Source organism: Humulus lupulus, chromosome 5 (genome assembly GCF_963169125.1).
Source record: "Humulus lupulus chromosome 5, drHumLupu1.1, whole genome shotgun sequence".
NCBI classification, from domain to species: domain Eukaryota; kingdom Viridiplantae; phylum Streptophyta; class Magnoliopsida; order Rosales; family Cannabaceae; genus Humulus; species Humulus lupulus.
Genome location: NC_084797.1, coordinates 176,808,337 through 176,952,515, shown reverse-complemented (window position 1 = coordinate 176,952,515; position 144,179 = coordinate 176,808,337).

The window sequence follows — 144,179 nt, the reverse complement described above, 5'->3', positions numbered from 1 at the left end:
AGCAAAAACAACAACAAGTGTATATAACAAACTTTAGACCAACAAATTCAATTAATAAGAAGAACACAAGTGTTAAACTAGGCAACGATAATAGTTTAATCCAAACATAAAAATCAATCTTAATAGAGTCAAATAAGGGTCGGCGCCCTTAGGTCGAGCCCTCTAGTTATTTAGCTTATCCCGACTCGCTTCTGCTGAGCTGCATTCAATACGCCCAATGTCAGCCCTGGCTCCCTTAGGTCATATTTTCACATCATACAAAACAAATATATAGGTTACAAAACACATATACTCATTCACAGGGAATCTCAGTCCCATTCATAACTTGGGTGCAGTTTTCTTACCTCGAGTCCCGAGTACGATCCCCAGTCCTAAGCCTTAACAATAACCCTAGTCACGAGCGACAATGGATAACTATAAAAAATATAATCCAATTAAATGATTTGGAATCAAATACTAACCTTCGGAATCTCAAATTTTACTAAACCGGGTAGTAGAATTCGTCCCGAGCGCTTAGGTTTAAGTCCCCGAGCCTAAAATACAACCTAGGCTATGGATGCCTAGGCGGGTCATGACTTAGCCCTAAGGGTCCCATCACGCCCCAAGTCAGAGGCGCCAACCTCTTATTCTAGGGAGGAGGCAAGCCACGACTCGCCCTTTAGGGTCACGGCGTGCCCACAAGTCGACAAGCCCCCCAGGGCCTTCTGGGGAACGCGAGCCACAGCGCCAATGAACTGGGTCACGACGTATGGCGTGCTCCCCCTTTGGCACGCCCACATGGGGCCATTTTGTAAGTGAGCATGCCTTGGTACTTGATCATTAGTCAAGTCTTGCACCAAGAAACCTCATGGGGTTGGGTAGTGGCAGTTTTGTAATTATGCATATGTGTCCCAGACAAAAATCATATATGTTACTGGGAAGACCTTGTATCCCTAGAAGGCTCTTTAGGGGGGGTGACCTAGTGACTTAGGGAAGCACCATGGCCACCAGCAGATAGGGGCCAAAGCTGTGTACTCCTTTTCCCTATCAAGGCTATATATTAATAAAACAATGTTTATGCATACTTGCCCTTGTATGCTCCCTTGTTGCCTATATGTTACTTGTTTGTTATCTTCGTTACGCCATTGCGTGCCACTTTCCTTGTTATGTGCTTTGTGTTGTGTGGACGTTCCAAGGAATGACTTGCTTTATGCTTGCTCATACTTCATTATTGCCTATGGCATGTTCGAGAAGTGTATGTGGCTAACCACTGAGTTTGTTTGCCTGCAGGTGTGTGTTGTAGGCTGACTTGCTAGCTTGAAGTGTCTGCAAGTGCCGCACATTCCGTATACTTGGAGTACCCAAATAGAGCTAGGTTAGAGAAAGCTTGGCAAGACACACTAATGGTGAGAAACACTCAAAGGATCGAAGCACTTGAGAAGCATGTGGGGGAATTAGATGGCATGGACGAAAGGTTCAGGGATCTTTCCTCTGCAAGTCATAACTCTGGGTCGTCAGATGCAAGCAATCGCATAGCTGCGCTAGAGAAGGAAAATGATGTTCTCCTATCCAGAATAATCGCGTTGGAGCAAAGAAACACTCCAACAAGTACTTGTGTTTCCCCTCAGTGGGATGAGCGCATTGCGGGGGTGGAGTGCATGCTGAAGGAATAATAAGTTTCCATAAATGACACTACGGAAGACTGCAGGGAGGCAGTTGCCGTGCTCAGAGAAGAAATGGCTGAGCTAACTACAAAAGTAAACCTAACCATGTGAGCGGTTGGGAATGCACCTGCAACAGGGCCGATAGGTATGGAATGTGGCCAAGTTAAAGTGTCCAAGCTGAGGCCCTATAACGGGGATAGAGACGCAAAGGACTTGGAAAATATCCTCTTTCACATGGAACACTATTTTAGAGTCGTGCGGGCCGATTCGGAAGAGGAAAGGTCGCCATGGCTACCATGTACTTGTCTGGGGATGGCAAGGTGTGGTGGAGGACAAAGTATGACGACATAAAGAATGGTAGGTGCACCATCACATCTTGGGTAGACCTGAAGAGAGAACTGAAGACGCAATATCTGACAGAAAATGTCGCCTACATGGCTCGACGCCAGTTGAGAGAGCTTAAAAAAGGCAGGGCAGTTTGAGAATATGTGAAGAAGTTTTCAAGACTAATGCTCGATATAAAGGACATGTCCGAAGTAAACAAGCTCTTCTGCTTCCTCGAGGGATTGAAACTGTGGACCAAGCAAGAACTTCAGAGACAGCGTGTATTTGACCTAGCCACCGCTCAAGCTGCTGCTAAACGCTTGACAGACTACACTCCAGAGAGAAACTTGCCAAAAAGGGCTACCCCTCCAACCAGTTCAAGTAGCGCTGGGAGTAAGAAGTCTAGGAAGTCATGGCAGGGGAAGAGTGGGGGAGAGAAGAGGACATCAAAGTCCAGTTCTTCCAGCGGTACAGATGCTGCTGCATGGAGGAAGCTGCTAGTTTGTTGGCTCTGCAAAGGACCACATAAGTCGGCAGTTTGCCCTTATAGGGGCAAGTTGAATGCCCTCATTGGCCAAGAAGAACAGGGCGAAGGAGAAGAGGAGGATGAAGAGTACACGCACATGGGCGTTGTCTGCCTGTTGAATGCTCTCAAGAAGCATGGCGAAAAAGGGAAGAAGACCCTGGGGAAGGGGCTAATGTTCGTGGATGCCACCATCAACGACAATCCCGCCAAAAGTGTGATGATCGATACTGGCGCCACCCATAACTTCATTTCAGAACTCGAAGCAAAGCGACTAGGATTAAAACTGGAGAAAGATGCAGGCCATATGAAAGCGGTCAACTCCAAGGCCTTGGCCACAACTAGCGTGGCTAAAGGCGTAAAAGTTAAAATCGACACGTGGGAGGGGCAGACTGACTTAGTGGTAGTCCATATGGACGACTTTGATGTAGTATTGGGTATGGACTTTCTAACCGAGAAAGGTGCCATCCCAATTCCAGCCACTGGGAGTTTGCTCATAATGGGAGAGACTCCTTCAATGGTGCCCGCAAAGGTGAAACCACCCCGTGGTGTGAAGCTTCTATTAGCTTTATAGTTTAAGAAGGGTGTGAAGAAGCCGGAGCCCACTTATGTAGCAGTACCCACTGTGTTCGAAGAATCAGTGGAAGAGATTGTTCCACTAGAAATTACGAGGGTCTTGAAGATGTATGGGGATGTGATGCCAGATAAACTCCCCAAAGCCTTGCCACCAAAGAGGGGGATTGATCACCAGATAGAGCTGGTGTCGGGAGTGAAACCTCCAACAAAACCGCCTTACAGAATGGCACCCCCTGAGCTAGAAGAGTTGAGGAAACAATTAAAGGAGTTATTGGAGGCAGGCTTCATCAGACCGTCGAAGGCACCATTTGGCACACCTGTGCTATTCCAGAAGAAACATGATGGGAGCTTGAGATTGTGCATTGATTATAGGGATCTCAACAAGGTGACAGTTCGCAACACCTACCCCATCCCTCTGATTGCTGATTTGTTCGACCAACTAAGTAGAGCCAAATACTTCACAAAGTTGGACTTGAGATCAGGCTATTATTAGGTGAGGATCGCAGATGGGGATGAACCAAAGACAACGTGCATTACTCGATATGGAGCATTTGAGTTTTGAGTAATGCCGTTTGGGTTGACAAATGCACCTGCCACTTTCTGCACACTGATGAACCAAGTATTACACGAGTATCTAGATAAGTTCGTGGTGGTGTACTTGGATGATATCGTGGTTTATAGCACCACGATTGAAGAGCATCAAGAACACTTGGCTCAAGTGTTTCAGAATTTGAGAGAGAACCAGCTATATGTGAAGCGCGAGAAATGCTCATTTGCACAGGAGAGCATCAAGTTCCTAGGCCATGTTGTGGAACGTGGCCGAATTCGTATGGATCTGGAGAAGGTGAGGGCAATCCAAGAATGGAAAGCCCCGACAAACGTGAAAGAACTCCGCTATTTCTTAGGCCTAGCCAACTACTATAGGTGATTTATGGATGGCTACTCAAGAAGAGCGACACCCTTGACCGAGCTGCTAAAAAAGGGTGTGACTTAGGCGTGGACTGGCAAGTGTACTGAAGCATTAAGGAGTTTGAAGGAAGCCATGATGAAGGATCATGTTCTTGCCTTGCCAGATGTTAGCAAGCCCTTCGAAGTACAGACAGATGCCTCAGACTATTCTTTGGGAGGGGTACTAGTACAAGAAGACCACCCGGTAGCATATGAGAGTCGCAGGTTGTCTAAAGCTGAGAGGCGGTATACTGCCCAGGAGAAGGAACTCCTCACAGTTATCCATTGCTTGCGAGTGTGGAGACATTACTTGCTGGGGTCGAAGTTCGTGGTGAAGACGGATAATGCAGCAGTTAGTCATTTCCTTACACAGCTGAAATTGACCCCTAAGCAGGCTCGATTGCAGGAGTTCATGGCAGAATTCGACTTCCGTTTTGAGCACAGGGCAGGACGCTTGAACCAGGCAGTTGATGCCTTGAGTCACAAAGCAAACTTGGCGACTCTAAAGATCTTGGCTAGTTTGTCAGCTAGCGTAGTGAACACTCCACTCAAGGAACGCATCAAAGAAAACCTGGAGAAAGACCCGGTTGTTAGAACCATCCTGAAGCTCGTAAAAGAAGGCAAGACTCGCCACTTCTGGGTGGAGAATGATCTTCTGTGGGCCAAAGGGGGCCACTTGTATGTTCCAAAAGCTGGAGATTTGCGGAATACATTACTAAGTGAGTGTCATGACACCTTGTGTGTAACGCCCCGATTTCCCGAAATGTTACTTAGGGAGTCCATTTAAAAATAATAAACAATAAATACTTTAAGACACTAAGAGAAAATATTTATTTAAAATTTAAACAGACAATGAGATCTCATTATTTAAAAATAAAAATGTTGGACGCTAGGTTTAATAACAAAAACATAAAGAAAATAACCATTCAAGTCTGAAATTTAAAAACATAACATTTCTTTCTAAAAACATAAAATAACTGGAGCCCAGCCTCTAACATGTTCCGTCCATGCCTCGAGCCCGCACTACTCACTGCTTTGCTTTGCCTTTACCTGCACACAGAGTACCCGTGAGCTAACGCCCAGTAAGAAGAGCTATGTAGGACATAACTCCCCAAACCAAAAAACATAAACTTTCAACTAAACATCATAAGCATAATAATCATCGTGCGATATATAAACACTATATCACACTAACATAATGTGTGTTACACTCACACACATAAATACTAACAAGTCATGTTGATCGGACATGAAATGTAATCTGCCTTGCCTGCGCTGTACTGACACTCGACATTCCCACGGTGGCTACTAGTCTAGCCTGCACTGTACTCACACTCGGCTGTTCCCTCGAGACATCGTTGCCCTGCCTGCGCTGTACTCACACTCGGCAGTTCCGTGGTGGCATCCTATTATCCTGAGTTATACACACCCAAGATAATTCCTGCAAGTGCTATACTCACACAAGCAGCTAAAATCTAGCAGCATGCCTACTCTATCCTCTTAGCATGTCTACTAACTAAAATCTCTAGCACTATCCTCATGCTAGTCAACCTAATGCAACAATTCAAGTCACAAAATAATTACATAATTAAACAAATAAGAAAACAAGGTCGCACGCATAACGTACACCCTGTGCGCAGATGTCCACTCTTCTTACCTTAAACAGTGCGTTTTCCGCTGACGTATCTCGAACCACTCGCTGCGTCACCTCGATGACCGCTAGCTCCTAGACGTCCAATTACACAGCGAAAATTTAGGAAAAATAAAATAGGCGTTAAGGTTTTATTTCGAAACCTTAATTATCGAAATAATTTAACTATGTCATTTTAACATGCATGACACGTAAATTAAAACAATTTCCACAAAATGTTCAAACCATCATGTCACATACACAAACAATGATGTTTCTAACATATCGCATGAATTCATATAAATACTTTTTATGTGAAAATTACCAAAATACCCTTTAATATCATAATTACATTAAAGACTCAATAATTTTATAAAAATTATCATATGACAACAAAATTTAATAAATAACTTTTCCAAAACCCTAAATAATCAGCAAATTCTCATATAAGACCAGAAAAATAATTTTTAACATTTATAAATTATTTTATCTCAATTTCTCAAATGAAACCCAAATAATAGAAATAAATACACAACCAGCCCAAAATTCAAACTAACATACAGAACTGTTTAAAAAATCCAAAATAAACTTATAAAAATTATTTTAGAATTTTCTGGGCAAAATAACTATTTTTCTTAATTAATTTTATAGAAAAATAATTAATTGAAGAAAAATCTATAACTGATTAAAAATAGAATCTAACTATATAGATCAGTTTCTACACCCTACAGTAATACGTAAAAATTACCTAGGGTTCAGAACAGTAGCATTAATATTTTGTTATATTTAAAATATAAAATAAGCCAAATAAATCATGAAAATTACATAAATGATACAAATTCGAAATTAAATTACAGGGAGCCTTATAATCTCATTTTAAATATATAAAAAAATTCTCAGAATTTTTAGAATACTTTAAATAATTTTCCACATTTATTTTCTTAAATCACACATTTAAAAGTAAATAATTGAAGAAAATTATAAAATACGATCAAAACTTAAATCTAAACATACAAAGCCATTCTAAATGATACAGATATCATTGAAACATAAAATCATATTTTTCTGAACAATAAAAATATTTTTCATAATTAATATTTATTTAAACTTCAATAAATCATAATAATTCAAAGAAAAATCAGAAAAATATGAAACCAGGGGAAAATGCTCTAAAATTAATATACTAATTTTTAAGATTGAAAAACAAAAAAAAACACCTCAGTAAACACCCAGATCGGGTTCGCCGGAAATATCGCCGGTTTTGTCTTCTTCTCCGGCGACGGCGACTCTATGGCTGAGTTTTTCTGCTTTCCAACCCTTCTCTTGCTTGGAAAATGATCCCCTTATGTCCAGAACTTCAAAACAATAGACCCCAGCCCAAAAAGATGTCCGTAACCCCTTGTTCCGAAGTCTTCTTCTCCGAGTCCGGTGTACCGCCAAAAATGGAGCTCAAAATTAGTTTTTCTTGCTCTAGACCATTTCAGCCCGTTTGTTCACGTCAAAACCGATTATTGGAGTCCCCTAAGCTTGTTTATCACCAACCACGCACACCATACACTCTTGAACACACTTAAATCCAAAATTATCCAAGAATATGCATTTTCTTGGATAAAAATGGTGAATCACAATCCGAGGCTTTATAAATGTATTTCTCACACTCAAAATATTTATTTCCTCCCCTAGAATGATTCTACAATGTTCATTACTGCCCAGATTTTTCCCAAGTGCAAGAACTCAAAAATTTCTTCTCTTTTAAAAAAAACGATAATAACACTCTCTCTCTCTTCAATGCTTTGATTCCCTCAATATTCCCACGATTTCTCCATCAGATTATCATGGTAACACGTTTTAGAATAGGTTTAAAAATATAAGTTAGCGTTTGAAGTGGTAAAATCCTCTTTTCAAGGATTTTTTTTTTCTTTAAAAAATAAAATAAATTGACTAAGTTCCACAACTGATATTATCAGTTAAATTTCGAAAATTTAACCAATTTTATGAATATTTAATCATGTTAAAACAGAAGAAATAAAGTCTCTAAAATGCCCCTTGAACCAATCCCAAACTTGAGGGTATTATGGTCTTTTCGCAAATTCTAATATTTAATATTATGGCAAACCAAAAATTACACATAATAAGATAAAATAATTTCAAGCATATTATTATTACTATTATGCTCATAATAATAATAATAATTACTATTATAATTTTTAAATAAATAAATAACTTAACCCGAGCCATTATTTATTCACTTGACATTATTCTCATGTTGTGATTCCACAAAAACTCAAACATGAGAAACCATGAATTTTATTTCCATTGGAAGTCATACATATCCAATAATCCATCAAAGGAAAAGAAAAAAAAATGACAAGGATGCACACAATGGGAAAAATTACGAAATTGCCCTTCCGGGAAAACGGATATTACATTGTGGGCAGGTCATCCAGGGTGGCAGAGAACGCACGCCCTTTTGAAGCAGGGATACTACTGGCCACAAATGTGAGATGATGTAGTGGAGTACACCAAGACTTGTCTCGTCTGTCAGCAAGACAAGGTCGATAGGAACAAGACACCTGGGTTGTTGGAGTCGTTGCGAGTCCCAAGCCGACCATGGGAGAGTGTGTCGCTTCTTGTGCCACTTTGTCAATGCCAATCAGAAAAATTGGCCACAACTACTCGATGTAGCTCAATTTTGCTTCAACTCTCAAAAGAGTTCTTCATCGAATAAGAGTCCTTTTGAAGTTGTTAATGGACAGCAGCCACTATTGCCCCACACAGTGGATGAATACCGCGGCCGGAACCCGCGAGCCTGTCACTTTACAAAAGAATGGAAGAAAACGATAGAGATTGCCCGAGCTTATTTAGAAAAAGCATCAAGAAGAATGAATAAGTGGGCAGATCAGAAGCGCAGACAACTGGAGTTCAAAGCAGGTAACTTAGTGTTTATCAAGATGAGGCCCGAACAATTGAGATTTTGAGAGGACAAAGACATCAGACTCGTTCGCAAGTACGAGGGTCCGGTCTCAATCATCTCAAAAGTTGGCCTAACTTCCTACAAAGTCAACCTACCAGCATGGATGAAGATACACCCTGTCCTTCACGTCAGCAACTTGATGCCATATCATGAAGATCCAGCAAATCCAAAGTGCAACCAGTCAACCAGAGGAGAAGTCAACATTCAGCCAAGGAGCAAGTGTCAACTTGAAGAAATCCTGGCGGAAAGGACAGTCACCACTGACAGTAAAAAGCATAAGGAGTATTTGGTAAAATGGAAGGGGCTCGCAGATGATGAGATCAACTGGGAGAGGGCGAAAGACTTGAAGAAGCTCACGCAGAAGATTGAATATCTACTAGCTACTTCGTCAAGGACGCCGAAGAATTGAGTGGGGAAGAGTGTGGCGTGCTGCCCCTTTCGCACACCCACATGGGGCCATTTTTTAAGTGAGCATGCTTTGGTGCTTGATCATTAGTCAAGTCTTGCACCAAGCAACCTCATGAGGTAGGGTAGTGGCAGTTTTGTAATTATGCATATGTCTCCCAGATAAAAAGCATATATGTTACTGGGAAGACCTTGTATCCCTAGAAGGCTCTTTAGGGGGAGGTGACCTGGTGAATTAGGGAAGCACCATGGCCACCAGCAGATAGGGGCCAAAGCTGTGTACTCCCTTGCCCTATCAAGGCTATATATTAATAAAATGATGTTTATCCATACTTGCCCTTGTATGCTCCCTTGTTGCCTATGTGTTACTTGTTTGTTATCTTCGTTGGGCCATTGCGTGCCACTTGCCTTGTTGTGTGCTTTGTGTTGTGTGGACGTTCCAAGGAATGACTTGCTTTGTGCTTGCTCATACTTCGTTAGTGCCCGTTGCATGTCCGAGATGTGTATGTGGCTAACCACTGAGTTTGTTTGCCTGCAGGTGTGTGTTGTAGGCTGACTTGCTAGCTTGAAGTGTCTGCAAGTGCCGCACATTCCGTCTACTTGGAGTACCCAAATAGCCGGCCCGTGACATGGCGCACCCTGGTGAACCCAGAAATCCCTAGATTTCTCCAACATTTTTCCCAGATTAACCCAATAATTTACACCCCAAACACCAGCCACATGCCTAAAATCCTCATTCATACAGCCCAAACATCACAGAAATTTCATAAACAACTACATTCCCTCACCCAACACTCAAAATCAGACTTAAAAGTCTACTTCCTTGCAAGCCAAAATTTCTAATGGAATTCAACAGATTAATCAACCTAAAATTCTTACCTTGATGATGCTGATGTTGTTCCTGAGTTGCACCTCAAAGTCCTAACCTTAGTTTTCCCAGCCCTCAAGCTTAATTCCTTAAGTTTTCTCCTCCAAAGCTTCAAAACCCTCTTAGGCACAATAGAGGGAGAAAGAGAACGTGAGTGAGGGGCGAGAGAGTGTTGACAGTTTGAGAAATTCTGGTGGGTTCTGATTATTCCTAGAGTCTCCACTAAGTTTATCCCTTAACTAAAAAGGACCAAAATGCCCCTATAGTCAACTCAACCCTCTAATTGCTCTTAAGGGTAAAACTGTCTTTTTCCCCGTTTCCCGCTAATTCCTTGAATCGTCCTACAAATTCACAATTAATCCCATCATGCCCAACTAACTACCAAATACTTACCCATTACTCAATAAATCTCAAATATAAATTAAACTTCCCAAAATACCCCTAAGCTCACCTCGAGCCAGGTATTATACCCAGATGTGACTATTCTGCTAATCCGCTCACTAGGATCGCCTCGAGTTGTATACGGCAAATATATTCACATAATAATGTGGTCTTAATCATTTAACTCATATAATCACATTTATTCCTACAACATGCCAAAATTACAAATATGCCCTTATAAATAAGAACGGGCCCACATACATATTTAATGTTCATAAACATGAATATAAATATATTCATATTATTATATAAATCATGCATGCTACATAGTCATGCATTTAATCAATAAATCACACATATATATCCAATTATGCCATCCTGACACACTAATCAAGGCATTAAACCCTATTAGAATTTTTGGGATGTTACATAAACCATGCGAACTTTTTAGAGATAAATTTGTCACGAAATTAGCCTCGGGGGAAAGAATGTTGTCTAGTAGGTGGTGCATAGCGTTGTAATTAGAATCGAAGGAAGAGAGTTACTAGTAGATTTGATCGAGTTAGACCTTAAGAATTATGATTTAATATTAGGCATGGACTGGTTAGCAAAACATGGGGAAACGATAGATAGTAAGGGTAAGAGAGTCAACTTTCAAATAAAAGGCGAAGAACAATTCACCTTCAAAGGAGAAGTTTCTCAAACTCGCACACCAATAGTCTCGACTCTCAAAGCTCCACGGTTAATCAGTAGCGGTTGCCAGACATTTCTAGCTAATGTGGTGGACAAGTCACAAGAGACGTAGCTCGAACCAAAAGACGTACATATTGTATGCAAATTTCCCAAGGTGTTTCCAGAAGATCTACCGGGATTACCTCTGAGTAGGGAAATCGAGTTCAAAATAGAATTGGCACCAGAGACAGCACCAATCTTGAAAGCTCCTTATAGAATGGTGCCTACCAAGTTAAAGGATTTAAAGATACAAGTGCAAGAACTATTAGACTAGGATTTTATCCGACCGAGCTATTCCCCTTAAGGTGAACCCGTGCTTTTTGTCAAAAAGAATGACGGGAGCATGAGGATGTGCATCGACTATCGATAACTAAATAAAGTGACGATCAAGAAAAAATACCCTTTCCCCCAAATAGATGATCTTTTTGATCAACTACAAGAATCTATGATGTTCTCAAAGATTGATTTGTAGTCAGGGTATCACCAGCTAAGAGTACGAGAAGAAGATACCCCAAAAAAGAATTTTTCGAACCTATTATGGACATTGCGAGTTTTAGTAATGTCTTTTGGATTAACGAATGCACCAGCCACGTTCATGGATCTTATGAACCGAGTATTTAAGGATTACTTGGATAAGTTCATTGTGGTGTTAAAGATGAAATCCGAGCATGAAGAGTACCTGGGAATGATGTTGGAACGTCTTAAAAATCATCAACTATAAGCTAAGTTTAAGAAATGCAAATTCTGGCTAGAGAAGGTGGCACTTCTAGGACACATTATGTCTAAAAATGGCGTAGTAGTAGATCCAGCCAAGATAAAAGCAGTGAAGGACTGGCCCAAACCCAAGAGTGCCACTAAGGTGGGGAGATTTTTGGGCTTGGTGGGATACTATAGATGATTTGTTGAAGGGTTCTCCAAAATAGCTACACCCTTAACAAATTTAACAAGGAAGCAGCAGAAGTTCACATGGACAGAGAAGTGTGAAGAAAACATTCAAACATTAAAGGACAAGCTCATATCAGCCCCAGTTATATGCGTCCCAAATGATAAGGCCAAGGTTTTATTATATTGTGACGCGTCAAAGCAGAGACTTGGATGCGTTTTGATGCAAGACAGAAAGGTGGTCGCATATGCCTCGAGACAGCTAAAGGAGTACGAGCAGCAGTACCCGACCCATGACTTGGGATTATCAGCGGTGGTTTTTGCTCTAAAGATTTGGAGGCACTATCTGTACCAAGAAAAGTATGAAATCTATATGGACCACAAGAGTTTAAAGTACTACTTTACTCAAAAAGAACTCAATATGAGGCAATGGATGTGGCTGGAGCTAGTAAGGAACTATGATTGTGAGATTTTGTATCATCCAGGAAAGGCTAATGGCGTGGCAGACGCGCTTAGTAGACGGAGTTATGGAAGAATATCAACACTTAAGGGGATAGCGCAAAAATTACACAATGATATTAAGAAGTCCGGAATTGAGTTAATAACTGGACAACTAGCTAACCTCACAATTAAGTCAACACTGATGGAGGAAATTAAGGAGAAACAGCAAGAGGACGAGTTTCTTCTTAAGAAGAGGTCAACACTACAAAGCTCGGAAAATGCTGATTGTTCCTTGACAAGTGAAGGCATGCTATGATATAGAAACTGAGTGTGTGTGCCAGAAAAGGGTGAATTAAGAGATAGTATTATTTAAGAAGTGCACAACACTCAGTATTCACTTCACCCGAGATCTACCAAGATGTACAATGTAACGTCCCAAATTTCCTAATAAGGCTTAGGGACTTGATTAGGGGGCCAGGATGGCAAATTATGTGATTATATGATATATATATGTGCATCATTATGTGATTATGTGAGTTATATTCTAATATGAATTGATATACATGTTTAGATATAGTAAATGTGCTTGTGGAACCATTTATGATTAATAGGGCAATTGTTGTAATTTGGCACATTATGGGTATATTTGGCATATATGTGGTATGTGTGTGGTACTACATTACTATGTGGATATGTTTGGGTTACTTGGCACGAGACGATCCTAGGGAGAAAGTTAGTAGGAAAGTCACAACGGGATCAATACTTGACTCGGAGTGGGTCACGGGTAAATTGGGTATTTATTACATTACTTGGATATTGGGTAATGGGAATGATTATTTTGATGATATATTAGGAGTTAGTGAGACCAGGAGGCAATTCTAGGAATTTTGACTATTTTACCCGGGGGCGTTTTTGGGACCCTGAGCATTAGGATTTGCTTGAGGTTACTTAAGCTCGAAGTAACCAGCCAAAAATAAAAAGAACATTTAGAATGTTCTCTCCCCCCCCCCCCCCCAATCCCTTTTTGACACTATTTTCATTTTCGAAGGAAACTCGAGTTTTAGGACTCGGATTCAAGCAAGGTTATAGTCATAGCGATTCTATGAAAGTTTAGAAGCTTATTAGCCAGAGGATTTAGCTGGGAAACAACTCAATTAGAGGTAATCCAAGCTTTAAGTATTGAGTTTTCAAGTTTTTAAGCTTTGATTGGATTTTACGTTTTGATGAGTTTTGAATTGTTTAAAGCTTAGGTTTTGGGCCATTTGGATGTTTGGGAACTTCGTAGAGCCTGGGCGAACCCTGTTCCCCTTCGTCTTGGGTGTCCAATGATGGATAGGCTGGTTGAGTGAGGCAAAAACTTGATTTAGGGCTAGGAAGGCCTTCTCAAGGGCGAAGGAGGTCCTCAGTCAGTATTCATCTCGTGGTATACGCTTGTGCACCTGCATCGGTCTTGCTTCGTCAGCTCATTCTTCTTGTTTTCGTTTGGGCTGCCTTTCTTGTTTGGACTCTACCTCACCAAGTTTGATTTGATGTGTGGTGCATGGATCGACCTTGTTGCTCCTTGGTCAGTGAGGGGGGAATGCAGAATCTATAGGTGCGTAGCCCTGGAACTAGCGAATCTTGATTGACTGAAACTAGGAACCGATTCGGAGAAACAAGAAGCATGGCATGAGATTCGCGGTGGAGAAATTTCCGATAGTGAATTACTTGATACAATGGATGGTAATAAAAAACCAACTCAAGCACGAAATCAATGTTGAGTCAACAATTATCAAGAGTGGATGGTTGACCGCCGCCCCCTTGTCCTGGAGGTTCTCCGGCCAGGGAGGAGCTTGCTATCGTAACCTTTTCTCCCGGTGTATGTGAAAAAGAGTGACGAACGCATTTTTGTTCGGTCATAGATTGGTCCAAAGAATGAGAGTCGGCTTCCTTAAGTTCATTGTTCCTCGAAAACTCGGTGGTAGAGCGGTCAGCTATTAATTGATTGGTCGTAGGTTCAAATCCTACTTGGGGAGAATTTATAGTTATCACTTTTCTGATCAAATTACCCCTGTCCTTCTCCTTAGTTTCTAAACTAGCAGAATCATGGGACATCAAAAGTGGAAAGTTGATTGTTGGTTTTTATTCCTCACCCTCGTATAGGTGAACTTGGTTTGTTCAATTCTTAGGGAGAAGAAGGATCCACTGGGAATGAATGGGAAGGACTGGAGTAGTATCTTCATTAGCTAGAAGGAATTTGTCTCCACTAGTATCATTTGAAGATTGAACAAAAAAAAGGTTACTATTTAGGTAGGATAGATGGATGTAGTGCAATGGCTAAAGCTCTACCAGCTTCTTGTAGACTGAACTCTCTTTTCTTTAGGCTCTGAGTTGTTTTTGGGTAGGGTGGTAGAATTTCTCTTCGCCACTAGTGGCAACGAAGTTCTTGGTAATGAACAAGCAATGGCTTTCGCGCTAGGGCACTCATCCGTTGTTGGGGAAGGAAGATCTCCACTCATTTCATTCATTCAGTGCTGCAGTGAGGCGCAACCCACAAGAAATAAAGGGGGAAAGCTTGTTGTAGCCCTATTGTAGTAGACTAGGCTTGGTAAGCTTACGCTATTTTAGTAGGCTCGAGAAGGGTAGGCTCGCTACTTCGCCAGAAGCAACTAGTCGCCTCCTTTACTTCGCCGAAAGATGCTTAGCCCGAAGCGACGAAGGGGGAAGCTGTCATAGAAGCGGAATAATTTTCATTGTCACAACTTGAACTTGCAGCGACCATTTGCGACACGTTTGACATGGGTTTCCCGTCTCTCATCATAGGAAAAAGAAAAACTCTTTATCACCATTCAAAATGAATAACCTTCGCTTACTCTCCACCGGTGGATCACTCAACTGATGAACAACACGCATACTTCACACCGATCGAATCTTGATTCCCGGTTGATGAGCAAGAAAGGGAGGAAATTGAAACAAAAAAATATCGTGACAAAGAAAAAAAAGAAAGAAATTCTTAAACTTTGGGCTCACGTGAAGTCGGAGAGGTTGCGGCATTTTCCATAGTGCACTTTTCTATGTGAGCTCTAACTCGATCTCGATATCCATTATCTAATGAAAAGAAGATTCAGCTGCTCGAACTGCCTGAACTGATGTACGAGATTGTTATCCAGTCAACAAGAAGAAAGAGATCCATTCTGCCTCGCCTGTCTCTGGTTGTTGCCGCACGCACTCGATAGCTTTTACCCTACCTTCTCTTCTTCTGGAAACCAATTATCATTGGGTTGCTTCTCAAGGCATAAAATCTAACTATTGGGAACAATGGGAGAGTTCTATTCTAACATAAACTCCTCTTGCCAACTAACTTGATGGAAGTCCCACACTTATGTGATGACCCACTAGGAATGAAAATCTCCCACCGCCCCGATCCAAAGCATGATGTGCATCTAGCTGAAGCAGCTTACTCATCACTCAAAGCAACAAGCCGGTCAAGAGAGTGGGAGGGCTTTTTCCCATGCATTTCAAGGTAGGAAATCAGTTCGCTATTCTCCTGTGTAGGGCTAGCTTAGTGATGACAGCTTCAATCGGGAGTCAACTATCTAATCAAATCAAGTAAAAGGGTGGCCTTTTGTACATTCAGGACAGAAAATGGATCGCACTAAAGAGATCTGTGGGAAAGAACTCTTCAGCAACCTATGAAGGAAGCATCAGAAGCTCCCTGAGAGACTCTTTCCACGGGTGAAAGAGCAATGGATAGGTCAAAGGCAGATGTATAAAGAGCTTTGTATCTCTGGGTTGGTGCTCCTAAGCACAGGAAGGGGAATCAATGGCTAGCTTTGGTTGATGTACAAATGACTTCTCAACTACGTTGATCCTTGCTTGACTCTTCTTTCATTTCAATACAACAAATAGAAAAGGTCGGGGATCATCACTCCTCTTCACACTTTCTCACAGACACTCTATTCTTAAAACCAAAAGGTGAGTAATTAGCCTGTTCAGGTAAAATCATCCATGAACCCTAAATGACGACCCTGACATCGCAGGTTTGATAGCCACATCTTCAGTCAAATAAATGTGAATTGTTCTGGTTCTAGCTCGGCTGCTTCCCTTCTTCCACAGAAGCTTCCCTCTGGACGATTGAGTCACCTACCCACCCTCACCCAAAAGCTGTATCAACTGCTTCTTTTGGTTCTTTCTATCAAGGGAGACCCGGCATCTGTAATGGACACTGGGCAGTCTGATTCTACGGCAATTTCTCTTAAGACATCTCGCCTCTTCTAGTTTTTTTATAAGACCTTGTGGATTGTGAGAAATCCATTTCTGTGGAAGCTGCATGGGCTATCTTTCTGGTTTTCTGCCCTTTCACCTTTCCAACTCCTTAAAGGCTTTGATTCTTAACCTAATTTCTTCGACTCGTCTCTCGCAGGAGAGAAGAGGAACAAGCACTCATGAAGTGATCCTTTTCAATAACAAGCGTGGAAACAACCCTATTTTGAGATTTTCCATTTCCGTGCTGTTAGACGCAGGGAAGACTAACTTTTCGCGTAGGCTGGATGTGCCAACATCTCGACTTTGGAAACTCTCTCCTTTCCCGAAAGTGGTTCACATGGATTTGACAATATGGAGGAGGACGGTCTTTGCTTTACTTTGTCTCAATCCCCTACCTATCGCCGGACATCCTGTCATCTTTTCAGCATCAAACATCCATATTTCCAGTCAATTCTTTTTGTAGAACAAGTGTTTCCAACCATTTCAAAAGGAAATTCCTTGTGAATAGGCCAAGTCATCTCATAAGAGAAATTGAGTCCTCATGAATGTGATAGTTCAAGTTATTCTACTGGGAAATAATACCCAGTAGTAACGGGGGTATAGCTCGCAACCCATTAGTGGAAGTTCAAACCTTAGATCTTTGAACTATAGGATAAAATGTGAGTTTCATATCCATTTGGGTAGATAGTATGGCTTGAAAATGTCAAGCTAAGACTATCACAAAGGAAATAGTTGGTCTGTCTTAGCGTTGACTATGGAATCTGATTTCCCCACGACTATCCCCCCCTTTCTTCCTGGTTGGCAGCAGTATTTCGAGCTAGGGATCCTACAATTCCCTATGAAGCTCTCTGACAAGCCCTTCAATCCATCTTCATCTTGGATGGCAGCCTAGATTGAGCCCTAGGATTGATCTTCCCATTGGCTTTGCTAAAGCAGTACTCACAGTGGTTGGTCAGCAGGTGGCATAGCGAAATTCCTCACCAAGATGACTGGACAACCTCTCGACCAGCGGAGCGATTCAAAGCATCTTTGGCCTTTAAAGTAGTTAATGCTCTAATTGAGTGAGTCGTGGATCATCAATGATGAGCGTAGCTTCATTTAGCTGATCTCACACCGAACTAGAAAGAAATATGTGAGTGGCTCTTTATAGAGACTTAGCCCAATGGCTACCACCGGACGTTCTATGAATGGTTACCGTTCGAGCAAGAAAATGGCTAGCAGGGTCGAGGAACCACAATGAACAGGACGACAGAAGTTCCACAATAATATGACCCGAGGTAGTTTTTCTTTTTCATGCATGCCCTGAGAAAACAAATATCTATTAGCGAGTTTCGCCGTACAATTGTTAACATGGGACTGGCTGAAATTAAGGAATTACCATAGGCCGGCTAATAGGGCGAGCATCGTAATGGAGTCCCCGAGACGGACGACATGAGTGAGCGCCCAGACCATAGCGACTTTAGAGACTTCTCTCTCGGCTTTAACAGAGACGAAAACGTTCTCTAAGAGGCTTTCCTTTCTGCTTTACTGTTGTTTACCCATAACCATCAACCGCAAGGGTAACAGAAGAGGCCAAACCAACCTAGGTGCTCTCATTTTATTATCAATAAAAGAATAGAAATCATTTTTTGACTTGGTCAATCACTTTGCTCACATGTTTTATTTTCATGATTAAATGTTTAATATAAACTTCTATTAAATCCCAAGAATATAGCTAATCTTATTTATAGTGACGTAATCACAGTGGAATATAAATATGATTATATGTTCAAAATAAGTTAGTCCTAAGATTAGTCAGCGCACAGGATTTACACTGACTTGCCAATCTACGATATGATCTACTTACACATTACAATGTTATGTTTTTTTTCAGAACATTAGCAAAGTAGATTAGATTGGATGTATTTGTTACATCGGACTAGACCGATATTGACAATTGATAAGATAAGTAAACATATTGTTATTATCTATTCTAGTCATAGCATATACTTGACCATAGGTCAATTCAATCTCAATTCTGAGTGGTTAGTATTCTAACTGGTTGTATTATTTGAGTTCTTTGACTTGTTCGTTACCAGCTTACCCTACGGACTAGCCCATACTTACATCTTTGGAACTCTGTAGTATAATTTAGTGGGAGTGTTAATCATAGATATGAACATCTATAGCTTCTGATGAAGAAGTGAAACGATGGTTTCCTTTTAGTTTGGTTCAAGGTGTTAAATGATAGAGATCTCATTTAAGTTATCAATATTAGTTTACTAAAATATCATTTACAAGGAACTAAATGTTTTAAGGATGAAATATAATGACGGGTAAAACGGTATTTTCGTCCTATCTCATTTTAGACCGTCTGTAGTGGATTGAGTGAAAATTATGGTTGTAACAATGGATAATTAATAGCGTTTCTATATTTGTTATAGAGCGTTCGATGAATTCAAGAGTGCAATTCTGAGTCTATAGTGGAGCCACGAGGAATTAATAAGTTAGTAAATTTATTTGTTAGATTTATGATAACTTATTGGAGCTTTATTTCATAGGCCCATGGTCCCCATTGTACCTTGGATAAAATAATCTAGATAGACTCAATTAATTGATTTAATTATCAATTAGAATTATCAAAGTTGACCGAGTCAAATTTGAATAGTTTCACAGAATTATGTAATTTTGAGAAGAAAAGAAAAATTAGGACAGATTTATTAATTAAGATAAATTGGTATCTAAATTAATAAATAAGTTTAAATAAAGGTTCAAATTATAAATAATTAATTTGATAAATGATTTAAATGATTATTTAATTAATTAAATTGATAGAAAATAATACAAGCCTTGAGTTTAAGTCCAATGGGCTTATAATCAAATGGGAAATTTCACGAGCCTAAAGTTCATGATAATTTCGATCTAGGGCTTCAAATTGTCTATTATTTTAGTGATTTTTTAATTAAATTAAATGGCCTAATTGAGTCTATAAAAGGATTGCTTAGAGAGAAGTCATAACACAAGTTCAGACGACAGATAAGTTTAATCACTGGTTTTCTGATAGGTTTAGATTCTCTCTAAACACAAGTCATTTTCTAAGCCTCTTTGTTATTTTCTCTTCTTCTCTTTTTATCTATCTCATGTGTTGAGAATTGCCCACACTAGTCTAGGTGATTCTAAGGATACATTGGAAGACTGTGAAGAAATTAGAAGAATGATTCAGTTTCTTGATAATACTCTGCGACGGAAAGGATACAAGAGTTAGAGAAACTGAAGGAATGACTCTTTCATTCCGCTGCGTATACTGTAAGTATTCTTATCTTTGTTTCTCTTTGAATTCAATTTTAGAAACATGTTCTAGGTTATCTCATATTAATTTGTTTAATATTATATCTACATGAAAATAAATAAAGATCCTATATAAAGTTTTCCTAACAACTGGTATCAGAACCTTTGGTAATCTTTATTTTCATGCATGAACATGTTTAAAATTGGATTATTTGACGTGTTTGAATAATTGGATGGTTTTTCATGTTTTTATGAAGCATATTGAATTTATGTGATTATTAGCAATTTTTAGGTTTATTTTTTTGTGTTTTCTATATTATTAATTTTTGTATATGCTTTATTTTGTGTAAAACATGTTAAAAATTAATTAGAAAATAGTTTTAGTTCGAAAAATTTCTCAAATTTGTTTTTGGAAAAATTTGGCCTGGCTGCCCATGCACGCGCCCACGCGCATCAGCCACCAACGCGGTGAACAGTACCCACTGGTACTATTCATCCATTTTTAAAAAAAAATTTATAATTAAAAAAATTGTGAAAATAAATTATTTATAATAAAAACCAAAAATATCTTTTTTGTTTTATCATTTTAAATTGTTTTTTTTAAATAAGATATTTTTGTTAGTTGAGATTTAAATAATTAGATATTTTCTACAAATATTCAAATTCAAATTTAAAAATAGACTAACAACTTAATTTTAAATCTTGTAATATATTAAAATATTAGAATTCAGATATCACATATTTAAGTTATTTTCTTTTAAATTCTTGATATTTTTATTAAATCTTTATTTGAAAATATAAATATCTATTTAGTCTATAGCTTTTTATATTTAAATTATTTAAAATTTGTTAGTTAGATATTTTCATGGATATTTGAATTTGTTTAATTGTTTTAAGATATTTTAGGATTGTTATAACTATTAATATTTTATTTCTTTAATGGTTAAAATATTAGCTATAGTTGTAACAACATAAGATATTTTTGAAAAACAGTTAAGATATTGATTTTAAAATTTAAATTTGGTTAAATTTTGAAAAATATCATTTTTTCAGCCAATTAATAAAATATTTTTTTTAATAAATGAGATTTAAATTAACTTTAGTTAATTGTTGATAAATCCTATTTAAATTAAATTAATATTTTTATCTTGAAATTAACCTAAAACCAAGTTGATTGTTGATAAATGAAATTTAAATTAACTATTGTTAATTGTAGATAAATTTCATTTAAATTGACTTATTTTTTGTAAAAATTTAATTAATTTGAATTTTTTGATAAATTCTAGATAATTAATTGTGATATTTTTGCAAATGAAATAAATTGTGGTATTTTTGCATAAATTCATAGAATTGCTCATATGGTAACATGATTAGGTCCATCCAATTATAACATGTCTGTTTGCCCTATATGTGGTATTTTTGCAATTAGGCTTAGATGCATATAGTGGCTCATATGTTTGTTAGATATATGGTTTTTTCCAAATAAAATATTCATAAAATGATAGGTTTTATTGGGGCCCATTAGAAAATATAAAGTTTAAATTCCTCTCTTGTGGGTGATTCCACTTGTGAAGGCCAATTTGCTTTGCATGACTATAGTGTGCCTAATCAAATAATAACAATTAATAAAACGAAGGTTTAAATTCCTGCCTTTTGGACCTTGTATGGAAGATTGGGGGCCTTTGTAGTGGGAACGACATATTGGACCCAGCCCTCCTCCATACAAGCCTAATTGTTAAGGCTCATTTACTAGAGTTTGACTTAATTGTATAGATTCATTATATTAGTTAAACCTAAATATTGATTAGCAACAAATTAATTCTAAATTAATTGAATTTGTTTAAATGTGACACTTTAGAATTAATAAGAAATTATAGGACTTTGGTTTTAAAAATTTAATCTGTTTAATTTTTTTTTTTGGAAAGCCATAGTCGTTAATTTTCTAAAACTAAATAATAAAAATACTATTTTTAATTTAATAATGAGCTTATTTTAAGAATTTTATTCGATCTCCACCGTTGGTTTAACATAGTCAATAGCTTAATGGGGCCTCGGGGCTCTTTGATTCGTCTCCCTATGGAAGGTGTTCATTAGTTATTTTGACAATGTTAGATTTCGAAAGATAGATAATTATAGGTCAAATTCACTAGACTCATCCCTACAGTGACTACTACGACTAAATCTATGATTATCGAAACCGTAGGTCTAGCTCATAAAATAAGAGATTTTGCTTTCTTATTTTGATCGAATAGTAGGTTGTTAATAGTGGTGTCCATTATTAAATGAGTTTACAACTCTATTTGACTAGTGGTATTTTTTTACTCTCGCCAACTGGGACAAGGATATCATAGATTAGTTAAAAACCTAAAGAAATAGAGATATGATTGTTTTTGGTATTTTTTTTTTCTCATGTCTTACATATTTTTGGTATATGTTGTGCTATTTCTTGAAATTTGTGTGAATAGAAGTTTTATTGAGAAAATGTGATTGATTTCTATTTTATTGATAATTTGTAGTTTTAAGTTAAGTAGTGTCTGTGTCTACTCTCATCCTTTCTCAACTTTCGATGGAGAAACTCACTGGAGAAAACTTCCTTAATTGGAAGCAGAATATCAACATAGAGTTGATTGGTGACAACTCTGAATTCATCATGATTGAGGAATCCCCAGAACGAGCATCGTGTCCGTACGTTCGTGATGGCACCGTCAATGCTTGTGATGGCACCATAAATGCTTGGATAGCACTATCTCCGCACATACATGATGACACTGTGAATGCTCGAATAGCACTGTGTCTGCACGTTCATGATCAACTCAACTATGGTCTGATTCAGCTCATGAACGAGCTTCAGATTATTGAGCCTATCATGGGTGGACCTGGTAAAGGAGGAGAAAATAAGATTGTTGTTGCTACTGATGATCCAGCTAAGACTGAAGCTAACCAAGCTTCGTCTTCGAAAGCTGGAAACAAGATGAAAGGTGGACAAATCAACAACCTCAAGCCTGCAAAGGCTGGAAAGATGAGTGCACAACCATATGCACAGATGCCTAAGGGGAAGAACAAGAAAAACAAGAAAGGTAAAGATAAGTGTTTTCACTGCAAAGAGAATAGGCATTGGAAACAGGATTGGCCTAAGTTTCTAGCAGCGAAAAACAAAGGTAATGATTATAGTTCATTTATCTTGGAAACATGTGTTTTAGAGAATGATAAATCCGTTTGGATTATTGATTCTGGATCTACCAACCATGTTTGCAACTCTTTACAGCTTCTTGAATCGTGGGAGGAAGTAGACGAAGGCGGCTTAAAGCTTAGAGTTGGGAACGGAGTGTTTGTTGCGGTCCAAGCTAGAGGAAGAGCTCGTTTGAAGTTTGAAAATAAATTTTTAATTTTAAATGATGTATTTTTTATTCCGGATTTTAGTAGAAATTTAATTTTAGTTTCAACAAGTTCTAATATATCTATTTCTTTCAATGGATCACGATTGTGTATTGCATGTTTGGAAAACGGGCTTTATAACCTAACGAACCCCTCGCTTTTAATAATGATTTATTCAAAGTAGCTAAACCTAGGACCAATAAACGTCAAAAGACTGATAACGATAATAGGAAGTATTTATTACACTTGAGACTATATCACATTGTCTACGATAGGATTCAAAGACTTACAAAGGACGGACCTTTGAGGGAACTCACCTTAGGTGAATTACATGTCTGTGAATCTTGTCTAGAAGGTAAACTAACCAAGCGTCCATTCTCTGCAAAGGGTGATAGGGCCAAAGAACCACTTGGACTTGTTCATTCAAATGTTTGTGGACCTTCGAATGTACAAGCCAAGGGTGGTTTTGAGTATTTCATCACTTTCATTGATGATTACTCTAGATACGCATGCCTTTACCTAATGCATAGGAAATCAGAAACATTTTCAAAGTTTCAGGAATTCCTAGCAATGGCTCATAACCAATTAGGTAAAACGTTGAAGATCTTGCGAACTGACAGGGGTGGAGAATATTTGGATATGCAGTTCCAAGATCATTTAACTGAACTTGAGATTTTATCACAACTTACTACCCCAGGTACTCCGCAACAAAATGGTGTAGAGGAATGCCGGAATAGAACTTTATTGGAAATGGTTAGATGCATGCTTAGTTACTCAACTCTACCAACTTCGTTTTGGGGACATGCAATTGAAACCGCGAACAACATTCTCAATTTCGCGCCGTCTAAATCAATCTCCAAAACACCTTTAGAACACTGGAATGGTCGTGAACCTAGTTTACGCCATTATAGAATCTGGGGGTATCCCGCTCACGTCCTGAGGAAAAAGGAGGGAAAGCTAGAACTGTGAACTGAAGTTTGCATGTTTGTTGGCTATCCTAAAGTTACTCGAGGTGGACTATTCTATAGTCATTAATAAAAGAAAGTGTTTACTTCTACGAATGCTACTTTTCTGGAAAATGACTATGTCCAAAACTTCAAACCTCAAAGCAAAGTAGTTTTAGAGGAGATGGTTAAAGATTTGACTCCAACCAATGTTCCATCGTCATCAACGCGAGTTGATGATGAAATTCCCACTCTTCATGTCCAACCGGCGCAAGTCGATTTAAATGAAGAAAGTACCACTGTTCCTGAGTAAACAGTAACGGAGCCTCTTCGTAGTGGGAGGGTTTTTAGGAACCCAGTTCGCTATGGTTTAGACGGTGAAACCAATATGGTTGTTGGTGACACTAGTGATGATGATCCATTGTCTTTCAAACAGGAAATGACTAGCCTTGAAAAGGAACTATGGCTCGAAGCCATGAAACAGGAAATGGAGTCCATGTACTCAAATTTCGACTGGGATCTTGTGGAAAGCACCTAGTGACTTTAGGGCCATTGGGTGCAAGTGGATCTACAAGAAGAAACGAGGTGTTGATGGAAATATCAAGACTTATAAAGCTCGATTAGTGGCAAATGATTGTACCCAAAGATAAGGTGTGGACTATGAGGAAACTTTTAGTCCAGTAACCATGCTCAAATCCATTCGCATCCTCCTATCCATAGCAACCGCTCTCGACTATGAGATCTGGCAAATGGATGTCAAGACAACTTTTCTTAATGGAAAGCTTGACGAAGTCATTTATATAGATCATCCAGAAGGATTTAAAGTAGCTTGACAAGAAAGAAAAGTTTGCAAGTTGAATAGGTCCATTTATGGACTTAAGCAAGCTTCTCGTTCCTAGAATCTTAGGATTGATGAAATAATCAAAACCTATGGCTTTGAAAAAAATTTGATGAGCCCTATGTTTACCAACTAAAGGCAAATCAAATAGTGGTATTCCTGGTTCTTTATGTAGATGATATCTTACTTATTGGAAACAATGTTAAGAAATTATCAAATGTGAAGAATTGGCTGAGCACTCAATTCTAGATGAAGGATTTGGGTGAAGCAAGTTATGTTCTAGGTATCCAGATCATCGGGGATAGAAAGAACAAACTTTTAGCTCTATCTCAAGCAGCTTACATAGATAAAGTGCTTGAACATTTCTCAATGACAAATTCCAAGAAAGGGCGTCTACCGTCTTGCCATGGAATTCATCTTTCAAAGAAGCAGACTCCCCAGACTCCTAAAGAGGAAGATGCAATGAGAAAAGTTCTTTACGCATCTGCAGTTGGAAGTCTGATGTATGCTATGTTGTGTACTATACTAGATATCTGCTATGTAGTGGGAGTAGTGAGCAGGTATTAGTCAAACCCAAGACCGGAACATTGGATAGCAGTTAAGCATATCTTGAAGTATTTGAGAAGGACTAGGGATTATATGTTAGTCTACAAGGGTGATGTTCTGAACCTTGTAGGCTACACCGATTCAGATTTTCAGACTGATGTCGATGACAGGAAGTCTACTTCTGGAATGGTGTTTACTCTTGGGGGTGGAGCTATGATTTGGAGAAGTGTAAAGCAGTTTGCAATCTCAGATTTCACCATGGAGGTTGAGTACATAGCTGCGTCAGAAGCAGCTAAGGAAATAGTCTGGAAAAAGAAGTTCTATTCGAATCTTGGTGTTATTCCAGAAATGGATAAACCACTTGTGCTGTTTTGTCACAATACAGGAGCGATAACCAACTCGAAAGAACCTCGAAGTCACAAGAGGAGTAAGCATATAGAAAGGAAGTATCACATTATTCGAGAATATGTGGTCAAGGGAGATGTGAAGGTTATAAAGATTGCAACTGAAGAGAATCTTGCGAATCCATTTACAAAGACACTATCAGAAGCTACATTTGATAAGCATATCAAGGAAATGAGATTAGTAGAATTAAGGCATTAGTTTCAATTAGTGCAAGTGAGAGTTTGTTGGGGTTTTATGCTCTAATTAAAACTCAAATTCTTTGTAATCTCATTTTATTATCAATAAAAGAATAGAAATCATTTTTTGACTTGGTCAATCACTTTGCTCACATGTTTTATTTTCATGATTATTTGTTTAATATAAACTTCTATTAAATCCTGAGCATATAGCTAATCTTATTTATAGTGACGTAATCACAGTGGAATATAAATATGATTATATGTTCAAAATAAGTTAGTCCTAAGATTAGTCAGTGCACAGGATTTACACTGACTTGCCAATCTACGATATGATCTACTTACACATTACAGTGTTATGTTCTTTTTATAACATTAGCAAAGTAGATAAGATCTGATGTATTTGTTACATCGAACTGGACTGATATTGACAATTGATAAGATAAGTAAACATACTGTTATGATCTATTCTAGTCATATCATATAGTTGGCCATAGGTCAATTCAATCTCAATTCTAAGTGGTTAGTATTCTAACTGGTTGTATTATTTGAGTTCTTTGACTTGTTCGTTACCAGCTTACCCTACGGACTAGCCCATACTTACATCTTGGGAACTCAGTAGTATAATTGAGTGGGAGTGTTAATCATAGATATGAACATCTATAGCTTCTGATGAAGAAGTGAAACGATGGTTTCCTTTTAGTTTGGTTCAAGGTGTTAAATGATAGAGATCTCATTTCAGTAATTAATATTAGTTTACTAAAATATCATTTACAAGGAACTAAGTGTTTTAAGGATGAAATACAATTAAGGGTATAACGGTATTTTAGTCCTATCTCATTCTAGACCGTCTATAGAGGATTGAGTGACAATTATGGTTGTAACAATGGATAATTAATAGCATATCTATATTTGTTATAGAGTGTTCGATGAATTCAAGAGTGCAATTCCGAGTCTATAGTGCAGTCACAAGGAATTAATAAGTTAGTAAATTTATTTGTTAGATTTATGATAACTTATTGGAGCTTGATTTCATAGGCCCATAGTCCCCATTGTACCTTGGATAAAATCATCTAGATAGTCTCAATTAATTGATTTAATTATCAATTAGAATTATCAAAGTTGACCAGGTCAATTTTGGATAGTTTCACAGAGTTATGTAATTTTGAGAAGAAAAGAAAAATTAGGGCAGATTTATTAATTAAGATAAATTAGTATCTAAATTAATAAATAAGTTTAAATCAATGTTCAAATTATAAATAATTAATTTGATAAAAGCTTTAAATGATTATTTAATTAATTAAATCAATAGAAAATAATACATGCATTGATTTTAAGTCCAATGGGCTAATAATCAAATAAGAAATTTCACGGGCCTAAAGCCCATGATAATTTCGACCTAGGGCTTCAAATTGACTATTATTTTATTGATTTTTTAATTAAATTAAATGGCCTAATTAAGTCTATAAAATGAGTACTTAGAGAGAAGTCATAACACAAGTCTAAACACAAGTTGAGAGGACATATAAGTTTAATCACTGGTTTTCTAATAGTTTTAGATTCTCTCTAAACACAAGTCATTTTCTAAATCTCTTTGTTATTTTCTCTTCTTCTCTCTGTATCTATCTCATGTGTTGAGAATTTCCCACACTATTCTAGGTGATTCTAAGGATACATTGGAACACTGTGAAGAAATTAGAAGAACGGTTTAGTTTCTTGATAATACTCTGCAAAAGAAAGGATACAAGATTTAGAAAAACTGAAGGAATGATTATTTCATTCTGCTGCGTCTACTATAAGTATTCTTATCTTTGTTTTTCTTTGAATTCAATTTTAGAAACATGTTCAAGGTTATCTCATATTAATTTGTATAATATTAGATCTACTTGAATATAAATAAAAATCATGTATAAAGTTTTCCTGGGAAGAGTGTTAAGTTGAAATTTAAAATATTAAAAAAATATATAAATAATCATTATAAAGTACACAGATTAGACAAAGTAGTATAAATGTAATATTTAAAATTATTATACCGTATAAACAAAAAGAGTGTACAGTAAAAAAGTAAAAATTGTCTTGTGGAAGTAAATTTGTTGAAATAGTGTCATTTTTGGCACTTTATGTAAGATTCTCTTATAATAATAATATTTTATAACATTTGAATTTGAATTGATATTAATATAATTAATAAATATATATTTAATTTTTTTAAATAAAGTATATTTCATTAAATATTTAGAATCTTTTGTTAAAGTTAACGAAATTAAAAATTCCGTTATATTTAAGAATTTCTGATATCTACACAATTTTTTATATGTAGAGATATAACTATGTGTAGCTTTTAATTCTTATACGTATATGCCCAGGTTTAGCTTTTACAGTAATATATATATATATATATATATATATAACTACCTTGCTTTATATACAAACTTTTTTTTTTTTTTTGCTCTCTTATTAAATGTATTCCTATACATATATCTTTAAAATAAATGGGTGCATCAAACTCATTTAAATTTTGGAAGCTATTTAGGTAAGATTTGTCGTAGTTGAAAAAATTATTCATTTTTTGACCAAATAAATTTTCAAACAATTAAAAAGCTAATGCAAGTGACAATTTTTTGGAGAGAAACAAATAAAGTAACATAGATGTTTTTATGAGCAAGGTCACCGCAATGATTTTATTTACGAAGCATATTTTTATGAGAAATTTTCTGATCTAGTAGGATTCATAAGTCATTTACAATTTTGATTGATTTTATGTTACCCAACATTAGTATTACTCAATCTATGATTCAATAAAAGAATTGAGAATAAAATTGATTGTTTGGTTGAATTTGAATATGAATTTTTTTTTTTTTGCCTTTGGGAAATTTTAAAATCTTGTCACGTAACCAATTACAAAAAAAAAAAATAGTGGTAATCGATTACTATTTTCGTTGTTTAAGAGTCGTAACCAGTTATAAGTCTACGAATTTTTTTTCCTTTTGGTTTCAGTTTGTAACCAGTAACAACAATTCTAATTTGAATATGAAATAATTTTTCTTATTGGAAATTTTAACACCCCTTCACGAACCAGTTACAATAAAAATAGTGGTAATTGATTATAATTTTTTTTTGTTTGAGAGTTGTAACTGGTTACAAGTCTGTGAATTATTTTTTTCCTTTGTTTCATGTTTGTAACTAGTTAAATTGAGGAATGTTGTAACTGGTTATCATTGTAAAACTGAGAATGTTGTAACTAGTTATTATTGTGAAACTAAGAGAGTGTAACTGGTTACAGTCACAAAATTTTGCATAAGAATGTAAAACATATAGCCATCAACACAACGCTACTAATTAATAGTAATCATTCAAATGATATATAAAAAATATAAAATATATGTATATATGTATATATATCACTCAAAAATATTTGTACAATGGTAAAAGATTAGTAAATGTAAATTCTATATATGTATACAAGTGATAGAAGAATTAGGTATAACAAGTCAATGTGTAAAAAGACAGAGAATTACACATTATCGAGTTTAAGTTGTTTACAACTTGGTATACATATTCAAATATGCAATTTATTTAGAAAAAGTATAATGTTAAAAATTTAACATTCTTAGTAAATATATATAATCTATTTGTTCAACATGTTATTAGTTATCAACTATTGGCACCACTTCAACTTTTTTTGTCGATACAAAACAATGAGATATAGTTAATTGTTTATATTCTTACCATGTCAATCATTAATTATAATAATATATATTCTGAATGTAGAGATGAAGTATCATACCTTGAATTTGAAGGCATGCATCATATACAAAAATATTATAAAAAACATTAATTTTAGCACCATAAATATTTAGAGGAGAAATGCAAAGATTGTCAACCAATATAATGAAGTTTAACATTGCCATCACTGAAGCAATCTCAATTTTATATCCAAATTCATGGCTTAAAAACTATAATTAATACAAACGCTTAGGTAAATTTAAAACCGAACATCATAAAAAGAATCAAATAATGTTCAATCATACTCCAACCGCATGAGAATCCTAGTACGATGCTTCAAAATGTGAGACAACTATTATTAATAGAAAAACTAATGTATTATTTTTGTTATACACTAACAACTACATATATATATTGTTGACTTTTGATTTGGCCAACAACACATAGTCAAATAAACAACAAAGAACAAAAGAAATCAAGAAGAGAATCAAACGGAAAGAAAATGATACAAGTGGTTTATAGTGGTTCTATCCCAATTGGATGGTAATGACCTACGTCCACTTAGTATTCTTATTGATATTGAATCCCAAAATTATGATCAAAGAACTAGGATTCTTGAGTTTCACAAGCCTTGGGAGTATTACAACTTTCAGTGGATAATCACACTATGCTCTCTTCTATGAATACTCAAGTTAAAGATTCACAAATCTCTTCTTTGAGCCCTCTCATTCTTATTTATAGGCTCAAGGAGGTTACATGGGCCGATGGGCCTTAATTACAATTAAGATCAGCATATCAAAGTAATAAAAAGAAATATAGTAAATGTAATTATTACAAGATTGTGTATCTCTAAGGAAGTAAATGGAAGTATGCAACCAGACTGGTCGCACCTAACCGTGAGACTTGACGAATCAACAATTATCTGGTAAATGATCGAATAGGATCCCTTCACTCAGAACTGCCACGTGTAAGAAATTTTTGCCACGTCATCAAGAGCCATTTTTAGGTAAACATATATATATATATAATATTGAGTAGTTATATATTAAATATGGGATGAACAATTGAAAAAACAAAGAAACAATATAATAAAAAAGTCTTTACTAATAAAAACTAAATTGTTACTAATAAAAAAAATCCCTTCTTCTTTATTCTTTTTTATTAATTTTTCTAATTACTTTCTATTCTTTCATTTTTTCCCCCTAAATTTATTTTAAAATTAAATATATATAAAATATTACAATTTAAAATGTACTGATTTTAAAAGAAATATATAAAACTTAATTAATTAAAAGTATTTGGGAAAAAAATTATTGAATAGAAAATAATTTTAAAAAATATATTAAAAGAGAATAAAAAAGAAGGGAACATGTTGTTTTTTATTTGTAACAATTTAGTCTTTCTTGTACAATTTTTTTTAAACTTAAATTTATTTAAAAGGAATTTTAAATAATTTTACTCTATTATTGAATTTTTTTTTAAATTTTTTAAGAATTAATTAGAAAATAGATTTTCAAATTTTTATAATTAAATGGGGCATAATTTGATAGTTGTCAAAGTTTGTAGGTAAAAATGCTAATTATTTTATGCAAATCGTAACAAGGGGCACGATCTAATAGTATCAATAGTTCAGAGGAAAATTTTAACATACCGTATATTTTAGGAGACAAAATCTGGTAGTACTAAAAGTTCAGGGAGCAAAAATGCTATTTATTCTTATAAAAGCTGCAGTTAAAAAAAGTAATGAAAACTGTGTGAAAAACAAAAAAATCAAGAAAAAAATCAAATTAAAAAAAAAAATCACAAACCTATTAAAAGTAATACAACTTAATTATGTAAAAAATTATGACTAATTTTTTAAATTATACATTTATATAGGAAACAAAAAGCCATATATTTGAAAAGATAAAAAAAAAAAACTTTACAAACATTAACAAAATGAAATTCCCCTATAAATAGTTAAGTAGCAAAAAAAGCCATAAGTAGTATAATTTCCTCTTAGAGAAATGCATGTAAATCTAAAATATGTTTAGAAAATATGCAAGTTTGTTAAAAGTCACAATGGAACATTACAATAATACAGATTGAACAAGGTTCAGTTCACATTTTGAAAATTTTAATATATCTCAATTTCATTAATGTTTTAAGTTTTAATAAATTTATTATTGTTTAGGTTATGTTTAAAATTTTGATTTGATTAAAAAATTGCTTTTGTTTTAGGAAAAATTAAAACGTAGTTTTAGTTTTTTTTTTTTAATTTAAAATATATATGTGTCAATCATGTAGCAAAACATCAATTTCGTTTGGTCACGTATGTGCTATGTAGGCAAGTTTGATAGTGTTAATGAATATATAGTCATAGAGGCCTTGTTTTACAAATATTAGGTATTTTTGCAATAAAAAATAAATAGTATTCTTGAATTTTTAACACTACTAGATTGTACCCCTAAAATATACGATCTATTAAAATTTCCTTCAGAACTATTGATACTATCAGATTGTGCCCACTGTTATGATTTGCATAAAATAATTAGCATTTTTATCCTCAAACTTTAACAACTACCAAATTGTGTTTCCTTTAATTATATGTAACGCTCTATTTTCTCATCAATTACCGAGAACACAACGTTGGGTCATAATCGTAAATATTGCTCTTTTATTTAATAAAAACTTAAAAATAAATACATGGATCCATGGTTTTACAAAAACAAAATAATTGTCTTTAACATAAAAATATGAGCAACATTTAAATCAAAATTTAAAATAATCATTCTTTAATAAAAATAGGCCCGCTTGATCTCGCTCGACTATATGGTCCTCATGAATACGTCACGAAGCTCTTAAGTCCCACACTCGCCACCGGCCTTTCTATCCTTAATTTTCTGAAATAACATCATAAAGAGTAAGCTTCTAAGCCCAGTAAGGAAAATACAAACAAGAGTTAGTCATATAATCAAACATAACATAATTCACAAGAGTCATGCAAACACAAACCTCTAGATCATATCATAACTTTTATCCCCAAAATTTGAATACGATGACGTGACAATAAAAGTAACAAGTGGCAATAAATGGTTGGGGCAAAGGTTTGAGATTAATCTTGTGATATTACTGGACATGAAAGTTATTTATCTGATCTGGAAGTGATCTGACCGACCTGGTAGAATTTCTGTCCGACCGGTAAAGATTTTCGACTGACCAGTCATCTGTTTTGCCCGACCATTCATTTGTTTTGGTTGAGCAGTCATCTTGGAGTCGAGTGTATCCGGTCAGTCAAAAGTTTTGCCTAACCGGAAGGGTGCTTTGGCCGACCAGTCTCACTTCAAGGAGTGGAGTTGGCCGACCAAACAGATCATGATTATGCAGCAATATTTCAGTAACGACTTCAGCTAGAATTAGTCATACCCACAGCGGGAATCTCTCAAATATCCCGAAGAAATCTCTTATAGTTATATTTTAAATTTGATTATTAGTTAGAATTTGTGGGAGCAACCCAATTATCTCGATTATTGGGGGTTTTGATTGTACAATCCATGAGCCTATAAATAAAGAGGTCATGGCATCATTAAAGGGATTAGAATTCTAATTTTCTTGGGAGAGCATTTGTATTCTGAGAGAAATCTTGTATTTTTCATTTACACTTAAGAAACTCAGTTAACACAGGTTCATCTGATCTTAAGTGTAGATCTATATATCACAACTCTAAGTGGATTAGGCTATTACCAACATATTGGGGCTGAACTACTATAAAATCATCAGTGTCGTATTTTCTCTTGAAGGTTTACTGTAGTTTTGTTGTCTACTCGCTGTTGGCCAAAATCGTGGTCAACAATAACTTAAGTAATAATTCTAAATCATAATCTAATCCATAAATCATAAATCATACTCTAAGTCATAAGTCATAGGTCATAAGTCATAGATCATAAATCATAACTATAGGTCATATATCATAATCATAACTAAAATAACAAAGTCTGTCATACATCGGACATAAGTCTGTCATACATCGGACATAGGTCCTTCATAAAGTTTTGGCAACCGAGCCTACCGGACATAGTCCGTCATACATCATTGGACACCTTAGGTCCAGACATACTTACCCTTTATTGTACCTAAAATGTTAGATCATACAAACGTAGACTATATCATACATTACATAAACTAGATCATAATACTAAACTATCTAATTTTCTTGACCAAAAATCGGAATATTGGAGACAAGAGCGGGATTGAAACTCCTAAAACCAAACATAAAGAAACCATAAGTTTCTAAAGAAATGAAGTTGAAAAGAAAATCTAAACCATCAAAGAAGAAACTTATCTAGAAGAACCTTAAATTAAGAACTTAAACATCTAACCATCAAAATCATAAATAGAAGTTAGGATCTGGAAGAAACTTAAGGAAAACTATGAAATCATAAAGAATAGAATTTATGAATAGTATTACCTTTGATGAACTAGAACCGATCTACACTTTAATATCGAAAACACACTTTATCTCACTACCCAAGTGTTTATAAAGCTTAAGATAATAAAGCTTTTATCCTAAAACCCAAGTGTATCTCTCTATAGAAATCCTAGCAGCTTGAAGGCTCTGAACACAGCTTGAAGAATGAAGAATGAAGAAAATGGTTGAGCACTAGGTCCTATTTATAGAGTTTTATGAGTAAAACTATCCTATTAAAAAAAATACTTAAATCCTTAAATAAACATGATTATGACAAGTGTCATGCTCTTAATGGTTTTGGAAGGTTTTAGAGTTTCTAGATCTTTCTTTTATTAAAAAAATACTTAAATCCTTAAATAAACATGATTGTGACAAGTGTCATGCTCTTAATGGTTCTGGAAGATTCTAGAGTTTCTAGAACTTTCTTTTATTTAAAAATACTTAAATCCTTAAATAAATATGATTATGACAAGTGTCATGCTTTTAATGGTTCTGGAAGATTCTAGAGTTTCTAGAACTTTCTTTTATTTAAAATACTTAAATCCTTAAATAAATATGATTATAACAAGTGCCATGCTCTTAATGGTTCTGGAAGATTCTAGAGTTTCTAGAACTTTCTTTTATTTAAAAATACTTAAATCCTTAAATAGATTTCGCATTTTTCTCCGTACAGATAGTGCCTCCAAATCTTTAGAGCGAAAACCACCGTTGCCAATTCTAAGTCACGGGTCGAATATCGTTGCTTGTACTCCTTTGGTTGTCTCGAGGCATAGGCGATCACTCTTTCGTCTTGCATCAAAACGCATCCAAGTCCCTGCTTTGATGCGCCGCAATACACTACAAACTTGCCTTTATCGTTTGGGACGCATAGAACTGGGGCAGATATAAGCTTGTCCTTTAACGTTTGGAAGCTTTCTTCGCATTTCTCCGTCCATTCAAATTTTTGTTGCTTCATCGTCAAATTTTTTAAGGGTGTAGCTATTCTGGAGAACCCTTCAACAAATCGTCTATAATATCTTGTCAATCCCATAAAACTTCTCACCTCCCGACACTTTTGGGTTTGGGCCAATCCTTCACTGCTTTGATCTTGGCTGGAACTACTTCCACGCCATCTTTAGACAAAATGTGTCATAGAAATGCCACCTTCTCTAACCAGATTCGCATTTCTTAAACTTAGTGTATAATTGATGACCTTTGAGTCATTCCAACGTCAATCGCAGGTGCTCTTCAAGCTCGGCTTTCATCTTTGAGTAGATCAATATGTTGTCTATAAACATGACAATAAACTTACCCAGGTAGTCATTAAATACTCAGTAGGCGCCATTCCATAGGGAGCTAGATTGGTGCCGTCTCTGGTGTCAATTCTATTTCAAACTCGATTTTCCTACTCGGAGGTAATCCTGGTAGATCTTCTGGAAATACCTCGGGAAATTCACATACAATAGGTACATCCTTTGGTTCAAGCTGCGTCTCTCGTGACTTGTCCACCACACTAGCTAGAAATGCTTGCCAACCGCTATTGATTAATCGACGGGCTTTGAGAGCTGAGACTATCGGTATGCGAGTTCGAGAAACTTCTCCTTTGAAGGTGAACTACTCTCTGCCTTCTGTTTTAAAGTTGACTATCTTACCCTTACAGTCTATCGTTGCCCCATGTTTGGCTAACCAATCCATGCCTAAAATTACGTCATAATCTTTAAGGTCTAACTCGATCAAATCTACTGGTAATTATTTTCCTTCGATTCTAACAACAACACTATGTACCCCTCTACTAGATAACATCCTTTCCCCCGAGGGTAACTCCGTGACAAAATTATCTCTAAAAAGTTTGCATGGTCTATCTAAGCTATCAATAGTATTCATAGAAACAAAAGAATGCGTAGCTCCTGAATCGAATAACACATTGCATAATTTACCAGAGATAGTGACCTGACCTGTTACCATAGTATTACTAGTTTCTGCTTCACCTATAGTAAGAGCAAAAACTCTGGCTGGCATGAGCTTATCATCTTTCTTTTGGTCTTTCAACTTTGGGCAATCCTTTTTAATGTATCCTTCTTCTCCGCAATTGAAACAACCTTTTGTCTTATATCGGCATTCTCCTGAATGCTTCATCTTGTAGATAGGGCACTCGGGATACTCCACATAAGGCTTCTTATTTTCGTTACTTTCAGGTGCAGTCTTATTCTTCTTGTCGGCTTTTTGATTTTGACCACCGTCATGCTTTCATTTGTGGTCGTTCTGGTCATTGTTATTTTTTTTGGCGTCCCTTCTGGCCGCGCCTTCTTTCCAGATCCTTTCTTCAGCCTGCTCAGCTTCCAAAGCTACCTCTAATATTTCCGCCTAAGTGGTTATTCCCAGAATAAACTTTACGTCGTAGGCTATAATAGGTTTCAGTCCCTTCATGAATCTTTGAATTCTCAACGTCTAAGTGGGTACCATGTCCGCCGTGAACTTAGCCAACCTATCAAACTTCTTGGCATACTATGTCACAGTCGAATTCCCTTGAGTAAGCGCGATGAATTCGTCTACCCTTGTGGCTAGAATCGCAAGACTGTAGTACTTCTTGTTGAACACTTGGATAAACTCCTCCCAAGTCATAACGTTCACATCTCTAGTCTGCTTCACTATATCTCACCAGATGCGGGCATCTTTCTTTAGCAAGCTTGAAGCGCAAGAGACTCGATCTTTGTTTCCCAGCCACATATGTTCTAGAATGGACTTCATTGATCGAAGCCACTCTTCTGCTTTTATTGGATCTGACCTGCCATCGAAGTTTGGTGGTTGCTGCTTCCTAAAGCGTTCATATACTGCCTCATAGTGAGATTCTGCCAACTGTAGTAGTTGCGCTAGAGGAATGACTTGCTGCGCCACTTGTTGTTGTTGCCTTGAGTTTATTTGGAACGCTTCTTCCCTTCCCCTTAGCTCTGCCCTAAGACGAGCATTCTCCCTTTCCAATTTTTCTCGAGTAGCAGCTGCTGCCTGCTCTTCTACTACATTAGGTGCTTCTGGCACTCCTGGGGCTGCTGGAATTTCTTCATATACGGGGGTGGCGACTACTCTTCTTCCTCGCCCCCTGCCTCTTCCTCGGCCTCTACCTTGGCAATTTAGTCTTTCAGTTCTTCTTGGTTCCTGCTCCATGTGTCTTCTTTGTTTCCCCCAAAAGAGAAAAGTTGAAAAAAAACTAAGACAAACAAAACAAGTAAAGGATACAACTTAGCCTATTGTACTACTGTCTAGTAGGTCCATCTATCTATAAAAAACTACCCTATTACAATTAAGTCCAACTCGGGTAAATGGGCCTTAACAATTGAATCTTCCATGGAGGAGGGTTGGGTTCAGTATATCGTACCCACTACTAAGGCCCCCTAACTTCCACTTGGACCCAAAATACAGGAATTTGAACCTTTGCTTTATTAATTGTTATTCATTTTAAATTGGATCCAATCTAATAATGCAAAGCAAATGGGCTTCACAAATGGGCTATCCCATAAGAGATGAGTTTAAACTTTACACTTTCAATTAAATAAAAAAATTCTTAACATTTACTAAATAATGAAACAATAACAAAAGCAAATAACATGTTTTATAAAAAAAATAGCAACTAGTGAAAATATTCTAAAACAACATATAATAAAATTTAATGATGTGTTCTTATATGCGTTTAATCCTCCACATCAGATCCATTATCATACACAGGGTCTGATATTCTTCTTATAGCTTTAACCTTTCTAACCACACTTGAGTCCATTGGGCTAATTTCTGAGAATAACACAAAAAAAATATTACAAACATATTTGGAAAACAATGTGTATACTTACTTGGTAACGAGTAGGTCCTTTGTAGCTCTCGTGTGTATTTCGTGGGAATGTTCAAGACCAATATAGTCGTGGGCTCTGATACCACCTGTAACGCCCTAATTTCTCATAGATTACCGAGAACACAGCGTTGGGTCATAATCGTAAATATTGCTCTTTTATTTAATAAAAACTTAAAAATAAATACATGGATCCATGGTTTTACAAAAACAAAATAATTGTCTTTAACATAAAAATATGAGCAACATTTAAATCAAAATTTAAAATAATCATTCTTTAATAAAAATAGGCCCGCTTGATCTTGCTTGACTATATGGTCCCCACAAATACGTCACGAAGCTCTTAGGTCCCACACTCGCCACCGGCCTTTCTATCCTTAATTTCCTGAAATAAAAACATCATAAGGAGTGAGATTCTAAGCCCAGTAATGAAAATACAAACAAGAGTTAGTCATATAATCAAACATAACATAATTCACAAGAGTCATGCAAACACAAACCTTTAGATCATATCATAGCTTAAGTCATAATTCTAAATCATAAATCATACTCTAAGTCATAAGTCATAGGTCATAGGTCATAAGTCATAGATCATAAATCATAACTATATGTCATATATCATAATCATAACTAAAATAACAGGTCAGATATGATAAAAAGATAAGTGTTTATACAGGGGTGGCAATCAAGCCCCGAACAAAAGTTTGTCATACACCGGACATAGGTCCGTCATAAAGTTTTGGCAACCGAGCCTACTGTACATAGTCCGTCATACATCATTTGACACCTTAGGTCCAGACACACTTACCCCTTTATTGTACCTGAAATGTTAGATCATACAAACATAGACTATATCATACATTACATAAACTAGATCATAATACTAAACTATCTAATTTTCCTTACCAAAAATCGAAATATTAGAGACAAGCGCGAGATTGAAACTCCTAAAACCAAACATAAAGAAACCACAATTTTTTAAAGAAATGAAGTTGAAAAGAAAATCTAAACCATCAAAGAAGAAACTTACCGAGAATAACCTTAAATTAAGAACTTAAACACCTAACCATCAAAACCATAAACAGAAGTTAGGATCTGAAAGAAACTTAAGGAATCCTAAGGAATCATAAAGAATAGAACTTATGAATAGTATTACCTTGGATGAACTAGAACCGATCTACACTTCAATATCGAAAACATACTTTATCTCACTACCCAAGTGTTTATAAAGCTTTTATCCCAAAACCCAAGTGTATCTCTCTATAGAAATCCTAGCAGCTTAAAGGCTCTGAACAGAGCTTGAAGAATGAAAAAAATGACCGAGCACTATGTCTTATTTATAGAGTTTGAGGAGTGAAACTATCCTATTGAAAAAAAAAATACTTAAATCCTTAAATAAACATGACTATGACAAGTGTCATGCTTTTAATGGTTTTGGAAGGTTCTAGAGTTTCTAGATATTTCTTTTATTAAAAAAAAATACTTAAATCCTTAAATAAACATGATTATGACAAGTGTCATGCTCTTAATGGTTCTGGAAGATTCTAGAGTTTCTAGAACTTTAGAACTTTCTTTCATTTAAAAATACTTAAATCCTTAAATAAATATGATTATGACAAGTGTCATGCTCTTAATTGTTCTAGAAGATTCTAGAGTTTCTAGAATTTTCTTTTATTTAAAAATACTTAAATCCTTAAATAAATATGATTATGACAAGTATCATGCTCTTAAAATTCTATCTAAACCTTAGGTTATAATAAATAATATTTATATATCCAATAATATTAATCAAACCTTATGTTATAATTAATATTTCTAAACTATATGTTAAACTTATAAAATCCATAACTATTGCTATGATTATCCAACTAAGTCCCGACTTGAACCAATATTCACGGAATTTAAAATACTACAAGCTACTACTATCTACTACTACTACTACTATCTAACTAAATAAAATTATGGAACGCTACATTATAAAAATTTGAAAATCTATTTTTCTAATTAATTCTTAAAAAATTTTAAAAAAATTTCAATAAAAGAATAAAATTATTTAAAATTCCTTTTAAATATATATAAGTTTTAAAAAAAATAGTAAAAGAAGGACTAAGTTGTTACAAATAAAAAAAACATATTCCCTTCTTTTTTATTCTCTTTTAATATATTTTTTAAAATTATTTTCTATTCTTTCATTTTTCCCCAATATTTTTAATTAATTAAATTTTTTATATTTCTTAGTACATTTTAAATTGTAATATTTATTTATATATTTAATTTCTAAAATTAATTTAGGGGAAAATGAAAGAATAGAAAGTAATTATAAAAATTAATAATAAAAAAAGAATAAATAAGAAGAAGGGAATATGTTTTTTTTTTTTTAATTTTAACAATTTAGTTTTTCTTTTAAAAAATATTTCTAAACTTAAATGTATTTAAAAATAATTTTAGTCTTTTATTGAATTTTTTTAGTAAATTTTCTTTAATTTTTAAGAACTAATAGAGAAAATAGATTTTTAGTTTTTTATTATTAAATGGGGCACAATTTCGTAGTTATCAAAGTTCAGGGGGGAAAATGTTAATTATTTTATGCAAATCATAACAGGGTGCATGATATGATAATATTAATTTAGCTTAGGGGGCACAATCTAGTAGTGTCAAAAGTTCAGGGGCAAAAATATTATTTATTCTAAAAAAATTAAGTATATAAGTGCTACAACATAAAAATATTAAGTATTTTTAAAGTTGTTTACTCTAATAAATATAAAGTTGGTATTTTATAAAACTTATATGATATCATGTGCAAATTTTTAAAGTGTACTTGAACATTGTGGTATTTTGTAAATAATACTTATATTCTGTGGTAATTTTAAATTTTGTAAGAAATGTGACATGTTATAAAAAACAAAAAAATATTATTTTATGAATAATATAAATGTGATTTCTTTTTTGTGAAACTGAATTATTAAGAGAGTAATTTATTTGCAATTGGAAAATTGAATTTTAAAAAACAATGAATATGAAATAGAAATTTATATTTAATAAAAAAAAGTATAAATTTTTCAATGTGCAAATGTGTATTCATTGTTTTTGTGTTTTAAATATTAAATATGTTCTTAGTTGGTGATATGTGAATATAACAAAAATATAATATATGAATGGTTAAACTAAATTTTAAAATAATTGGGATTTAGCATAAGTTATTTTATGTTTTTATAACTTTTTCTACTGTTCCTATTTTTTTTTTCCAAAAATCTAATTTTTTTATTACAAAAATACCATCTCCCGAAAATATACCTCACACATAGCAAAGTTCAACCACACATATATCCCATGTATAGCAACATCGTAAAAATGTAATAAAAAACGTAAAAAAAAATGTAGTATTGGATGTAAATTCTTCTTATTTTTTTTTTATATGAATGTTAAGGGTAATTCACAGTGAAAATATCTAAATTTATCTCAATATAACACTTAAATACTTAATTTTTTTCGGCTAAACTAGATATCTTCCATCAACATTTTTTGGCAGTAATTAGAACTTGGCTGCTAAGTGCCAGGTTGGTGCCTACGTACCAGTATCTGATTGGTCCAAGTAAATAAAATTTATTTTTTATTTAAAAAATTTAATAAAAATTTCCTTATATATCAATTAAAAGAATTTATAATTTTGCAAATATTGATTTAAATTACATTTAAATTAAAATCTTTAATAATCAAACTTTAAACTAAAGTAAATAAATAAAACTTAAAGCAAAATAATATAAACATAAACTTAAATCTTATTTAAGTTAAATAATTTAAAAAAAAATAAAATTCATTGTGTTCTTGAGAGGCTATTGAGTTTTCTTCAAACCATTATCATCAAACACGGATCCAAACTTTCAAATGTTCTTCCATACATAGTCCTAAATTATTCCAAAAGACTTCAAGCCATTATAAATTTATGTACAATCTTTTCGAAAAGTGCAAATCTAGAAACAAGAACATGTTCATGTGTTCATCAATATCTCGTATTTAAATTGCTTAAAATCTAGCAAGAAGTTCATCATGTTCATCGAATTTTAAACAAACCCAGAAAAATCGTGTTGAAACAATCTCACACCAAACAACCATTACCTAAAGTAAAACCAAATCTAACCGAAAATCAGCCCCAACCTTCATCGGATATGAGCCCTCGATGATGGAACCACCTCAACACAGATTTGTGTTATATTATTTTATAATATAATGTAATATTATATTATATTATAATATAATGTTTTAGATTAAATAAATGTGACAAAGAGTGTCACACATTGTAACATATAATAGAGAGTTATAATATTTAGATATATGAGATATATCCAAACAATGTAACATATTTGGTGTTACAAATTTGTAACTTCAAAATATTACCCTTTATTGTGTAAATTTGTTGTTACACAATATTGAGATGAATTTCATAAAACCATATGTGATATGGCTGTTAGAGATATGATTTTAACCCCAATAATGTGTTTTGGGAGTTACAAAATCATTTGGGAAGGTTTGGAACCGTTTGGAAAAACAGCACAATTTTTAGTGCTGAAAATGGTCGGTGGCCACGGTCACTGAATGTTGGTGGCTGCGGCCACTAATGTCTCTGGCCACGGCCACAGGCTAAAAACTGACCATTTTTTCAATTTTTTAAATCTTTGTTGAACGGCTCAAAAAACCCAAATAACTCCCAATTCTCATTTTTAATTCCATATTAATCCGATTAAACATTGGTAATAGCCATGGGGGTTGGTGGAATTTGAAATTCAAATGGTGTCTCTAAACTCTATAAATAGGAGCCTATAGCTCACTTGTAAGACACAACATTTCTATCCATTAGAGCACTTGGCTAGAAACACCTTGAGGCTTGATAATTCCAGAAAGCATGTCCTATAATCTGTGAGAGATCCCTTAGTGCTTGAGTTAGGGGGAAATAAGCTTTTGGACAAAGGTTTCAAACCTTGTTCAAGTTGGTGATCCCCAACACTCTTCACTTTGGTTGTGTGAGTGAGAGTTTAATGTTTTTGTTCTTGTTATTATTTTCTTCTATTTGCTTTTCTACTATTTCTTCTTGTTCTATTTACTTGTACTTTTGTTTAAAAGTTGTAATCCTTTTATTTCCTTTTGTTCAAACACTTATAGTTTATTTGTATCTTTTGTAATAGAGTTGTATTTTCTATTTCTATCATCTTACATCTCCTTCTCCTTTTATTTGTAATTTTCAGTTATATGTAATTTTCAGTTATAGAGTTGTAACTCTTTTTAAATCAATCATTATTATTTGTAATATATTGCATAGAGATGTAATTTATTATTATTTCCATTGAGGCAAAATACATATTTTCCTAACATTCAAAAGCTTATCCCTTGTTTGTTTCAATGGAAGGTGAGACCATCAAGATCATGAACCAAGACCTAGTGAGGTTGGATAGGTTTGATGGATCCAATTTCACTAGATGGCAAGAGAAGGCGAAATTTATTTTGACAACACTCAAGATAGCCTACATCCTTGAGTCATCCTTGGGACCTCTAGCCGAGCCATCTGACAAAGACATTCCCGAGGAGGTGGAGAAGAGAAGGAAGAGGGAGGAGGACAACCTTCTTTGTAGGGGTCATATCCTTAATGCCCTATTCGATAGGTTCTATGACCTTTACACCGAGACCAAATCGGCCAAGGAGATATGGGATGCACTTGAGAAAAAGTTTAAGGCGGAAGAGGAAGGTACCAAAAAGTTTTTGATATCTCAATACTTTGATTTCAAATTTTTTGGTGATAAACCTATTCTTCCTCAAATTCATGAATTGCAAATAATTGTTAACAAACTGAAAGTTTTAAAGATTGAGCTTCCCGAGGCCTTTCAAGTTGGTGCTATAGTAGCTAAATTACCACCAACTTGGAAGAGCTATAGGAAAAGAATCCTTCATAAAAATGAGGATTATTCTTTGGAGGAGATCCAAAAGCATATTCGAATCGAAGAGGAATCAATATGTAGAGATAAACTTGTGGAGGGGTCTAATGGAGAGACTTCCAAAGCAAATGCGGTGTCACAACCAAAACTTCCCAAAAACAAAGGGAAAAAGGGTAACAAGAAACTTTTGGGTCCAAAAACCAACCCAAACAAGTTTAAGGGCGAGAAATGTCCTTGCTTTGTGTGTGGGAAAAAGGGTCACTATGCTAGAGAGTGTAGGCATAGAAAAGACCAACATGGACCTAAGGTGAACGCAACTCAAGAGGAAAACATAGTTGCTACCCTTAGTAAGGTGAATGCGGTCCAAGGCAAGGTGAAAGGGTGGTGGTATGATACATGTGCCACCGTCCATGTCACCTATGACAAATCATTGTTCAAGACCTTTGAAGAATCAAAGGGCAACCATGATATACAAATGGGCAATGAGGGCAAATCCAAGGTACTTGGCAAAGGTACTATTGAAGTCTACTTCACCTCCGGCAAGAAAGTTACATTAGTGAATGTACTTTATGTTCCCGAAATGAGTAGAAACTTAGTAAGTGGTGATTTGCTTGGCAAGCCTGGCATTAAAGCCGTTTTTGATTCCAGTAAACTTATACTTACCAAATCAAATGTATTCTTGGGAAATGGGTACTCTTGTGAGGGAATGGTTAAATTGTGCACCAATGATGTAACTTTCAATGTTATCAATAAAAATGCTAATTCCGCATATATTGTTGAGTATGATTCTTTATTTTTGTGGCATCTTAGACTATCGCATATAGATTTTTCAACCATGAAAAGAGTAGTAAAATGTGGTATGATTGCATGCAATATTAAAAACTATGGTAAATGTGAAACATGTGTTAAGGCAAAAGTGATTAAGAAACCATTTCCTAGTGTAAAAAGATCATCTAATTTACTAGATTTAATCCATAGTGATCTTTGTGAATTAAATGGTGTTTTAACTAGAGGTGGTAAAAGGTATTTTCTTACTTTTATAGATGATTTTAGTAGATATACCTATGTGTTTCTTTTAAAGCATAAAGATGAAACTTTTGATGCTTTTAAATTGTATAAATTAGAAGTTGAAAATCAACTAAATAAAAGGATTAAGGTGCTAAGAAGTGATAGAGGAAGAGAGTACTTCTCTAATGAATTCAATACATTTTGTGAAGAAAATGGTATAATTCATGATTACACTGCACCTTATATACCACAACACAATGGTGTTGCCGAAAGGAAAAATAAGACTTATCTAGAGATGATAAATTCTATGTTGGTGTTTTCTAAGTTGAATTTCAACTTATGGGGTGAAGCGCTTTTAACCGCTTGTCACATTCTTAATCGAATACTGATGAAGAAAAATGAGATATCTCCATATGAGTTATGGAAAGGAAGAAAACCTAACATAGGGTACTTCAAAGTGTGGGTGTGTCTTGCATATTGCAAGAAAAACAAACCTAATAGAACAAAGTTTGGTTCAAGAGCCATAAAGTGTGCTTTTGTTGGTTATGCCAACAATAGTAAAGCTTATAGGCTATTAGACTTAGAGTCTAATGTTGTGATTGAATCTAGAGAAGTTGAATTTTTTGAGAATATGTTATGTGACAACAATACTGAAGCTTCAACATCTTTAAAGGAGAATTTGTTATATGAGAACAATTCTCAAGCTTCTACATCCAAAGTTGATTCTCAAGAGGAGAATTCTCAAAAGAATGTAAAGCAACCCTTTGAACCTAGAAAAAGTCAAAGGCTTAAAAATCATAAAAGTCTAGTAGTGGATGAGATAGATTCTCAACGAATTTCATTCTACATGGTAGAAGGAAATAGAGAAGAAGTCATTAGGAAAATTCCTATTGTACTTCTCGTTGAGGATGATCCAAAGACTTATAGAGAAGCTATGCAATTGAGAGATAGTGCATTTTGGAAAGAAGCCATCAATGATGAGATGGATTCCATTCTTTCCAATAACACTTGGGAATTGGTAGACCTCCCACCGGAGTCTAAGCCAATTGGGTGTAAGTGGGTATTTAGGAGAAAATACCACACTGACGGCACTATCCAAACCTTTAAAGCTAGATTAGTAGCAAAATGGTTTAGGCAAAAAGAGGGTATCGATTATTTCGATACCTATGGGCCTGTTGCAAGAACAACTTCTATAAGAATTTTTTTCGCTTTAGCTTCTATACACAACTTGTATGTTCATAAAATGGATGTCAAAACAACATTCCTTAATGGTGACCTCAATGAGGAGGTCTATATGGAACAACCCGAAGGGTTTGTCCTACAAAAATATGAACATAAAGTTTGTAGGCTTGTAAAATCCTTATATGGATTGAAACAAGCTCCTAAGCAATGGCATGAGAAATTTGATCAAGCCAACATGTCTAATGGGTTTAGACATAACAATGGAGACAAGTGTTTGTATTCCAAAACTTGTAAGGGATATGTGATCATTGTTTGCTTATATGTGGATGACATGCTTATTCTAAGTAATAGCATGAAAGGGATAGAAGAAACGAAGAGGTTTCTATCATCAACCTTCAAGATGAAAGATCTTGGAGAAGTTGATACCATACTCAATATCAAAGTAAACAAACATAGTGGGGGTTTTGCGTTAGTTTAACGCCCTAACTCCAGGGACCGCTACTGTGCACATGCAAACAGTGCTAAACTAGCTAATCGAGTCATTTGGCCATAAATGTGTAACTAAGTATGATTAGCAGTTTAGGGATTAAAATTTTTGGTTAAGATATAACGTTTCACTAGAACGTCTACTATATACATTGGGATTCCAAAAATATAATTTCAGAGTCTATTACAAGAGAATATTTACAACAGGCCGTTCTACGCAGCAAAACAAGGTTTATCCCTAATTCCTCTTTCAAACCCCGCCCAAGTATTGGTCGAGCAGCTGCATATGTACATGTCATCACCTAAGCTCTCCAACTCAAGGATGGTCTAGCTTCCTTTTGCCTTTACCTGCACCACAAAGCACCCGTGAGCCGAAGCTCAGCAAGAAAACTCATATGCTCATGAATAGTCATATCATGATATCAAATCATATCTGGCATGCCTAGCAAACACAGCTTTATTCAAGCATGCAAATGAATTCAAACCAATGCTGGGGTATCCAGGATAAGAAATCCTCCCCTTCTGATTGGAGGACTATCAAGTCAATCCTAATCAGATGAGTGTCTCAACACTTGAGGTTCTGGTAAACCATGCTGAGTGACTGACAAGCACGTCACTGTGGGGCCAGTGCCCATAGCCATGTGACATAACAGTCACGAGGCTCGCTGGCCCTGGCTCTAAATGGCTAGCCCTTGGCTAGACAAACGCTTGGGGCCGATGCCCATAGCCATGCATATGATGATCAAAATGATCATACAGAGCTCATAGCTCTGATCAGATGAGTGAATATCACTTGAGGTTCTGGTAAACCATACTGAGTGACTGACAAACAAGTCACTAGGGCCTCAGTGCCCATAGCCGTGTAACGACACCGTTACCTAGGCTTTCCTGCAATGGTTCTTACCAAATGAGTGACTGACAAGCACGTCACTGTGGGGCCGATGCCCATAGCCATGTAACCTAACGGTCACGGGGCTCACTGGCCCTGGCTCTAAATGACTAGCCTTTGGCTAAACAAGCGCTTTTAATATTCATCGAACTTGAGGTCGGTCCGACATTAATGCTCTTTGAGTCATCCAATGCAGAAAGTAGATTAGATCTAATCTTTGTTGGCTTGAATGGAACACGCTAATGCCGTCCTGACTAGTGAGTCAGCACAATGTGACCAGTGCCCAGTACCACTGCCGAACCTGACTAGTGAGTCACAGCTTCACAGTTGATACTGACACCTTTACCAATTCTGACTAGTTAGTCAGAGCCATGCACAAGTAAGCAATGCTATCAATATGTCATTTATCCAAGAGTAGAACATTCAGCATGCTTACCTAACAGTTGTGAGCATAATATTGATCAAGCATAAACACAGAGACTCAAGCTCTGACCAATCCCATATTCATCGTTCATGGCATGCCCTAATCACATGTTTCTCGTGCATCACATGCATCACACTTAATCATCCAGCATGCCTCAATAATAATCATATGCAAATGAGCAAGATTGCTAAGCATTCATTATGCTTTCAATGTTTACACTTAAACATCCAACATGCATCAATAATAGCCATGCATGTCACACATGGGGTGCGGTTTTCTTACCTTCAGTCCAAGCACAGGTTACCAACAAATGAGCCACAAGCACGATCCTGATTCCAAGCCTCTAGTGATAACCTAGTCACAACCACAAATGGTGATCCAATGAGTTCAAGTTCTAAAACCAATCCTTGAACTAAAACTTAGCCTCCAAGACATCAATCCTCACAAATCCGGGTAGTAGGAATGATCCCGAGGCCTAAAACCATGTTCTCGGGGTTAAAACACCCAAACGGGCTCAAAAGCCTGCCTGAGCTGCGGCCCCCAGCACACCCTGAAGCAAGCGCCGCGGCGCCCAACACCAAGGGCCGCGGCGCCCAAGAACAGGGCCGCGGCCCAACTTCGGGGAAGCCATTTTTCTTCGCTTTTAACCTTTTAAAACCTCCCAAAAACATGTCTAAACATTCCCAAATCAAAGTTCCCAAACTCCCTAATGGTCCAAAACCACCAAAACCTGAGGCTCAAACGAACTAAAAACTCAACGATTCACAAAATCCAATTCAAGCTTAAAAACTTTTAAAAACTTAAAACTTAAACTTGAATTACCTCCGATTGAGTTGTTTCCAACTAAATCCTCCGGCTAGTAAGCTTCTAATTCTCCTTAGGATTGCTATGCCTCGATCCTCACTTGATTCCGAGTCCTAGAACTCAAGTTATCTTTGAAAACGCGATCGGGAGGCGAAAAGGGAACTTTTAGGGAGAGAGAACGTACAAAATGTTCTTTTTTATTTTCTTAAAAGGTTACTTCAAGCTTAAGTAGCTTCCAATAAAACCTAATGCTCGGGGTCCTGAAAACACCCCCGAGGACATTATAGTCAAAACTTCCAGAATTTCCCCTGGTCTTACTAACTCCCAATTTATCACCAAATATTGATTCCCATTACCCAATAACCCGGTAATGCTCTAAATACCCCTTGACTTACTCCAAGTCAAGCTTAAATCCCGTTGTGACCTTCCCACTAGCTTACCTCCTAGGATTGTCTTGTGCTGGGTAACCCTGGCATAACCAAGTAATAACAAAGCACCACGCCCATTTCACATATATGCCAAAAAATGCCCGAAATGGCCAAAATATGAAAATCGCCCAATTAATCACAAATGGGTTCACATGCATATTTAATACACCTAAACATGCATATTATCATTAAATAGCATAATAAAGCAATTATGGCCCTCCCGGCCTCCTAATCAAGGTCCTAAACCTTATTAGGGAATTTGGGGCATTACAACTATCCCCTCCTTACAGAAATTTCATCCTCGAAATTTATCTGAACCGTCCGGAATATGAATTCCGCACAACTGATTCCAGTTTCCCAGGTCATTCTCTCGTCCTCACTGTTTTTGCAACACACCCTAAATCAAGGTATACTTTGTTCCCAGATTCTCATAACTCAACTCAAGAGTTCTTTCAACCCATGTCCACTGCATGGAAATGCATAACACAATGTACAGCCGTCAGAGCCAAAGTTATGGCCCAACAAAAGGTAATCTGACCAGTCCTTTCCAGGACTCAAACTGTCATACTAATTTAGGCTCAACTTGCCTTTACTCATCACCCCTTTCCATGGTGATTATTTAGGAAGACACAACTTCCTACCTGGAATTCCATGTTCCTACTTTTCAATTCAGTAACACTTTTCCATTTATTCTGAGAAGTGAGCATCCAAGCTCTAACCTCTAATAATCTCAATGGTCCCCTGAACCATCTCATGATCTAGATATAACATCTCACCCATCTCACTCCAATGAAAGGATGACAACACGTTCTACCATACCCTATCTTATAAGGTACCTTCTCAACTCTGGACAGTTCTCCCTTTGATTATGATCAGCCTGAGAACAATGAACTGTACTGAATTCCATCTATATATTCATTGCCTTCCCCTCATCCTTCCATAATCTAGAAGTAACAATAAAGTCTTCATCTGATAAGATAGACCTTAAATTTCATGAAGGCGCACTATCTCTTTCACAACACTGGTCCACAATAGCCCAAGTCAATCATGCTGACCCACTTCCTGGGTAGCCCCACTGCGAAACCCATCGCGATGCTTTCTTATTTCTATTAAAAAATACTCAAAGGCTGCAATGACCTTACATATTCCTGATACCTTGTCTTGACTAGCTAACAGGTTAAGAACTTTATCACGCATTCCATTATGCCCCTCTCCATCTCAGACCATCACCATAAAGCTTTCATACATTGGTATACTGACATGATGCCTGAATGAAGAGAATCAGAAAGTAACATGAGATTCATCCAGAATCTCCCATTAATCCCAGTGTCCATCAGACCCCAAGTCTGATCCTTATATCACAATAAATTCATACCTGACACTGTAACACTCTTAGCTAACCCAGCTAAGACTTCCATTCAATATTTCTTATCTGTGATTCACTTAGTCATCTATCCTTTTAACCAACATGTTGCACAATCAATCATTTCTCTGTATCACTGAGGTGTCATAACAACCTGCCAATTGATTTTGATCTATAAAAAGAAACTCAAAACTCTTTCCACAAAACACATATAATACCATGTGTTGGACCCAAAACGGGTATGTTTAAAAATTTATAAATCGCAAGCGCACGAATCGTTCATAAAGAATAGTGATCATGTAAGCAAGGATGTCGAACCCAAAGGAGTTGTCTAAAATTGAAAAGAGAAAACTATTTTAAATAAAAAATAATAAATTATAACCTAGCTCCAAAGATTGATGAGTTTTAATATTATGAACATAAAATAAAAGATTGAAGAATAAAGCTATTTAAGAGAATAAAAATAAAGCAATAATGAGTTGAAAATTAGTGTTAAAAGAAAAGATTATTAAGATACTAGAATCCACAAAATGTAAGTTTAATAATATTTATTAGTATATTGATTCCCAAGTTTTAGTGATAGTTAAAATAATTTAAACTATCATTTTCCAAAAACATTTATAATTTTAAGCACAAATTTCTTATAAAAAGATAGGATTTTTCTTCACTTTTCAAAATTATAATTTCAAAGCATTTAGTGTAAATCAATCTAATGAAATAACAAATAAATCAATGAACATTATTTATAAGGCAAAACATAATATTTTTGTTCTAAGCATGGATGTGTACAATTTAATGACACATCTTACACAAAGAATATTATGTTTATGCACTAATGAAGAACAAAGTGTAAATATGTCCTAACAATCTAAAATACAAGATATTTAAGATGAAAGAAATATATGTAGAAGAAAAATCCATGAACTTTGTTGTATTATAAGGGAAATCAACATACAACATAATTATTACCTAGTTACAAGTTGCTTCATCATGATCTTAATAATCTTATGAAAAAGATTAGAAGCACATAACTAGAGTAGAAATTACAAAATAAATGACATACATACTTGCAAAATGCTCTTGAAAAACCCAAATGGAAGAGAGAATGGTAGAGAGAAAATGGGAGAAGAAAGATGGTAACCAAAAATTAAGCACCCTAAAATGGTCTTGAAAGTCCATATTTATAGCCAAAGTGAGTTTATTAAAATAATCAATTTAAATTAATTAAATTGATTAGATTAATTAAATAAAATAAATATGGTATGTAGAGGTAAATTATAGGGTGTAATGATGATGTTGTGGTGAAAATGTGTAGACAAAAGGGTAAAAAGTTGGCATTTTTGTCATAGGGGACACATGGTACAATTGGGCAATTTTAAGGGCTCAAGAAGTGGTTGAAGGCAGTACCAGGTGGCTGGGGTATGCTGCTGGGCCGTACGGATGGGCTGGGTAGGAGGATAGGCCCATGGTGGCTTGCTGGCGTGCTGAAGGAATGAAGCTGCTTGGTGGTGCACGTTGGGAGGAGGTTCTTGAAGAGGCTGGGTGATGAAGGCTTCGGACAGGTGGCAAATGTTGGGCATAATTGAGCTTCAGCAAGTATGTATGTCACAGCTGAGATGAGAACCTGGCTTGTATCAGGCATGGGCCTTGGGGCTGGTTGTGAGGTCCAATCCGTGGGGCTGAAGGAGATGGGCCTTGTGCCACTTTTTCCTATATCTTTTTCACAAATGCCACTCTTCTTTCTTACTTTTTCCCAAAACTACAATATAATTCCTACAAGATAAAAATAAATTAAATAACAATAAAATATAAATAAATCATATTAATTATTTGAAAATATTGATTCTAACTTAATTTAATATAGCATTTAAGTTCACAAGAATTACACTTTTAACTTCTAACTTAACAATACAAATTTCAAATAATTAAATTACAACATATTATAATAAAATATCTATAAAAACATATAAAAATCTAGAGAACTACAATAAGACTAATAAATTAAAACTTACATAAAAACTTAATAAGTTAATTAAAAACTCAAGAACTAAGCAACAATTAGCATATAAAATATGGTAAAATAACTCTATTTTGTAGAGTTATCACCATGCCCATCCAAGGACACTCCTGCCTTCTAAGGTGTCCCTAGACCTTAGCAAATTCCATAGAGAATATATCACAATACCATCGTCCGAGACAATCAAAAATCCCCATTCAAATAATTCCTTGAACGCTCTGTTCATCCGATCCATAAACACTTAGCATTAAACAAATTCTCAAAATACAATCCAGCACTTCCTAGTGCTTTTACCTGATAAAAACACAGCCTTTGGCTTATTCTTTTCCCCTGATCCCAAACTGGTACTAACCAGATCAAAGATCAACTTTTGAGAATCCCATCTCATTCAATACAACGCCCTCAATTCAACTCTATCCCTGGCACTAATCAAACCACCATTTTATCTCTTCATATTACAGAAATCCTGGCTAATCCCCTGAAAACACATTTAGGAACTCATAGACTAGTCCAGCCTGTCCTCATCCCACTGGCACAATCTAAGTGGTATCCATCACACTAGCTAGGAGTTCTATGCATTTCCCCGCCATAAAACTCTAGCTCTCAAGCCCAAGAGATGTTATTCTTTCCTTACCATTTAACATTGCCAATCGAAACCAGCTTGATCAAAATCACTGATGAGTCATTTCCATAACCCAACTTATTCTTAAGTCACCAATACAGTATTGTTGACGTCGTTTTTCGTCAAACAGTGAAAGAAGAGCACATAAACAATAACTGATAATGGCCAATTGAAATAAGACAATATAAACACACGATTTTTACGTGGTTCAGCAGTTAAATCTGCCTAGTCCACGAGTCTCTGTTATTAAACTCAAGATTATCTCTGAAAATTATTTAAGCATGAATTCTTCAGAGTTTTCTCTCAAGGTTCAGAATTTCAGTCCTTTACAATGGTGCATGGCTTCTCTATTTATAGAGAAGATCGAAGAATACTATCCCACATATTTTGGGTAGTTACTCTTTTTGTGTAAATCAAATAAATGGCTTTAAATGCCTATAATCAGATATAAAGGGAAACGTCTCCTGAAGACCAGGGGGCGTATAACTGACCAAATAATATCCCACGATTCTAGGGGATTTACAATAATAAATGAGGATTACATCTTGTATTTATAACACTTGTAGATATTCAAGGTGGTTATCACGTATCTCTAAGGCTTTAGCTTCCCAGGTTTCCCGTCATCTATCGAGCTAGAAACATCTCTCGAGGCCACATGGCTTCGAGATCGTATGTGCGTCGAGCTCGGGACCCCTGATCCGAGGTCACCCCTGAAGATGAGAGCGTCCCCGAAGCTATCTTTCGAGATCATGAATACTTCGAGGTCACCACACTCGAGGTCGTCTATGTCCTGCAGGCTCGATATTTAATCCTGGAGCATATTTCCAATCTTAAGAGTCCACTTGTTTGCGAATCCAACTTTCGAGGTCATATTTAACATAGCTCGAAATCTGGGTGTAACAAGTATCATCTTCCCATCACAACATGACCATGTGATCATCACATCAACTTTATGCCTCTCTATATGCAACAAACAAAGGAACAGCATGGCACCAAAACCAATTAGCACAACTCAGAAATCAAAACTAGAAAACTGACCTTCCACTCTCGAGGAGCTAGCCTCAGTCTCAAACTCTGACTGCTCTGGAATAAACACTCGAGTTGGAATCGAGCTGTCTATCCTCTTCTGCTCAAGCTCTCTTAGCCTTGGGCAATTCTTTTTAAATGCCCAACCATGCCACAAGAAAAACATGACCTTGCTCGGCATTCTCCCAGATGACGCCTCTTGCACCGGGTGCATACTATATCAGTCTTCTAGCTTTTCTTCTTGCTTGCTCCAATAAATGGAGATACCATTATCTGAGCTCCATGCTCCGTGGCACTCTCTTTCTCATCTCTGATGCTCTCAACAGCAAAAGCCTTCTCTACCACCTGAGCATAGGTAGAGACTTCATGCACTGGGGCAACTCTATTAACATACTCGGATACTGATGCCTTTCCCTGAACGAGATTCAGAAACTCATTCATCTTGGCAGTCTTAGCTACATCATAGTAATACTTTTCATTAAACAGCTGCCTAAATTCTTTCCAATCCATCACAGCTGTGTCTCGTGTCTGGGATATCACTTCCCACCACGTCTAAGCATCATCCCGCAATACAAATGTCGCACAGATCACCCTATCGTTACCTACCATCCCCATACTATCAAGAATGGAATTGATCATGCCCATCCATTGCTCAGCTCTAAATGGATCTAGGCCTCCCTCAAAGACTGGAGGGTAATACTCCTGGAATCTTCCATAGAGAAATTCCCATCTGCTCTCAACCCTAGGCTGAGCCAAACCTGGTGCCACTCCTGGCACAACATAGGAAGAGGTGATCCCCAACAGATTCTGCTGTTGCTTCAAACACCTGATCTCTTCCTCATGCCTCTGCAATCTTGATTGCAAATCTGTGACTATCTGTTGAAAACTTTGAGGGGTAGATGAAGAACTCAACCCCTGGCTGAAACCCCCAGCCTCTGAATAACCACCACCAGGCCTCATATCTGCCTTGGCTATAAACCTGCTCTGCAGTCAATAACTTGACCCAATAAACATGATGAGCATATCAAGAGTTTTCCCCCACGGGATCAATCTTACCACACCACATTCACAAATCACTACAGTGCTATAAACATTCCCATGGCATTCATACATCAATCAAAATCCTTGCTCTTCCAACATTCAAACCATGCCTTAACTCTGGCATGAAATATCACAATTATGTAATCATGGAGCAGGTAATCAACTGATCATGTTCATAAATATATTTACGGAGCATATAATCAAATAGTCAAGAGCCAAGCTCTATCAGAATCTCATGCTCCCTAATGCAATGTGCAGGTAAAGCATTCACAATCTATTTAAGCAGCTAAACACATAACTACAAAAATAGTTACCATTCCTTGAGTGAAGCTATCTTCAGTGATGAGTGTACATGCCCAGCTTGTCTTCAGGAACACATAAACCTTGGCATGCTCTGATACCAAAATTGTAACGCCCCAACTCCAGGGACCGCTACAGTGCACATTGCAAACAGTGCTAAACTCGCTAATCGAGTCATTTGGCCATAAACGTGTAACTAAGTATGATTAGCAGTTTAGGGATTAAAATTTTTGGTTAAGATATAATGTTTCACTAGAACGTTTACTATATACATTGGGATCCCAAAAATATAATTTTAGAGTCTATTACAAGAGAATATTTACAATAGGCCGTTCTACGCGGCAAAACAGGGTTTATCCCTAGTTCCTCTTTCAAACCTTGCCCAAGTATTGGTCGAGCAGCTGCATATGTACACGTCATCACCTAAGCTCTCCAACTCAAGGATGGTCTAGCTTCCTTTTGCCTTTACCTGCACCACAAAGAACCCGTGAGCCAAAGCTCAGCAAGAAAACTCATATGCTCATGAACAGTCATATCATGATATCAAATCATATCTGGCATGCCTAGCAAACACAGCTTTATTCAAGCATGCAAATGAATTCAAACCAATGCTGGGGTATCCAGGATAAGAAATCCTCCCCTTCTGATTGGAGGACTATCAAGTCAATCCTAATCAGATGAGTGTCTCAACACTTGAGGTTCTGGTAAACCATGCTGAGTGACTGACAAGCACGTCACTGTGGGGCCAGTGCCCATAGCCATGTGACATAACAGTCACGAGGCTCGCTGGCCCTGGCTCTAAATGGCTAGCCCTTGGCTAGACAAGCGCTTGGGGCCGGTGCCCATAGCCATGCATATGATGATCAAAATGATCATACAGAGCTCATAGCTCTGATCAGATGAGTGAATATCACTTGAGGTTCTGGTAAACCATACTGAGTGACTGAAAAACAAGTCACTAGGGCCTCAGTGCCCATAGCCGTGTAACGACACCATTACCTGGGCTTTCCTACAATGGCTCTTATCAAATGAGTGACTGACAAGCACGTCACTGTGGGGCCGGTGCCCATAGCCATGTAACCTAATGGTCATGGGGCTCACTGGCCCTGGCTCTAAATGACTAGCCTTTGGCTGAGTTATCTAATGAAGAAAGTAGATTAGATATAATCTTTGTTGGCTTGCATGGAACACTCTAGGGCTGTCCTGACTAGTGAGTTAGCACAATGTGACCAGTGCCCAGTACCACTGCCGAACCTGACTAGTGAGTCACAGCTTCGCAGTTGATACTGACACCTTTGCCAATTCTGACTAGTTAGTCAGAGCCAGCACAAGTAAGCAATGCTATCAATATGTCATTTATCCAAGAGTAGAACATTCAACATGCTTACCTAACAATTGTGAGCATAATATTGATCAAGCACAAACACAGAGACTCAAGCTCTGACCAATCCCATATTCATCGTTCATGGCATGCCCTAATCACATGTTTCTCGTGCATCACATGCATCACACTTAATCATTCAGCATGCCTCAATAATAATCATATGCAAATGAGCAAGATTGCTAAGCATTCATTATGCTATCAATGTTTACACTTAAACATCAAACATGCATCAATAATAGCCATGCATGTCACACATGGGGTGCAGTTTTCTTACCTTTGGTCCAAGCACAGGTTACCAACAAGTGAGCCACAAGCACGATCCCGATTCCAAGCCTCTAGTGATAACCTAGTCACAACCACAAATGGTGATCCAATGAGTTCAAGTTCTAAAACCAATCCTTGAACTAAAACTTAGCCTCCAAGACATCAATCCTCACTAATCCGGGTAGTAGGAATGATCTCGAGGCCTAAAACCATGTTCCCGGGGTCAAAACACCCAAATGGGCTCAAAAGCCTGCCTGAGCCACGGCCCTGGAACCTTGAGCCGTGGCCCCCAGCACACCCTGAAGCAAGCGCCGCGGCGCCCAACACCAAGGGCCGCGGCCCAACTTCGGGGAAGCCATTTTTCTTCGCTTTTAACCTTTTAAAACCTCCCAAAAACATGTCTAAACATTCCCAAATCATCAAATCAAAGTTCCCAAACTCTCCAATGGTCCAAAACCATCAAAACCTGAGGCTCAAACGAACTAAAAACTCAACGATTCACAAAATCCATTTCAAGCTTAAAAACTTTTAAAAACTTAAAACTTAAACTTGAATTACCTCCGATTGAGTTGTTTCCAACTAAATCCTCCGGCTAGTAAGCTTCTAATTCTCCTTAGGATTGATATGCCTCGATCCTCTCTTGATTCTGAGTCCTAGAACTCAAGTTATCTTTGAAAACGCGATCGGGAGACGAAAAGGGAACTTTTAGGGAGAGAGAATGTACAGAACGTTCTTTTTTATTTTCTTAAAAGGTTACTTTAAGCTTAAGTAGCTTCCAATAAAACCTAATGCTCGGGGTCCCGAAAACACCCCCGGGGACATTATAGTCAAAACTTCCAGAATTTCCCCTGGTCTTACTAACTCCCAATTTATCACCAAATATTGATTCCCATTACCCAATAACCCGGTAATGCTCTAAATACCCCTTGACTTACTCCAAGTCAAGCTTAAATCCCGTTGTGACCTTCCCACTAGCTTACCTCCTAGGATTGTCTTGTGCTGGGTAACCCTGGCATAACCAAGTAATAACAAAGCACCACGCCCATTTCACATATATGCCAAAAAATGTCCGAAATGGCCAAAATATGAAAAACGCCCAATTAATCACAAATGGGTTCACATGCATATTTAATACACCTAAACATGCATATTATCATTAAATAGCATAATAAAGCAATTATGGCCATCCCGACCTCCTAATCAAGGTCTTAAACATTATTAGGGAATTTGGGGAATTACAGTTAGGGCAAGCCCATTATGTTGAGAAAGTATTGAACAAAATTAACCATCTCAAGGTTAAAGATGCCAATACTCCATTCGATCATAGTGTAAAACTAGAGAAGAATGAAGGAAGAGCGGTGGCTCAATTGGAGTACGCTAGTGCTATAAGGAGTCTAATGTACGCTGCCCAATGTACTAGACCTGATATAGCATTTGCGTTAAGTAAACATAGTAGGTTTACAAGTAATCCAAGCGTGGATCATTGGAAGGAAATTGGAAGAGTCCTAGGTTATCTCAAGAAAACCAAAGGACTAAGCCTTAACTACTCCAAATTTCCTTCGATATTAGAAGGATATACAGATGCAAGTTGGATATCCAATATTAGGGACAACTTGTCCACAACTGGTTGGGTATTTACACTTGGTGGAGGTGTAATTTGTTGGGGTTCCAAGAAACAAACCTGTATATCTCATTCCACTATGGAAGCAGAGTTCATAGCTCTAGCTGCTACCGGCAAAGAGGCCGAATGGTTAAGGGATCTGTTGATAGAGATTCCCCTAATCAAAGAGAATGTATCTGTAATGCCCGAATTCTCCGTTGAGTTTAACGGCGTGAACAGTAGGCCGGGAGGGCCATACTTGCTTAATTATGTTATTAAGTGATTAAATGCATGTATCTGTTGATTATATTATGATATGATGTGAAATGCATGCATGTGTGTCCATATTTCTTATTACAGGGGTGTGATGGTAATTTGGCCCGTTGAGGGTAAATTGATTATTTGTTCGCATGTTGGTGATATAATTTGAGACCACATTATGATGTGTGTTTGTTCGAGCTATTTGGCATGAGACGATCAAGGAATGTTAAATATCGGTTTGGTCATAACGGGCTTAAGCTCGGGGTGAGTCTCGGGGTGCTTTTAATGATTAGAGTGTTACCGGGCATTAAAGGGTAATGGGAGGTAAATTATTGGTGTTTGAGAATATTGAGATTAGCGGGAATTGGGAAGCGTTAATTATCATTAACGGGATTAATGGAAAGTGCCAAAATTACCCTTGAGTTGATTTTAGAAGCTTTAAAGGACCTAGGGGTATAATGGTCTTTTGGCTTGGATATATATGAGCTTGGAAGGCTGTAGAGAAAACAGAACCAAAACAGAGTGTAAGCTTCTTCCTTCCTGTACCTTCACCTACCTTCATCTTCTTTGTGAGATTTGGGATCTTGTTGAGGATTTGAGCTTAGGAGCTAAGCCTTGGTACTTTGGGAGAGTGTTCCACTGTGGAAGAGCACCATAACCTGAACTTGAGGTAAGTTTTTAGCCCTTAGTTTCCATGTTTGCTCTGTTCTCATTTTAGGATTTCAGCTTTAGAATTTGATGTGGAAAGTGAGGATTAAAGGGAGTTTTCATGTTGTTTTTGATTGGGGTTTGATGAGGGTGAGCTATGGGTGTTATTTGGGGGTTTAATTGTGTGTTTGGAAGAAGTTTAGAGAGGGTTTGAAGGGCTGGTTTGAGAGGAAAGAGCTCAGGGAAGAAAACTGGTTCGTGTGGCCGACTTAGCCATTCTGGGTTGAGCGCCGCGGCGCAGCAGGGGAGCGCCGCGGCCCTTGGCGTCTGGCAGGGGAGGCCCCTTCTATTTGAAGGGCGCGCCGCAGCGCAGCAGGGGAGGGCCGCGGCCCTTAAGGTCAATTTTGCCAAAAAGGTGTTTTTAGCATGGGGATTCAAACCTAAGGCCTTGGGATTGAACCTACTACCCGGTTGAGTAGTGTTTGAGGACCCGGAGGTTAGGTTTTGGTTTGGGAACCTTTTATTATTCAATTTATTGATGGAATCCCATAATTTGCTTATGACCAGGTAACCGCTAAAGGACCAAAAAGTCGATCGTTCTCAGGGTTGTTCTTATATTATTTCTAGCTCGAAACAAAGGTAAGAAAACTGCACCCAAAGTGTGACATGCATGGATATTTGTGAGGCATGTTGATTGTATAAATATGGACATGGATTGAATACAGAATCGACAAAAGTGTTAGTATCATCTGTGAGGCTGTGACTTATTTGTCAGGCTCGACAGTGTTACTGGACACAGGTCAGGAAGCGCTGACTTACTTGTCAGAACGGCCTTAGCGTGAATCACGCAAGCCAACAGAGATTAGATCTAATCGACCACTAGCATTGAATGACTCAAGGAGCATTAATGCCTGACCGACCCTGAGGGTCGATGAACAAACAGAGCTTGGAGGCTGGTGGCTTACCCAGTAGCCACTCTCCCGCTACAAAACAGAGCCTGGAGGCTAGTGGCTTACCTAGCAGCCACTCTCCCGCTAGAAAAGAGAGCTTGGAGGCTAGTGGCTTACTTAACAGCCACTCTCCCGCTAAAATCATGTGTTATTCATTTGTTTGAAAGCTTTATGCTCAGTGTGATTATAATGATAATCATTTGGCAATGTTTATGAAAAGTATTGTGTTTTCTTGCTGGGCTTTGGCTCATGGGTGCTATGTGGTGCAGGTAAAGGGAAAAAAAAGCTCACCTAGCCTTGAGTGGAGAGCTGATGTGGTGATGTGTACATATGCGGCCGCTTGACCACCATGGCTAAGGCGTTCTCAGAGGAACTAGGGAGTTTACCCTATTTTTGCCGCTTAGGTCGGCGGGATTGTAATTTAAAACAGTAATGACCATTTTGTACTGAGAACCACTTGTAAATGTTTTGTTTAGCTCTGCAGAGCAGTTTGTAATAAAATCTCCATTTCCTTTTTATTGGTTTTATACCTTAACCTGTTAATTACACTTAGAGCACGTTTTTGACCAAAGGACTCAGGTAACGAGTCAAATTTCCGGTCCACCGTTCACCGTAACTGTTCTGGGGTAACCAGGGCGTTACAGTATCTACTATATCGATACATTGTGATAGCCAAGCGACATTGGCTAGAGCATACAGCAGAGTGTATAATGGGAAGTCTAGACACATTAGTCTAAGACATGGATATGTAAGAGAATTGATTCAAAGAGGAGTCATCTCAATAGCCTATGTGAGAACATGTGAAAATCTGGCGGATCCTTTCACTAAGCCACTAACGAGGGATTTAGTGGCCGCATCATCTCGAGGGATGGGACTTAAACTCCCTAAAGAGATTCACGATTGATGGTAACCTATCTTAACACTAGTTATTTAACTAGTGTTAGGTTCAATAGGTAATAACAAGTCAATCAAGTGAATACTAGTTGTACTCAAAACAAGTCCCATCTGAGATATTGAGTACTTGTGTGTTACCAAGTGAAGGGTTAAAACCAAAAGGTTTTTTAATAGAATCCAGTCTTATAAAGACAAGTATTTTTGGTAACAAAATACTGTAAGAATTCTACCTATATGGACCTAGGGGTGGTGCCGCCTCTCATGAGAAGTTGGAGTATTCTCAAGAATGTCCATGAATGGAAAGTGCAAATGGCCATTAATGGTGCAAAGCGAGACATAGAGGTCTTAAGTGAACATCGCAAAGGTGTGTATGTTATCACTGATTTGTTATCATGAAAAGATGGTTCAATGCCTAGTGCAACCAAATTTTCGACAAATTTTGTGATAATTACACTATAGTAAAGTTCAAGTTAAAAAACACTTTGCTTTATGCACTAATGCAATGACTCCTATAAGAGAGAGTTCTTATTTAATCAAGTGGGGGATATGTTATATATTAAAATATAATGATTGATTAAATAAGTGTTACAATAGATAACAATTTAATCTAGTGGGAGAATGTTATATTATTTTATAATATAATGTAATATTATATTATATTATAATATAATGTTTTAGATTAAATAAATGTGACAAAGAGTGTCACATATTGTAACATATAATAGAGAGTTGCAATATTTAGATATATGAGATATATCAAAATAATGTAACATATTTGGTGTTACAAATTTGTAACTTCCAAATATTACCCTTTATTGTGTAAATTTGTTGTTACACAATATTGAGATGAATTTCATAAAGCCATATGTGATATGGCTGTTAGAGATATGATTTTAACCACAATAGTGTGTTTTGGGAGTTACAAAATCATTTGGGAGGGTTTGGAACCGTTTGGAAAAACTACACAATTTTTAGTGCTGAAAATGGTCGGTGGCTGCGGCCACTGAACGTTGGTGGCCGTGACCTGTGGGACAGAAGCTAGTGGCTGCGGCCACAGGCTAAAAACTAACTATTTTTTTCAGTTTTTTCAATCTTTGTTGAACGATTCAAAAAACCCAAATAACTCCCCAATCTCATTTTTAATTCCATATTAATCCAATTAAACATTGGTAACAGCCATGGGGGTTGGTGGAATTTGAAATTCAAAGGGTGTCTCTAAACTCTATAAATAGGAGCCTATAGCTCACTTGTAAGACACAACATTTCTATCCATTAGAGCAATTGGCTAGAAACACCTTGAGGCTTGATAATTCCAGAAAGCATGTCCTATAATCTGTGAGAGATCCCTTAGTGCTTGAGTTAGGGGGAAATCAGCTTTTGGACAAAGGTTTCAAACCTTGTTCAAGTTGGTGATCCCCAACACTCTTCACTTTGGTTGTGTGGGTGAGAGTTTATTGTTTTTGTTCTTGTTCTTATTTTCTTCTATTTTCTTTTCTACTATTTCTTCTTGTTCTATTTACTTGTACTTTTGTTTAAGAGTTATAATCCTTTTATTTCCTTTTGTTCAAACACTTATAGTTTATTTGTATCTTTTGTAATAGAGTTGTATTTTCTATTTCTATCATCTTACATCTCCTTCTCCTTTTATTTGTAATTTTCAGTTATAGAGTTGTAACTCTTTTAAAATCAATCATTATTATTTGTAATATATTGCATAGAGTTGTAATTTATTATTATTTCCATTGAGGCAAAATACATATTTTCCTAACAATTTGTGCCCATGGTCTTCTTCGCGAAACCACCTACTTGAATCTTAGCCGATGTAGCCTAAAACTGCCATCTTCTTCGTGCAACCACCTTGTCGGATCTAAGTCACAGGTGACACATCCACCTTGTCAAAACTGAGTCGTGACTTCACCATCTCCAGCATCACCCAACATGCTGGATTCCTTAATGAAGAAGATGAGATGGCAGCGACTGGGTGTTGAAGCTGAAGATAAAGGGTGATTTTAGCTTCTTTTTTTTTTTAAACCCAATTTTTAACTATTTTAAAAATATTAAATTAATATTTTTTAATTATTTAAAATAGAAGTTTTTCATATATTTTTATAAATTTTTTAAATAAAAATAAAACTATTACCTGGACCAAACATAGAATGCCATGTAGGCACCACCCTGACACTTACCAATATCCATGGCTGCCAATATATATTGACGGAATGTATTTTAGCCGTAAAAAATACATAGGTATATAAATGATGTAATGTGATGAACTTAAGTATTTTCACCGCCAATTACCTAAATATTAATTGAGATTAGTTTTCTCATCCAACAACAAATTAGTTGGCTTAATTTTAGAATAGTAAACTAAATTAACTTCACAACATTAGATTGAAAAAAATATCATTAGTAATTTTGTTGAAAATTAAAGTTTGTGACAACTTTGTTAATTAATCGAGCCATATTATTAAAACTAAGCACATTTATCCACTAATATTATTAACATTTTCAACGTAAAGAATATAATATTGAATTGATCTTTTCTAAGTTTCCTCTTGCTAAATGTTTTTTTAGTAGAAGTGTGATATTCCCTAGATATTTGATAAAATATCTAATTATTAACATAGTGAGAATGAAATAAAAAAACTAAATTTATACTATCATTTTGAGAGATGTGCTAATTGCGAAAGAAGACAAGGGAAATAAGTTATTTCTCAAATATCTTATAAACTCTTATAATTAAATCTCACGTTCATTTTGTACATTCATCTAATATAAATTATTAAAATAAACATTTGAAACTTATATTCAATATAATTTCCTAAGCCAAATTTATGAAGTTCAAAATTATTGAATAAAAGTTTTCGTAATATTATATTAATCCAATAACATCAAAAATTTGAAAACCAACTTTGGACCTACAACAATCTTAGAATTTAATTTATCTTTGCAACTTAATTTTATTGGCTAATTAGTATTTGGGGCTACAATATGTAATAACCAAGTTATTATTCTATTTTCCTAAAAATTATTTTTGTGTTTCGCTACTTGGAATGTGGATATGAGATGATTTCTTAAGTATGGTAATTTTATAGGTTATGATTAATTATGGTATTAATTTAAGGGAAAATTACATAATACACCATATTAGTTGATTTTTTTTCTTCATTTATACGAACTAACAGAGCTTTTTTCTTTTTTACGTTATCGATTATATTTTTACACAAATATGATGTTCAGTCAACAACCTAACGTGCCATTTTCTGCAAAGCTTGAAGGAGTGCTAATGTCTTTGTTCTCGCCCACATAAAGACCCAGAAGTTGTGAAATATGTCGTTGGGGTTAGTAAAGAAGTCGACTCTTGATGTCAGCATGGCGATCAACGCCGAAGTTCAATTGCTGAGGCTTTTTTGTTTGGGTTGTTTGAAGAAACATCATTCAAGCTAGAAGAAAATACATAAAACCGCAACTACAACAGCAGATTGGTTCCACGCCAGACTCCATAACCTATCGTTGTGACCCTCAAGCTTCTAAATCTGCCTCAGCTTGTATTGCTCATCCAAGAACTTCATATCCCAAATTGCAGAGACTAATAAATTTGATTCAATAGTTCATATATGAGTGTACATATTATAAATGTATGTATATATATACATGAATATGATTTAGCTTTTAGTCAAGAGCCTTGTTAAGTGTTAAAGAACGATGATCAAAAGAAATTGTAGAATAAAATAATATGTAGTACACTATTTTAGGGAATGGCCAAATGGTGTACAGGTGGCATGTACCTTGTATGCAATCACTGAACTACATCAACAAATGGAAATCATGTGTTGTACCCTAATTTTAGCACTAGTTCATTCACTCAGCTCGGGTACAGCTGGCAGATAAATACACGGAGAAATAACTAAGGAAAATAATATATGCTTATTATCCATGTGGACAACTCGAGATTCATAGTGATCATACGTGGTGTTAGGCCTGAGTTTATCTCGAACTAAGGAGGCGATGGCTGTGAAGCGCGAGCTCAGAATATTAAATAGTTGTTGAAGCACGAGGTTGGATGAGATATCCAGCTCGTGGTAATTCTAGTATATTGCATACTCAAGGATCCCTAGAGACTCGGGATCCCTTTTATACGTTTATTTATGACCAGGTTGTCGTATTTATTATTCGAGATAACAGGAACCTGTTATCTTGTTATCAAAACATATCCCAATATAAAAGGGAATTAATTGTATTAAATGTAGACATTATGTAAATGCATGATTGACTCACGCGGTTACTGGAACCTGTCCATAGAATTCCCCTATAAATACTGGGAATATTGGACAGGAAATAGGACCATTATTCTGTAATACCAAAACTTTTTCAAAATAGAGAGGGAAACAACAATAATATTGACTTGCGGACTAAGTGGATTTTAACCACTGAACCACGTAAAAGTTCTATGTTCTTGAGTGAATTCTGTTTATTTTTCATTACAGTTTATCATTAAGCACTAATCTGCCTTATTATTTCTTAATACACTGTTGGCGAAAAACCGCGTCAACATCATGCATGCTTTCTCAACCAATAATTAGTTTAAAATTTGACCCTTTATAATTAATATAGAGTAAATATATCTATAATATGCATGTATTTTTGTAGTATGAGTTAAGTTTGGGTATATGTTTAGTTTTCTTTAGGTATATTTTGGGTTGATGTTTAGTTAATTTCTAATTGAACAAATTTTTAGTTTGTCTTGACACATTTTACAATGCTATGATAAGTTTTTCAATGTTATTTTTCTGTTATTTTTTTTGTTTATTTTGGGTTTATGTCATATATTCTGATATATATTTTTAGTTTATTTTTTACACATTTTACAATGCAGTAAGAAGTTTTTTAGTGTTATTTTGTTGTTGTTTTTAAGTTTATTTTTTGTTAATGCAACATGTTGATGTTTATTTACTACAAAAAAAAAATGTTGGTCTTTAGTTAATTTTCATGTGTTTTTTCAACACCATATTGTTGTGGGGTTGCTATCTAGTTGAGTTTAGGTTGCTTTTTGTGTTGTTTAGATTTATGTATAGATGTTTTCATGTTATTTTTTTAGTTGTTTAAGTTTATATGTAGTTGTTTTGTTGTTGTGTTGATGTCTAATTATTGTTTATTGTTTCTGATATATTTTGATTTGTAAAAAAAAAAAACATGTTAGTATGCTATGGGTTGACTTCTAGTTGTTGTCCCATTGTTGTTTTAGTTGTTTTTTAATGTGTTAGTATGTAGTGGGTTAATGTTTAGTTGTTTTCCAATTATTGTTTTTTAGTTTATTTTGTATATATGTTTAGTTATTCTGAGAAATATTTTTAGTTTATTTTTGACACATTTAAAAATGCAAGGAAAAATTGTTTTAAGGTTGTGTTTTTGTTGTTTTTTAGTTTATTTTGAGTAATGCAATGAATTGACGTCTAATTGCCTTTTCAACACTGTATTGTTGTGAGGTTGTTGCCGTGTTGCATTTAAGTTTTTTTTTTTGATATTGTATTGCAGTGTGTTGCTTTTTTAAAATTTAAGAATGAGTATTTTGATGTAGGTTTTTTGTTTTTTTTTCGTAGCTGCAATGAGTTGCACTGTGTTGTTGTGAGGTTGTGTCGTGCTGTTTTCTTGTTGTTTGTTTAACATTATGTTGTGTGGGTTGATGTTTAGTGTAAATCGTATTTTTGTAATTTTGAAACATTAAAATCATATTTTTGAAAATTTGAGATAGTAAAAATGTAAAAAAAAAAAAACGAAGGACCGTAAAAATGTAAAAAAAATCATAAAAAATGAGTATTTATGAAAAAAAAAACCCTTAATTTTAAAGCCCATGATAAGTTTGGACTTTGTTAGTTAGAATAAGAGTATACTAAAGTATTTAGAATTAAAATTTTTGGTTAAGATATTTGTGGAAGTTAGGAGAATTAGATAATTAAAGGCAATTTTCATAACTCTAGGGTGTTGTAACTTGGGACTCGATTTTGACCCAGCTATGATACGGTTTTCAAAAAATGGTATTATAAAAAGTTGTAGATAATTGAATTAGCTTTCCAATGGTACTAAAATTGCTTAAATTATACTAATACAGCTTCAGTAATGTTCATTTTACTATAGATAGGTCTAAAGTTATGAGATTTTTAAGAATGCAATTTGGAGAAATTTAAGCTAAGTTGGAACAAATTGATTTTAATTCCTAGATTATAGCATGTAGGTTTATGAAGGAAAGAGTTGAATTGATTTTAAACATTTAAATTTGAGGAATAATAGGCATAGGTGGTGTGTAGGCTAGAAAAAAACAACTAGGAAGACTTGACCTTGTTTTGAAGAGCAAGCTTGGGTGTGTGGCATTAAGGTAGAAAAATGTGGGGATTTGGTTACCACAAGACTAGGGTTGACCGAAACATAGGAAAAAGGAAGAGGATGGAAGAGTTTGAAATTTTAAAATAGCTTGAGATGGTGGGAGAGAAACTAGGAAGGATGTTAAGATTGGAGGCTATAAATAGGTCCTTAAAGCCTTTCATTTTACTCACAAATTTCGAGCAAGCCTAAGTTCCTAAACACTCTTCATTTTCATCTTCATTTCTTCTTTGGATGAAATACACTACACCCCGAGCCCTATCATATTTTTGAAACCCTAGCTCACTATCCTATCCTCTCAAACTCGAAACACTACACCACTATAAACATATTTCTACATTGAAACCTTAGTTTCATAAAGCCGAAACCCTAAGGCTATTGTTGGTCGAAACTTAGTTGGTGTTTAATACTCTGGGAGCTAGCTTTATTCTTCAAGGTTCTATGGTTCATTCATAGTTCGGGATAAGGTATTGATTCACGAAGTTAAGGTATGATTTATTATGGTTTAGTATTTGATTAAGGTATACGCTATTTAGACTCTAATGCTAGTTTATGTAAATTTTATGATTTAAGGGGCACTTTGGACGTGTGGTTCTAAGGATTTTAGCGTAATCATTCTCTTATCTCCATTTTCAAGGTAAGGAAATTGGGTAGATATTTATGTTAGAATATGTATAATTGATATGTATGTATGGAATATGTATGGCTAACATTGCAGGAACAGGAGGGATTTGTACGTGAGGTAATGTGGCTCTGGTTTGCCTATTACAGTTATCTCTACCCTCATAAACTGTCTGTTTCATTATTATGTATGTAAGGAAATTAGGTAGATATTTATGTTAGAGTATGTATGTGTGATATGTATTGCTAATGTTGCATGAACAGAAGGGATTTGTACATGAGGTAATGTGGCTCTGGTTTGCTTATTACAGTTTTCTCTACCCTCATAAACTGTCTGTTACGTTATTTTGTATGTAAGGAAATTAGGTAAATATTATGATAGAATATGTATGTATGATATGTGTGTATGAAATATGTATGGCTAACGTTGGAGGGAAATGAAGGATTTGTATGTTAGGTAATGTGGCTCTGGTTTGCTTGTTACAGTTATCTCTACCCTCATAAACTTGTTGTTTTGTTATTATGTATGCAAGGATTTCCCTGGTCGTTCCTAGGTTCACTTTTGGATTAAGTTATGATATTAGTAAGGTTTATGTATGATTTTGTATGACTATGTTGAGTAGGTATAGGTATATGATATAAGACTTGTTAAGTAAATGTTTTGCTAGGTATTATGTGATTGTTATGCTTATGTGTTTGTATGTATTTCCTTACTAGGCTTAGAAGCTCACTCGTTATGTTTTATATGTGCAGATAAAACCAGGTAGAATGTTAGACTAATGAGTGCAAGTTGATTCCAACCAGTAATGTGTGTAATAGTGACGATCGTATAGTTGATGGTGGTCAGAGGGAATGCACGATTTTTATTAGCTTTTATTTATTTTAAATAAGAGATTAATAATGTTGCTTTATTTTACATTATTTTATGCATTAAAGATTCTAAAGTATGCTTTCTTTTGACTGGGTACCCTATTGCATTGTTTATAATAAAAGGGCAACATTTATTATTTTTTTCAACGCTTGAATTTATTATATGATTTTATTAAATAAACGCGGGCGTTGCACAATATTTCTCTAATGTATCATTTAGGTCCCTAAACTCGAGCGTGGTAGTTTTTATTGCTTCAGGTTCTCAAAACAAATTATTTCAATGAGCATTTCTATAAGTTGATCATGTAGTGTGCTTTCTTTAGTTATTTTCTCAATGTTACTCAATGGCATGCTTTTACGTAAATTTCAATCGAGAAAATAGCTAAGAAAAGGAGATTCTTTGTCTACTCTTCTTTTCTTGATTTGTAATAAGGTGCTTTCCAAGCTAATCTCTAGAGAGCAAGCCACTAAGAAGTTACATGGGATCTTGATCACTAGAAGTGCCCCTAATTGTTATATGAGATATTTGCGGCATAAGTACTCAATGTTTGGAGTTTGTAAACGGCATAGACCCAATTTTTTTAGCGTGGAAAATACCCAAAGTTAGAAAAACAGTAATTTCGTTAGTCCCTGTCTATTGAGTTCCGTTTGGTCATGACTACACCAACACATGTCACTTCGTGATTGGTTCAGTCATACATATTTTTAAAAATTAATTTTAAATTAGAAAAAATAATTAAAAAAAATAATTTTTAATATTTAGATTATTTAAATTGAATAATTAAAAACTAAAAAAGATTTAACAAAAAACAAAATCTAAACTAAAACAAAAAGACTTTTAATTAAAAAGATTTAAATGATTTCTTAAAAAAAATAATTCGTACCTAGAAATCTAATTACCCATAAATCTCATCATCACCATCATCGTCTTTCATCACCATCATCAACCTCATGACCCAGAAATCTCTGCCCAACATATCCTTTAAAAAACCCAGAAACACCATCAAACATATCCCTTAAAAAACCAGAAACATCATCAAACATAAAAAAATTTGCAAGGCATATTAGTGTTGATGAAATTAGAAGCAGAAAAACACAGGACTACATAGACGGTTGCATAAAAGCTAAAATAACAATGTAGTGGAAAAAAAAAGTGATTATCAAGAAACAATTGTATAACCAAGATCTGGATTAAATGGAAGGAAAAAAACGTAGAATCCAGAAATAAAACCATATCTGAATACTAATGTATAAAAATCCCAAAATCTCATTATAGAAAAGCTCATACACAGAAGAAGAAAAACCCAGATGTGGTTTGGGTTCGTCATCGTCGTCGTCCACGAGTTCCACCTTCCCTGCAGCCGTTTGCGAGTTTCGACTTCTCAAGCTCTTCGTCGACCTTGCAGAAGCCTCATCCTTAGCTAATGTGGCTCGACTCCCACTCCCGAGCCCCAGCCTCAGACTCAAAGTTCTTCGTGCCCAAGAGCCGTTGTCAAAGCTTAGAGGTAATTGCTGGGAATTTATGACTTTACACTTTCTAAATTAACAATGAATGATGGGAATAATTCAATATTACAAACCGTATATGCAAATCAAGATCCTTATTCAAAGTATGAATGCAAATCTTGATAATCAAAGAACCATATTCAATGTATGAATGCAAATATTGATATTTAAAGATTATATAATTAAATGATTATAACATAGATCTAGAATTATTTAATCATCAAAACTAACAATAATAAACACAATTAAAGAGGTAAAGCACAATGGAAGAACACAATTACAAAGTTGAGTGTTAGAGAGATACAACCTTGCTTTGAGCACTTGAATCTTCAATTTGGGGAACATCTAAGGCTTATACACAAATTAGCATCGTTATCCAAAATCTCTATTCCAAGCATTCCCTTTGTTTCTTGAAGCTTCACCAAGATAGAATAAGATTTGGGATTGAACAAACCTTTATAAACTCAACAATTCAAGCAATACTTGGTGAGTTTCTTGGAGAAAACTTATGATCTTTGAGAGCTAGTGAGAGAGAGTTGAAAAGTGTGATCAAGGCTTTTCAACTCTTATAACCCTTATTTATAGTGTAGTCACCGTCGTTAAGTCCAACCAATAGGATCAGAGCTTTTATACACATCATTTGGAGCAGTGACAAAGCTAGAAACTTAGCTCAGTGAAGGCTTGAACTTTGAATAAATATTACTAATATGAGTAAAAGTGAATGATAAATTTATATATGTTATTTTCTTTGGAAGGAATTCAAATTTTCTTTTCATCTATTCAAAATTTAATTATCTTTTTGGGCCAACTGACCCAAATAAATAATTTATATAATTTTTTTTTGGTTTTTTAAAAAAAATGATATCATATATGGGTTAAAAACTATTGCTTGTCAAATTTATATCTCTTCATTATATTATAAGTAAACGTATGCTCTATCATATTTAGTTATTCATATTAAACTAAAAAATTTAAGCAACCTGATATTCCTCCAAAGATGTATACATACACATATAAGAACATACAAATAGATTGTTACGTACAAAAGTGTAAGTGGGCTTAAGTTGTTTGAGTGAGGGCTTTAAAAGTGTAAGGAAAGCCATATATATTTAGTAAGAAGCAAAAGAAAAATTAATACACACATATAATATAAGTGTTTTTTTAAAAAAATCTTAGTGAGGGTTTAAGCCCCTTCTCAGCCTAAGGTGGCATTGTCCTTGATTTGGAGCTAATTTACACATATGTACGGTCTCGTATGGACCGCCAAGGTGATACGTTGCCTGCTAGGTGGCGATGCATCACCTGCTAGGGTTTTTCCTCCTAGGCAGTTTTAGACAATGTGTCTCATCCCACAGGCGACGCAACACATATGCATCCGTATTAATGCCCTGAGCATGACCCCAAAATGTCTCCAAATGTCTCCAAACTTTTTGAGAAGGTTTAGATACCTCATTGTATAACTTTAGACCCATAAAAGTCAATTTTAGATGCTTACTACACAATCTCCTGTTTTCACTTCAGCTTAAGTGAAAACTGCTAAGTGTTTTGCACCTCATCGTGTAAGCATCTTAACCATAACATTTAACCAATCACAACATTCTCCCTCTTGGTTAAATATAATTATCTATTCTTAGCGCATACAGTATTGGTGCATAAAATAAAGTATCTTTAGATTTGAACTTTACCTTAGTAAAAATATTACAAAGTCTTATCAAAGTCATTGGTGTCTTAAAGAATGAACCAAGTACTCCTTAGTGATTGTCGGTATTAAATAGAAAAATATCAAAATACAAAGTGGAAGGTAGGGAAGGGAATTTTAAAAAATTATTAATGCTAGGGGTGTTCATCATGTTGAGGGTTAGGCTATGAACAACCTTTATTTTGTAATACAACTCACGAAAATAGGTACAAGTAATCAAACTTTAATGATAGCAAAAACACAAATTACATAATCATAGAAAGATCAAAGTGTAAAATAGACATTTCTTGAAGAAAAACCCTTAGAATATAAAATCACATTACTATGATTTTATGTGAAACACAAAAGTTGCAAGGTTTGACACAGAACTAGATTTATTGTCCAGAAATCTCTATTCCTAGTCTTCTCTATGGAAATGTTTTAAGCTACTACAATGGAATGAGATTGGGATACACAAGCCTTGGACCTTCAGACAATCCAAGCTTTCTTGATGAAGATCTTGGAGAAAACTAGTAATCTTGAAAGTAAGAGAGAGAGAGAGAGAGAGAGAGAGAGAGAGAGAGAGAGAGAGAGAGAGAGAGAGAGAGAGAGAGGTGAGTGATCAATTCACATATTAACTAATATCAACCCTTTAAATAGTATAGGACCCTCATTAGACTCAACCAATGAGATTAGGGCATTTAAATTTAAGTTTTGGAGCTAAAACAAGTAACTGTACGGACGTGTAAGGACAGCCCAGGCGATGTATCGCCTAGTCCGTCTTGGGCCATTTTTCAAGGGCTAAGCGACGCGTCACCTCCCAAGGGCGATGCATCGCTGATGCCTTTGACTTTGTGCTCCAAAATATGTCTCAAAACATCCCCAAATGATCCCAAACTTCTTGGGTACTCTTATATACTCAGAATAAACATTTTGGACCAAAAAATATAATTTATAAATGCCTATACTGAAAGTCAAGTTTCACATGTTGACTTTTGTGAAATTGTTATTATTTTTACATCTCTTCGTGCCTAAACAATTTTACCATGTATTTAACCAATCACAACACATCAAACTGCCCGCTCCGCACAAACCACTTACATTGTATCACACCACACTGCAATTTGAAGTTTGAAACCCTTCATGGTGAAGTTTGCGGTTTTGAATTTTATAAATGTGGTTCAAACCGCACCGCACCGCACCACATCATTATATACATATATATTAATTTTTTTTATATATATATATTTTTTCAATTTTACTACATTTAAACTTAATGCATATACATTTATATAGTATAATATACATAATATTTAGAAAAATTATTATGTTTCATAAGATGCTAACACATATTTTACTTCAACCTAAATATATTCCTCCTTAATCAAAATCTTTACTTTTATATCACAGTTTTTTTATTAGTTTGTTGTTTTGCTAAAAATTTATTACTTTGTTGTATATTTATTGCTTTGTAAAACAATCTTTAATTGTGAGCTTTAATATATTTTGTTAGAAAAGCTATGAGCTTTATTATGAATACTTATTAATTATAATATTTAATTGCTAAATTATTTGGTGATATATATAAACCGCCCACACCGCACCGCACCACATTTTTGCGGCGCGGTATATGTAGTTTGAGGTCTATGCGGTGTGGGTTGTGGTTTGGAAAATTTCTCAAATCGCATATGAGGTGGGGTCTAATAAATTGGTAAAAAACCACACTGCCCGCACCTCGAAAAATCCTAATGAATACCAGACAGGATCGTACATATATTTATACATTAAATTAACACATACTAGGATATAAAGATTACATCTCGTAGCCTATCAAGTGTCCTTGAGTCTTTTTGTAAAAATCAACGATATTCCTATCCTTATGAAAGCTCACACCTTAGCCTTCTAGGTTGTTCCTCTAACACACAAGGATGTGTGTGGGCACGTGGGATTCACATGTTGATTTTAGGCTCTCTAGATATTCTTAGCACATGAGGTCTAGAGAGGTTTGAGAAGAGAGAAGGCTATGGAAACTTCTAAAATTTCAGGCTTAGAAATTTCTATCGTTTCTTTTCTTTTGAGAGTGTCTGATAACCTAGAAAAAAAAACTTGAAAAGAATCACTTCTTTTCAAGTTTATAGAGATAATTAAAACTATTTTAATATTCTTTATTTAATAAATATAAACCGATCAGTTATAACCATTTTAATTATTTAATTTAAATCATATTTAAAAAAATAATTAAATAAACAAATTAATTTGAAATTCAAAATTCAAATCTCAGGGATGTGGCGCACTGTGTGGCCCTATCACTGTCTGGTAGAGTGAGGGGTGTATGCCACTTATGTGATATCCTTGATTTTCTCATTTGTTTGTTTAATTAATTTTAAGACAACATATTTATTCCAAAAATAAATATCAGTTAATTCAAAATTAACCTTATCTTAAAACTATCAGTTTTAAATAATTATCTTATAATAAGATAATAATTAAACTCTCTCAAATATTATTCCAAACATGATTAATATTTATTTTAACTAATATAAAGTTTTTCAAATAAAAACTAATTAGTTAATAAATCAATTAATTCACTATTAATCATTTGGCCATAATTATCTCATTGCCCTAAAAATTAATTCATTTGCAATTTAGTCTTTTTCTTTATTAATCTTCCCTGTGATATTCTTACCCTTGACAGCGTAGGATAGATGCGACCTGGGGACCATATACCTATAATATGAATCTCCAATGAACAAGATTATTAATTAAACTCTTTAATTAAATGACCTTATTTATTAATTCTATTATTACTCCACTATAAATATTGAATTTCACTCTAAGTATTTATAGAATTATATTTACAGAGTTTTCTCCTGTAGTCGATTGATGTAATCAATAAATGTAGTTATGTCCTCCATTTATTATATTAACATTTTACCCTTGTAATTACCTCTTGTTTATCATTAATTCACTAGCGAATAATTAATCTATATTCAAATTATAGATTTGAGTTCAATAATTATTCAATCCCAGAATTAACCCTTATGGGAACGAATATTTGATCTGTTAGGAAAGCATGGATTCTATTATTATAAAATCATGTTCCCAACCAATCGTGATATTGAATCTCCAAAACAAAAGTCACTAGCCTCGTTATATCAAGAGACCTTAACAAATGAATCATAAGATCCTATAAACATAAACAGGAGTTTATGATTACTCAGGATTTAGAATGATCTACAAATGATCATCTATTATGATATGAATTATATCTTTATGGAAAACGGTAAGTTTATAAAGATAATTAATTCATATCAGTCTTTTCATATAATCATTATTATATACAACACCTTTATCAATATGTCTATCCACATCAGTAATCTGAATCTAGATTACTTGCATCCCATATGCTTAGTAAACCGTACTAGCAACCAGTCATTAAAGATTATGTACTTTAATATGTTGTTGACTATTTTATTTATTATATATGATCTTAATTGTCTCGTTCTAATACAAGATCATATTCTCATAAATGAATATGGAAATTTCTCATATTCTTACAAATTATTCAAACAATAATTATAACAATCAAATATAATAAAATTGTACTTTTATTTAAATCAATAAAATGTCTATTCACATGCTTTTAGGGCATAAAACCTAATATTCTCCCACTTTCCCTCAAAGCAAGTGAGACATCTCTTTCAATCCCATATTGCGAACATGACCCATAAATGACTTTGCAGGAAGTGTCTTGGTGAACGGGTCTGTCAGGTTTTGTTTCGATGTTATCTTCATAACTGTCACATCACCTTGGTGCACAATCTCTCCAACCAGATGGTATTTCCTTTCTATATGCTTTCCTCTCTTGTGGCTTTTAGGTTCCTTAGATTTAGCTACTACTCTAGTGTTGTCACAGTACAAGATTAGTGGCTTCTCCATATCTGGAACTACTTCCAGATCAGTGTAAAACTTCCTAAGCCAAACCGCTTCCTTAGCTGCTTCACAAATCGCTATGTACTCGGCTTCCATGGTTGAATCTACAATGTTGGATTGTTTATTACCTCTTCATACAATAGTTCCTCCACCAAGAGTAAACACTGACGCATACGTCGACTTACAACTATCTTTGTCTGATTGAAAATCTGAATCAGTGTATCCAGTAGAGTTTAACTCACCCCCTGAATATATAAGCATATAATCTCTCGTTCTAAAAAAAATACTTGAGAATGTGCTTTACTGCAATCCAGTGTTCCAAACTAGGATTTCATTGATAACGACTTATAATTCCCACTACATAGCATATGTCAAGCCTAGTACATAACATACCATGCATTAGACTCCCAACTATTGAAGCAAAGGGATACTTTCTCATGTCCTCTTCTTCCTGAGGTGTGTTTGGACATTGCTCTTTGGAAAGAGTAATTCCATGTCTGGTCAGCAACTGACCTTTCTTGAAATTCTCCATAGAGAATCATTCAAGCACCTAATCTATATAATTAACTTGAGAAAGTGCCAAGAGCTTGTTCTTCCTATCCCTTAGGATTCGGATTCCCTATTCATAGCTTGCTTCACCCAAATCTTTCATTTGGAACTTTTTAGCTAACCACTTCTTCACGTTTGACAGTGTCATTTCCAATGAGAAGAATGTCATCCATGTATAGAAATAAAAAAATCACCACTTTACCTTTGACATATTTATAAACACATGCTCGTCAACATTTTGTTCGAAGCCATATGTTTTAATTGTCTCATCAAAGGGGATGTTCTAAGATCTTGATGCTTTCTTCAATCCATAAATGGATTTTAGAAACTTACACATCTTATGATCTTCCCATTTCTTCACAAATATTTTGGGTTGTACCATATAGATATTTTCATCAAGATAGCCATTAAGGAAAATTATCTTGACGTCCATCTGTCATATCTCATAATCATTGGCAACAGCTATGATAAGAGGATGTGTATGGACTTTAGCATGGTAACAGGAGAAAATCTCTCTCCATAATTGACACATTCTCTCTAAGTGTAACCTTTGGCTATAAGCCTTTCTATGAAAGTCTCTACTTTCCCATCAACACCTATTTTCTTCTTGAAGATCCATTTGCACCCAATAGGCCTGACATATTCAGGTGGGTCTACAATTTCCTGTTGGGAATTGTGCCCTTAAAGAAATTGTAGTAGACAATGGTTTTAATGAAATAAATGTATGAATTGAATTATTGTATATATGTAGATTATGTACTATATTATTGCTAATAATATCAAGTAAATATAAAAAAATTCTAAAGTTCATCTATGTGGTCTCAATCTCATATTGGTATGAGAGGATCGAGGTTGAGATAATGAACTTAAATAGTTTACAGTAAAATAAAGTTATGGAATCTTTAGATTAATTATTGCTAGTACGGTCTACTAGTATTATGAATACATGTGACCTAGATCTGGGTTACTAGTATAGTAGGACACTTTAGTGGAGGTACTTTGCATGCTGAGAGTATGTAGAACTGGATCAGATGTGATTTAATAATACTTATTTAAATACTGTTTCGTAGTATAATAAAACACATCAACTGATGATCATATACAAACTGATCTTAATCGTGAAGTTACTATGAACTCCTATATATGTTACTTGATCCTTTGATTCACGTGTTACGGTTTGTCAGAATGATCAGGCTAAGAACTATTATTTTGGGGACTCAATGATGTATATGGATGGAGACATAGCTTAACAAATATGGAATCTATACCTTCTTATAGATTGAATGATGATTCCCTATTGGGTTCACTTTTGGAACTAAAAAGGTTATTGACGTCAAATTCATAATCATACTATGAATTAACCTTCACTAGTAAAGTCAATGGTACATTAGGAATCAAGATATAATTAAAAGGGTAAAATGGTAATTTTATTCCCACTTAATTATGAATTATCAATAGAGGATTAATTTGTATGTAATGATTATATCGATAGACACTTTATGGTTACAATAAAGTACTCAATAAATATATGTTTTTAATTCTCAAGAGTTCAGTCTCATATTTATAGTGGAATAATCATGAGACTAATAAATATGATTATTGAATCAAAGAGTTTTGAGAGAATATTTATTCTTCGGGATAAATGTACAATTATGTGATAATTGAATTTGCACAATTTATTATTGCATTTGCACAATTTTCAAAATTGTGTAGAAATAGAATAAATTAATTTTAATCAATTATTTTATTTAAGTGTGAATAAATAAATATGGATAGTCAAAATCGATTTTGATTATTATATTTATTTAATTAATAATAAGATGATAATGGAAATTCAAATTTTGAATTTTAAAATTTGAAATTTAAGTTGTTATCTTTTCCTTAAAAATATGATACCTTATTTGGATATCTAAATATTAATTAATTAAAATAAAAACACACGAAAAAAATTAAAATCCCATTTTTCAGGGATAGGCCACACACATAGGGCTTGGACTGCTATATGCGTGTGGCACATCTGATGTTATCAGATATTGTTTTTTTATTTTTTATTTTTAATTAATTAATAAAATATTTTAAAATGAGTTTTAAAATGGAATGTTAGATTTTTGTCTATTATCATTATTATTATTATAAAAGATGATTGATTTTATTATTATGGTAATAATGCCTATATATTCTATATGATAGAAAATAGAAACAACAAGTCTTAAACAAGTTTTTAACAGATAAGAAAAACTATCATCTTTTTCACAAAATAAAAACTTTTTCTCTCTAGCCTATAATCAAAAGTCTCATGTGTTGTGAATACTTTTGATTCACAAAATTGATCATTGTCCTCTATGTGCCCACCCACATCTTAAGGTGTAGAGAACGTCTTGGAAGATCTAGGTGTGAGTACTCAAGCAAGAATAGGAAGATCGAAATACATACGAAAAGATTCAAGGATTCTTGATAGGCTACAAGAGGTAAATCGTTTTGTATTATTTTTCATATACATATTATATATATTGATTAACAAATTGCATATTAAAAGATCCTCATATAAAATTGTTTATATGAAATTTTTTTTGTCGTCTACCATTACCGCAATTTCTGCTGCGCACTAGGAACCGTTCCTAACAATTGGTGCCATAGCCATGTTTAATCCATGCATATGTTAATTATAGTGTGGGTATCATATGTATTTTTATATTATGTCTAATATATGAATGGATGGATGTTTGTGTATGAATCATTTATGTTCTTAAGGGTTGCTTTCATGGTGTTTTTGGGTTAGGAAAAGTTCTTATTTTTTCTAGATATACAAAAGTTGTAAGCCATTTTGGGGCACAAGAATTCTGTAATTTTTTTTAATTCTGAAAATTTTCATAATGGCCCGAGCCCCGAGCACAAACCCCGAGGCTTGAGCCACTGCCCCTGCTTCCATGCACACCTCTTAGCCTCAACGCCCCTGCGCACCCACTACCGTGCGTCAGTGCCTAGTGCAGCATGTGCACCCACAACCAGTGCCCTTGGCGTAACATCCTGTAAAATCTCTTAACATAATTTGCGGAAAACATAACCATTTTCTAAAATAAGGTACCGAAAATCCATATAAAAAACTTTTCAAAACAGACAATAGTTCGGAAGTATGCGCATACTTAAAAGTGAATTACAGTGTCATAATTTTAAAACATTCAACGAGCCCGAAATAAAAAATTACTTATCATGTGGGTTATAATCCCCAAAACGTAAATTCCCAAAAGGTCGGTCTACATGTACATCCTCGTAGATAAACTCCAGCGCTAACTGATCCACTTTGCCTTTGAGCTTACCTACAACACGAAACAACTAGGTAAGAGAAATGCTTAGTAAGAACAATCTAACAAACATAACCACATAAACAAAGCAAGAACTCAATTAACTGTAACTAGGCAGATAATCAACCAATAATAGGATTCTGGTGAAACCGAACCCTAACATACAATTTAAGAATGTGCGAATGTCTTGGCAAACTTATGGTTATGCCTCATAACCAAAATTTATAACCTGAAGGTACACCTACACGCAGAAAATCCCAGAGCATACATATAGTCTTAATTGGTAACATACATACTTACTCAGTCGTATCAACATACATACTTACTTAGTCATTCGTATCATATCATACATACTTACTTAGGGTTCCAGAGGAACCTTCAACGTAGCTTAACATTTCTCAACATATCTTAGCATATCTCACCATTGCGTCGACGAGTGTAAACTAGTTGCACCGGTTACCTAGACTCCTAGAGGAATTCGACATACTTTCTTAGCCATAGAGATTTGATTCCGGAATTAACTTACTTACGTGTCACGGAGTTTAACCGAACTCTTATGCCACGGGTGTTAAGCTGGAATTCTTACATATCGGGATGGCCAGCCGACTTTATCCACACAAGCATTAGTGGCGAACTAGACTTCTTACATATCGCGATGGCCAACCGACTTAGCCACACAAACATCGGTGGTGAACCAGACTCCTTACATATCGCGATGGCCATCCGACTTAGCCGCACAGGCATCGGTGGTGAACTGGACTTGTTACATATCGCGATGGTCAATCGACTTAGCCACACAGACATCGGTGGTGAACCAGACTTCTTACATATCGCGTTGGCCAACCGACTTAGCCAAACAGGCATCGATGGCGAACCAGACTTCTTACATATCGTGATGGCCAACTGACTTAGCCACACAAGCACGGTGGTGAACTGGTTTCTCACATAGTTCCCCAGTGGCTAGCCGAAGTTCATAGTTGTCACGATAGCTAGACGGACTGCTTACCTTAGTCATGAGTATGCAAATTCTCTAGGACCACGGTCTTGAGTAAACCTTCTAGGACTAGTTCAAATTATTAACTATTAACTCAGTTATCTAAACTAGTCGTTAACGTGTTGTAGCCAAACATATCATAAGTTGTCTTACCTGGATTCCTTAGCACTTGCTTGTGGAAACCTTCTATCAAGAAGCGAGCCTCCACGCTTGGATAACACTGTAGTGAAACCATATAGTGACTCAGATTAAATTATGGCATAATCATATAGTTAATATTCCAAAATAGCTACATGAAATAAATTCTTAGGGACTCTATAGTATAGTCTCTTATACACTTCAGGTCGGATTTCGTTTCAATCTTAACGGTATGATAGGAAAATCGGTCTCGCCACAACACGCTCACCGCCATGCTTTATAATATTCTTTAAATGAAGAACTCACTTATCGGATAACTCGTATTTTGGTTTTATAAAAAATGAGTTATACTCAACTCATATCTTTAGAAAATACCAACTTGTCATCTTTTTATGAAAATTTACCATTTTTATCATTTACCAAAATACTGCTTATTGATCTGTTTCAAATAATATTTAACAATGTCATATCGCTCTCTTAAAGGATCTACAAAAACCAAACCCCCATTCTTACCAATTCTTACCCATAACCTTGGATCTCTCTTTATGTTGTTTTTTTTAAAGAAGGGAAATTGGACCCTTAACTTATAAAATGGTAAAAATCAACTTTTCCTTAAGGTTTGAAATTGTTACCTTTCAGTTTTTAGGGCAACATTAGAAAAATTATTTCTCTTAAACCATAACACATTTTCTCTCAAATTTTACAAGAGTCCTTGTACACATCTTAACTAATTCTCTTCAAAATTTTATAATTTTTGGGATGGAAAAACCCATTCAAATTTTTAAAGCAATTTGGACAGTGCTTCCTGTCTAGAAGTTTTTCCCAGCTTTTATGGTAAAATTGAAAATTTATTTCTCTTACACCGTAGTCCAGTTCTTATTGAAATTTTACAGGGATCTTTATACATGTCTTGTAACGACCTGGATTTTCAAGCCTCGATAATGCATAAATATAAATGTTTTCATTTACAAAATATCTCAAAAACCCGTATAAAAAAAAATTAAAAATCGTATGGCCATACTTAACATTTAATACAAACATATTTTATAAAGAGTAGAGCGAACATAGTTTAGGAAAATAACACAACATTTCCAAAAATAAAACGGCTTCGCAAAAGGTCGGTCCACATGTACATTCGCAAGGTAGACTCCAGCGCTCATTGCTCTGCCTTTCCCTTGTTCTTACCTACAACAGGAAACAACTAGGTAAGCGAAAACGCTTAGTAAGTTCAACTTTAAAACAAAAGCATGCAGAGAATTAGTGTTCCGGATCCATCCGGACCCTACACAATCAATTTCAAGAATGCAAAAGCGTCCTGGAAAACTTATGGTCATGTCTTATAACCAATGAAAAACTATTTCATATAAACAGATAAATTCCTACACTAAGAAAATCCCAGAGCAAGAAGATATATTATATCACAACTATTTCTTATCAACAAATAAATCCCTGCACTCAAAAAATCCCAGAGCAAGCAGATATAATATATCACAATATAATTCGAGACCAACCCTCGACAACTTCCAACAATTTGGGCATAACACGCCCTCCAGCATAAATGCTAATTTGTAAGAGAGAACCGAGTCTCAACACTAAGATCTAGCCAATAAATACCCCCATCAAGGGTAACTATCGTGTTACCTAGGGCATCACTACTTATCCAAGAGTAAACCCCTCACAAGGGTAACCATCAAGTTACCTAGGGCATCACTACTTATCCAACAGTGTAATCAAAGTTACACGGTTTTACAGAGACTATTATGTTAATCAGTGGTGCTGGTGAGCAGTTGCCCCTAGGGTGTTCAACCTCACTCAAACTTGGCAACCCCTAGTATCTCTAGGCACTCTCACTGAATGGCCAATATTCATGGCTACTATCCGGGAATAACTTATCAGAGCACTTGCTTGGGTTCTAACCATTCACTGATTAAGTAAGCATGAGGGCCCCTAGGTCCCATTCATTTTGGCGCCCCTAGGTTTAAACCAACAATCCTCACCTCCTGGCCACTAGTCGTGGTAATGAACTGGACATAATAAAATCAAGCAGTGTGACGGGGATCAGCCGTCTAGGATATGACGGATATCTACCGTTCATATTTTCTAAATCAACACTCACTAGAATAACGTCTCTAAGCAAGTTTCTACGACAGTTTATATATGTGCATGTGTCCCTATACTAACATACAATACAATAGTCGTTTCATGTTGCAGCCACACAATATAAGTTGACTTACTTGGAGTCCGTTGCCCTCAGCAAGATTTCACCCTCCAATGTATAATCCATTTATGCTTAGCCAATACTGTCATTATCCATACAGTATACTCAGAATAATTATGGCACTTCATAATTCATTATTAATATTTTGGGCAGTTTGGTCATTTTCAAAATCATTAGTAAAGATTAAAGATCCTTATTTGGTTTTAAACCCATTAAGGAAATTCATACAAAAATATTTGAGACTAAACCCTAAGTCTCGGGGAGACCTACCCTATGGTCTCGATACCTAGGCTTGGGTATCACAATAGTATTTTCCCACAATCCGCTAAAAATATTTTTCTTTAAAAATTCCACTATTAACCCGTACTTTCAAAAGTCAGTAAAATATATAAAAGATTTTAGCCGGCATTATATCCCGAAAATACTAATTAAATTCATTAATTATTTTTCAAGAAAATAAACTCTTAATTTTCCTTTTATTTTTCTTAAGGTTTTAATCTCTAAAAACTATTTTAAGAAAATAGCCTAATTTATCTTAATTAGGAAAACTGTTAAAAATTTCCCATCTTGACTAGTTAATCTTTCCGAAGTCAATTAATCAAGTTTACTTACTAGAAAAATAATTCACTCAATTATTTTCTCAAAATATAGGGTTTTAAACCCTCTTTTAATTTATTAACTTATTAATAATTTAATTCTTTTATTTTTAAAAAGAATAAAAAAATCATTAATAAAAATAATTCACACTAAACCCAAAGTGGTATTTTAGTCAAAATATGTTTTCAAGGCATACCAAGTTTTTATCTTGCAATAAGCAAACTTTCACTTTTTACCTTAAGTTCCGAAATCTCATTTTTACACTAAGTGTGAAAACCCTATTTGTTCACATTTTTAACTACATACTTTGTTAGGTCATAACTTGAAATTTAGTTACCCAATTGTTACCAAAATTTCCCAATTCCATTTTTGGTATGCCATTTAGGTCTTTGTAAAAGCTTGGGTCAAAAGGAGCATTTTTTATAGGTGAAATTATTTTCCAACCATAAGGTAAAAATGACCTTATTTTCAAGTCCTTATTTTTTTTCAAAACTTTGAGACTTAATAACTTTCAAACTGTTAAGTATTTTCTTACCAAATTTTACAGTGAAATACTAGGTTATGCCAATAATATGTCCACCAAAGTTTAGAAAAAACTGGGTTCAGTTGCCTTATACAGTGGCTGTCCAAACGTGGTTCCGAAATTAAGAACGCGAAAAAACAATTTTTTACCGAATCTTTGAAATAGCATAACTCACTCATTTTTAAACATTTTTTAGTGTTTCGAAAGCTCAATTTTATGTACTCAATCTCAAAAACATCACAGTACAAATAAATTTTACAAGATCAATATACAGTGGATGCTTGATCCCTTGGAAGTCACAGCTCAAAACTTGTATTTTGTTTCAAGGTTCCACCAAAACCCTTAGGGATTTTGGTCCCTATTTTCAAAAATTAACACACAAGCATCATAAAAATTATAGAGAAACTACCATAGCCTTATTACATCACCAATAAGAAACTTTAAGCATTAAATATACAAAATAATGCTTAAAAATAAAAACCATACAATAACAGCCATCCAAAGTAAACTTTTTACCTCTTGTTGTTCTTGTTTAAGGTTTGGATGTTCCTACTAGCTTTGAGTCCTTCAAAAATCTTTCAATACCTTAACCAACTCCCCCAAACAGCATAGATAGTTAGCTTTTTAAAAACCTATGGTTAAAACTTTACAAAGTCAAGAATTTTTAATTTTACCTTAGGGAAACCCTTTCTAGACCAAAGCTTAGCTTCCAAGCCTTCTTAGGGTTCTTGAGGTTGAAGATGGAGAGAAAACTTATGAGAGAGTTTTCAAAAAGATGAGAGTGAAAGTGAGAAAGAGTGGGGTCAGTTGGGGAGTTGGAAGAGCTTATACAACTCTAATAATATCCTATAACAACTTGAGTGTTTTACTACCCACTTGTCTATTTACCATAATACTTAAATAAATGAGATTAAACTTAATTAAAATTTTGTCATCCCATTTAATTCCATCACATGGTCGGCCAGCATTTAGTTTATATATGTGTTTATATTATTTAAAATATTTTTTTTTTATAAATGTTAATAAATATTTCCTAAGAAGAAAAATCCAATTTGACTTCCTATAACATTTTTCACTCCTATTAAGTTTTAAAAACAAAACTTAACACATAATAATTAAATTAAATGTCTCTCACATTTAATTTAATTAATCACACAATAAATTTTAACCTAAAGTCCATTCATGGAATAAAATTCCCCAATTCGGTAAAATTAAGCATTTAACACAAAATGCCCTAAAATTTCCATTTTGCCTTAGGTTTATTATTTTTCATCAAACTTTAATTTTTTTATGAATGTATTTTATGCCCAAAATATATTTTCCATAGTTTTTCATTTTATTTTCCGAGATTTTTATCCGATCAGGGTTTTTGTGTCGGTCTAAGACCGAAAGTCTTATCTTGACTTTTAAACACAAAATTTATAATTTGGCTAGTAAGAACTCATGGAAATAAATTACAAAAAAAAATATAATATTATTTTAAATAATATTCTTAACTTGGGGAAAACAATCCCGACCCGAGTCGTTTCAAGGTACCCAAAACGCAAGACGTTACATGTCTAAGTTAGCTTCCTACAAAATTTCATAATTTTTGGAATAATAAAACTCAACCAAATATTTAAAGCCAGCTGGGCAGTGCTTGTTGCCCAGAAATTTTGATTTCTAGATTCTAGGGCAAACTTTGAAAAATCATATCTCTTATACCTTAACATATTTTTCTTTAAAATTTCACAGTGACCCTTAAGCATGTTTAAACTAACATATTACAATATTTTATAGCTTTTTGATTAGTAAAACCCATTCAAAAGTCAAAACAATCTGGGCAGTGCATGCTGCCCAGAAACTTTCCACATTTACATCAAGATGCCAAAAAGTTCATAACTTCGATTTGAAAACACCTTTTTTCAATTTTCAAAAGCCTAAAATCAAGCACTCATCTTGAACTATGCAAACATACAAATTATTTCCACAAACAGGGGTAGTAGGGTACTATATGACCCATTGGAAGTCAGACCACGAAAACTTGGCAGCATGCATTTTTACACATCCTAGCAAAACTAAACACAACTAGCAAAACCCTAGCCACATGCATGCATGAAAATCAACCAATCTAACCCTCAAGCATAAAATAAACATCAAAAACCAACAAAACAACCTATACAACCAGATCTAACATCAATAACAAAAAACAACTCAAAACCAACCAAAAATCTACCTTTGATGGTTCTAGCTTGGAGATGATAGTCCTTAGCTTGTCCAAACATCCTTCTTGGATTCTATACCCTAAACCGAGCCCCATAGGTTTCACATGTAGATTTTTAAGAGAGTGTTAGAGCAGGAGATGTTAGATGAATGGAAGAACACAAAAACTCTAGAGCCCTTACCTTTGTTTTCACTAGATCACCAAAAAGCTTCAACTTTGAGATCCTCCTAGAACAACCTTCCTTGAACCCTAGAATACAACATCCATGCATGCATGTCTATTAGATCACATGCATGCATATTCCACCCCTTAGGGTTTCAGATTTGAAGAAGAAAAGAAGTTAAATGGACAAGGTTTCGTACTTACTTCTTCACTAGTCTTCCCTTGAGCTTTTCCTTCCTTCAATGGAGAATGAGTGAACCAAGCTAGTGAAGAGAAGAGAAATGGAAGCCAAGGGGCTTAGGGCTTTCGGTTTTGGGAGTGTAGAGTGGAAGAGAGAAAGTTTGGTTGAGTGGACAAAATGATTTTTGAGGGAAGTGTGTAGTTTTGGTGAAAAAGGATTAAGGACAAAAATGTGGAAGAGCACTAATCATTAGGGTAAACTCTTAACCTTCCCTAGGATATGTGTCATAAGACACTTGAGTTCATAGGCATAGCCTAGCCGCCCACCCTTCTCTCTCCTCCCTTGTGAAAAGTCTTTTATGCCCTTGCCAAATTTTATCACACTTTAAGGCATTCAAGGACCCTTTGGTGATTTCACTTCTAATTTCTAACCAAAATTTTACCCTATAGTTTTTAAATATCCCAAGCTAAAATTAATTAAATAAATGTGACCAAAAATAAATTTGGTCACATAACACATAATTTTGGTAATTTACTCAAATTGACCAAAATTCCCTTAGGGCTCGGGCAAGAATTTCCATTCTTAAACCCGTTCGATTGGAATTAAATCCTCAGTTAATTTTTCTTAAATTTATTGGTTCAACTATAAAGTCCCAGTGCCAGAAAAAATTAATATTTTTATACCATTGTATTTGACACGATTAGGGTTTTTGACACGGTCCACGACCAAAGGTCTCAGTTTCTAACAAAAACCGCACTTACCACAGCATGGCAAGCATTCACACATCACAACTTCTTGTAATATAAAATGTTCACCTGACATAGTACATAATACAGGGAAAAATACCCAAAATAGGGTTTTACCCAATGCCCTAAACGCGTGGCGTTACAATACCTACAATTTATACAAGTTTCGTCCTCGAAACTTAGAACAATAGCGGGTATAACTCTCTAACCCGATCCTCGGGTTCCCATGTTGCTTCTTCTACCCCATGGTTACACCACTGCACCTTCACCAAGGGTACAATCTTATTACGCAACACCTTATCCGTACAATCCAGAATCCTCACCGGTTTCTCCTCGTAACACAAGTTCGGATCCACTTCAAACTGTTCATAACTAAGTACATGACTTGGGTCTTCAAAATATTTCCTCAACATAGATACATGGAATACATCATGTACTCAAGCCAACGCAAGTGGGGGAGCTAATTAGTAGGCTACCATACCCATTTTCTCCACTATCTCAAAAGGTCTGATATATCTTGGACTCAATTTTCCTTTCTTACCAAAACGCAGAGCTCCCTTCAACGGAGCTACCTTCAGGACGACCTTATCTCCGACTTCAAATGCCAAGGGTCTTTGGCATCATTCTGCATATTTACGCTGTCGATCTATGGAGGTCTGCAGTCTTTCTCGAATCTTCTTGATATCCTCAGTAACTTTGTTCACTTCCTCTCTACCCAAAAAAATTTCTTTCATCGACTTTGTGCCAATGAATCAAGGATCGACACCTTCGACCATACAGGGCTTCATACGACGCCATCTTAATAGATTCGTGGTAGCTATTGTTGTCAGAAAATTCCATCAGTGGAAGTTTTTCGCTCCACGACCCCTGGAAGTCGAGTACACAGGCTCTCAACATGTCTTCTAGGGTTTGGATCGTTCACTCACTTTGGCCATCTATTTGGGGATGGAAAGTAGTGCTAAACTTAAGTTGAGTCCCCAAACCTTCTTGCATCCTTTTCCAAAATGCCGAGGTGAAACATTCGCCTTGGTCTGAAATGATGGACTTAGGTACTCCATGTAGTCGCACAATCTCTGCTAACTTATCCCCAGAATAAGTTATCCTAATGGGTAGGAAATGTGCTGACTTGGTCAATCTATCAACAATAACCCATATCGTATCTTGACCCTTAGAAATATTTAGCAGTCCAGTGACAAAGTCCATTGTGATCATCTCCCATTTCCATTCTGGAATCTCTAGCGGTTGTAGCAACCCGGCTGGTCGCTGGTGCTCCGCCTTGTTTTGTTGGCAGGTGAGGCAATGAGCCACGTATTCTAAAACTTCCTTTTACATTTTCAGCCACCAAAAATATTTCCTTAAATCCTGGTACATTTTTGTGGCGCTGGGGTGCATTGCATAAAGGGAATTGTGTGCCTCATAGAAGATTTGCTTCTTAATCTCTGCATCGTCGGGAACACAAATTCTACCTTTAAATCCTAACACCCCATCTTCTGACATGTGGAATCCTAGTCTCATATCCTTCCTCACCTCGTGTTTGATCTGCTCGTACCAAGGTTCCAAAAGCTATCCTCCTTGTATGGCTTCCATAATGGTGGGTTGCACCGAAAGATTTGCTAATTTTCCAACAACTACTTTGAGATCCAACGTAGAGATGTCACCTTGTAGTTCCAAGGGCATTTCTCGCACTGTCATCACGTACGCCATCAGCTGCCAACTTAGAGCATCTACCACCTTATTGGCATTTCCAGGATGGTATAGAATGTCACAATCATAATCGTTAAACAATTCTAACCACAGGTGCTACCTCACGTTCAATTCCTTCTGGGTGAAGAAATACTTAAGGTTTTTGTGGTCGGTGTAAATGTCACAATGTATCCCATAGAGATAATGTCTCTAGTTTTTTAATGCGAACACTACTGCAGCCAACTCTAAGTCATGTGTCAGGCAGTTCTTTTCGTGACTCTTTAGCTGTCGGGACGCATAAGCTATCACCTTTCCATGTTGCATCAGTACCGCCCCCAATCCTTGTTCTGAGGCATCGCTGTAGATCGCGTATCCCTCTATCCCACTAGGGATAGTCAGCATTGGGGCAGTGGTCAACCTCATCTTTAGTTCTTGGAAACTCCTCTCACACTGTTCGATCCATACAAACTTAGCATTTTTACGGGTAAGAGCGGTCATTGGCATTGCTATTTTCGAGAACACTTCTACGAACTGCTTATAATACCCTGTTAATCTGAGAAAACTTCTCACTTCCTGAGCATTTTTTGGAGGTTTTCACTGACTTATTGCCTCTATCTTGGTAGGATCTACGGGTATCCCTTCTCTTGACACCACATGGCCCAAGAAACTCATCTTTTCCAGCCAAAATTCACACTTAGAGAATTTGGCATAAAGTTTTTGTTCCTTCAAACGTTGAAGAACCATCTCCAAATGCATCGCATGTTCCTCCAAAATCCTCAAGTATATCAAAATATCGTCAATAAACACAATGACAAATTTATTTAAAAACTCACTAAACACTCGGTTCATGTTGTCCATGGATGCGGCAGGTGCATTGGTGAGTTCGAAGGACATCACCATGAACTCATAGTGACCATACCGCGTCCGAAACACTGTCTTAGGTATGCCCGACTCCTTAACTCTGAGCTGATGGTAACTTGATCGGAGATCTATCTTGGAAAATACCGATGCTCCCTGGAGTTGATCAAATAGATCATCGAACCTGGGAAGTAGGTATCGGTTCTCAATCGTCACCTTTCTCAGTTCCCGATAGTCTATACACATTCTCATGGAGTCATCTTTCTTCTTTACAAACAATACCGGGGCTCCCCATGGAGAATGACTTGGTCTTATGAAATTTTTATCCAATAGCTCCTGTAGTTGAGCCTACAGCTCCTTCAATTTCGTTGGTGCCATCTGGTACGGAGCTTTCAAAATGGGCGTCATCCCTGGAATAATCTCTATATCGAACACCACTTCTCGCTCTAGCAGTAGGCCAGAAAGGTCATCGGGAGATACTTCAGAATATTTGCATATGATGGGTACTTCGGCTAGTTGTAACGTGCCCTCTTTATCCTTATCCACGACATGTGCCACGTATCCCATGCAACCGTCCTCTAACATCTTCCTCGCCTTCATGGTGGAGATCATCGCGAGTTTCTTTACCCTAGCTGGGCCTTAGAACGTAAACGACTCTTCTCCTACCAGTTTGAAAACCACTCTCCTCTTCTTACAGTTCACTACGGCACCATACTTAGATAACCAGTCCATCCCTAATATTACATCATATTCGTGTAGGTCCAAAATCAATTCTTCTTAAATTTATTGGCTCGACTATAAATTCCCAGTGTCAGACGAAATTAATATTTTTATGCCATAGTATTTCCTATTTAATTAATCCAAGATTTTTACCCGATTAAGATTTTTGACTTGGTCCACGACCAAAGGTCTCAGTTTCTAACACAAACCGCACTTACCACAGCATGGCAAGCATTTTCACATCACAACTTCTTGTAACATAAAATGTTCACCTGACATAGTACATAATACTGGGAAAAATACCCGAACTAGGGTTTTACCCAGTGCCCTAAACGCGGGGCGTTACACCTGTCCGCCCAGCAAGCCCCGTACCTACGTCCCTGCGCGCCCACCACCCTGCAACCATGCGCACCTGCGCCTGCACCCCTGCAGCCTAGCGCCCTGGCGCACCTCCAGTCGCACCATGGCCAGTCGCATCCCAACCATTAACACACCCATTAGGGTTTGTGTCATGCAAACCCTAATGGATGTGTAATTATCCATTTGGGCATGTTTAAGCCCAATATAATTAAAAGTGTTTTAATTATAAATTCTGAGTTAATTGTGGTGAGTCCAAATTCCAATCGGGCCTCAATAACTTGTTGGGTATTAAAACCCAAAGTTTGATTATTTTAAATTGTTTAAAATAATTAATAGGTTATTTAATTCAAAATGGTTAATTAAAATGGTAATGGCCCAAAGACTTAAATAGAAGGTCCAAGTTCAAAGGAGGTGCTCTTTATTAGGCCTTAGTTAGTTTCATTATTTTTGTGTATTTTTTTTTTTTTGCAAGTGTTGTAATTTTCTAGAAATACCCAAAACACCCAACTCGCATTTATTTATTTGATTGAACATAATTAAATTGTTTGATACTTTATCATGCAAAATAACATGCCATACATATTATCCATAGAGTACATATGAAGCATTTTATTTTTTTAGAAACATGCTTAGGATTGATTATATATTCTTATTTCATATTTCATATAATTAATCTAGTCTTAATTAGTTAACATGGTAAAAAGAATTTAAAGTTATTTATTTTCTTATTTAATAAAATTATTTTATTAAATTAAATGGAATTCTATTTAAAAAAGGGCAAAATAAAATTAAACTAGGGCACGATTATTTATTTTGCATAATTGGATTAGTATTTATTAGAATATCATTTGGTAAAATTAATTTAATTAGTTTTACAACCAAATTGGAAAATATTGATTTTGAGAAAAACACAATTTTAAAATAGTGAGTGGGAGAGGGAATTATGACAATAAGTCTCATGGTCTCCATTATTGGTTGAACACTGAGAGGCATAGATAGGGCCTCCTGTCGCCTCCGTTTGCGCCTTCCCTAAGGAAAGGCTTCTGAATATGTTTATTTTATCTCAAGGTTGACTTCTCATATGAGTATAAGATTAGTGATGTATTTTAAGTTTGACTGATCCTAAGGCACACTCTTGAGTTAAGTCATTGATCGAAAAATAATGGGTTACACTCCGAAGATGTATCTAGGCTTTCGAGCGCGACTAGTGCGTCTTGACCAATCTAATGGTAATTCATAAGTCAAAAGAGAAAAAGGAATTTTTAAGTTTTCACTTATGGAGTTGAGATCTTGTCTCAAGATTAATTTGTGATTAGTCTGACCTACCCTAAGGTGGTCCATTAATTTTTCAAATTAATCTATCGTGGACTAGTAATTAATTTTTTGTGTGCTATTTTATGTGTTGCATTCATGCATCATATTTGCTATTACAAATATAAACTAATATTTATTATATGCATTAATTCATTATATTTTATTTATTTAATTTTTAGCAATATGTCCAATCCAAGCCCTGTAACTGCTTTACTTGCAAGTGAAAATTGGCTGGTGATAACTACATGAAATGAAAATCAAACATGAACATTGTTTTTATATGTGAAAACCGCATGTTTTTCCTTAGTGAGGAATGTCTTGAGGTTCCCGCTCTCACTACTGCCAAAACTGCTAGAGAAAAGTATGACAATTAGATCTTATCTAACAATAAGGCCAAATGTTATATGTTTTCTAGTATGAGCGATGTGATCAGAAAGAAGTTTGAAACTGTTGAAACAACCTATGAGATTCGGGAATCTCTACAAGGCATGTTTGGCCAACAATTTGATAAGTACAGACATGATGCTATTAGAAGCTTCATGAATATGAAAATGAAGAAAAATATTTCTGTCAGAGAGCATATCCTAGACATGATCAACATATTACACGATGCAGAAATCCTTGATGCAACCATTGATGAGAGAACTCAAGCAAGTGTGATACTTGAATCTCTCACACCAGCTTTTGCGACATTCACTACCAACTATGTTATGAACAAGTTGGAATACAATATGACCCAACTGCTAAATGAGTTGCAAACTTTTGACTCACTAAACAAAAGTTCCACTAAAGTTAAGGAGGCAAATGTGGCTGAATCAAAGCCTTCCTCTTAAAATAGTAATTCAAAGAAAAGGAAGGGTGGCCAAGGAAAGGGCAAGAAAAAGGACAAACAACTAAAGAAGACCAACAAGTCTTCCAAGAAGAATAATTCTGCAAAGAACTCCATAAAGAAGGCACTGAAAGGAGCATGCTTTCATTGTGGAGTTGACAGTCATTGGAAAAGGAATTGTTCTAAGTACCTGGCTGAACTGAAAGACAAAAAGAAGGGTAAATTTGATTTACTTGTTTTAGAATCATGTTTAGTGAAAGGTGATTTTTCATCTTGGATAGTTGATTCCAGAGCCATTAATTGTGTTTGTTTTTCCTCATAGATTCTTAGTGCTTCAAGGAAGCTGGCTCATGGAGAGTTGACCATGAGAGTTGGAAGTGGACAGGAGATCTTGGCAGCTGAAGTTGAAAAAGCTCGCCTGGATTTTGATAATAATAAATTTATTATGTTGAACAATATTTATTTTATTCCTAGATTTACTAGAAATTTAATTTCCTTATCAAAATTGCATGAACAAGGTTTTAATGTTTCTTTTAATAATAATTTGATTGTTATTTAGAAATATGGTTTTGACATTTGTTCTGAAAAGTCTGAAGGTGGACTTTACAAGTTAAAGTCCAATATCGAACATGTTTATAGTTCTGAATTATTTAAAACTACAAATCCTATATCTATTAAAAGACAAAAGACAAATTCTAATAGTGATACATATCTGTGGCATTTGAGATTGGGACGTATTGGTCTACATAGAATTAACTGACTAGCAAAGGATGGTCTTTTAAGAGAGCTATCTATTGGTTCTCTCCCAGTCAGTGAATCCTGCCTAGAAGGCAAAATGACCAAGAGACCTTTCTCTGCAAAAGGTTCAAGAGTCATAGAACCACTTCAACTTATACATACGGACATTTGTGGTCCACTAAATGTCCAAGCTAGAGGAGGTTATGAATATTTCGTCACTTTCATTGGCGATAATTCAAGATATGGTTACCTATACTTAATGCAAAGGAAATCTAAAACCTATGATAAGTGTAGGGAATTCTGAGCAGAAGCTAAAATGTAATTAGGTAAATCACTGAGGTGGAGAGTACTTAGATTATGAATTTAAGGACCATTTGCGTGAGCATGGAATTCAATCCCAACTCATTGCACCTGGAACACCGCAACGAAATGGTGTTTCAGAAAGGCGAAACAAAACCTTATTGGATATGGTTAGATCGATGATTAGTTTCTCATCACTGCCTTTGACATTCTAGGGTTATGCAATAAAATCTGCTCTATACATACTCAATGTTATTCCATCTAAATCTATTCAGAAAACACCATTGGAATTATGGAATGGTACTAAACCTAGTTTATGCCATTTTCGTATATGGGGTTTTCCTACACGCGTGCTTAAAGGAAAGAATGGGAAGTTGGAATCATGCACTGAAGTGTGCATGTTTGTAGGATATTCCAAAGAAACAATAGGTGGTATATTTTATAGTCCTAAAGATAACAAAACGTTTGTATCTACAAATGCTACTTTTTTGGAGCCTGACTATATAAATAACCACAAACCACAAACCTCAAAGTAAAGTCGTACTTGAGGAAATGCTCTCAAATAAACAAGACCAATCACCAACAATGGCAAGAGAAAAACAACCAGAGGATATTGCTAGTTCTAGTCAGAACAAAAGAGAACTTTGTCATACTGGGAGGGTTGATAAACAACCAGTACACTACATGAAGTTCAAATGCTTGTGTCTGACACAAACAAAGATGATCCGTTGACATATAGAGTTGCAATGGAAGATTCTGACAAAGAAAAATGGCTGAACACTATGGACCTTGAAATGGAATTGATGTATTTCAATTCTATCTGGACTCTTGAAGATCCACCTGAGAATGTTAAACCTATTGGTTGCAAATGGATATTCAAGAAGAAGAGAGGAGCAGATGAGAAAATAGAGACTTTCAAAGCAAGGCTAGTAGAAAAAGACTACACATAGAAAGAGGGAGTTGATTATGAAGAAACTCTTTCACTTGTGGCCATGCTCAAATCTATCTGCATACTCTTATCCATAGCTGCATGCATGGATTATGAGATTTGGCAAATGGATGTCAAAACAACTTTTCTAAATGGCTATGTTGATTAAACTATTTACATGTCTCAACCAGAAGGGTTCAAAGTTAAAGGTCAAGAGCAAAAGGTTTGCAAGCTTCTTAAGTCTATTTATGGACTTAAACATGCTTTGAGATCTTGGAATCTTAGATTTGATGAAACAAACAAAACGTTGATGAACCTTGTGTTTACAAACAGATCAAAGATAAGATTGTGTTATTCCTCGTTCTTTACGTTGATGATATTCTACTCATTGAGAATGACATAGAAACATTATCGAAAGAACAAAGTTTTGGCACTTTCTCAAGCAACTTATGTTGATAAAGTGCTAGAACACTTTGGCATGCAAAACTCCAAGAAGGGCACTATGCCTACCCGGTCAGGAGTTAAATTGTCTAAAGAACAAAACAAACACCTCAGGAAGAGGAGGACATGAGACATTATCCCTATGCCTCTGTAGTAGACAGTCTAATGTATGCAATGTTATGCACCAGACCTGACATCTATTATGCAGTAGGGATAGTCAGCCATAATCAATCCAATCCTGGATTGAGTCATTGGACAGTAGTAAAAAATATTCTGAAGTATCTTAGACATACTAGAGATTACATGCTTGTGTATTCAGGTAGAGACTTGAACCCAATGGATATACTAATTGTGATTATCAATCCGACAAAGATAGTCGAAAGTTGACATCTGGATCAGTTGTCACACTTGGAGGAGGTGCTGTAGTTTGGAGAAGTATTAAACAATCTAGTATTGCAGACTCCACCATGGAAGCTGAATACATTGCAGCTTATGATGAAGCTAAAGAGGCTGTGTGGCTCAAGAAGTTCTATATTGATCTGGAAGTTGTTCCAGTCATGGATCAGCCACTTGTTCTGTACTGTGATAACAGTGGGGCAGTAGCTAATTCAAAGGAACCCAAAAGTCACAAGAGAGGAAAGCACATCGAGAGGAAATATCACTTAATCCGAGAGATAGTCAACCGATGAGATGTTGTTGTCTTGAAGATTGCCTCAGAAGATAATCTTGCAGATTCGTTCACAAAGACTTTATCTATTAAATCTTTTCAAGGTCATGTAAGATACATGGGGTTAAGAGAAATGCCTCATTTGCTTTAGGGAAAGTGGGATATTGTTGGGAATTGTGCCCTTAAAGCAATTGTAGTAGACTATGGTTTTAATGAAATAAATGAATGAATTGAATTATTGTATATATGTAGCTTATGTACTATATTATTGATAATAATATTAAGTAAATATCAGAAAATTCTCAAGTTCATCTATGTGGTCCCAATCTCATATTGGTATGAGAGGATCGAGGTTGAGATAATGCACTTAAATAGTCCACAGTAAAATAAAGTTATGTAATCTTTAGATTAATTAATGCTAGTACGGTCTACTAGTATTATGAATACATGTGACCAAGATTCGGGTTACTAGTGTAGTAGGATACTTTAGTAGAGGTACTTTGTAGAATTGGACCAGATGTGATTTAATAATACTTGTTTAAATACCGTTTCGTAGTATTATAAAACACATCAACTGATGATCATATACGAACTAATCTTAATCTTGAAGTTACTATGAACTCCTATATATGTTACTTGATCCTTTGATTCATGTGTTACAGTTTGTCAATTTTGATCAGGCTAAGAACTATTGTCTTGGGGACTCAATGATGTAAATGGCTGGGGACATAGCTTAACAGATATGGAATCCATACCTTCTTATATATTGAATGATGATTCCCTATTGGGTTGGCTTTTGAAACTGAAAAGGTTATTGATGTCAAATTCATAATCAGATAATGAATTAACCTTCACTAGTAAAGTCAATGGTACATTAGGAATCAAGATATAATTAAAAGGTTAAAACAGTAATTTTACTCCCACTTAATTATGAATCATCAATAGATGATTAATTTGTATGTAATGATTATATCAATGTACACTTTATGGTTACAATAAAGTACTCAATAAATACATGTCTTTAATTCTCAAGAGTTCAGTCTCATATTTATAGTGGAAGAATCATGAGATTAATAAATATGATTATTGAATCAAAGAGTTGTGGTTAATAATCTTTTATTTATTAGAGCTTGGAATTATTGGTCCATAGGTCCCCGGGGCAACTCTATCAACACTAATCAAGGTAAAAGTTGATACAAGGGTTAAACTGTGAATGGGCTACTTGGGAGAATATTTATTCTTTGGGAAAAATGTGCAATTATGTGATAATTAAATTTTCACAATTTATTATTGCATTTGTGCAATTTTTGAAATTGTGTAGAAATAGAATAAATTGATTTTAATCTATTATTTTATTTAAGTTTTAATAAATAAATATGGATAGTCGAAATTGGTTTTTATTATTATATTTATTTAATTAATAATAAGATGATAATGGAAATTCAAATTTTGAATTTTGAATTTTGAAACTTAAGTTGTTATCTTTTCCTTAAAAAGATGATACCTTACTTGGATATCTAATTATTAATTAATTAAAATAAAAACACATGAAAAAAATCAAAATCTCATTTTTCAGGGATAGACCACACACATAGGGCTTGGACTTTTCTATGCATGTGGCACATTTGATGTTATCAGATATTGGTTTTTTATTTTTATTTTTAATTAATTAATAAAATATTTTAAAAGGTGTTTTAAAATGGAATGTTAGATTTTTGTCTATTATTATTATTATTATTATTGTAATAATGCCTATATATTCTATATGATGGAAAATAGATACAACAAGTCTTAAACAAGTTTTTAACATAGAAGAAAAACTATCATCTTTTTCACAAAACAAAAACCTTTTCTCTCTAGCCTATAATCAAAAGTCTCATATGTTGAGAATACTTTTGATTCACAAAATTGATCCTTGTTCTCTATATGCCCACCCACATCTTGAGGTGTAGAGAACGCCTTGGAAGATCTAGGTGTGAGTACTCAAGCAAGGATTGGAAAATTACAATACATACGAAAAGATTCAAGGATTCTTGATAGGCTACAAGAGGTAAATCGTTTCGTATTATTTTTCGTATACATATTATATATATTGATTAACACATTACAGATTAAAAGATCCTCATATAAAATTGTTTATATGAAATTTTTTTGTTGTATTGCCATTACCGCAATTTCCACTGCGCACTAGGAATCGTTCCTAACATTTCCTAGAAAAAATTGGAATACATTGATTCCATTTCTTGGTTCATGGATTTTCGCCATTTTTCCTTTTTAGGATCTTCCATTGCCTCTTAAAATGTCAACGGGTTGTCCTTGTCTGTGTCAGAAACAAGGACATGTGCCTCATGTTCATAGCGGACAGGTTATCTCACAATCCTCCCACTACGATGTTGCACTAGGGCTTCCTTTTTAGAAATGGTGGTTTCCTCAGTTTGTCATTTATCATTCAATGATTATGATGATGATGGTGATTGAATTTGATTAGCTGTGAGTTCCTCCAAAACTACCTTGCTCTGAGGTTTATAGTTAGTCATATAGTCGTGTTTAAGGATGGTCGCATTTGTGGAAACAAATACCTTTTGGTTCTTGTGACTATAGAGGTAACCACCTCATGTCTCTGGATCATAGCCCACGAAAATGCACACTTCAGACCTCGAGTTAAGTTTCCCCGATTTAGGTTTAAGAACATGAGCAGGACAATCCCGAATGTAGAAATGGCATAAACTAGGTTTGTTACCATTCCACAGTTGCAGTGGCATCTTGCTTATGGTCTTAGATGGGACTACATTCAAAATGTAAGTCGCCATTTGAAGTAAATATCCCCAGAATGAGAGAGGAAGATATGAGTAGCTTAACTATGTCCAACAATTTCTTCTTTCTAAAACACCATTTTGCTTTGGTGTTCCAGGTGTTGTGAGTTGGGATATAATACCATGCTTCAGCATGAAATCTTTGAATTCTAAATCCAAATATTCACCACCTCGATCTGATCGAAGTGTTTTAAGAGTCTTATTTAATTGCTTTTCAGCCTCAACCTTTAAGTCCTTAAACTTGCCAAAGGTTTCTAACTACCTAAGCATTAGGTAAGTATGACCATATCTTGAGTAATACAAATGACAAAGTACTCATAACCCTCTCTAGCTTGTACATTGATTAGACCACAGTCATCACTGTGTACAAGCTCTAATGGCTCTTTGGCTTTATTACCTTTTGCTAAGAAATGATGTTTGGTCATTTTCCCTTCTAGACAAGACTCACAAACTGGAAGAGTTCCAACAGTTAGTTATCTAAATGGTCCTTCTTTTGTTAATCAGTTTATTCTGTCTAGGCTAATATGAGCAAGCCTTAGATGCCATAAATATGTGTCATCCTCTTTTGAAACTTTTTGTCTTTTGTTACCTTTAGGTTTAGCCACTTTAAATAATTCAGATTTATTTAGTGATCGTACATTTGGCTTGAGCATATATAGTTTGTTTGTTTGTTCCACTTTACAAATCTTGAAAGCATTCTTCAAAATAACAATCACATTATTATCAAAAGAAATATCAAAAAAGAATTTATGCAACATAGTTAAAGAATTCATATATCTAGAAAACCCAATAATAAACATTATTCATAATAAGAAATTTAAATCTAAAGTTTAAATAGACTATTCCTAATGCATTTTGCTGAAATGAGTGCATCACTTCCAACCCTCATCGTCATCTTGCCATTAGCAATCTCCCTTGAAGACTCAAGTATTTACAAAGAAGAACAAACAATGATTAGTGGCTCCTAAATCTATAATCCAGGATGGCATGTCATCATCCACTATGCACGCTTAAAGGACAAGTAAATCAAATTTACCTTCATTTTCTTATTTAAGGTCATTGAGATACTTATAACATTTTCTCTTCCTTTTAGTGACCATCAACTCCACAGTGGAAGCAAGTTCCTCTGTGTTTCTTTCTTTTCAGAATGAGTTGATTATGCCTTATAAAGCTTAGGTGTTCAATATATTCATTCCAAAAATTTCGCATGTCTCCATACATCTTATGTATAAAATTCTAGATTCGACATGCATATTTCTATCTTTTGAACAACTGTTTATGCGCATCACCCATGCTCTGGTGCATGTAGCAACAAACAATATCAGTAGATCTAATCTAATTCAAATACTTGTCTGTAACCTTTAGGGATTACATTGGTTCAGGTACGTGAGGAAATTCCTCACATAATCCATTTTTACATTCTTAAAAACATAGAACAAAGTTCTAAGAATTTCATCCAAATCATCATTCAATTTATAGCACTTGAATTGAGTTATAATATTGATTTCATGAGTATACATTTCATTGATAAATAAAACATACAAGATTCATTATAATTGAAAATAAATATCAATAATTTGGAAAGTAAATATGATGCATGAATGCAACAATTAAAACACATAAACTTAACATTTACTATTCCACGATAAAACTACCAACAAATAAAGTGTCACCTTGGGGTCGGTCTAGTTGATTTTAGATAGCTTAAAAGACATCCTTATCTTATTATTTAAAACTCAAAAGAACTCATATTTCCTCTATTAAAACTAAATCACCGCTTGTTTGTTCAAGACACAATTATCCACTACGAAAGCTTAATTGTATCTTGTAAGTGTAATCCATTATTTAAGAATTTATGACTTAACTTAGAGAGTGTCGCCTTAGGGTCGATCAAACCTAAAATACATCACTCTTTACTATCTTTGTAAAAAGCTGAACTTGATATTAATATGACCAGAAACCTTCCTTAGGGGGACGAAAAACAAAGCCGCCTCGAGGCCCTAATCATATTTCACGGTGTTGTAAAAATAATGGAGACCATAGGTCACATTGAGATGTTAACCTTCTCTCACTTACTATGTTGGAACATATGTGTTTATTAAACTAACCAATTAATTCTAAATTAATTACTAGTTCATTAATATGCCTATGAATGTAATTAATTAAAAAAATCATATATAAAAGAGCTTGTTTCTACAATTAAAGTGATCTAAATAATTACACGTTACATTCATCTAACTTTACTAAAATAATTTTTAAATAAAGTTGGTTATCCTAAGGCCTATAATAACTATTGCTCTTTATTATGGTGTGATTTACCAAGTTTTGACTAATTCAAGACTTAGCAATTTACATGCAATAGATTTCACCAGAACAATTCATATAAACACCTAGGACAATCCTAGTTAATCATGTTTCTAAAAGATGCATGATTAATCAAAACTGTGTGAGGTTTCACGTATGGCATGTAATAGACTAATTCATGATCATGTTATCAATCAAACATCAATTAATATTTATTTATATAAATAAACAAACAATAAATGATGAATCGAGTACTATTGAGTATTTCTAAATTTACCACCTGTTTAACCCAAATTTGGACATGACGATGTGACATTTGAAGAGGACATGTGGTAGTAAACTACATCAAATTCTGATAGTTGGTCGAGATAAGATAGCTACTCGAGTAGACATCATTAGTGCGAAGAGTTGCAGTCTGCTTGAAGAAAAGATACTTGGTAACATTTCATAAAGTTACTCGAAGAGAAGATAGAGGGTAAAATTTTATAAAGTTGCTCGAAGATGGACCTGCCAGAAGGGCAACTTATTTAAACTAGAAGATTCAGATTTCGCGAGATATTATAACATATCCCAAGATATGTATGTAACTGATATTTGAATGTATTTTTATAGTATTATTTGAATTTGTATTCAGTTGTAACAATCACACACTACACATGTAGGTTCTAGATTCTTTTGTAAGGGCCCAAAGCCCACCAAGACAGTCTATAAATAGGGATCTCTCACGGTCATTATGAGGAAGTAAAAAAATGATAAGTTCTAGATGTGCACTTTACATACAAATTCCCTGTCGAATTGTATTCTCTCTCAGACTTAGGAAACTCACTTGAACCCTATTCTTCTTAATCTTGATTCTAAGCTTTTTTTATTATTAAAAGTTCAAGTGGACGTAGGTCATTACCAACTGTTGGGGCCGAACCACTATAATTTTTTGTGATGTTTTACTTGATTTGAGTTCTTTAAATTTATTCTCGTCGCTCATATTGACTAAGTGTTGTTGCCCAAAATGCAGGTCATCATTTTGGTGCTTCATTGAGAGCTGAAATCCAAGATCATCCTCTATCAGATCCATCTGAAGCAATGACTATCACTACTAGAAGTCAAAGCCAAAAATCACAAGGGGGAACCCTACCACTAGACAGCATGACCACCCTTTGAGAAGTCAGATTCCCCCCTTCACCCTGGTTAGTAGGTTTCTCCACCTGCAGAACTGCCTCCACGAGCAACATACGGGCGTGATGAACCCCACATGGACTTAGGGGAAGACCTTAACCCCGATATTGAACAACTGAAGGAATTCGTGGGACAAATGCACGAGCAGTTTTTTTCCATGCATGAAAATCATGCAGCAACTCAAGAAGTTGTAGCTGAAGCCCTAAACAAGCAAAGACAAGACTTTGAGTCTTGGATTGATCAATGGTAGCGAGCCCTTGAAGCTCGTCAAGAAGAATCTGACTGACACAATATTGAAGGAGCAAGGCTGCTAGAAGCTATCTTGCTATAGACTCATGCTGCAAGACCTCGACCAGATATCCTCAGCCTATGAATACTAGCCAAACAAATCCAGAAGTTCAAAGGCCGGCTAGTCGAGCCCTAGAGCATGCTCAACTATCGAGGTCCCGAGACCAAGTGGTTCCCCTAGCATACTCGAAGTTATCACTCGAATCGAGGGGCTCAACCATGAGTACAATGTCAACTCCATCAAGATGAGCAAGTGCTACCTAATCGCGACAAAGGTCAAGGTTGTGATAGACAAGTGGCTGGAGAAGGAAGAAATGCTGATGGGCAACCAAGGCGTACAACCTCAAGAAGAGAACAACCTTCTAATCATGAACCTGGTCAGCAGTTTCGAAAACAAAAGAATGAACAAATAACTAGTCAAAATCGAGGCTAGCCACCTCATTGTGTTTGATGCAATCATGGCCACCCTCTAAGAAGAAATAGATGAAGGAATGACCAAGAAGCAACAACATCTATCAAACATCTTACTGGGATGGTCATGATGAAGATGAAGGGGATAGTCGGTACTACCAACCCCAGGACAATCAATATTATGATGATCGTCATAATGATGGGCATCTAAGAGGACAATTTTTTCTACCAAGGTCACCTAGGCCCCAAAACATCCTTGCTAGGGAAAATGTGCAGCCTGAAGGACCATTTGTACAACTAAGGTCAAGAGCCAGCAAATTGTCTAGCAAGACTACCTCCTGGTGCTCCTTGACTAGATAGCCAAAATGATGGGGGCAGCCTAGAGGAGGAATTGTCTTTAATAGACTTGGAAACAAAGGATGCGACTTGCGAGATGTCCTTGACCAGCTTCGGGAAAGAAATGGGTCTAATGTTGTGGGACTCATCACACCAGTAATCCCTTCAGCACCACGAGGAAAAGTTGCAACACTCCAGTCGCTGCCCTAGCAGTTGTTCCACTAGTTGCTCCAACTATTCAAGCACAACTTGATGCCTTTACACATATGGTTCAGGATTTGACAACCCTGAAACTAACTAACATCGACTTAGAGAGAATGAAAGGCTCTCCTTTCTCTGATCGGATCAACGCACTCACCATTCATCCCAAGTTAAAGATGCCAACTTGGAAGATGTACATGGGCAAGGAAGATCCAACATCACACGTGAACAAATTTGAAATACAAACGGATATTCAAGGAGTAAGAGATGATGTCCATTGCAGGATCTTGCCTACTACCCTTCGACTCTGTACAACAATGGTTCTTTAAACTAGAGCATGGAACCATTAAATCTTGGGATGCATTTGTAAGACTCTTCTACTCACAATTCTTTGCTGCTCGTATTCTAACAGCCGAGCTCAATGACCTCGTTGACATTAAGCAAGGACCCAACGAGCCCCTCAAGGATTATGTGCAGTGTTTTATGCAAGAGGCTGGTAGATCCAAAATAATTAGGGATGATGGAAATCTGATGGCCATCATGGCTGGGATCCAAGTTAAAAGGCCTCTATGGAATGATCTTTGAAGAAAAATTGTCTACTCAACAAGAAAGTTCCTAGATCAAGCGGATGAGTTTTTAAAACTGGAAAAAGCTATATGGAAAGTTGATCGAGCTAACCAAGCAGGAACTAGTGTTGTACCAGCCAAAAACACTGGAGTAGCTAACCAGAACTTGAAAACCAATAGTAATGGTAACAAGAATAATCAGAATGGTGACAAACGAAATAACCAAAACTAGTAGTGGAAATAACAATGACAATGAATGGGCAAAGACCAATGATAATCCATGAGAATGCATTCCTCATTTTACCACCTACTCTACACTCTTAGGGTCACAAGTAGAAGTTTTTCAAGCTACACACGCTGAAGTGCCCTATAGACTACCAAATCCAATTAAGAAGGATACAAGCAAGAGAGACTCTAATAAGTTTTGTTGCTTCCATAATGATTATGGACATGACACTAATGAGTGTAGCCAACTTAAAAACGAAATCGAGCTCCTTATTCATCAAAAACATCAGGACATGAGAAGATATATTCAATGACCTACTGAACAAAATCCAACTATTGCAGGAACTCCTAATGCACCAGCCTAATTAAAGTCGCTCATATACATAAACAACTCATGTGCTGAATTGCACTATTTATTATGAGTTAATGTAAGGCTGGTCATAAGGCACGATTTGCCCATTTTTCTATGATCAACCATTCTTATTGTATTTACTGGTCACATGGCATGAATCACCCATTCTTTAAACAACTAGTCATCTTTTATATTTCTAAGAACCGTGTTTACCCATTGTAAGGCACGTTTTTGCCCATTTTGTAAATGACCAGTAATTTATTAATTTCATGAAAGTTTTGGTTGCAAGACACGTCTTGCCCTTTGAATAACCACTAGTCATTTTTATTTTCTTAAAAGTGCTAGTCGTAAGACACGCTTTTGCCCATTTTCATGCAACCAGCTACTTTTCTCTTGTTTGTATTTATTGATTGTAAGGCACAATTTGCCTGTTTTTGAACAATTAGTTGCTTTTTCTATGATCTAGACTTTGTAAAGTTGGTTGTTAGGCACGACTTGCTCATTTATAACAACCAGTTTTTTGTTTTTATTTTATAAGACTAAGATTACTAATCGTAAGGCACGTTTTTCCCACTTGGTAAATGATTAGTTATCTGTATTTCTTTTATTTTGTGTTTTCTGGTTGTAAGGCATGATTTTTCCCACATCAAAACGACCTGATATTCATCATATTTACTAAATTGGTCAAAAGACACGATTTTCCATTTTATATTGACCAGTTATTTTTATGATTGTTAATTGACCAAAGGGCACGATTTTCCCATTTTAAAATAATCAATTATTTATAAGGCCAAAAACAATTTTTGGTTGCTTGTAAAGACATTCAATTTGCCAACTATTGTGATTATCACAAGTATTGCTTAACACGTATGGCTCCAATGTCTTTGTATATTTTCTATGGGATATGTTCTGAATAGCTAGGTTAAGTTCGAACAGGCTTTGGTTATTTGGCAAGTGGCAAAGGACTTACCTCCTCAATCACTTATGGGGCACATAGGGTATACACTGCCATAACGTAAGCAAAAGAGTAAAAATCACAATTGAGTAGTACATAGAAAATTTTGAAAAATTTATAAAGTGTTGGTGCTTTGTTTGTTTGTTCAAACACTAGAGAAGAATAAATGACAAGTATGACATGAAAATGTTGTACCTAAGAAAACATATATAGCAATAAATTGGTATATCTAATCAAATTAATGAGCAACATATTGTATGTAATGCAAGAAAAATATTACAATAATACTCGAGATTAAATGTTTCTTGGTCACTATTGTCTTTGCACCACAGACCTTATGGCCCGGGTGTCTAGAATATACAAAAACAATAAAGGAACTCTCACCTCACTGGTTGACTGCATCATCCTCGACCTGATCCTAACCATGGTCGTCGTCAGGATTTAGGGAAATCTATGGACTAGGAAACTCTGGGGAAACAGCATCATTCTCCTCCTCCTCACGAGCAACGCAACCCGAGCCCGGTAATTGACGCGGTTGTGACTAAAACAATACTTTGCTCTCTAGGATCGTCTCATGCCAAATAATCCAAATATATCAACATAATGATGTGGTCTCACACATATATCACATATATGCCATATATACCCGTAAAAGACCAAATTACGAAAATTGCCATTTTAATCAGAAATGGACCTACATGCATTTTTAATACACCTAAACATGCATATAAAGTCATATTATAATATAACTCACATAATCCTATAATGATACACACATATATCACATAGTCACATAATTTCCATAATTTTCCATCTTGGCCCCATACTCAAGGCCCTAAGACTTATTAGATAATTTGGAACGTTACAACTATCCCCTCCTTACAGGAATTTCGTCCTCAAAATTTTATGTGAACAGCACAAGATATAGATCCCGCATATCTGATTCCAGTTCCCAGGTCGCTCTCTCAACCTTGTTGTTCCTCTATAATACCTTAACTAAAGGTATGGTTTTGTTCCTCAAGACATAGTCCTTTTGTTTAAAATCTGAACTGGCTATTTTTTTATAGGATAACTCTGCCTCCAGTTCCAGATCTTCATAACTCAACACATGAGTCTCATCTTATACATGTTTCCTCAACATGGAAATATAAAATACATTATATACGGCCGACAATGCCGAAGGTAAGGCCAATCTATAGGCTACCTGCCCGATCATCTTTAGGATCTCAAATGGTCCTACAAATCTAGGGCTCAACTTGCCCTTTTTCTCAAATTCCTTCACCCATTTCCATGGTGAAATTCTAAGGAAGACATAGTCTCCCACTTGGAACTCCACGTTCCTGCGTTTCAGATCAATATAACTTTTCTGTCTACTCTGAGAAGCGGGCATCTAAGCTCTAATCTTTTCAGTAGCCTCAGTGGTCCTCTGAACTGCCTCAAGAGCCAAATGTTTTCTTTCACCCATCTCATCCTAGTGAATGGGCGATCTACGCTTCCTACCATACAGCATCTCATAAAGTGCCCTTCAAATAGTCAACTGATAGCTATCATTATTGGAAAATTCTATTAGAGGAAAATATTCATTCTAGGGCCCTTCAAATTCCAATATACATGCTCTCATCATGTCCTCCAATATATGGATAATCCTCTCTACCATCAGTCTAAGGATGATAAGCGGTACTGAACTTCTGCTGTATATCCATCACCTTCTATAAACTTTCCCAAAACTTGGAGGTAAGTGTGGGGTCCCTACCCGTCAAGAAAGACCTCAATGTCCAATAAAGGCTTACTATCTCTCTCACCTCAAGGTCTAAATACTAGTCAACTGTGTTGCTCGTCCTCACTGATAAAAGTGAGCTGTCTTTGTATACCGGTCCATAATGACCCAGATTGAATCATGCTGGCCCACTATCCTGGGCAATCCCACCATGAAATTCATCATGATGTCCTCTTACTTCCACTATGTAATACATAAAGGATGTAATGGCCTTACTGGTTTCTGATACTCTGCCTTGACCTGCTAACAAGTCAACCATTTTTCCACGTACTCAGTTATGTCCCTCTCCATCCCAGGCCACCAATATAAAGCTTTCAGATCCTGGTACATCTTCATGGTGCCTGGATGTAGAGAATAAGGGGTAATTTGAGATTCATCCAAAATCTCTCATCTGATCGCAGTGTCCATCAGAACACAAATCTGATCCTTATACCTCAATGAACCCATACCTGACAATGTATAGTCCTTAGCTATTTAGCTAAGACATCCCCTCTACTATTTCCCAACTGTGGGTCACTCAACTATTTTTCTTTGACCCTCTATAAAAGAGTAAACTGAAGTGTAATGTTGGCCAACTGGCCCACCAGTAACTCTACTCTAGCTCTTGTCATATCCTTCAACTGACGTGATGCATAGGCAATCACCTTTCAGTTCCTGAAAGCTGTTCTCACACTTATTTGACCATGGAAACTTCTGATTTTGCATGAAAACTCTGTCAACGAGGTAAAAATCCTTGAGGATTCTCCCACAAAACACATTTAATAACTTACCAATCCAAGGAAACTTTTGACCTCTTAGGTATTTCTTGGTCTTGGCCAATCTCTAACTGAGAGTATACCAAAATATCGTCAATAAAGACGACCACAAACTGGTTTAGATAATCTTTGAACACCCTATACATCTAATCCATAAAGCAGGTAGGGCATTAGTCAATCCAAATGACATAATTAAGAAATCATAATACCCATATCCGATACAAACACCAGTCTTCTGCATAATTCTTCTCCCTGATCCTCAGCGAGTAATAACCAGATCGAAGATCTACCTTGGAGAATACCTTCTTATGCTTAACCGAACCTTTAGTTCTTTCAGATCTGTCAGAGCCGATCAATACAGTGCTCTAGACACTAGTTCCATCCTTGGCACCAACATAATCACCATTCTATCTCTCGGTGTAGAGGTAACCTTGACAGATCCTCCAGAAACAAATCCAGAAACTCACAGACTAATCTAGTCTATCCTGGTCCCACTGGCACGACCTGAGTGATATCCACCACACTAGCTAAGAATCTTATGTATCCCTCCTGCAATAGGTCTCTAGGTCTCATTATAGATATCATAAGTATATGGGGTCCATGCACAGTGCCAACAAATACAAAGGGTTTCTCACCCTCAGGCTCAAGGGTTACCATCCTTTTCTTACAATCTGTCGTTGCCCCATATTGGGCTAACCAATCCATATCCAAGTTCATATCAAAGTCAATCATAACCGACTCTATCAAGTCAACTGATGAGTCTTTTCCCACAGTAATCTAATGGATCTCTTAAAATTACCAATAGGGTACCAAATTCTCATCACAACATAACCACATAATCCACATACCAAGTTTGTGCCTCTACTAAATTCAATAAAACAAAGAACAACATGGCACTAAAACCAATCAGCATAATACAAGAATCATAACTAGAAACCTGACCTGCCACCACTAAGGAACCAGCCTCAGTCTCAGTCTCTGACTCTGACGTCGAGCTGGAGTCGAGCTATCCGCTCCCTTTGGTTCATCGTTCCTTAGCCTTGGGAACTCCCTCTTGAGGTGCCCAATCATCCCACATAAGAAACATCCCTATACTCAGCATCCTCCCAAATGGCACCTCCTGCACTGAGCACATTCCGGGTAGAGTTTCCAATCCTCGTCCTCGCCCTGATGGCCTATCTAAGCACTTCAGAACCCCTTTTCTAATCCAAAGGTACCAAATACATTGATAACTTTTCCTTTATGATCACTGGGGCCTCTGCCCCTGCCTCATCCAATAAACGGAGGTATCATTTCCTGAGCTCCGCGCTCTCCGGCACTATCCCTCCAAATCTCATTTTTTGTGCTATCAATAATAAGATCCCTCCCTACCACCTAAGCATAGGTAGAGATCTCATGTATTGGGGCGATTCTAACGCCCTGAGCTATCCCAGAATTCAATCCTTGGATAAATTTCTCCTTTCGAACCACATCCGTGGGTACCATATCAAAAGAAAACTTGGCTAACCCATTGAATTTGTTAACATACTATATTACTTTGTATTTCCCTAAACCAGGTTTAGAAATTCATTTGTCTTAGGAGTCTTAACTGCATCACAATAATATCTTTCATTAAAAAAATTGCCTAAATCATTTCTAGTTCATTGTAGTTGTGTCTCGTGTCTGGGATACTACCTCCCACCAAGTCCTGGCATCTTCCCGTAACACATATGTAGCACATATCACCCTATCATGACCTACCACCCCCATATTGTCGATGATGGAACTGATCATGCCCATCCATTGTTCAGCTCTAAATGGATCTAGGCCTCCCTCAAAAACTAGAGGGTAATATTCCTGAAATCTCTCACATAGAAATTCCCACTTGTTCTTAACCCTAGGCTGAGCCAAAATTGGTGCTACTCCTGGCATAACAAAGGAAGAGGTGTTCCCTGACAGACCCTATTGTTTTAAACACATGATCTCTTCCTCTTGCCTCTGCAATCTTAATTGCATATCTGTAAACACCTCCTTCCAATTCTGAGGGGCAGACAGAGAACTCAGGTCCTGACTGTAATTCCCAGCCTCAATATAACCACCATTGGGTCCCATTAACTACCTTGGGTACATAGCTTATGATTTTGTCTGTAGTCAATAACTTGAACCATTAAAGCATGATGAGCACATTCAAAAGCCTTCCCCACGGGAAAATCAAACAGCACCACATTCACATAGCACAGTGGTACTAAAATATATACCCATAACATTCATGCATCATTCAATAAACCCTACTCTTCCCAACAAAATATCATGCTCTTTACTCTAGCATGTAGTTAATATATTCATATATCAACTGAGTAGGTAATCACATAATCATATCAACAGTCATGGGCCAGGCCCTATCAGAATATATCATGCCTCATAATAAGGCATGCAGGTAAGACATTTATATCCTATTTAAGAAGTTAAACACATAACAACATAAATGGTTACCATATCCTGAGTGGAGCTTGTCTTTAGTGACGAGTATACATGCTCATCTTGTCTTCAGGAACCCTTAACCTTAGCACGCTATGATACCAAGTTGTAATGCCCTACTACTCAGGGACCGTTACATTGTGTATTTTAAATAGTGTTAAACTCGCAAAATGAGTCATTTGGCCATAACCGTGTAACTAAACATGATTAACGATTTAGGGTTAAAATTTTTGGTCAAAGGTACATCTGTTTCATTAAAACGCTCACTTCATACATGGGATCCCAAAATACATTTAAAAAGGTTATCCACAATTAAAAATTTACAACTAGTCAACCTACGTGGAAAAATAGGGTTTGACCCTAGTTCCTCTTTAAACCTTCGGTCGTGGTGGTCGAGCAGTCACATATGTACACATCGTCACCTAAGCTCTCCAACTCAAGGATGGTCCAAATTTCTTTTCCCCTTGTCTGCACCATATAGCACCTGTGAGCCAAGGCTCAGCAAGAAAACTTAAACATGCTCATAAGCAGTTAATAACATGTTACCAAATCATAATAAGAATGCCTAGTAGTAATAACCCTACTCATGCATGCATACCATTCATATAAATGAATATAATGTCATATGGGACCAATTGCCCTAGATAAATGATCAATGCATCATACCGGGGCTCGTTGCCCAAAATACATGATTAATGAGTCATACTGGGGCTCATCGCCCTAATTCATGACTAATAAGTCATACTGGGGTTCAACATCCTAGGATATAGGACTAATGAGTCACCCCAGAGCCCTTTTCCCTATCATATGTATAACCAGTAACGACCCAGATTTTCAAGACTCGATAATGCGGAAATATAAATGTTTTCATTTGACAAAATGTCTCAAAAACCTGAATAAATAAAAAGTTTTTAAAAAGTCGTATGGTCATACTTTACATTTAATTACAACATATTTTATAAATAGTAGAGTGAGCCTAGTTTAGGAAATTTACACAACATTTCAAAAAATAAAGTGGCCTCCCAAAAGGTCGGTCCACATGTACTTTTGCAAGGTAGACTCCAGCGCTCACTACTATGCCTTGCCCTTGTTCTTACCTACAACAAGAAACAACTTGGTAAGAAAAAACGCTTAGTAAGTTCAACTTTAAAACAAAAGCATACAAAGAATTAGGATTCCGGATCCATCTAGACCCTACACAATCAATTTCAAGAACGCAAAGCGTCCTGGAAAACTTATGGTCATGCCTGATAACCAATGAAAAATTATTTTATATAACCAGATAAATTTCCGCACTCAGAAAATCCCAGAACAAGCAGATATATTACATCACAACTATATCTTATCAACAAATATATATCCCTGCACTCAGAAAATTCTAGAACAAGAAGATATAATATATCACAATATAATTCGAGACCAACGCTCGACGATTTCCAACAATTCGGGCATAACACACCATCCAGCATAACTGCTAACCTGTAAGAGAGAATCAAGTCTCAACACTAAGATCTAGCAAATAAATATCACCATCAAGGGTAACTATCATGTTACCTAGGGCATCGCTACTTATCCAAGAGTAAATCACTCACAAGGGTAACCATCAAGTTACCTAGGGCATCACTACTTATCCAAGAGTGTAATCGAATTTACACAGTTTTACAGAGACTTCTATGTTAATCAGTGGTGCTGGTGAGCAGTTGCCCCTAGGGTGTTTAGCCTCACCCAAACTTGGCAACCCCTAGTTTCTCTAGGCACTCTCAATAAATGGCCAATATTCGTTTGCTATCCGGGAATAACTTATCAGAGCACTTGCTCGGGTTCTAACCGTTCACTGATTAAGTAAGAATGAGGGCCCCTAGGTCCCATTCATTTTGGCGCCCCTAGGTTTAACCAGCAACCCTCACCTCTTGGCTACTCGTCGCGGTAATGAACCAGACATAATAAAATCAAGCAGTGTGACGGGGATTAGCCGTCTAGGATATGACAGATATCAGCATCCACTAGACTAACGTCTCTAAGCAACTTTCTACGATAGTGTGTATATGTGCGTGTGTCCCTATACTAACATACAATACAATTGTCGTTTGTTGTTGCAGCCATATAATATAAGTTGACTTACTTGGAGTCCTTAGCACTCAGCAGGATTTCACCCACCAATGTTCAGTCCAGTTACCCTAGCCAATAATGTATTTATCCATATAGTATACTCAGATTAATTATGGCACTCATAATTCATTATTATTATTTTGGGCAATTTGGTCATTTTAATAAAAATAATTTGTAAGGATTAATGATCCTTATTTGGTTTTAAACCCATTAAGAAAATTCATACAAAAACATTTGAAACTAAACCCTAAGTCTCGGGGAGACCTATCCTAGGGTCTTGATACCTAGGCTTGGGTATCACAATAGTATTTTCCCACAATCCACTAAAAATCTTCTTCTTTAAATGCATCGCTATTAATCCGTACTTTCAACAAGTCGGTTAAATATATGGAAGATTTTAGCCGGTATTATATCCAGAAAATGCTAATTAAATTCCTTATTTATTTTTAAGGAAAATAAACTCTAAATTTTCCTTAAGGTTTTAATCTCTAAAAATCGTTTTAAGAAATTTGTCTAATTTATCTTAATTAGGAAAACTGTTAAAAATTTCCCATCTTGACTAGTTAATCTTTTCGAAGTCAATTAATCCAGTTTACTTACTAGAAAAATAATTCACTCAATTATTTTCTCAAAATATAGGGTTTTACACCCTCTTTTAATTTATTAACTTATTAATAAATTAATTCTTTTATTTTTAAAAAGAATAAAAAAATCATTAATAAAAATAATTCACACTAAACTCAAAGTGGTATTTTTGGTCAAAATATGTTTTCAAGGCATACCAAGTTTTTATCTTACAATAAGCAAACTTTCATTTTTTACCTTAAGTTCCAAAATCTCATTTTTACACTAAGTGTGAAAACCCTATTTTTTCACATTTTTAACTACATACTTTGTTAGGTCATAACTTGAAATTTAGTTACCCAATTGTTACCAAAATTTCCCAATTCCATTTTTGGTATGCCATTTAGGTCTTTGTAAAAGCTTGGGTCAAAAGGAGCATTTTTTATAGGTGAAATTATTTTCCAACCATAAGGTAAAAATGACCTTATTTTCAAGTCCTTATTTTTTTCAAAACTTTGACACTTAATAACTTTCAAACTGTTCAGTATTTTCTTACCAAATTTTACAATGAAATACTAGGTTATGCCAATAATATGTTGTGAACGCTCAATATTCCCCGCCCTTAAAAGACTCAACATGTATGCTTAGGCCCCATAAACGCCCCAAAAATATGGCTGGGTTGGAATGACCCCGAGCCACTGTTGCCACTCGCACGGCAGCCCAGATGGCCTCGCATGCGCTAGCACCAGGCGAGGCCCCTCTTCACGCGCGCGCCCAGCATCAGCGAGGCCCCTCGTCTCGCGCGCACAGCCACGGCCTCGCGTGGCCTCGCGTGGCCTCGCGTCCGAAGCAGGCACGACCCCGCGTGGCCTCGCGTCGCGTCCGAAGCAGGCATGGCCCCGCGTGGCCTCGCGTCCGAAGCAGGCACGACCTCGCATGGCCTCGCGTCAGGGCATGCATTCGGCCTCGCGCCCCGAGCGCTCCATGCCGTGCGGGGGGTGTACCCTTGGGAGCCACACCATCAGATGCCCATGTGAGGGAGGCCTCACGAAGGGGGCTCGCGAGCCGCATAGGAGCCACGCCACCAGATGGACCCCAACGCTTAGGGGCCCGGGTATGAGTTGAATGGAACGTACTTGTACGTTCCCATGCTGGGTACGACCCTCAAGACCTTATACGTACAAATACGGACACCTGTACCAATGGAGGAGTGGGAATGCAGGGATAGGAGTAATGGCCCGTACGTCTACGGCCAGGAGTCAGAGTCGACACCACTACCACCTGCACCACTATGCCTCTCACCACTCATCAGACATGGGTACGGACAAGTAGTGGAGGCATCCTCCTAACACCTGCCCATGTACTGGATGTACAACCACAACCTCTGAAGCCACTCTCTTGACAGAGTACTTATGTACCCCTTTGGTCCCCAGGACCACCATGTACCCAGGGCCATTAGAGCCTACTATAAAATGAACTCTAACCCCACCTGAAGGGGGGTTGGAAGATTTACTGTAGCAAAGGCTTGAGAGTGAATGAAAGATTGATTTCTCCATTGTTATTCTATCATTGTTCTTGAATTATTACTTAGATTTCTACAGCTTTTTTATTGACGAACCTTACTTGATAATTTTTTCCAACTCAACTTAGTTGACGAGTTCTCACCGTCAACAGTTTGGCGCCGTCTGTGGGAACGTTAGTTTCAAGCTACTGTTCCACCATTGTTTCCGGCAAGAAGAGATGCCGAGACGTTCAAAGAGACTCAGGGAGCCACGAGAGGTAGAGGTTCACCTGAACGGAGTCCAGCTAAAGGCCTCCATGAAGGAAGCTCCTCCGCCCAGAGACGTGGAGCCCTCGAAGGACCCTGAGGGTCACGGAGGTGATAGAGTGGCCTCATCACCGGCCGCTCCGCCTGGAGAAATTCCTCCAAGAGCACCACCGGGAAATTCTAATGAGTTCCCTCTCCCAAAACCACCGCAGGTACCGAACTCCGGCCGGCAGGACCCGGGCCCCTCTACCCGTAGGCATGATAAGCATCCCCGGGTCCATTTCGTGAGCTCAAGTTCAAAATCTCGGTTCTATGAAGAGGAAATACGTGAGCTCCACCATAAGAACCAAAGGTTGGAAACCACCTTGGAGAACATGCAAGAGGTCCTGAATGGCCTGTTGCAGGGTAAGTCGACCGTGACCTTGCCTAAGAGGAAGAAGAAGGGCCAGGATGGGGTGGAGACCACTGTACCGGTAGATGACGGGAGAACCCGACACTCAACCAGTAACACCCCTTGAGCGAAGCAATGCGAGCACCCTAAACTGCCTAAGCAGGCCCAGAAACCAGCGCTGAGAACCAACGCTACCCCTCGCAATGAGGACGAGGTCACCTCTAAAAGAGCACCCTCAGATTTACGGGGGGAGCTCAATAAAAAGAGAGCGGGCAAAGGGACCATGCCCCCTGTGGCGCCTTGAGAGGGCAAGGGAAAGGCGGATCTTAGCCCGTCCGCTTTGAGGGACACTCTAAGCAAGAGGAGGCAGGACCTGGACACAGAGATGAGGTGCCTGCGAAGCAAGATCGTCATCGCATCAGGCGGCCAGGCCTTTGAGGAAGAATTCGACCATGAGTCGCCCTTTGTGAGGGAGATACAGGCCATCCGGCTCCCTGCCAACTTTAAGGAACCCAATATGACCCCCTACGAAGGGAACATGGATCCAAAGTACCACCTGGATGCGTTTAACGATCTGATGAAACTGAGAGGGATTGGAAGCGGTGCCAGATGCCACTGCTTCGCTGTCACTTTGAAGGGACCCGCCTACAAATGGTTCAAAAGGTTAAGGCCGGGGTCAATCAGGTCCTGGCAGCAGTTCTCTGATGAATTCCTCCAACAGCACCATGATGTGCGGGACAACACAATGTCGGGCACCAGCCTGGCCAACGTGAAGCAAGGGGAGAATGAGAGCCTGAAGAGCTACATTCACCGGTTCAATATGGAGGCCGCGAAAGTGGGGAGCCTAACTCGCCGAGAGTTAAAAATGGCCATTACAGCCGGAGTGCTCCCAGGAAGCAAGTTGTGGGACAACATGTTGAAGAGGGAAGTCACCAATTTAGATGACTTCTACGAGAGAGCGCAGAAGTACATCCGTGTGGAGGATGGACACGCCAACTTAAAGGTAGGAAAGGAGGAGCCCCATGCGAAGCCCCCAGCTAACGACGAGTCGAATGTAACAAAGAAGAAAAGGGCATACGATGGTTCAAGAGATTACCAGCAGAGGAAAAACAAACGAGGGAATGATCATAGGCAAGCGGCTTATACTTACTATATGAACCTCACAGATACCAGGGAGCATATTTACCTCACCAACGAAGATCGAGTTCCCTTCAAAAAGCCCCCACCAATGAGAAAGGATCGGTCCAAAAGGGACCCTAGTAGATACTGCCAGTACCACAAGGATATCGGTCACACCACGGCAGAGATCATCCATTTGAAGGAAGAAATTGAGGAGCTCATCCGCCGAGGACACCTGGGCCGTTATGTCAGGAGGGAAAGGCCAAAGCCAGAGGACGAGCCTGCGGCACCCCAGGCACAAGGGCGAGCCCCAGAAATACATGGGGAGGTCCGAACCATTTTTGGAGGTCCAGGATTTGGAGGGGACTCTCGGAAGGGGCGAGATAGATATGCAAGAGAGGCTCGGCGAAGTCCGCCCCCCTGCGTCATGAGTTTGGAGCAGCGACCCCCAAAAAGTTTCAAGGGGGAAAATGACTCGATAACATTCACTGAGGAGGATGCGCGGGGGGTACACTTCCCCCACAATGACCCGCTGGTGTTGACAGTTCAGTTGGAAAATATGCGCGTCCATCGAGTCCTAGTGGACAACAGGAGCTCGGTGGACATCCTATATCGCCCTGCCTTGGAAAAGATGGGACTGGGCATTCGTCATCTGAAGCCCTTCCAATCATCCCTATACGGATTCACGGGGGACTCAGTGCAACCCCTAGGAATGATCGAATCGACACTCACCATGGGGGAGCAACTCCGGCAGACTACAGTCATGGCTAACTTTGTCGTAGTAGAATGTGCATCAGCTTTCAATGCGGTATTGGGGAGACCATCCCTAAGAGAATTGAACGCCATAACTTCAATATATCACTTGGTTGTCAAGTTCCCGACTCCGGGAGGGGTCGCTTGTATGAAGGGAGAACAGAGAGAGGCAAGGGAGTGCTACAACACCTCACTCCGTGCATCTATGAAACCGCAGGAACCAATGGCCATGGTGATACATGAGGCGCTACGTATGCCCGCGGGGGGTCCGTAGGAGCTAGACCCTCAGGTTGTGGATGAGTCAAGAGCAGAACCAGTGGAGGAAGTAGAGGAAGTTACGGTGACAGAGGAACCGTTAAGAAAATTGAAGATAGGGAGAAGCCTGCAAAGTGACGTGAATGAGGAGTTGATAAGATTTTTGAAGGATAATCTAGACGTATTCGCATGGATTCATGAGGATATGGTGGGTATAGACCCCGGTGTGATGTGCCACCATCTGAATATCTCCCCAGAGGCGAGTCCCGATAGGCAGAAGAGGCGGGCTCTAGACCCAGAAAGATACGTAGCATTAAAAGAGGAGGTTGACAAGCTGAAGGCCAACGGGTTCCTCCGTGAGTCTTTCTACCCTGTGTGGGTGTCGAACCCAGTACTCGTGCCGAAGCCAAATGGGAAATGGAGAACTTGCATCGATTTCACGAACCTGAATAAAGCTTGTCCTAAGGACAGCTTCCCACTTCCAAGGATAGATCAGCTAGTAGATGCGACGGTAGGACATGAATTACTGAGTTTCATGGACGCCTACTCAGGATACAACCAGATCCCAATGAACCCAGCAGATGAAGAGCACACGTCATTCATTACAGAAAAAGGGCTCTACTGTTACAAGGTGATGCCCTTCGGGCTAAAGAACGTGGGTGCCACTTATCAGAGGTTGGTGAATAAAATGTTCGCTAACCAGATAGGGAGGAATATGGAGGTGTATGTGGATGATATGTTAGTGAAGACCAAGGAAGCAACAGAGCTCAACAAGGACCTTGGTGAGATGTTCGACACACTTAGGAAATACCGGATGAAGTTAAATCCCGTCAAGTGCACCTTCGGTGTATCCTCAGGAAAATTCTTGGGCTTCATGGTCAATTCCAGAGGCATCGAGGCCAATCCTGATAAGATAAAGGCACTAATAGAGATGAGCCCGCCAAAGAACAAGAAGGAAGTGTAGTGCCTAACGGGAAGGGTGGTGGCCCTTAATATATTTATCTCAAGGTCCACCGATAAGTGCCTCCCCTTCTTAGACATCCTCAAAGGGAGCAAAAAGTTCGCTTGGGATGAAAAATGCGAGGAAGCATTTGTCAAGCTGAAGGAGCACTTGGGGAAGCCACCCCTGTTGGCAAAACTTGAGAAAAGATGGACCAGGGTACTTACTGGGGGTGGCGCGAAAGTGTTCACAGACGGAGAGAGGGCCCTCTATGAAGAAAAAGTCTTGCTTCCAAGACCTTGGATTGGACACCGAGCCCTCTATCAAGGGGAGCTCGTTATTGGCCTTCTGCAGATAGTAGAAGCCCTTGGACTTGGGGGACCCCATAAGGTTGTACAGGAAATGCACCTCTTGTGTCGTTGGGGCGCGTTCAGCCCGTTCCTTGAACCAAACAAAAAGACAACTTAGGGTCAACCAACTGTTGGGTGACAGCTGAAGAGGGGCCAGGTTGAAATAGTTGAGAACCGCTACGAAAAACAGGTGCAAGGGAATGGTGCCACCCGCCTTCAAAATGTGTTCGCTCAAAGCCACAAGGCCCTTCCTAGGGCGGTCGGCCCGGCATGCCTCCTGAGGAGCATATAAGGCGTATTCCGGGGGAACACGATAGCCCTTCACGATTTCCTTCAATTTGTTCGCGGACACATGCGACACCAGCCCGGACGCCAGTAAAGGGGTGTCGTCCTGTTCCTGGATAGATACCTGTCGGCGTGCCTTCGGCATATCTGCAAAATCAAAAGAAAAATGTGAGGAAGAGACAGAACACTTGACCCTCCATTTTTTCTTCCTAGCAAGAGTTTTCCATTGAGGGAGCAATGGCGGAAGCGCTAAGCTAGGAAAAACTGAGACTAGGGGCTGAGGAAAAGCGGTAGCAGCCCCATGACCTTCATCAGGCGAGGATGGGATGGGAGGTTCGGGTGGAAGGTGTCCCTCCATAAACTCTAACTCCCACTGCAATTCAAAAAGGGTCATCCTAAGGCGCGCTATATGGTCACTAAGGTCTAGGGGTGAAGGTCCTTCGTCTCCTCTCGACACCAAGTCAATTTCGCTCTCCACTACCCAAATTTTGTGCCTAAGTTCAGCAATGTACTCAAGGTGGCGGATGCGGGCCTGCCTTAAGGAATCATAGTCTTGGTGAGGATTGCCCTCAGGGGACTCTGAGTCTGAGGACAGGTCAATAAATTCAGCCCCCGGAGGTATGTCGGAGGGGCCGTCACTGGCCATGAGACCTCGTCCCGAAAGCGAAAAGGGGTTCGAATATAAATGAGGGGATGGCTACAAAACACAGAGGAATAGGCTTAATATCTCTAGATGCAAGCGTCCTAAATGACCCACTACAGGGTATAAAAAAGAGGGGCATGTATATGGTCAAACTCACTACAAGCTCAGGCTAAGGTACCCCATCCTGAGTAATGCTAGTTTGGACCCGATAAAAGAAAAAAAAAGAGAAGGAGAGAAAATATACCTCAAGCGGTTAAGAGAGCGAAGTTGGGGTCAAAAGGAGGTCGAGGGGCGAAAAGCACCAAAGGGTCGAAAATACGCGTCTGCAAGAATGGACCATAAAGATGTGTTAGCCACCAAATAGATACTCCAAAAAATTAGCTCATATGTAAAATAATAATAATAATAATAAATAAATAAAAGGTGATGAAAATGAATTGAAAAAATAAAATAAAAGAAGCTATGGAAAAAATAAGGTTGTGAGGGATTGAACCCCTTACCTCTTGAAAAAGGAAGGGCTCTCCAAACCAATAAGCCAAAGAAGTAAGGTGAAAATATTAGGCCATGCATGAAGGCCTATTTATAAGAATCAAGGTGAATAGTCTACAAGAGAACCTAAAGGTACTCTCCTAGACAGGGGGGCAAGTGTGAACGCTCAATATTCCCCGCCCTTAAAAGACTCAACATGTATGCTTAGGCCCCATAAACGCCCCAAAAATATGGCTGGGTTGGAATGACCCCGAGCCACTGTTGCCACTCGCACGGCAGCCCAGATGGTCTCGCACGCGCCAGCACCAGGCGAGGCCCCTCGTCACGTGCGCGACCAGCATCAGCGAGGCCCCTCGTCTCGCGCGCGCTCAGCACCAGGCGAGGCCCCTCGTCTCGCGCGCACAGCTACGGCCTCGCGTGGCCTCGCATCCAAAGCAGGCACGGCCCCGCGTGGCCTCGTGTCGCGTCCGAAGCAGGCACGACCCCGTGTGGCCTCACGTTCGAAGCAGGCATGGCCTCGCATCAGGGCATGCATTCGGCCTCGCGCCCCGAGCGCTCCATGCCGTGCGGGGGGTGTACCCTTGGGAGCCACACCATCAGGTGCCCATGCGAGGGAGGCCTCGCGAAGGGGGCTTGCGAGCCGCATAGGAGCCACGCCACCAGATGGACCCCAACGCTTAGGGGCCCGGGTATGAGTTGAATGGAATGTACTTGTACGTTCCCATGCTGGGTACGACCCTCAAGACCTTGTACGTCCAAATACGGACACCCGTACCAATGGAGGAGTGGGAATGCAGGGACAGGAGTAATGGCCCGTACGTCTACGGCCAGGAGTCAGAGTCAACACCACTACCACCTGCGCCACTATGCCTCTCACAACTCATCAGACATGGGTATGGACAAGTAGTGGAGGCATCCTCCTGACACCTGCCCCTGTACTGGATGTACGACCACAACCTCTGAAGCCACTCTCTTGACAGAGTACTTATGTACCCCTTTGGTCCCCAGGACCACCATGTACCCAAGGCCATTAGAGCCTACTATAAAATGAACTCTAACCCCACCTGAAGGGGGGTTGGAAGATTTACTGTAGCAAAGGCTTGAGAGTGAATGAAAGATTGATTTCTCCATTGTTATTCTGTCATTGTTCTTGAATTATTACTTAGATTTCTACAGCTTTTTTATTGACGAACCTTACTTGATAATTTTTTCCAACTCAACTTAGTTGACGAGTTCTCACCGTCAACATATGTCAACCAAATTTTAGAAAAAATTGGGTTCAGTTGCCTTATACAGTGGCTGTCCAAACGTGGTTATGAAATTAAGAATACAAAAAAAGAGTTTTTTTACCTAAACTTTGAAATAGCATAACTCACTCATTTTTAAATATTTTTGAGTGTTTCAAAAACTCAATTTTATGTACTCAATCTCAAAAAAATCACAGTATAATTAAATTTTACACAATTAATATAAAGTGGATGCTTGACCCCTTGGAAGTCACAGCTCAAAACATATATTTTGTTTTAAGGTTTCTAACAAAACCCTTGGTTTTGATCCCTATTTTCAAAAATCCACACACAAGCATCATAAAAATTCTAAAACAACTACCATAACCTTATTACATCACCAATAATAAACTTTAAGCATTAAATATACAAAATAATGCCTAAAAATAAAAACCATACAATAACAACCATAAAAAGTAAACTTTTTACCTCTTTGTTGTTCTTGCTTACGGTTTGGATCTTCCTATTAGCTTTGGCTCCTTCAAAAACCTTTCAAAACCTTAACCAACTCCCCCCAACAACATAGATAATTAGCTATTTGAAAATCTATGGTTAAAACTGTACAAAAGTCTAGTTTATTGAAACTTTACCTTAGGGAAAACCCTTCCTAGACCAAAGCTTAAATGCTTCCAAGCCTCCTTCGTGTTCTTGAGGTTGAAAATGGAGAGAAAATATGAGAGATTTTTCAAAAAGATGATCGTGAAAGTGAGAGAGGGTGTGGTCGGTTTTGGGTGTCAGAAGAGCTTACACAACTCTAAAAAATATCCTAAAAACACTCAAGTGTTTTACTATCCACTTGGTGCCTTTAACCCTTATAGTTAAAATGGGATTAAGCTTAAAACTATTTGGTCCACCCAAATAATTTCCCACATGGCCGGCCACCCCTTTAATTATATATGTATCATATCTATATATATATTTTATATAAAGGTTAATAAATATTTCCTAAGAAGAAAAAATCCAATTTGACTTCCTATAACCTTTTTCACCTTTATTAAGTTTTAAACACAAAAATTAACACATAATAATTAAATTAAATGTCTCTCACATTTAATTTAATTAATCATAATAAAATTTAACCTAAGGTCCATTTATGGAACAAAATTCCCCAATTCGGCAAAATTAAGCATTTAACACAAAATGCCCTAAAATTTCCATTTTCTCTTAGGTTTATTATTTTTTACCAAACTTTAATTTTTATGAATGTATTTTATGCCCAAAATATATTTTCCATAGTTTTTCATTTTATTTTCTGAGATTTTTACTCGATGAGGGTTTTCGTGTCGGTCCAAGTCCGAAAGTCTTATCTTGACTTTTAAATCACAAAATTCATAATTTGGCTAGCAATAACTCATGGAATAATTTCCAAACAAATATAATATTATTTAAAATAATATTCTTAACTCGAGGAAAAAAGTCCCGACCTGAGTCGTTTAAAGGTACTCGAAAATGCAGGACGTTACAATACCTACAATTTATAGAGGTTTCGTCCTCGAAACTAAAAACAAATGAGAATACAACTCCCTCATCTTGTCTTTTGTTTCCTAGGTTGCCTCTTCAATGCCATGGTTACACCAATGCACCTTTACCAATGGCATCGTCTTGATCCTCAACACTTTTTCCTTTCGGTCTAGAATCATCACCGGCTTCTCCTCATAGACGAGTTGAGGATCAATACTCAGCTTCTCATAGCTGAGTACATGCGAGGGATCACACATGTATTTTCTCAACAAGGAAACATGAAACATGTCATGCGCCTTAGACAAGGCAGGCGGAAGAGCTAAACGATAAGTTACTTCCCCAATCCTTTCTATGATTTCGAAAGGTCCAACGAACCTTGGACTAAGCTTTCCTTTCTTCCTGAACCGCATAGCCCCTCGTAGCGGAGCTACCTTAAGCAGCACATTATTGCCAACCTCAAACACCAGGGGTCTCTTGAGTCAGTCGACATATTTGCATTGTCGATCAACCGAAGTTTGCAAGCATTGCCTTATCTATCGGATGTCATCAGTAATCTGATTAACCTCATCCAATCCGAGAAACTTTCTTTCACCAGTCTCGTACCAATGAATCGGTGATCGACATTTCCTTCTATACAAAGCCTCATGCGAAGCCATCTTGATGGAATCATGATAGCTATTATTGTAAGCGAACTCTATCAGTGGAAGCTTCTCATTCCATGACCCTTGAAAGTTGAGCATGCAGGCTCTTAGCATATCTTCCAGGGTCTGAATTGTTTGTTCACTTTGACCGTCTGTTTGCGGGTGGAAAGAAGTGTTGAACTTCAGTTTAGTACCAAACCTCGTTTGGATTCTATTCTAGAATGTTGAGGTAAAACGTCTGTCGCGATCTGATACGATGGAGTTGGGAACACCATGCAGTCTCATTATTTCTACAATGTAAATATCTGCTAACTTATGTGCCCCATAAGTTACCTTGATTGGCAAGAAATGAGCAGACTTGGTCAGCCTATCTACGATAACCCAAATGGCATCATGCCCATTGGGAGTGGTTGGTAGACCTATGACAAAGTCTATAGTGACCATCTGCCACTTCCATTTCAGAATTTCTAAGGGCTGTGACAATCCAGCTGGCCGTTGATGCTTGGCCTTTGTCTGCTAACAAGTCAAGCAGTGTGCCACATATTCTGCCGTCTCCATTTTCATCCCCGACCACCAAAAGTAATTCTTCAAGTCTTGGTACATTTTCATGGTACTCGGATGCATGGCATAAGGAGCATTATGTCCCTCGAAAAAGATCTGCTTCTTGATCTCATCATCGTCCGGAACACATATTCTACCCTTGAACCCCAATACTCCATCTTCGGAGATATGGAATCCTGGCCGCCCCACATTCCTCACTTCGTACATCAGTCCTTGAACCCAAGGGATTGACTAACTGCCCGCCCTTTATAGCTTCCATAATGGTAGGGTTGATAAAGAGGTTAGCTAATTGACCAACTACTATCTCTAAATCCAAGGTAGCAAGGTCGGCTCGTTACTGCGGCGAAATCTCTTTCACTGCCATCACGTAAGCACTTGGTTGTCGACTCAATGCATCGACCACCTTGTTTGGTTTTCCCGAGTGGTATAGAATGGCACAGTTGTAGTCGTTGAATAGCTCCAACCATCGACGCCGTCTCATATTCAATTCCTTCTGAGTGAAAAAATACTTTAGGCTTTTGTGATCAGTGTAGATGTCACAGTGTATCCCGTACAGGTAGTGCCTCCATATTTTCAGTGCAAAAACCACTACTGCCAACTCCAGGTCAAGAGTGGGATAGTTCTTCTCGTAACTTTTTAGCTGTCGAGAAGCATAAGAAATTACTTTTCCGTGTTGCATCAGCACTACTTCCAACCCTCAGCCTGAGGCATCGCTATAAATAGTATATCCCTCTGTGCCATTAGGGATTGTCAGCACTAGGGCAGTCATCAATCTGGTTTTCAGCTCCTGAAAACTCTTCTCACACTTATCAGTCTATTCATACTTGATGTTTTTGCGGGTGAGGACAGTCATTGGTACAGCTATTTTAGAAAATCCTTCCACAAATCTCCGGTAATATCCTGCTAACCCAAGAAAACTTCTAACTTCATAAGTGTTTTTCAGAGGTTTCCACTGCTTAATAGCTTCTACCTTGGCGGGATCTACTGAAATTCCATCTCCCGACACTATGTGCCCCATAAAACTTACTTTCTCTAGCTAGAATTCGCACTTTGAAAACTTAGCGTAAAGCTTTTCGTCTCGTAGACGCTGGAGGACAAGTTCCTGACTTCTTAGTATATTAGAATATCGTCAATGAACACGACGATGAACTTATCCAAATACTCGTAAAATAGGCGATTCATGAGATCCATGAATGCCGCTGGCACATTGGATAGTCCAAAGGACATCACTAAGAACTCGTAGTGACCGTAGCGCGTTCTCAAGGTCATCTTTGATATATCCATCTCCTTAACCTTAAGCTAATGATAGCCTGCTCGCAGGTCTATTTTGGAAAATACTGACGCTCCTTGTAGTTGATCGAAAATATCATCAATCCTCGGTAATGGATATCAGTTCTTGATCGTCACTTTGTTTAACTCCTGATAGTCAATGCACATTCTCATTGAGCTGTCTTTCTTCTTCATGAATAAGATCGGGGCTCCCAACAGAGAATGGTTTGGCCTTATGAACTTCTTGTCCAGTAACTCTTGTAGTTGCAACTGCAACTCCTTGAGTTCAGATGGCGCCATTCTGTACGAAGTCTTTGAGATGAGCGCAGTTCCCAGAATTAACTCAATCTCAAACAAGATCTCTCGGTTTGGTGTAATCCCTGGGAGATCTTCAGGAAATACATCAGGAAACTTGCACACAACCGGTACATCAGAAGGTTGTTGACTCATCTCTTTATCCTTATCCACTATGTTTGCCAGAAAACCGATGCATCCATCACTCAACATTTTTCTCGCCTTCGCAGAAATCACGGGACACTTCTTTTCTCTTAACATACCCTTGAAATTGAATGGTTCTTCTCCTGGTGGGGTGAAGAACACTTTTTTGTGCTTGAAATTGATAACGACTCCATATCTGGTTAACCAATCCATCCCAAATATTGTTGGGCTTTTATGCCCTAATTAAAACCCAATTTCTTTGTAATCTCATTTTATTATCAATAAAAGAATAGAAATAATTTTTTGACTTAGTCAATCACTTTGCTCACATGTTTTATTTTCATGATTATTTGTTTAATATAAACTTCTATTAAATCACAAGCATATATCTAATCTTATGTATAGTGACGTAATCACAGTAGAATATAAATATGATTATATGTTCAAAATAAGTTAGTCCTAAGATTAGTCAGTGCACAGGATTTACACTGACTTGTCAATCTACGATATGATCTACTTACACATTACAGTGTTATGTTCTTTCCAGAACATTAGCAAAGTAGATAAGATCAGATGTATTTTGTAACGCCCCACGTCACTATGGCTGCTTCCTGGAATGACGACTGGCCGTGCAAACCAACACGAGTCTTTCCATCGTGCTTTGTCCTCACTCGCACACTTCCTGGGAAAACTTCCCAGGAGGTCACCCATCATAAGATTGCTCTAGGTCAAGCACGCTTAACTTTGGAGTTCTCAAGTGATGGGCTACCGAAAAGAAGATGCATCTTTTTCGCATAGGTAGTACCCATCAATCCATTTAATCCATATTCAGCTGTGTAGTCCCATACCTACACAGTCTTAGAATCATCACAGTTGACCTTCCCCACGCGATGTGGGATTGCACAGCTTTTTACCTGGTCCTTCCCCTTACGGATCACGAGATTCTAACTGTCACAATCACCCACCCTTAGGGGTCCGACGTCCCCGCCGGCCACACTTCCGGCTGGGTCAAGGCTCTGATACCATTTGTAATGCCCCACGTCACTATGGCTGCTTCCTGGAATGACGACTGGCCCTGCAAACCAATATGAGTCTTTCCAGTGTGCGTTTTCCTCACTCGCACACTTCCTGGGAAAACTTCCTAGGAGGTCACCCATCATAAGATTGGTCCAAGTTAAGCATGCTTAACTTTGGAGTTCTCATGTGATGGGCTACCGAAAAGGAGATGCATCTTTTTGGCATAGGTAGTACCCATCAATCCATTTAAGCCATATTCAGCTATGTAGTCCCATACCTACACAATCTTATAATCATCACACTTGACCTTCCCCAGGCGATGTGGGATTGCATAGCTTTTTACCTGGTCTTTCCCCTTACGGATCACGAGATTCTAACTGTCACATATTTGTTACATCAGACTGGACCGATATTGACAGTTGATAAGATAAGTAAACATACAGTTATTATCTATTCTAGTCATATCTTATAGTTGACCATAGGTCAATTCAATCTCAATTCTAAGTGGTTAATATTCTAACTGATTGTATTATTTGAGTTCTTTAACTTGTTCGTTACCAGCTTACCCTATGGACTAGCCCATACTTACATCTTGGAAACTCGGTAGTATAATTGAGTGGGAGAGTTAATCATAGATATGAACATCTATAGCTTCTGATGAAGAAGTGAAACGATGGTTTTCTTTTAGTTTGGTTCAAGGCATTAAATGATAGAGATCTCATTTAAGTAATTAAATTAGTTTACTAAAATATCATTTACAAGGAACTAAGTGTTTTAAGGATAAAATACAATGAGGGGTAAAACGATATTTTAGTCCTATCTCATTGTAGACCATCTATAGAGGATTGAGTGACAATTATGGTTGTAACAATGGATAATTAATAGCGTATCTATATTTGTTATAGAGCATTTTATGAATTCAAGAGGACAATTCCGAGTCTATAGATTAGTCACGAGGAATTAATAAGTTAGTAAATTTATTTGTTAGATTTATGATAACTTATTGGAGCTTGATTTCATAGGTCCATGGTCCCCATTGTACCTTGGATAAAATCATCTAGATAGTCTCAATTAATTAATTTAATTATCAAAGTTGACCAGGTCAATTTTGGATAGTTTCACAGAGTTATGTAATTTTGAGAAGAAAAGATAAATTATGGAAAATTTATTAATTAAGATAAATTGCTATCTAAATAATTAATATGATAAAGGATTTAAATAATTATTTATTTAATTAAATCAATAGAAAATAATACATGCCTTGATTTTATGTCCAATGGGCTTATAATCAAATGAGAAATTTCACGGGGCTAAAGCCCATGATAATTTCGACCTAAGGCTTTTAATTGGCTATTATTTTATTGATTTTTAATTAAATTAAATGGAATAATTGAGTCTATAAAAGGAGTGCTTAGAGAGAAGTCGAAACACAAGTTTGACAAGTCACAAGTCAGATTTTCTGATAGGTTTTAGATTCTCTCTAAGCACAAGTCTTTTTCTAAGCCTCTTTGTTATTTTCTCTTCTTCTCTCTGTATCTATCTCATGTGTTGAGAATTGCCCACACTAGTCTAGGTGATTCTAAGGATACATTGAAAGATTGTGAAGAAATTAGAATAACGGTTTAGTTTCTTGATAATACTCTGCGACAGAAAGGATACAAGAGTTAGAGAAACTGAAGGAAGGACTATTTCATTCCGCTGCGTATACTGTAAGTATTCTTATCTTTGTTTATCTTTGAATTCAATTTTAGAAACATGTTCTAGGTTATCTCATATTAATTTGTTTAATATTAGATCTACATAAAAATAAATAAAGATCTTGTATAAAGTTTTTTCTTACAACTGGCCTCAGAGCTTTTGGTAATCTTTATTTTCATGCATGAACATGTTAAAAATTGGATTATTTGATGTGTTTGCATAATTGGATGGTTTTTAATGTTTTTATGAAGCATAATTATTTTATGTGATTATTAGCAATTTTTAGGTTATTTTGTTGTGTTTTCTATGCTATTAATTTTTACATATGCTTTATTTTGTGTAAAACATGTTAAAAATTAATTAGAAAATTGTTTTGGTTTGAAAAATTGCTCAAAAAAATTTTGAAATTTTTTTTGCAATGGCTGCCATGCGCGCGCCCAGCCCAGCCAAATTTTTTTTTTAATTTTTTAAAAAAATTAAAGAAAAATAAAATTTGTGGAAATAAATTATTTATAATCAAAGCCAAAAATATCAAATTTGTTTTTGTATTAAATTTTTTTTTTCTAAAATAAGATATTTTGTTAGTTGATATGTAAATAATTAGATATTTTCTACAAAGATTCAAATTCAAATTTAAAAATAGACTAACAACTTAATTTTAAATCTTTTATATATTAAAATATTAGAATTATTATATCACATATTTAATATATTTTCATTTAAATTCTTGATTTTTTTTATTAAATCTTTATTTGAAAATATAAATATCTTTCCATTCTATAGTTTTTAATATTTAAATTATTTGAAATTTGAATATTGTTAGTTAGATATTTTTATGGATATTTGAATTTGATTAACTGTTTTGAGATATTTTAAAATTGTTATAACTATTAATATTTTATTTTTTTAATGGTTAAAATATTAGCTATAGTTGTAACAACACAAGATATTTTTGAAAAATAGTTAAGATATTGATTTTCAAATTTAAAATTGGTAAAATTTTGAAAAATATCATTTTTTTTCCAGCCAATTAATAAAAGTTTTTTTTATAAATGGGATTTAAATTAACTTTGGTTAATTGTTGATAAATCCTATTTAAATTAAATTAATATATATTTTTTCAAATTAACCTAAACAAAGTTGATTGTTGATAAATGAAATTTAAATTAACTATTGTTAATTGTTGATAAATTTCATTTAAATTGACTTATTTTTGTAAAAATTTAATTAATTTGAATTTTTTGATAAATTCTAGATAATTAATTGTTGTATTTTTGCAAATGAAATCAATTGTGGTATTTTTGCATAAATTCATAGAATTGCTCGTATAGTAACATGATTAGGCCCATCCAATTATAACATGTCAATTTGCACTATATGTGATATTTTTTAAATTAGGCTTAGATGCATATAGTGGCCCATATTTTTGTTAGATATATCGTATTTTTCCAAATAAAATATTCATAAAATGATAGGTTTTATTTGGGCCCATTAGAAAATGTAAAGTTTAAATTCCTCTCTTGTGGGTGATTCCACTGGTGAAGGTCCATTTGCTTTGCATGACTATAGTGAGCCTAATCAATTAATAAAACGAATGTTTAACTTCTTATCTTTTGGACCTTGTATGGAAGATAGGGGGCCTTTGTAGTGGGAACGACATAATGGACCTAACCCTCCTCCATACAAGCCCAATTGTTAAGGCCCATTTACCTGAGTTGGACTTAATTGTATAGGTTCATTATATTAGTTAAACCTAAATATTGATTAGCAACAAATTAATTGGATTTGTTTCAATGTGACACTTTAGAATTAATAGGAAATTATAGGACTTTGGTTTTAAAAATTTTAATCTGTTTAATTTTTTTTTGGGAAAACCATAGTCATTAATTTTCTTAAAATAAATAATAAAAATACTATTTTTAATTTAATAATGAGCTTATTTTAAGAATTTTTATTCGATCTCCACCGTTGGTTTAACATAGTCAATAGCTTAATGGGGCCTCAAGGCGCTTTGATTCGCCCCCCTACGGAAGGTGTTCATTAGCTATTTTGACAAGGTTAGATTTCGAAAGATAGATAATTATAGGTCAAATTCTACTAGACTCACCCCTGCGGTGACTACTAGGACTAAATCTATGATTATCGAAATCGTGGGTCTAGCTCATAAAATAAGAGATTTTGTTTTCTTATTTTGATCGAATAGTAGGTTGTTAATAGTGGTGTCCATTATTAAATGAGTTTACAACTCTATTTAACTAGTGGTATTTTTTGACTCTCGCCAACTGGGACAAAGATATTATAGATTAGTTAAAAACCTAAAGAAATAGAGATATGATTGTTTTTGGTATTTTTTCTCATATCTTACATATCGTTAGTATATGTTGTGCTATTTCTTGAAATATGTGTGAATAGAAGTTTTATTGAGCAAATGTGATTGATTTCTATTTTATTGGTAATTTGTAGTTTTAAGTTAAGTAGTGTGTGTGTCTACTCCCATCCTTTCTCAACTTTCGATGGAGAAACTTAGTAGAGAAAACTTCCTTAATTGGAAGCAGAATATCAACATAGAGTTGATTGGTGACAACTCCGAGTTCATCATGATTTAGGAATCCCTAGAACGAGCATTGTGTCCGCACGTTCGTGATGGCACCGTCAGTGCTCATCATGGCACCGTAAATGCTTGTGATGGCACCGCCAATGCTCATGATGGCACCGTAAATGCTTGGATAGCACCATCTCCGCGGATACATGATGACACCATGAATGCTCGAACATCACCATGTCTGCACGTTCGTGATCAACTCAACTATGGTCTGACGCAGCTCATGAACGAGCTTCAGACTTTTGAGTCTATCATGGGTGGACCTAGTAAAGGAGGAAAAAATAAGACTATTGTTATTGTTGCTGATCTAGCTAAGGCTGAAGCTAACCAAGCTTCATCTTCGAAAGCTAGAAACAAGAGGAAAGGTGAACAGCAAAACAACCCCAAGCCTGCAAAGGCTGCAAAGACGAGTACACAACCTAGTGCACAGACGTCTAAGGGGAAGAATAAGAAAAACAAGAAAGGTAATGATAAGTGTTTTCAATGCAAAGAGAAGGGGCATTGGAAACGAGATTGCCCCAAGTTTCTAGCAGCTAAAAACAAAGCTTCTTAAATCATGGGAGGAAGTGGACGAAGGCGGCTTAAAGCTTAGAGTTGGGAACAGAGCGTACGTTGCGGTCCAAGCTAGAGGAAGAGCTCGTCTGAAGTTCGGAATTAAATACTTGATTTTAAAAGATGTATTTTTTTTATTACGGATTATAGTAGAAATTTAATTTCAGTTTCCATGTTGCAATTAGAACAATTTGTTATGACTTTCACAAGTTCTAATATAGCTATTTCTTTCAATGGATCACAATTGTGTATTGCATGTTTGGAAAACGGGCTTTATATTATGCGACCTAACGAACCCCTCTCTGTTAACAATGATTTATTCGAAGTAGCTAAACCTAGGCCCAATAAACGTCAAAAGATTGATAACGATAATATGACGTATTTATGGAACTTGAGACTAGGTCACATTGGCTATGATAGGATTCAAAGACTTACAAAGGACGGACCTTTGAGGGAACTCACCTTAGGTGAATTACCTGTCTATGATTCTTGTCTAGAAGGCAAACTGACTAAGCGTCTATTCTCTGCAAAGGGTAATAGGGCCAAAGAACCACTTGGACTTGTTCATTCAGATGTTTGTGGACCTTTGAATGTACAAGCCATGGGTGGTTTTGAGTATTTCGTCACTTTCATTGACGATTACTCTAGACACTCATATCTTTACCTAATGCATAAGAAATCAGAAACATTTTCAAAGCTTTAGGAATTCCTAGCAATGGCTCAGAACCAATTAGGTCAAATGTTAAAGATCTTGCGATCTCATAGGGGTGGAGAATATTTGGATATGCAGTTCCAAGATCATTTAACTAAACTTGGGATTTTATCACAACTTACTGCCCTAGGTACTCCGCAACAAAATGGTGTAGCGGAATGCCAGAACAAAACTTTATTGGAAATGGTTAGACGCATGCTTAGTTACTCAACTCTACCAACTTCATTCTGGGGACATGAAATTGAAACCGCGAACAACATTCTTAATGTCGTGCCGTCAAAATCAATCCCCAAAACACCTTTAGAACGCTGGAATGGTCGTGAACCTAGTTTACGCCATTATAGAATCTGGGGGTGTCCCGCCCATGTCCTGAGGAAAAAGGAGGGAAAGATAGAACCGTGAACTGAAGTTTGCATGTTTGTTGGCTATCCTAAAGGTACTCGGGGTGGACTTTTCTATAGTCATTCAGAAAAGAAAGTTGTTGACCCTCAATTTGGCCAACGGCACAGAGTCAAAAATACGACAGGAAATGAGATGACAATTAAGAGTTTAATCTAATGGTAAAGAATAAACACAAATGATTTATAGTGGTTCAGCCCCAATGAATGGTAATGACCTACGTCCACTTAGTGCTATTATTAATATTGAGTCCCAATGTCGTGATCAAAGAACTAGGGTTCTTGAGTTTCACAAACCTTGGGAGAACTACAACAAGACGATAGATAATTACACTATATGCTCTCTCTTTCAATATTCAGAAAAAAGCTTCAAAGATCAAAAGTCCCCTCCTTGAGCTATTTCATGCATATTTATAGGCTCAAGGGGGGTTACATGGGCCAACGGGCCTTAACTATCCTTAATATCCCTTTATCAAGGCAATAAATATGAAATAATCAGCGTAATTATTACAAGATTACAATCTTATAAGGAAATAAACTGAATCATACGACCAGCCTAGTCGTATCTAATAGTCAGGCTTGATGAAGCAATGTATAGCTGGTCGATAATCGAACAGCACCGCCTTATTTTGACTCTGCCACGTGTCATCCACGTGTGAGAAATCCTTGCCACGTCATAAACAACCGTTTTTGGGTAAACATTTTCCCCCCAAGTTTACTTTACTGTGACCAGCATAACGTAAACTTAGGAAACTGACTCTTCGCTTACCCCACCAAATCTTTCAGAGCCGCCCATGCTTTCTTGAAAAAAGTAATCAATCATGTCTAATCAAGTCTTTTCGGTTTCCCAAAAAATTGTCTGACGGCTATTGAACTTCCCCATACTTTGAGAAAAGTAATTCCATGATTACCTCTTTTATGGCACTACAATCACTATAAACAATACCCCCATATCACATTTTTACTTTTTACCTTTCACTCGCCTTCTCTTCTTCAAGAACCTTAAAGAACCTCAACCTTCAGAGCTCAGAAAACTCAGAAAACCTTGAAGTGTTCACTGCTGATTTAAGCAATTTTCGCTCAGACGCTCGAAACATTCATGCTCATACTTTAACTTTCATCCAAGTAAGTTTCCAGAATCTTTTCGTCGTTTGAGATGCCATGCAAAACCCTCTTATATCTGTTTTTATCTCTGAACTTTTGAATGTTCTTGGCTGAGACTGTTTTGGGGTAAATGGGCATATTGATCGATGCTTGATAGGGTAGTGAAATAATGTTTTATAGGAGTTAGGAGTCAGTTTGGTAGTCAAGACTGTAGATTTAAGGCATAAAATTGAAGTAAAAATTCGATTTTTAAGCTAGTTGAAAAACTGTGTTTTTCCCACCCTCTCGGAGTCGAAAAAGTTTTCTCTGAATTTTTTTTTGCTTATGCTTTTTAATCTGTTTCTCAAACTGCTCGTAAGAGACTTAGTGTTTTTGCTAGAATGCTGCTGGCCGTATAAAAGCTTAACTTTTATACGCGAGCAATGTTATTCCAACTCTCAACACAAGTTTTTAGGCTTTAAGTTCTCATCTCCCCCTTTTTCTGTTCGCAGCTTTTGATGTAAGATCCATGGGGAGGTGAGAGACATACCGATGCCGACTTGCTAGCCCAATTGCTCGAGGACGAGGAGCAACCGTCATTGTTGTTACCTGAAATTCCCTTTTCTCGCGCCACTTCAAACATTTCATCGAACCTCCTCCAAAATATGGGTCGAGTAAAATCTAAAGCCCAGAAAAAGAAACCTTCCAATCCTTCAAATCAGCCTGCTCCTCAGGCTGAAATTCCCTCGACCAGTGGTCGAGAAAGAAATATCCCCGACCCTATCATCCAAATTCAAGCTCAACTTCGAAACACCATTCAACCAGATGTTGAATGGTATGTCGCCCCTCCTAGCCGAGCAACGGTTAGGATGATTGCGAATTATATTAAAAAATACGAACTTCCTGGGGTAACCCTAGTCCAAACTGTCAAAGACCAACGGGCGAATCTTCCTGGAGGCGCCTTCAGCGCCTGGTCGAGGTATCACATAGAGGCAGGAGCGATCCTGCCTCTCCGTCCTTTCTTCCAAGGAGTGGCCAACTATTTCGGGGTCGCTCCTTTCCAAATAACCCCTAACAAATATAGAATGCTCTATGCACTCTATATCCTTTATAGCCATAAGAAATGGCCCATCCCCACACCACATGAGGTCAACTATCTGTTCTACCTAAAATCCAACCCCAACGAAGAAAACACGGGGTTATTCCACTTCTATCACCAGGAAACGTTCCGTACTTTCCTGAGTGACACAACCTTTATTTCCAATGTGGGGAAGTACCACCTAGAGTACTTTCTGACTACAGACATGGTTGCTAATAACCTGGCCTTCACTCAAGGAGGTAATATTTTTACTCCCCTGGTCGTTTATTTTTCTTTAATTCTTCATGCATTTCCCTTAGATTTTTAGCGCCTTTCAGGCCCATGGCTGCGACCGGCTCCCACACCAGACATGGAAGTTCGATCAGACCTCTTGCCCAGCATGACTGACGTGGCGAAGAGCATCAAGCATCTGGTCATAGAGGCTAACCTTAGGTTGGTCGGGCTTTTGGCACCTCACCAGGATGTGAGGGAGTCAACGGTGGGAAGTGCCACTGGTGAGGAGATTCCTGAGTAGCACCCAGACGTGTCACAACCTCAAAGGAGGAGGACAACTGGAGTGATAATTAGGGAACCCTCCAGCATCCCGCGAGCTGCTGCTCCCCCTGCCCCACTGGGAAAGGGAAAAAAGAAAGCCACCGAACCTTCCGCTCCCATCGACGAGTCTTCAGATGGGAATGGTACTGTTTTCTCATTCTTAGATAGTTTGCCAATTCCCTGTCACTTATTTGACGGGGACGACAACTTTAAGTATACTCCAAACTTAAGTTCAGATTTCTTCCAGTCAGTAAATAGTTCAGTAAGTGATGTAGCGACCAGTAGTTGTAGCACGGGTACTTTACTTATAATCTCTTTACTTTCGTTTTTAGTTCCATCTATATATCTTGTCTCACTGCTCGGATTGTTTCCTTTTGTGCAGATTTGTCGTCTGAAGACGTGTTCGAACATTACAAGGTTGCTACTGCTTCCTTAGGCAGGAAGAAAGACAGCAAGATGACTCGGGGGGAGAGCAGTAAAACTGCCTCAAAGAAGGCCCGAACTGAGGACCCTTCAGTCGCTGTCCCTTCGAAGGAAAACATGCCACCTCCATCTCCACTTGAGCGGCCGGCCTCAACACCTACGGCTGACCAGCATTCCACTCCTCCAACTCATGTCGATCAACACCCCACTCCTCAAGACCCTACTAGCCGGACACACCACACTCAGCCCGAAGGCTCCCTGTCCAGCTCCGTGGTCAGCTCAGCCAGGGAGAGAATATACAAGCTCTCCAAACACAAACGCACTCAAGAGGCCATCGACGACACCATCTCCACGGAGACCAACCAAATACTTAATCGAGGGCTGAATGAGATAGTCAACGTAAGTTGCTTTCTGTTGCTGAATAATTTGTTTTTGATTTTCTTCCATCGCCTTGCTCTTTTTATCTGGTTGCAGGGATTGCTGACCATGACTGCTGGCTGGCGCCGTGCGGGTGCGATAGTGTCCCAAACCAGAAACTTTGACACCAGGCTCGTTGAGGCCATGAAAGCGCTCGAAGGGAAAAATGCTGACCTGCTCGAGAAGAACAATGAGCTGACCAAGCAGAACGGTGAGCTGCTTGAGAAAAACGCGGAGCTGACCAAGCTGAATGAGGAACTTCTTGAGCAAAAATCCACGTTGACCGAAGAGATGTTGGAGAGTCAGGACACCCTGAAGAAAGCCAAAGAAGAAAAGAAAAATTCAGGGAAAGCGCCAAACTCAACCACCAACAATCCAAACAACTTGAGATCAATCTGATTGTGAGAAGGCAGAAGACGGAGGACCTGGAAAAGCGTGTGAAAGAGCTTGAGGAAACTGAAGCAAAAAACTTGGAGAAGTACAAGGAAGCCACCCATCTGTGCTTCTACGAGTTTTGGAAGCACAACCAGAAGGCCAACTTCAGCTACCTATCAGAGCGCTTGAGACAGACTCTAATGTCCCAGTGCGCCATTTACCTGGAGGAAGAAGAGAGGGTTAAAGTTCCTGCTTCCCCAGAGATTTCCCTGGCAACGGGGATAGATGGCGCAGACAATGAAGCTGGCGCTACTGTCGACCAGGACGCTCCTCAAGACCCTCCAGCCTCGTAGTCTTTTTCCTTTTTCCTTTTAATCTTTTGACTACATGACCTACGGGTCATGATGTAAATACAATTACTTGTTTAATTATTAATTTTTATTGCTGCATGGGCAGCTTTTACTTTAATCGAACAATCGCATCCGAGAAGTAACTGCTCGCAGTGTAAAAGGTTTCCTTTAGATATTATAATATTTGCATTTTATTATAACATCTATTCACATGACCGAACTTAGCATAGTACTTTGGTTTGATTTAACAAAATACAAATTTTTTTTTAAATACTCTAAGCACCCTAGCATGCTTTCACTTATTTTGCTCATGTGTTTACATACCTTTCGATATGCTTTTCTTACTAGATGCCTTATATGCCCCCCAAGTGATTGAGGAGCTTTAATTCCTTAGTCACTTGCCTTGACCAAAACTTGTTCGAACATTACTGCTTGGAGCAAAGGAGTTAAAACGATAATATAGCAAAACAACACATGTAATGAGCAAATACTTGTAATAAATACAATGATTGGAAAGAATGACTGGCTGCGCATAGTCCCTTATATTTCTCATATTAAAAGGACAAAACTTGTCTGTACGAGTGATCAATAAGATCTTACACTTATAAGTGATTAGTCAGATAAAATGACCAACCCTTTTTCATAACTTGTAAAAAGTAAAATTAATACAAGCCAATTCTTTAAAAAGAATTGTTCACTAATAGTACTTGCGCAGGTGTTCTCCATTCCAATAGCGAGGAACAAGATCTCCATTTAAGCGAGGAAGTTTATAGGTGCCTGGATGGAGGACTTCTTCAATCTAGTATGGTCCTTCCCAGTTAGGTCCGAGTACTCCAGCAGCCTGGTCGTGGGTGTTTAAGAAAACTCTTCGCAGTACTAGATCTCCGACATTGAACTTCCTTTCACGTACTTTAGAATTGAAATACCGAGCGACTTTTTGCTGGTAAGCAGCTACTAGGAGTTGGGCTTGCTCACGCTTCTCATCGATCAAGTCCAGGGATTCCATCAATAGTTGGCTGTTAGAGCCTTGATCGTACGTTATTCTTAGATGTGACGGCGAATTTAACTCAACATGCAACATAGCCTCATACCCATAAGCTGGTGAAAATGGAGTATGGCCTATTGCTATTCAGTGGGAAGTTCTGTACGACCAAAGGACTTCAGGCAATTGCTCCAGCCATGCCCCCTTAGCTTCTTCTAGTCTTTTCTTCATAGTATCCTTTAGTGTTTTATGGACTGCTTCGACTTGTCCATTTTCTTGGGGACGAACGACTGAATAAAAGCTCTTGATAATCCCATGTCGTTCGCAAAAATCCGTGAATAAATCACTATCAAACTGCGTGCCTTTATCTGAGACGATTTTCCTCTGCAATCCATAGCGACATACGATGTTTTTTACTACAAAATCCAGCACCTTCTTGGTCGTTATGGTTGCGAGTGGCTTGACTTCTGCCCATTTAGTGAAGTAATCGACGGCAATCACAGCATACTTGACACCGCCCTTTCCTGTGGGCAGAGATCCGATTAAATCTATACCCCAAACTGCAAACGGCCACGAACTTTGCATTTGATTCAGCTCATTAGGGGCTGCTCGTGGGATTTTGGAGAACCTCTGGCACTTGTCGCATCTCCGCACAAATTCCATCGAGTCTTCATTCATTGTTGGCTAAAAATACCCTTGCCTTAGGATCTTTTTGATAAGCTTTGCCCCCCAGCGTGGTCCCCACAAAAGCCTTCGTGTACCTCTTTCATCAATATCTTGGCCTTCTCTTTTGAAACACATCTGAGGAGTGGCATTGAGTATCCCCTTCGGTACAAGATTCCATCGACCAGGATATACCTAGCAGCCTGCCACTGAAGGGTCCTGGATTTGTTTCTGTAAGTTGGTAACATGCCTTGCGTCAGATACTCTATGTATGGTGCCATCCATGTATCCGCCACCTGGATCACCAGAGTGGTCTCCTCTGCTTGGATGATTGGCACAGATAGTCGTTCAACTGGCACTATGTTCAGTGTATCAGCATCCTTCACACTTGCTAACTTGGCCAAAGCATCAGCGTTTGAATTCTGGTCGCAAGGTACTTGCTGAAGGGTGTACTTGTCAAACTGCACCAATAGATCCTTTTAGTTTAAGTAAGCAACCATCTTTAAACTTCGGGCCTGGTATTCTCCCATGACTTGATTTAACACCAGCTAAGAGTCACTGTAGATGTCAATTACCTTTATATTCATGTTCCTGGCCAATCGTAACCCAGCGAGCAACGCTTCATACTCAGCCTCGTTGTTAGAAGCAGTGAAGTCAAACCTGATTGTGCAGTGAAATCGATGCTCCTCAGGCTTAATCAAAATCACACCTGCCCCTGCGTGATGCTCATTAGAGGAGCTGTCTGTAAATAACTTCCATGAGGGAGCTCAGTTTTGAGACTCAGGCTCTTCGAGCTGCTCGCTATCTAGAATTCCAGTGAACTCTGCAATGAAATCAGCCAGGGCTTGCCCGTTTATCGCTGCTCGAGGCAAGTAAGAGATATCGAACTGCCCAAGTTCGATTGCCTATTTCAATAATCTGCCCGCGGCCTCTGGCTTTTGCAGAACTTGCCGTAGAGGCTGGTCAGTCAAAACCATGATTGGGTGAGCTTGAAAGTAAGGCCGCAACTTCCAAGAGGCCAAAATTAAACAATAGGCTAACTTTTCAATAGGTGGGTAACGCAGCTCCGCTCCAATTAGCCTTTTGCTTACATAATAAACAACCTTATGTAAGCCTTCTTCTTCTCTTACTAAGACAGCACTAACAGCGTATGCTGTGATCGCCAAGTAGACAAACAAAGTTTCCTTATCGACCGGCTTCGATAGAATGTGTGGTTGCGCCATGTGAGTCTTCAATGCTTGGAAAGTCTTTTCGCATTCATCCATCCATTCGAATTTCTTGTTTCCTCTAAGTAGATTAAAAAATGGGACGCACTTGTCCGTTGACTTGGAAATAAATCTACTCAGAGCAGCAATTCTTCCGGTCAAACTTTGAACATCCTTGATCTTTGCTGGCAATTTCATATCGACGGGGCCTTTGATATTCTCAGGATTGGCCTCAATTCCTCTCGAGTTAACTATAAATCCCAAGAACTTACCTGATCCTACCCCGAAAGAGCATTTGAAGGGATTCAGCTTCATCTGATATTTTTTCAAGACGTTGAAGCACTCTTGAAAATCCTCTATATGCCCTTCTGCCTTCTTCGACTTAACCAGCATGTCGTCGACATAGACCTCCATGTTTGTGCCAATCAACCCCCTAAACAGGTGGTTGACCAATCGCTTGTAAGTCGCACCAGCGTTTTTCAAACCAAAGGGCATTACTTTGTAACAGTAAAGCCTGGTGTCAGTCCGAAAGCTAATGTGATCCTCATCAGGAGGATGCATACTAATCTGATTATACCTGGAGTATGCATCCATGAAAGAGAGAATCTCATGCCCTGTAGTGGCATCGACCAGTTGGTCGATCCTAGGGAGTGGGAAACAATCCTTAGGGAAAGCTTTATTGAGGTCTGTGAAATCCACGCATATTCGCCATTTGCCATTCGGCTTGGGAACTAACACGGGATTAGAGACCCACGATGGATAAAATGCTACCCTGATGAATCCATTCTCCTTGAGCTTCTCGACTTCTTCTTTTAAGGCCTTTGATCTATCTTTGTCGAGCAACCTCCTTTTTTGTTGTACTGGTGGAAATTTTTTGTCTATATTAAGGACATGGCTAATGACTGCAGGGTCTATTCCAACCATGTCTTTATGCGACCAGGCAAAGACCTCCTGGTTTTTCTTCAAAAATTCCACCAACGCTTGTTTTGTTGTTGTCTCTAAGTTTTTTACCGACTGTCACAACCTTGGTCAGATTTTCTTCATCTAGTTGGACCTCTTCAAGGTCCTCGATGGGTCCTATCTCTTCCTCAAAATCCCCAAAGCGAGGATCTAAGTCTCTATCCTCACTTTGGGCAATGCTCTATTTGGTGACATTATAACTTGATTGGGCCTGTACATCAACTGCCTTTTTCAACTCTTTTCTGGGAACTTCCCTCGACACACATTTCTTCGCTTTAGTTATCGAGGCCTTGTAGCATTCCCTTGCTTCTCGCTGATTTCCCAACACGCATCCTACCCCTACGTCTGTTGGGAATTTCATGGCAAGGTGCCATATTGAAGTGACGACTAGTAGGTCGACCAGAATTGATCTCCCAATTACTGCGTTATATGCCGAAGGACAATCAACTGCTATGAAAGTAGTGAGTAATGTCCTGTTAGCAGGTGCAGTACCTGCTGTAATTGGAAACCTAATCGACCCAGTTGGGGCGAGCCCTTCACCGGAAAAACCATAGATGGTTTGGTTTGATGGCTCCAGGTCCTTGATGGACAGCTTCATTCTCTCCAGTGCAGACTTGTATAGGATGTTGACCGAACTTCCTGTGTCAACCAACACCATCTTTACCATCATGTTGGCAATTTGCATGTCCACGACTAGCGGATCGGAGTGTGGGAATTGTACGTGTTGGGCATCGTCTTCAGAGAAGGTTATCAATTCCTCCTCTGTTCGAGCCTTCTTTGGTGCTCGATCCTCCACACTCATCATCTCGATGTCCTGGTCGTGGTGTAGGGTTCGAGCGTATCATTCCCTTGCCTTCCCACTATCCCTTGCAAGGTGTGGGCCGCCGCAAATGATGAGTCTCGTTGCCACCTTGAGCCTCTCGCTGAGACCCTCCTGCGGCTTGCACATACCTTCTTAGATGTCCTTGCATAATCAGGAACTCAATTTTGTCTTTCAACTGGCTGCATTCGTTGGTTTCGTGCCTGTAGTCATTGTGAAAATGACTGAATTTTGTCGTATCTCTCTTAGAGATATCCTTCCTTATAGGTGTGGGTCGTTTATAAGGCACGTTTGAGCTAGTCGTCTGGTAGACTTCCGCTCGACTTTCGACAAGTGTCGTGTAGTTGGTGAATCTTAGCTCGTATCGATTGCCTTTGGGGCATTTATTCTCAAAAGTTGAGGGGTTCATTGCTTGCCCATTTTCCACCATTCCTACCATTTCCATTCCTGTTGCCTTTTCCATTGCCATTGGGTTTCTCCGACCCATTGGCGGCCTTGGCGGGCTCTTCCTTTGGCCCCTTGTCCTTCGTTGGCGATTTCCCCTCATTGGCAATCGCGTCCTCGAGCTTGATATATCGATCAGCCCGATCCAAAAACTCCTGGGTACTTTTTACCCCATTCTTTCTTAGGCTACTCCAGAGGGGAAAATGGCGCCTAACCCCAGCAGTTAGGGCCATCGTCTTTCCTTCATCGCCCACTGTCTTGGCTCCAGTTGCTGCTCGCATGAACCGCTGGACATACTCCTTTAAGGGCTCTCCCTCCTTCTGGCGTATCTCGACCAGCTGGTTGACCTCTATGGGGTGTATGCGACCCGCATAGAATTGTCCGTAAAATTCCTTCACGAACATCTCCCAAGATACTATACTGGTAGGAGGGAACTTAAAGAACCACTCCTCGGCGGTGTCAGATAGTGTCACGGGGAAAATCCTGTAGCGGGCATCTTCTGACACTTTCTGGATATCCATTTGTATCTCAAATTTGTTAATGTGAGATACTGGATCTCCGTACCAATCAAAGTTTCGCAGTGTCGGCATCTTGAATTTACTGGGGGTTTCAGCCGCAGCAATCCTCTGTACAAATGGAGTGCCCCTCCTCCTATCGTACTCTATGTGGGACGTTCGTCCCCCGACCAGCTGTTGTACTGCCTGGTTCAGGGCATCGATCTGAGCTTGAACCGCTTCTAGGACCGCAGGGGCGACCGGTGCTGAGGGAGCGTACTCATCGTGCCTCTCATGACAGTCATTGAGTACGACCCTTAAATCATCATCCCTGCATCTCTGCTCGCTAAC